This window comes from Mustelus asterias, chromosome 4 (genome assembly GCF_964213995.1).
Source record: "Mustelus asterias chromosome 4, sMusAst1.hap1.1, whole genome shotgun sequence".
In the NCBI taxonomy this organism is placed as follows: Eukaryota; Metazoa; Chordata; class Chondrichthyes; order Carcharhiniformes; family Triakidae; genus Mustelus; species Mustelus asterias.
Window position 1 is genome coordinate 111194522 of NC_135804.1, and position 144179 is coordinate 111338700.

Consider the following 144179-nt stretch of genomic DNA (forward strand, 5'->3'; position numbering starts at 1 on the left):
TCCTAAACCTCCCACCCCTCACTTTTAATTTGTGTCCCCTCATAACTGACCCTTCAACTAAGAGGAACAACTGCTCCTTATTCATCCTTTCCATGCCCCTCATAATCTTGAACACCTCAATAATAATATGATAGAATTTTATATTATGTTTGAAACTGAGGTATTTCAATCTGAAGCCAAGGTGTTACATTTAAACAAAATAAATTATGAGGGGAAAATTGACTTGAGGTGGATTGGAAAATACATTAAAAGGAATAAGCAGTGGATAGTCTTGAAGGAATTAATACAAAGTTTACAACAACTATATATTCCTTCAAGGGACAAAAACCCAAAAAGAAAAGTCCGTCGACTGTGGATAACAAAGGAAGGTGAGGATTGTATAAGATTAAAAGAAAGACCCATAAAGTTGTTGGAAGTAGTCATTAATCTGACGATTGGGAGGATTTTAGAATACAGCAAAGGAGGAGCAAGAAACTGATAAAGAAAGGGAGAATAGAATATGAATGTAAACTAACAAAAACATAAAAACAGACGCAAAAGCTTTTATAGGTATGCAAAAAGGAAATATTTGGATAATACAAATCTGGGTCCGTTACAGGCAAAGACAGGAAAGTTTATAATGGGGAATAGAGAAACAACAGAGAAGCTAAATAATTACTTTGTGTCTGTCTTCACCAAGGAAAATTCAAAAAATCCCCAGAATTAGAGATGCAAAGGACGAGGGAGAATGAGAAATAGAAGGACATTAGTATAAGTAAGAAGGTTACATTGGATGAATAAATTGGACTGAAGGTTGTTAAGCCCCCAGGACCTGATATTCCACATCCCAGAATGTTGAAAGAAGTAGCTATGGAGATTGTGGTTGCATTGATGATCATCTTCCAAAAGTTCATAAATTCTGGAATGGTTCTAGCAGATTGGAATGTAGCAAATGTCTTCCCACTATTTAAGAAGGGAGGGAAAGAGAAAGGAGGGAACTACTGACCTGATAGCCTTACATTAGTAGTAAGAAAAATGTTGGAATCTATTGTAAAATACAGTGCCCCATTATAACGTGATGGTTGGGGTCCATAAAAGCGGGGTCGCGAAAGAAGCGGGATCGCGCTAAATCGGCGTCGCTCTAAATTTGCCAATTATTAGCGGGAAAAAAGGGTCCAATGACACCATCGCGTTATATCCGAATTCGCGCTAAATCAGGGCGCGTTAAATCGGGGTTCCACTGTATTTGATAAGTGGAGACTTGGATAATAATGATCTGATCAAACGGAAATTTTGTTTGACAAACCATAGAAACCATAGAAACCCTACAGTGCAGAAAGAAGCCATTTGGCCCATCGAGTCTGCACCGACCACAATCCCACCCAGGCCCTACCCCCATATCCCTACATATTTACCCACTAATCCCTCTAACCTACACAGCTCAGGACACTAAGGGGCAGTTTTTTAGCATGGCCAATCAACCTAACCCGCACATCTTTGGACTGTGGTAGGAAACCGGAGCACCCAGAGGAAACTCACGTAGACACGAGGAGAATGTGCAAACTCCACACAGGCAGTGATCCAAGCCAGGAATCGAACCCAGGTCTCTGGAGCTGTGAAGCAGCAGTGCTAACCACTGTGCTACCGTGCCGCCCACCTGTTGGACTTTTTCAGGATGTTATTCACAAAATTGATAAAGGGGAGTGGGTGAACATGGTGGACTTTCAGAAGGCTTTTGATAAAATCCCCCTCAGGAGGTTAGTTGGCAAAATTAAAGCATGTGGGATAGGAGCCCTGACCTGCCCACCTAACCCCACTTGCCAGCACTTGGCCCCTAGCCCTGAATGTTACAATGTGCCAAGTGCTCATCCAGATACTTTTTAAAGGATGTGAGACAACCTGCCTCTACCTCTCTTCCAGGCAGTGCATTCCAGACCGTCACCACCCTCTGGTTAAAAAAGCTTTTCCTCACATCCCCCCGAAGCCTCCTACCCCTCACTTTGAATCTATGTCCCCTTGTGACTGACCCTTCAACTAAGGGGAACAGCTGCTCCTTATCCACTCGGTCTAGGTCCCCCATAATCTTGTACACCTTGATCAGGTCGACCCCTCAGTCTTCTCTGCTCCAACAACAAAACAAACCAAGCCTACGCAACCTCCATTCATAACTTAAATGTTCCACCCCAGGCAGCGCCCTGGTGAATCTCCTCGGCACCCCCTCCAGTGCATTCATATCCTTCCGATAATGTGGTGACCAGAACTGCACACAGTACTTTAGCTGTGGCCTCACCAAAGTTCTATACATCACCCAATATGATTTCCCTGCTTTTGTAATCTATGCCACAATTGATAAAGGCAAGTTCCCATATGCCTTTTTCAGCACCTACTAACATGCCCTCCCTCTTTCAGAAATCTATGGACAAACACACCAAAGTTTCTTTGTTCCACAGAACCTCCTAGTGTCCAACCATTCATTAAGTACTTCCTTGTCAAATTACTCCTTCCAAAGTGTATCACCTCACACTTTTCAGGGCTAAATTCCATCTGCCACTTATCCGCCCATTTGACCATTCCATCTATATCTTCTTGTAGCCCAAGACACTCTGCCTCACTGTTAACCACCCGTCCAATCCAATCTTTGTGTCATATTCTATCTGCCATGTTCTTACCCACTCACTAAGTCTGCGCAAATCCTCTTGAAGCTCTCTTGTACTTTCCTCACAGCACATATCCCACCTAGCTTTATGTCTCCGTGAACTTGGAATTACTACATTTAGTCCTACATCTAAATCATAAACTTGAGGCCCCAAAACTATGTTGTCTGTGACTTACACCAAATTCTGTTCACCTATCACCCTTTTATTTGCTGACGTCTGCTGTCCCCCAGTTAAATACTGCCTTGATTTTGCAATTCTTATCCTGTTTTCAAATCCAGCCATGACTTTGTTCATCCCTGTGTCTGTAATCTTTATGTGGAGATGCCGGCGTTGGACTGGGGTGAACACAGTAAGAAGTCTCACAACACCAGGTTAAAGTCCAACAGGTTTATTTGGTAGCAAATACCATAAGCTTTCGGACCGTGCTACTCCTTCGTCAGATGACTCCATCTGACAAAGGAGCAGCGCTCCGAAAGCTTATGGTATTTGCTACCAAATAAACCTGTTGGACCTTAACCTGGTGTTGTGAGACTTCTTACTGTGTAATCTTTTCCAGCCAAAGAAAAATCCAACATACTCGTGCTCCTCTCTATCTGGTGTCTTGAGCAGCCCCAATTTTAAGATCTGAAATTCCATATCTAAACTTCTCCACCTTTCTCTCCTTTTTTCCTTCTTTAAGGCACTCTTTATCTCCAGACCATGTTTATGACTATCAAACTTTCTATCCCTTTACATGGCTTGCTATCAAATTTTGTTTTATAAATTGCCCAAAGAAGTGTCTTGGGAGATTTGATTACATTAAAGATGCAGTCGAAGCACACGTCGTGTTTGTTGATGACATCCTGTTCTTTCTCGAAATGAGATGATTTGTTTTACAGATAGGCCCTTCCACTCATACCTAATACATTTGCTAAATTGGTATGCCAGAACTCCAGTCTGCAGACACAAGTAAACTATTTATTGAAAGCTTTTCTGAGATTAGAGGATTCACTGTTTTTAATTTTGTAGATTAGAGCATAAGGTTCGAGAGATTACTGGAGGCATTATCCTGGCAGGACTTTCCCAGCTATTCAACACTGAACTGTCATCAGTCTTACTCACAGCTACAAGAATGAGATTAGGTGGCAAGGGGCAGCAATGTAATGAGTGGTGACTGTTACAAAGTTACCACAAAGTCACGCTTAAAATGTTTGTTAGGAAGCTGAAACTACTGCCAAGAAAAAGAGGCTGAGAAACCTGAGCTCCCCACCCATTGTGCAAAGGGTTAAAGAGCAGGTTCAAAGTGGCTTCATCTCATCTTAAGCTATACACCTTTGTCAATAGTCTATGTGTCTGTGTGTGTGTGGGTGTGACTGTGTGTATGTGCATCTGTGTGCATGTGTCTGTGTGTGTGTCTGTGTGCATGTGTGTGTGTCTATTTCTGTCTGTGTATGTCGGTGTGTGTCAGTGTGAGTGTGTGTGTGTGAGTCTTTGTATCTGTGTCTCTATGAGTGTATGTGTGTCTGTGTGTGTGTCTTTGTGTGCAAGTGTGTGTCTGTGTGTATGTGTGTCTGTGTGTGTGTGTCTGTGTGTGCATGCATCTGTATATATGTGCGTCGGTGTGCATATGTCTGTGTGAGTCTGTGTTCATGTCTGTGTGCATGTGTCGGTGTGTGTCTGTGTGAGCCTGTGTGTGTGTATATGTGCATCTGTGTGCATGTGTCTGTGTGCGTGTTTGTGAGTGTGTGTATCTGTATAAATCTGTGTGTGTGTCTGTAAGCGTGTGTCTGTGTATACATGCATCTGTGTATATGAGCATCTGTGTGCGTGTGTGTGTGTATATGTGTGTGCGCATGCATCTTTGTGTATGTGCGCCTGTGTGTATGTGTCTGTGTGAGTCTGTGTATGTGTTTGTATGTGCCTGTGTGAGTCTGTATCTGTGTGTCTGTGTATGTGTCTGTGTGTGTTGGTGTGAGTGTGTCTGTGTGAGTCTGTGTTTGTGTCCATGTGTCTGTATGAATCTGCGTGTGTGTCTGTGTGTACATGCGTCTGTGTGTATGTGCATCTGCGTGCATGTGTCTGTGTGAGTCAGTATGCATGTCTGTGTGCATGTCTGTTTGTGTGTGTGTTTGTGTACGGGTCTGTGTGTGTCTGTTTGCGTATGTCTATGTGTGCATGTATCTGTGTGTATGTGCATCTGTGTCCATGACTGTGTGTGTGTGTGCGTCTGTGTGAGTCTGTATCTGTGTGTGTGTGTGCATGTGTGTGTGTCTATGTCTGTATGTGTGTGTGTGTCAATGTCTGTGTGTGTGTGTCTGTTGCATGTGTCTGTGTGTGTCTGTATGTGTGTGTGTGTCAGTGTGCATGTGCCTGTGTGCCTGAGTGTGTGTGTGCATGTGTGTGCCTATGTCTGTCTCTGTCTGTGTGTGTCGGTGTATGTCGGTGTGAGTCTATATCTGTGTGTGTCTGTGTATGTGTGTTTTGGTGTGTGTGTCTGTGTGAGTCTGTGTTTGTGTCCATGTGTCTGTATGTACATGTGTGTGTGTCTGTGTGTACATGCATCTGTGTGTATGTGCATCTATGTGAGTCAGTGTGCATGTCTGTGTGCGTGTCTGTGTATGTGTGTGTGTTTGCGTGCATGTGTCTGTGTGTGTATGTGTGTGTGTGAGTCAGTGTGTGTGTGAGTGTCTGTGTGCCTGAGTGTGTGTGTGTGCGCCCATGTCTGTCTCTGTGAGTCAGTGTGCGTGTGCCGGTGTGTGTGTCTGTGTGTATGTGTATATGTCTGTCTGTGTGTGTCTGTGTGCTCCCGTGTCTGTGTGCGTGAGTCTGTGTGTATCTGTGTGCGTGTGTAAGTGGAATTTCACAAACCCCAGATCCAGGTGAGTCACGCGCAGGGGAGGGGAGGGGGGTTTCTTACACACATGCTCAGCAATAGGTATGTTATTATTTTTAGAATCAATGACCTCACTGGTAGGAAAAATCAAAGTGATTTAGAATGTCAAAGTTACTCATTTTTAAAGATGAAAACGTACCTAATTTGCATTAAGTTTTTTTTCTGGTGAATCATTTTCAGTTAGAAACAGATGAAGGAAGGTTGTGCCTCAGCGACACAGGAAGTAACTATAAACACAGACCTTTGCTTCCCCACAGTAACCACCACCTTTTAGACTCTTGTTGGGAACATGAAAACAGATTGGAAAGGATAAAGGATACAGGATCCGATATTTCATTTGATCCCTCTTCACTCCGCTCCAAAATAGCCAAAGTAGGACTAGATTACTATATTTCAATCAGATGACAGCTAGACCATCAAATTCATCTGCTTACAACAGACTATTTAACAATGAGAGAAAATGAAATTGCATCAATCTCTCATGTTGCCACACCCACACTATGTTCAAGTTCAAGCAACATCCTGCCCTTAGTTGGCTGCACAAGCAGAGTCTGTTCAGCAACATTGTCAAATATTCTTGTCGACCAGGACAAGGGGGCCTGTATTCAGATTTAATCAAAGGTTTGCTGCATTTGGTGAATTTCAGGGCTGATCCCGATCCGGAATAACCTTTACATTTAAACTCTTGGAGGAGGCACTGAGTGTGGCAAGGGCACAAAATGTACTCTGGGTGGGGGATTTCAATGTCCACCAGCAAGAGTGGTTCGGCGGCAGCACTGCTGATCGAGCTGGTCGAGTCCTAAAGGATATAACTGCTAGACTGGGTCTGCAGCAGGTGGTGAAGGAACCAACAAGAGGAAATAACATACTTGACCTCATCCTTACCAATCTGCCGGCTGCAGATGCATCTGTCCATGACAGTATTGGTAAGCGTGACCACCGCACTGTCCTTGTGGAGACAAAGTCTCGCCTTCACATTGAGAATAACCTCCATCATGTTGTGTGGCACTATCACCGTGCTAAATGGGACAGATTTCGAAACGATCTAGCAACTCAAGATTGGGCATCCATGAGGCGTGTGGCCATCAACAGCAGTGGAACTGTACTCTAGCACAATCCACAACCTCATGGCCCGGCATATTCCTCACTCAACAAATACCATCAAGCCAAGAGGAAATATATTGCCGTTCCTTTGCAGTCGCTGGGTCAAAATCCTGGAATTCTCTCCCTAATGTCTTGGAAGTACTGAGACAAATCCATTCTTTAAAATGGTCTTTATTAGGGGCAACACGGAAAGCTTCAGCAATGGGTTTAACCATTTTAACATTTCAATGAATGCAACAAAATACATTGTGACATCTTGTTTGTTTAAATTTTGGCTAAACCCCAGGTTGTCCCTGTCTCAACCTGGGGATTCAAAACCTCACAAGAGACCCTGGTTTAGCTCAGTAGGTTGGATAGCTGGTTAGTGATGCAACAGCATAGGTTCAGTTTCCATACCGTATGAGGTTATTTACTTCCATTTTTTTCCTTTCTCTGCCAGGGAACTGTCCTTCATGGTGAGAGTTTTTCTGCAGATCCCTCCTCAAGCTGGATAAATCTTCCAGCCTTGTTTTAACTCCTCATGAATTTGGTCTTTTTAATCTGAATGTGAGCTCCCATCTGCATTCCTGCCCAGTGACCCACAGAAACATTTGAACTCCAGTTGTTTTCTCTCTCCTGGATCAGAGTGGACTGCCTGTGTCTGTGAGATTTCAGGGATGTTTTCGAAACTCTTTCCCTCTTAAAACCCATCCCCATGGCAACATGAATCACATGGGCCTTGTACCAGGTAAAAATGTTGATGAGCTTTCCTCAAGACCCCAACTTTATTATCTTGAAAGTAAATGGACAGTTGAAGACATATCCGACCATGCCTCCTTGGTGAGAGCTGTAGGTTTCTTCTTCCTTTCCTCGGAAAAGGCATCCAGCAATATTCCAGGAGAGCATCACTAAATATAGATGTTGGCCTTTTCTCTTTGTGCATCAATCCCTAAACACTTTGTGTTCCTTCAAACTTGTACTTTCCTATTCATGCATAAGACATGAGTGTCTCTGATAAGGCCAGCAATCAATGGCCATCCCTAAAGGTCTTTGAGAAGGTAATGGAAGCCACCTTCTTGAATACAACTGAATGGGTTGCTAGGCTATTTCAGGGGTCTGTTACGAGGCAACCACATAAAGTTAAATGTTATTTATTAGTCACAAGTAAGGCTTACATTAACACTGCAATTAAGTTGCTGTGAAATTCCCCTAGTCGTCACATTCCGGTGCCTGTTCGGGTCAATGCACCTAACCAGCACGTCTTTCGGACTGTGGGAGGAAACCTCACTCTGGGTTGGGAGTCACACATTGCCAGAGAGTGTAAGGACAGCAGATTTCCTTCCTTAAAGAACATGAGTGAACCAGTTTTGTGACAAACTGTAAATCATGGTCACTTCTACTGAAAGCAGTTTTTGTAGTGTCAGGGTCAGGCACATAAAGGGTTATGTGGGACTGAGCACAGTACTACCCACACAGTGATGGAAAGGAACACATGTCCTAGACCTCAGGGGAGTCAGTGTAGTGTTGGATAGAGCCACATGTAGGAGCAAGCATGGAGACAGATCCTCACTTGGACCTTTACTGTATCTATGGATATAGTTTCTATTAGTTAATAAACGCTTATTGTTGAACTATCTAAGTCTACGAATACCTTAATAAGATCTACCAAACTATGCCTAACACCTTACAACTGTTTTATTTCTATACTTGTCTTCCAAATAAATTCAATTCTCAAACTGCCTTTGTGGAATTTGAACTTTTGTTATGTGGACTATTAGTGCAGGCATCTGAATTACCAATCCAGTAATATGATTGCTGCATGACTACACTCACCACCAAACCCAAATCAATAGCATTTGATTGTGTCTATTTCCTCCTCCTAAGAGCTAAGCACATAACCCAGACACACTGACACAGGGCACTGAGGGGACGCTGGAATGTTGCACATACTCTCCTTTCAAAAGGAAAAATTGATTGGTTAAATTGATTCCCCAGTTGCCATTTAAGGTGGACATACAAGATCCTATTGCACTATTTAAGCAGGGTAGTTCTTCCAATGTCTTGTCTACTATTTTTCTCTCAACCAAGACAACCAGAAATAGATTAACTGATCATTCAGCTCATTGTTGGTTGGGGAATGTACTACGGTGCAACTGAGCTGTCCTGTGACTACATTTCAAATGTAGTTCATTGGCTGTGAAGTATGTAGATATGTTTTGAGGATGCAAAGTGTAGTAGATAAATGCTAGCAGTTCTCCCTCTTAATTTTTTAAATCTTTTCATGGTGGGCATCAAAAGCAAGGTCACCATTTGTTACCCATCTCTAATTGCACATGAACTGAATGGCTTAATAGGCCATTTCAGAGGGCAGTTAAGAGTCTGTTACTGTTGGCTCAGAGTCACATGTAGGCCAGATTTCCTTAGCTGAAGGACATTAGTGAAACAGATACTTTTTTTACACAATTGGTGATAGCTTCATGGTTACCATGACTGAGACCATTACTAAATTCCAGATTTATTGGTTGAATTTAAGTTCCACCAATTGCTGTGGGAGAATTCTGCCCTATATCTCCATAGGAATAGCCTGGGCCCCTGGGTTACTAGTCCAGTGACATTACCACTATGCCACTGCCACCCTCCAATTAGGAACAGGGGTTAAACAATTGTGTTTAAATATAAAGATTTTTATTTAACCACGGAAGTGATTCTGTCAAAGCCAAATAATTTCTGACTCTTTGGACTCAGAAAACTATTGGTGTGACTTATATTAACATCATGACATTAAATGAAATTCAGTTTAGATTAATTCCATAACATGTTGTTTCTGAGAAAGTTAGATTAGATGCAGATGAGTCATCTGTCCAGAATGGTGCTTGATACATATCATTTAAGACAATTAAGGTTCATTTAGATATTCCAGTAAATGTCCACACTCATTGGGTGGCATTTAACAGAGGCAAACAAGGGTTTTGTCTGTTGGCTGATGAGCTGGTGAGAGACTGGCATTGCCTCTTTCTGGAATGGCCTGCCACATCAGGTGCCACTCAGAAAGCTGGCAGTGGCAGGCTTTCCCCAGGAACAAGGAGCCCTGGGGTGGGAGTCCTGCCCATCAATTGGAGGCTGTGAGCTCTATTAAATGGCATCATAACCGGATAGGCTGTCGATATGACACTGATCTGCAATCTCGGATGGTGGAGAGACCCAGGTCAGAGACGAGTGATTTGAAGAAAGGGGGTTGTTAGAGTGCGAGAAATATAGAATCATAGAAAATAGGAGCAAGGGAAGACCATTTGACCCTTTGCGCCTGCTCCACCATTCATGAAGATCATGGCTGATCATCCAACTCAGTAACCTGCTCCCATTTTCCCACCATGTCCTTTGATCCCTTTAGCCCAAAACTCCAACTCCTTCTTGAAAATATACAATGTTTTGACCTCAGCTGTTTCCTCTGTAAAGAATTCTACAGGCTCACCACTGTCTGGGTGCAGACATTTTTCATCTCAGGGAGGGAAGGGGGTCATATGTAAGGGTATGGGGGATGGCTCTCAGTGGGCCCCCTCTTTCCTAATGCCGAGGCACTGTGCCTTTGAACTTGGAACCTGCACCCTCCTCCCCCCCACATTTACTTGTCATGCTCCCCACATGGTGAATCTTCTCTCAACAATGATGATGGGATGAGGTCCTTAAGTGACAATTAATTAGCAACTTAAGGGCCTTAGTTGGCAACGGGCCAGAAAGGTCACCCTCAGGCCATTCCACTGCAGACTTAATTCGGGTAAAGGTGGGAAGGTGGGAGGTGCCCACCCACCCAATGAAATTTCCAGCCCACTGCCGAACCCACCAAGAGGGAGGACATGAAATTCCACCAATTATATGGACCACAGTCCATTCATTCAAGAGATTAGCTGCCAACAGACCCTTACACAGGAGGGCAGTAGATGGATTGACTGATGACTCAACTGACCAATGCCTGGACATGGAAAGCTGGGGGATGACAGGGAGAGATGTTTAACTACTTGTCCAACTAAGGGAATAATTGGGAAGCAAAGAAACACATGGTCAAGAAGTCTCATTTGATCTGATAGGGAATGAAGCCTCTAGGGATTAAAGGTGCTCTCTTAAGTCTCAGGGTTAAACATTTTTGGGAAATCTTCTGACCACAGGAATGGATATTGGCCACTAACAAGGATAGTGTGTTGCATATTGTTGTGGGAATAACTTAAAGCAAGCTGAGATTTATTATGACTGTTATTTTCTTCAATAATTTATTATTTTTCAAATAAATCAGCCAGTAATTTATAATTAGCCTCATTTCACTAAATTGTTCACTAGATTGCCTTTCAGATGATGAGAGACTCCCATGTGGTGACACATATGGGATTTCAGTATCTAATTCATGCAACAAGACCCTTCATTGTTATAGCCTCTCAGGTACCACTGTTGCATGAATACATACTAACCAATAAACGCCTAATGATGAGTGACAAGGGCCAACTACGTAAGAGGCCAGTGATGCTGAACCCACAGTACAAACCCAAAATTCATAGCAACATTTATAAACTTACAGATGTCAGAAAAGCAAACTGCATATTTTATATAAAGAACCAAAAACTCTCAAATTTAAAAAGTATCAAATCTTTATTAGCATCTTTCCCTCTTCACCAAACACTCTTGATGCTATGGCTCCAGGTATGGCTCCTGCTCTGTCCAAGACCACAATAAACTCCAAAGGGTCGTGATTGAAGCCCAGTCCATCACTCAAACCAGCCTCCCATCCATTGACATGGTCTACACTTCCCGCTGCCTCGGAAAAGCAGCCAGCATAATCAAGGACCCCATGCACCTCGGACATATTCTGTTCCACCTTCTTCCGTCGGGAAAAAGATACAAAAGTCTGAGGTCACGTACTTACCAATTCAACAACAGCTTCTTCCCTGTTGCCATCGGACCTTTGAATGGACCTACCTCGCATTAAATTGATCTTTCTCTACACCCAAGCTATGACTGTAACACTACATTCTGCACTCTCTCCTTTCCTTCTCTATGAACAGTATGTTTTGTCTGTATAGCACGCAAGAAGCAGTACCTTTCACTGTATCTTAATACATGTGACAATAATAAATCAAATCAAAAACCAAAGATCTTCCCTTTCTTAAGTTCAAATTCAGGAATTTCTATCCAAACTACCCTTTCTTGCTCACACAATCCTCCATCATGTGATGCCTTTTTCTGAGCTTTGATTTTTATGTTCTCCCTCAGATACACAAATTAAATAGAAGCAGTCACTGTCAGCAGGGGTTTGGTAGCACAATAATTGTTAGAGGACTGGTAATCCGGCTGTATTGACTAATGATCCAGAAACTTGAGATCAAAACCCACCTTGGCAGCAGGAGAAATTAAATTCATTTAATTCAATTAAAATCTTGATTAAAACACTATTATCAGTAATGGTTGCTAGCTAGTTCACTAATTTTCTTTAGAGAAAGCATCTACTGTCCTTACCCAGTCTGGCCTACAGCTCCAGGCCTAAAGCAGCTGAATCACAGAATTGTCAGAGTGCAGAAGGAAGCTATTCGGCCCATTGTGTCTTCACCAGTTCTCCGAATGAGCAATTCATGGAATGCCATTTTCCTGTCTACTCCCCGTAAGCTTGCTTTTCAGATAACAATCCAATTCCCAATTGAACGCCTTGAATGAACCTGGCTTCATCACACAAATGCGGGCAATTGGGACTAACTTAGTGGTAAAATCTGGGCGGCATGGCAAGTTGGACCGAAGAGCCTGTTTCCATGCTGTAAACCTCTTTGACTCTCAGGCAGCACATTCCAGACCTTAACCACTTGCATGAAATAGATTTTAGCTCATTTTGACATTGCTTCATTTGCCAATTACCTAAATCTGTGTCCTCTGCTTCTCAATCCTTCCATCAATGGGAATAGTTTCTCCCTTTCTACCCTGAACAGAGCCCTCATGATTTTGAATATCTGTTAAATCTCCTCTCAACTTTCTTCTTCAAGAAAAACAGTCCCAACTTCTCCAATCCAGCTATTTAATATTAAGTTCCTCATCCCTGGAACCATTCTTATGAATCTTCTCTAAACTCTCTCTGGTGCGTTCACATCTTTCCTGAAGTGTGACATCCAGAATTGGAGGAAGAACGAGTATTTTATACAAATTTAACTTAACTCCTTGTTCTTGTAAATTCTTTTTTTAAATTTTAAATTCATTCATGGGATGTGGGCTAGCATTTATTGTCCATCCCTGACGGCAGTTAAGAGTCAATCACATTGATGTAGGTCTGGAGTCACATGTAGGCCAGACCAGATAAGGACAACAGGTTACCTTCCATAAAGGGCATTAGTGAACCAAATGGGCTTATACAACAATTGACAATGGTTTTGTGGTCATCATCAGACTTTTAATTGCAGATTTCCTTTTAATTGAATTCAAATTTCACCATCTGCCATGGTAGGATTCGAACCCTGGTCCCAGGACCATTACTCTGGATTACTAGTCCTGTGACAATACCACTATGGCATTGCACTCCCTTTGCACTCTAAGCTCATAATTAATAAAGTCTAGGATATGGTATGCTTTATTAATCTCTCAGGCTGTCTTGTCAGCTTAAGTGATTTATGATCACTCTGCTTCTGCATCCCTTTTAGAATTGCACCCCTTATTTTATATGCTATCTCCATGTTCGTCCTACCAAAATGAATCACTTCACACTTACCTAAATTTAATTTCACCTGTCACTTGTTTGCACATGCCACAAACTTGTGTGTGTCCTATTGAAGTTCTAAACTATCCTCCTCACAGTTCTCAATGCTTTATCATCCACAAACTTTGAAAGTGTGCCCTGTACACCAAGGTCTAGGTCAATATTATATATCAGGAAGAGGCAGCAAATGTCTCATACTGACCCCTGGGGAATTCCACTACAAGCGGTCCTTCAGTGTGACAAAAATCCATTAACCACTACACCCTGTTTCCTGTCACTCAACCAATTTTGTATCCATGTTCCTTCTATTCCAGGAGCTGTAACTTTGCTCACAAGTCTGTTGTGTATCACTGTATCAATTGTCTTATGGATGTCCATATACATATGCCATAGCAACAACATTACCCTCATTAACCATCTCTGTTACTTTTTCAAGAAAATTCCAGCCGAGTTAAACACAATTCATCCTCAACAAATCCATGCTGGATTTCCTTAATTAACTCATAATTTCCCAAATGACCATTAATTTTGTCCCATTGTCTCTAAAGCCTCACCAATACTAAGATTAAGCTGACATTGGATGCCCAGTTTTGAGCTATTAAATCTGTTCTGAATCTAACTCCCACTTTCCCCAGTGTTGCATGAGGTGAAACCTATTTCTCCCACTTCAATCTCTGAGTCACACATTCAACTCTCTGATCTTATTTACCCTTTGGCAATTTGTTCATGATTCATGTAGTAATCCAGAGTTCATTACACTTGTGGTTCTGTTTGTTAATTTAGTGCCTGGCTGCTCATACTCCTTCAGCAGAACCTCTTTCCTAGTTCTACCTAGTTATTGGTACCCATGTAGGCCACCACAACCGGATCCTTCCCTCCCATCCCAAGTTCTTCTCCAGCCCTGAGAAGATGTCCTTAAAACTGCCATCAAGGCAGGCAACACAGTCTTCGAGACTCATGCTCTCAGCTGCACAGAACACTGAGGGTGTCAAGGGTGCAGAATGTACCTTGGGTGGGGGCTTCAAAGTCCATCACCAAGAGTGGCTTGATTGTACCACCACAGACTGAGCTGACCCAGTCCTAAAGGACGTGACTGTTAAACTGGGACTGTGGCACGTGGTGAGGGATCCAACAAGAGGGAAACATACACTTGATCTCATCCTTAACAATGCAATGCCCAGAGTTCCAACACCAGCTCATAAGATCGAAGTTCCTCGAGTTGCAGACATTTACTGCAGATGTGGTTGCCATGGATCACATGGGTGTCCACCAACATCCCACATGCTACAGCACATCACCTGCTCTGCCATTTTTTTTTAGTTTAATTTAACTAATTAGTTTTCATGTTTAGAAATATCACTCAAGTGTTGCCTGCAGTTATACAAAGTAATTTAACGAGTTAAGCTATAAATGTAATACTTACATCTCTGCAGTACAGGTTTACACTACCAACCATATTGTAGTGGGATAAGATCTTTAAAACTTTACTTGTTCATCTAAGTAAAGTCTTGAACACTCCTCAGCTTTTGAGGGCCGAATTTTAAGGAAAGTCACATCTCCTTTTCCCCTGCACCAAATTCCCAACTTAGCACTTGTACCCGTATCTCACTCAGACTTTGTTGGATTCAACAGCTAAGAAATATGTAGGAGGCGATGTTGGTGAGGGTTTTAAGGACAAATTATCATAGAAATCATAGAAACCCTACAGTGCAGAAGGAGGCCATTCGGCCCATCGAGTCTGCACCGACCACAATCCCACCCAGGTCCTACCCCCACATATTTACCTGCTAATCCCTCTAACCTACGCATCTCAGGACTCTAAGGGGCAATTTTTAACCTGGCCAATCAACCTAACCCGCACATCTTTGGACTGTGGGAGGAAACCAGAGCACCCGGAGGAAACCCACGCAGACACGAGGAGAATGTGCAAACTCCACACAAACAGTGACCCGAGCCGGGAATCGAACCTGGGACCCTGGAGCTGTGAAGCAGCAGTGCTAACCATTATGCTACCGTGCCGCCCTATTATGCATCTGGACAAAGCACATGTGGGGGCTAACAAAACCTTGATCAGTGCAATGTTGGTTCGTGCACTGAGCATTTCAAGTCATAGATCTGGATATACTTTGTATCTTCGGCGAACGATACAACCTCAGGTAAGGCGTACAAAACTGTTCATTTATGTGTTGTGGTAAAGTCAATCCAGGAATATTGTTGTTCGATAGTTTTTGGATGAGCACAGTATAGCACTCAATGGTTAATTCTCAGTAAATAGGACTCCACATGTTACAGTTTATGCTCTTTATGTTTCATGAATTTTGTTCTGTAAACCGACAGCGATCAAAAACAAACTTTTGCTGAAGAAAATTCAATGACCTTCAAAAGAATTGTATGCTGAATTTTCAAGCTATTAAGGGCGGTTTTACACAGAAATTCTGAGCATTTTTCATGCAAATGCTTTCTGAATGTATTCTAGGACTATTTAAATGCTCCAAATTCCCAGGTTGTGATTTGTGTGCTTGATTTTGGGAATTAGTATTCAATAGGTGATCATTTTTGTGTGGGGCTTTGCATGGGAGTGTCTGGTATTCTAGACCTCTGTCAGCAGATGCCCGAGCCACTCAACACCCTGGCTTGAAAATATATCACCAATCCTTCATTGTTGCTAGGTCTAAATCCTAGAACATTTTGGTAGATTGAATCGGGGCAGGACCTACTCAGTTAATGGTAGGGCATTGGAGAGAGCTATAGAACAAAGAGATCTACGAGTACAGGTTCATAGCTCCTTGGAAGTGGGGCCACAGGTGGACAGAGTGGTGAAGAAGGCATTCGGCATGCTTGGTTTCATTGGTCAGAACATTGAGTACAGGAGTTGGGACATCTTGGTGAAGTTGTACAAGACATTAGTAAGGCCACACTTGGAATACTGTGTACCGTTCTGGTCACCCTATTTTAGAAAGGATATTATTAAACTAGAAAGAGTTCAGAAAAAATTTACTGGGATACCACGTGGACTTGATGGTTTGAGTTATAAGGAGAGGCTGGATATACTGGGACTTTTTCCCTGGAGCATAGGGGGCTTAGGGGTGAATCATAGAATCCCTCCAGTGCAGAAGGAGGCCATTCGGCCCATCAAGTCTGCACCGACCACAATCCCACCCAGGCCCTACCCCCACATATTTACCCGCTAATCCCTCTAACCTACGCATTTTAGGATTCTAAGGGGCAATTTTTAACCTGGCCAATCAACCTAACCCGCACATCTTTGGACTGTGGGAGGAAACCGGAGCACCCGGAGGAAACCCACGCAAACACAAGGAGAACGTGCAAACTCCACACAGACAGTGACCCAAGCCGGGAATCGAACCCGGGACCCTGGAGCTGTGAAGCAGCAGTGCTAACCACTGCGCTACCGTGCCGCCCTCTTCTTAAAGAGATCTTAAAGAGGGACATAGATAAGGTAGACAGTCAACTTCTTTTCCCAAAGGTAGGGGAGTCTAAAACTAGAGGACATGGGTTTAAGGTGAGAGGGAAGAGATACAAAAGGGTCCAGAGGGGCAATGTTTTCACACGGAGGGTGGTGAGTGTCTGGACTGAGGTGCCAGAGGCAGTAGCAGAGGTGGGTACAATTTTGTCTTTTAAAAAAAGCATTTAGACAGTTACATGGGTAAGATGGGACTAACTTAGTGGTAAAAACTGGGCGGCATGGACAAGTTGTGCCAAAGGGCCTGTTTCCATGCTGTAAACCTCTATGACTTCTAAGACTCTAACTCCTCGCCTAACAATACTGGGTGTATCTTAGCCACACAGACTGCAGCAGTTCAAGATGTCAAACTACCACTTTATCTAGGGTAGTTGGGATGGTCAACAAATGCTGGCGTTGCCATGCATTGACACTCACATTCCTGAATGAATAAGAAAACACAACACAAAACGAAAGAGCAAAGCAAAACTTCACTTGACATCCAAAATCGTCACATTTTGGTAGTGCAGGGAAAAGCTAACACTCTGAGAATGCGAGGCATGGTTCACTCTTTAAGCGAAACAGGCTGGCTATATTCTGAAAGTTATGCTAGAATAATTGACATAGGTAGAGAGAGAGAGCCTGAGGTTTGCTGACACACTCACCTGCTTAATACTGGGTCTGCAGCATTCCCAACAATGCGGTTGTTTTGCAATGTATTTCACATGTACAGGGTATTGAGGTTAATGGAGCACCCTCTGCTGGACAATAACAATGTATATTCTGTTGCAGAATAATTTACAGGCAAAACATGGAATCCTTGGCTCTAAAGCTGAATTTTACAATCTTTGCATGCAGCAAGACCTGGACAATATTCAAGCTTGAAGTGGCAAGTGGCAGTTAACTTTCACACCACACAAGTGCCAAGCAATGACCATCCTCAACAATGTGGAGATGCCGGCGTTGGACTGGGGTAAACACAGTAAGAAGTTTAACAACATCAGGTTAAAGTCCAACAGGTTTATTTGGTAGCAAAAGCCACACAAGGATAGCTTGTGTCAAAGGAAAGCTTGTGTGGCTTTTGCTACCAAATAAACCTGTTGGACTTTAACCCGGTGTTGTTAAACTTCTTACTGTGTCATCCTCAACAAGACAGAATAATCTAACCATCCTTCTTTAACATTCAATGGCATTACCATTGTTAAATCCCCCACTATTACCAACCGTGGGGTTACCATGACCAGCAACGGAACTGGGCCAGCATATAAATACTGTGACAACAAGAACAGATCAGAAACTGGGAATTCTGAGCTGACTAACTCACCTCCTGACTCCACAAAGCCTGTCCACCATCTACAAGACACAGGTCAGGAGTGCGATAGAATAGTCTCCACTTGCCTGGATGAATGTGGTTCCAACAAAACTCAAGAAACTATCCGGAACAAAGCAGCCCACTTGTTTGGCACTCCAGCAACCAATTTAAACCCTCACCCTCTCCACCACCGACAGTGGCAACAATATCTACCATAATCAAGATGCACTTCAGCAACTCACCGAGGCTCCTGAGACAGCACCTTCCAAACCAACAACCACTACCACCTAGAAGGTCAAGCAGATACATGGGAACACCACTAACTATAAGTTCCCCTCCAAGTCACACACTATCCTGACTTGGAAATATATCAATGTTAATTCACTGTCACTGGGTCAAAATCCTGGAACTCCCTCCCTAACATTGTGTGTGTGCCTACACCAGATGGATTGCAGTGGTTCAAGAAAGCAGCACACAAACACCTTCGCAAGGGCAGTTTAGGGATGGGTATTAAATGATGGTCTTAGCAGCAATGTCCACACCCAATTAAAGAATGAATAAAGCATAATCAATGCTCTTCTTTTGCCACTGGCCAGAAAATCAAGGCCATTATTGGGCTCATTATTGATTGTTTCTTGGGCACTACAACTGACCTTAAAACTCACAAATTGACCACACCACACAGCCACACTAATGGAGCGAATCACTCTGAGCACCATGTTTGTGCAAGCATTTATGGACATAATGAATGTCATGGTAAGTATGCAGATCTGGCAGATCATGATGTCAATCAGCATGCAACGCTGATTTTGAAGCTGAATGCGCCAGCCAACGCCTGCTGTAAACCTCACACAGCTAAACACATGTTCAACAGCAGGAAGACCCCTCACCCTCACCCACTAACACTACTCAAAACGATCACTAATTACTTACAGGTTAGTTTTTGATCAATTTCTTCTGGCCATTGCTACAAGGTTTTGGCGCTTTCTATAATTGTTTCAAGTTATAACTGTCTACAGGGAGGATATGGCAGGTGCTGAAGTTCCTCTTGCTGACTTAAAGCCTTTCATACAAACCAATTGCTTTCAGACATGGGTGCTTTAGTAAACATCCCTTTGGAATACAGGAAGTGTGAGAATAAATGAGCAGAGAACAAGGTGCTCGAAGAGGGAGGAGGGGGAGAAGGGCCTTTGGTAGGAGACCACATTTGCCCAAGGCATTCAGGGAGAATTCACTGATTTGAGCCTCAATGAGGAACAATGTATGAGATGTCTGTAATTCAGTGAGGACATCCTCTCTGCAATGAACCACCTGCTATAGCAGAACACTAATCTCAGAGCAGGGCAAGGACTGCATTATCAGTAGCTGTGAAGGTGACTGCGATGATGAATATATATGTGCCTGATTCCTTCCAGACTGGACTAGCAATATTTCCAACAGTTTGCAGTTCTCTGCAGTCAACTGATGTGTGATTGTAGGCAGTGAACTGTACAAGTCAATGCCTAGTATCTTGGTAGTGGTCATGTCTTCATTGGATGACTACTGCTTGTGTTGCAATGGAAGTTGCAACATTAACCTCAGACACTGCATCATGGATGGCTCCCTAAGTATACAAACAGGGTTGACCATCACTTGCACACTGGAAAATATGTGGTCCAAATTCTGTGCTAAGCCCTGTTCAAGGGTGATGTTGGACTCCTTGCTTCGTGACACTTAACTGCAGGCTTTGTCACAGGCCTCCCATTGCCAAGTGTCTTGTTGTGCAGATCCATCAGCCTTCTTTCGTAAGTTGTGCCATCAAAGTGCTCATCTGAGTCCTCAGCAATGGAATTTCTGTGGGGCCTTGCCCTTCAGTGAGCTGTCATGGTCAGTCCTCCTTGCCCCATGCCCTGGCAGTAGCCCACTTGCAGATCCCAGTTCTCCTCTAAGATATCTGAACTGGTGGCTGTGTCAAATGAAGTGATGGTGCAGCTTCATCATCACTCACCTTATTGGTGTTACTCCATTGCCTGACCAGGGCTGCACCTCTCAGATAGAAGGCACAACGGTAAGATTGTGATGTGGAAATTAAGAATATATGCTTGCTCCATTTGCAGCTTGTAAATCGGAAGAGTGTATGAGATAAGGGGGAAATATGTTGTGAAAAGGAGTAGCTATGAGGATACTGTTATATTAAATGGTTTCATTCCTGTTGCTGGGCACAGCCTCAGCAAGGCCAGTCCTATAACAGTCAGTGCCATCTTCTCCATAAGGGTCAGGACAAGCAGGCATACATGTCTCCCTTTGTTTTCCTCCTGCCTCTAGTTATGTGCCACCTTGTCATGCACGTGAGAGGGAGTGTGTCCTTGAATGTGGTACACTGTGTTTGGGTGATGTGGCTGTCATGGTTGAATACTATTTTAAGGACATTTTAAGGGTTAGGTACAAGTCCTGACTGATGGAAATTGTTAGTAGGTGATTGGTGGAGGTGTGGTGATTTGAGTTGGTGGTGCAGTTAGTGGGATATGGCGTTTGAAAATGCATTCACTGACCTTGACTAACCTCAAACATCTTGAGGCTTTCTCTAGCTCCTTTGGTCTCTACCCCTGGCATTAACATCCGCAGCTATCAGCTTCCAGTGCCTTTCGACCATGTGCCTCCTAACTTCCTGAATATTCAAGACATCTCTCCCTCTTTCCACCAAGACATCCAGCACAGCCTCCAAAAACCTTGGAGTCTGCTCTTTCCCCTATTCTGATATCTTTCACTTTCCAAGGTTAGATTCTCTTCAACCATGACTTCTCGCACTTTTTCGACAAAATGTACCTCCCCTTTGAAAAGTGTGGGCTAACTTTAAACAGTGAGCTTTAAGTGGTGTGAGCCACTCACAATATTGGTCCCCCTCTGATGTGTTTGACCAATAAACAACAAGATTTGCACTGGCTGGACAAATTTACAGGCAGCACAAAGTTCTCTGCATCCACATTCAGTAATTTGGCCTTCCTTGAATTATACTTCAACAGTTTAATAAATTGAAAATTCATGAAAAGAAAAATCCCTCTTTGTGGTTTTGTAATGAGTTACTGATGATAAGACAGATCCTTGTTGCATCCTTACTGTAAACTAGAAATGCATTCATTCTCCTATTTGCAGCACTAGAAAAGTTTAGCTGGAGTTATATGTTGTCGTAAGGAGTGGTGTATTAGGCACTTCCTGGTGGCTTGAGTCAATTTCTGGATATTTCTGGTTAATTGCAAATTGTAATACATTTTGAGCTGATGCCAAAATGCTGACCCAATGTTCCTTAAGAGTTCCTGCCATTTGATTGCTTTCCTGGGGATGTTTTGCTTTCTTCTAAGAGTCAGTGTAATTTTCTGTAATCCATCCCTAATTGATTGTAGTGTGGCTGTCGTACTTAGCAAATAACTGGGAAACTGTGGCATAGACGGGACCATTTCCCAAGCATTAACTGCCAAGCACAGAATGAGAGCCCTGGCTTTCTGCGTGTTTTTGGTCCTTCTCCTTGTCAAAGATTCTTCAACGACAGTGAGGAAGCATTACATTGCAGCACTGGAGTTTAACTGGGATTACAGGAGCAGCAATCTCCTATCAGGGCTGGGAGCTGGAAATCTGAGGTGAGAATTTTACATTTGTTTTCAGCTAATATCAAAATGAAATACCTGTAACAATACTCCCCAGATCTACTGATTTAAATGGTTGTTATTTTTTGTACTTCTATGTCTTTCGCTTGGAGAATAGTGCCAATCTGCGTACTGACTTGTCGTTTGATTGACTGTACAATGAATCCGTTAATTTCTGTTTTATCTCTCCAAAACAAAGCCTGGCAACAGTGAAAATATTGAAGTATTTAATACTCCAACTCTGAAATCCTCCTTTTGGCAAAAAGCATTTGCTTTGGATTTTGCAACTGTATTTATCATTATATTCAATATTATTCATGCGTAGGGCAGTTCAATAGTGCTTTGCCACTACCTTGAGCTCTGATCTCAGTCATGCCACCCTGATGAGACACAGAATGGGAGAGGGAAATTATGTGTGGAGCCAATATCATTACAGCCTTGCAGTTTTCCAGAAGACATGCTGGTTGGGTGAATCACCATGCTAAATTCTCCCTAAGTGTACTCGAACAGGCGTTGGAGTGTGGCGACTAGGGGACTTTCACAGTACCTTCATTGCGGTGTTAATGTAAGCCTACTTGTGAAACTAATAAATAAACTTAAAACTACAGCAATGTTTCCGGGGTCGCAAGTTAATCAGAGCTGATGAAAAATTCAGGATAACCCAACAAAATGATAAACGCAATAAATGTTTGCATTTTGTTCCTGTGCAGGTCACAATATTCTCCCAGAACGTTTCCTCAGTACAGGAAGGCAGTTTTTGTGGAATTCAAAGATTCATCATTCCTCACACCAGAACCAAAGCCTGATTGGATGGGTAAGAAAGATGTTTCCACCTGTTGTGAGCATCAATATGACATTACTAAATTGGCTCTGTGGGTATTCCTCTTTCACTGCTGTTCTAGCTCCTCATGGGTCTGTTGAATTTCTTTTTAACACTGGGTTTTTTTCCTGTGCTGATAGTGAAGAAATGCTGTTAAACTGGCACTGGAGTGGAACACTTCCTACTGACTGCTTGGTTTTGGAAATCCCCAGATTCATTTTGTTAACTTTCTGGTCCAGATGAATCTGGGGAAGGGATGGAAAGTGCAATGTTGCAGATTTCTGTTTGTTAGAAAAAGGTGTAGTTCAAGAAGCCATAAGCTACCCTTGTACCTATATTTAAGCAGGGAAATAAAATATATCCAGGGAAGTATGCACCAGTCAGTTCAGCATCAATTGACATTAATATCAACACCAGGAAAAGTAAAGGAAAAAAATAGAAAAATATCTTTTGTGGGGGGCGGGGGGGGGGGGGGGGGGGCAGGTGCAGGGGGAAAAACTGGACAACTCCTGAACATGAGTGCAAAACTTCTCAGATTCAAACTGTCCACTCAGTTAAATGATCACAGTGCACTTCTCAGCACTAAACATGCTGTTCCGTGACTGCGTGGAAGCTCAGATTGTTCTCATGCAAGCTCAAGCTGTTGCCAACATAGCTACATACACTAAGCAGCAGAAGGGATATCAGGGTGCCACAGCAATGCAGCAAACGTTCCTCCAACACATTGTGATGCCACCCCATGGGACTGGCAGTGGCACCATCCATCATTAGCCAGCTGACCTCTTTCAGACTGACAGCATTCATCCTCCTGCTTTGCCAATATCCACACTGCTGCCAGCCAGCTAGCCCATTTCACTGGTACACATGCTGATTTGCCACAGTCAGAAACCAGCCCCTCTGGTGCTATGGCTCTTCAATATCATCCTGCAAGGCCACATGCAGTCTCCCCCACAGGAAGCCAGCAGCCATCCAACCGCTATGCTGCTGCCACTGGTAACACTGCTAGGAGCACAAATATAGGCAAGGACACATGCAAGGCAGGCACTAAGGAAATGTGCAAAGTGATTTCCTGATTCTTCTATGGAATATTGAATGGTTTGATTTATAGATTTAATTTGAAATGTTTGCTTCGTGGTAGCTTTTGTTTTTATATTGCGGTGAAAATGAGAGTAAGACATTCAATAACACAAGGAAGGTAAGGTGGAATGTCTAGTGGATGGGGAACTTGGGTTGTGTTTACTGATACTGCAGTCAATCACAGACAGCTTGACCAGAAATGAGATATGTTGTTTGCCTCATGTCTTCCTCCTCCTCTTCCACCTCAGTCATTCATTGTATATCTGGTGACAAGGCCCTCATGATGGCAAGGTTTCACAGAATGCAGCAGGCCATGACAATTCTGATATGTTCTCTGCCAAGTACTCTAGGACTTCTCCAGAGCTGCAGAAACTTAATTTCAGCACCCCAATGGTGTCCTCCATCACTTTTCATGTGGCAGCAATACTTTCATGACATGCAATGTCACCACTTAACTCCTGTTTGCAACTCAGAAAGATGTATCTGCCATACGTCCATCAGATAGCTCCTGTCCACCACCCTCTGTTTGCTGTGGTGTCACCACACAGTGACAGTAAAAAGTGTACATCATAACAGAATGCAAAAATTAGGAATTTAGTGCAAGTCTGAACTCAGAGCAGAGAGTGAAGGAGATATTGTCTTTACCTCCAATAACTACAGTGGTTTGTGTAATCTTGACACAGTAAATATTTAAAATCTTGATCCTGTGCTTTAGCGTTCATGTGCAAATTAGTGTGTAACAAAAGAAAAGAAACCTACAACAAACTAAAAAGTAGAATAAATAATCTAGGCTGAGATATGCTGGTACAAGATGTGTAGTCTAGGCTGCTATTTTTGTGTATTTGTCAACAGAGAGACTCCATATTGAAAACATCTCAACTCAAATCTCTCTGGCTTAGAGTCATTGGCCTGAATTGTGTGTTCCCGCGCTGCCACCCCAGTGGGTTCCGAGGAGGGTCGGGGGAGCCTGAAATTACAAAAATGGGATTCCCTCTGGGATCCAGCTCGCCCTGACCTGATTGATGTTTTACGCTGGGACGGCAAGGCCTCGGATGGGAAGCTCTGCTTGTCCCACTTAAGGCCCTTAAGTGTCCACTTAATAGTCGCTTAAGGGCTTTTCCTACCTATCCCCAATCTTTAGGCTGGCGGGCCGATGACAAATCAAGGGGCGATGGAGGACACCTTCATTTGAAGCCCCCTTCTAACTTAGGGCACTCTCTCCCTAAGACTCAGAGACCTCCAGACTCCCCTCCCCTGGCCTATCCTTTGGTGTCCCCGATCGCCCTCACGACCCCCCCCCCCCCCCCCCAGGCATTCCCTCCCTCCACCCTCTAGGACCCTGCCACTTACCTCTACTCCAGTTCCCAGGATTTCATTCCAGGCAGCTCCCTGCAGTCCCTCTTTCAGAAATTGCAGCGCTATTCCTGGAGGGACTGATTGGCCAGCAACACTCCAAGATGGCATTTCCTCTCAGTAGCAGGAACATGTCCCGCCTTATGCCAAAACTCATTTGGGCGTGAAATGGCATTGGGCCTGCTGAAGTTGGCAGGGGTGTGAAAATTCAGGCCATTGAGCTGGAGAGAAAGTTGGAGAGACTCCGACACATCGCGGGGGAACAGTGTCCGGACAGTTTGGTTCAGACCTGTCACATCTGGTAGAGAGGTGCAGGTTCAAAACTGGGTTGGTGTAACTGATAGTGTGCAAAGTAAAGGAAATCTAGGTAAAGATCAGCAGATACAAAGTACTTGTTACTTGTGAGGATAAGGATAAAGACTGAGAGAAGAGTCAGAATGCAGGCCATGGCACCATGGAGAAGGAGGCTGTCAAAAGCAGGGAGGAGGGACAACAAAATGTGTTTGTTGTAAGGGATTCAATAATTAGACGGGTGAATCATTTGTGAACAAGATCGAAAGTCTCATATGTATGCTGCCTGCCAGGTGCCAGTATGAAAGACATCTTGAAGTGGTTCAAACAAAACACTGGAGAGGGCGGGGAAGGATCCTATCATTGTAATGCATGTTGGGATCCAGAAAATAGGGAAGAATAGGCAAAAAGGTCTTACGTGGAGAGTACCCTGAACAAGAAGTTTAATTAAAGAACAGAACCTCAAGAGTTATATGCCAGAATTTTACTGCCCCATCACCATGCGAATTGGAGCAGGCGAGGGGTGGACAATGGGAAGGTCCGTTGACCTCGAGCAGTATTTTCCTGTCTCGGGTCGAGCGTGGTCATAAAATCCAGCTCATAATCTTTGGGTTATTACCTCAGCAACATGCAATGTGGCATGGGGAGAAGCTGATTAGAGAGGTGAACGTGTGGTTAAAGGTGTGATGTGGGAGAGTAAAGTGGCACTGGTTTTGGGGAAGAAAGGAACATGTGACCAAGGTCCTAGCAGAGGATAAATAGGGCACTCACCAGGACGTTTAACTAGTAAATGGGGTTGGGGGTTGGTTGGGATGGAAGACTCAGGTGGAAAGGATGGTAAAACAAGAACAGATGAAAGGGAGAGAATAGAGTAACAATCAGAAATTGTGCCATATGCATTATAGGTAAAGGTAAACTGAAATGTAAAGTGATTAAGCCATGTGCGAGAAATAAGAAATGTGTGGAAAATGGTTTTGGAGCTAAAGGACAGATTATAGTGTGTGGCTCAAATAAGCGCCTTTATATAAACACACGAGGTGTAACAAATAAATTCAATGAATTGCAGGCACAAATTCAACTTGGAGGCTGTGATACAGTAGCATGATTGATATATGGCTGCAAGACAGTCAGCACTGGAAAGTAAATATACCAAATTATAAACTCTACTGTAAAGATCGGGAAATGGTGCCGGTGTTAGGGGGAGATTAGTGTTAGTGATTAAAGAATAAATCAGTTCAAAGTTAAAGGAGGATATGATGAGAGCTAAGCAGACAGTGGAGGCGTTATAGATAGAATTAAGAAATAGCAAAGATTGAAGATTGTCGTGGAATCCACTTATGCTCCCAGACAGTAACAGTGAGGTGATAGATTACATAAAGGCAGAGGTTAGACAAGCATGTAGCAAAAACAGTGTGGTTTTAATCGGAGTTTTTTTTAACTTCCATATAGATTGGGACAAACAGGCTGTTACATGTCAGAAAGGTTGTTAATTTCTTGAGAGTGACCAGGGTAGTTTTCTAAAACAATGTCCTAGAACCAACAAGGGGACAGGCTGTATTAGATTTAGAAATGAGCAATGAGCCAGATTTAACACTGTGTGACATTTCTGTGATGTAGATCATAATATGAACAAATTAAACGTAGTGTCTGAAAGGGAGAAATGCAAAACAGCTCTCAAGATTCTAGATTTAGGTACAGCTGACTTCAATGCAATGTGACAGATACTGTCCACAATAAACTGGGCAAATCTGTTAATTGGTAAAATGACAGAAGAACAACAGTGGGAGATGTTCAAAAAAGAATTTAATATGGCAGAGAACTTAATAGGCAAAAGCTCTGCTTGCCAAAAATAAACTAGCATAGACAACTAAAGAGATAACAAGACAACATCAAACCAAAAGAAAAAGATACAAAATTTCAATAAAAGGTGCAGACCCTGGAAAATGGGAACAATACAGAGACAAGCAAAGGGTAAAAAAATAGATAGTAAGAGCTACAAAAAAGGAGTATGAAAAGGAACTTGCGAGGGATCTCAATATCAACACGAAAAATCGCAATTAGAAAAAAGTGGTCAGAAGCAATGTGGGCTCTTTGAGAAAAGATGGTGACAATATTGTTAATGGCAAGGAAATGGCGGACATTTTGAACAATTACTTGTGTCAAGATTTACATTAGAAGAGGTCAGCATGCCAGAAGTCTCAAAGAATCTTTATTGAATCAGGGACTGGGACTCACCAAAATTCACTTTATAAAAATAAAGGTTATGAAGAAAGTAAAGGCACTATGGAGTGGCAAATCCCAGGACTAGATTATTCTTAGTCCATAGCTTTCAAGAAAAGAGGTGAGAAAATTGCAAATGCCCTAACTATAATCTTCCAAAGACTTCTTGATAAACTATCATTTAAATTGGAAAATGGTGCATGCTACTCCACTATTTAAGAAAGGTGAGAAAGAAAAATCAGGATTTATTGTAGGATTATAATCACAGAGCAGTGAGAACATAAGAACATAAGAAATAGGAGCAGGAGTAGGCCATCTAGCCCCTCGAGCCTGCCCCGCCATTCAATAAGATCATGGCTGATCTGAAGTGGATCAGTTCCACTTACCCGCCTGATCCCTATAACCCCTAATTCCATTACCGATCAGGAATCCATCTATCCATGATTTAAACATATTCAACAAGGTAGCCTCCACCACTTCAGTGGGCAGAGAATTCCAGAGATTCACCACCCTCTGAGAGATGAAGTTCCTCCTCAACTCTGTCCTAAACTGACCCCCCTTTATTTTGAGGCTGTGCCCTCTAGTTCTAGTTTCCTTTCTAAGTGGAAAGAATCTCTCCACCTCTACCCTATCCAGCCCCTTCATTTTCTTAAAGGTCTCTATAAGATCCCCCCTCAGCCTTCTAAATTCCAACGAGTACAAACCCAATCTGCTCAGTCTCTCCTCATAATCAACACCCCTCATCTCTACGGAACTGAAGGTGGCCATTTGGCCCATTGAGTCTGTGTAAGCTTTCTAAGACTAATTCAGATAATCCCACCCAACTACCCTTACCTCAGAACACTGCATTTAAAAAAACCTTTCAGGTTGTAAGGGGAAAAATGTAAGGAAAGCACACTTTAAAATAGCTGCCTGGCACGTAAAGAGTTAACTGGAAAAGGAACCATAAAACAGACACCGGCTTCCACTTATACAAAGATCACTTCAAATCAAACCCAACAGACAAGCCATTTAGAATCACAGACAGTGATTTAAAGTAAACAAACACCTCAGGAAGCCAGCCAGGGATTGAGACATCTTTTAGAGAAGGAAAAAACCTGAGACAAAGGGAGTAGATTAGTCATAGGAAGAGCAGGAAAATATGAATGCAGGAAAACCGATTAGCACCTGAATGAGCCGAAACCAACCATTGATAACCACAGACATAGGAAATGTACCCATTCATAAGAACAATACTATGTTAAATGTCTGTATCTGTTTGTATCTGCCTATAACGATGTGATAATGTTCAAATCCCCGGTCCATCTATTGTGTAAAGAGTATAAAGATGGACCGTTCCCGACATTTTACCGAGAGAAGGTTTGCTACAGACATGTGCCTTGTCTCCACGGAGCTCCGTTGAATAAACTGTGTTTTGGAATCTCGAGATTTGACTACTAGTGGATTTTTCCCACAACAAGGTGCTTATCTAATTTTCTTCTGAAAGACACAATTGAATCTGTCAAGGTTATCTAACAGAAGAAGAATAACAAAGCATGTGGTCCAGACAACATTCCTGCAGAAATCTCGCTCAAACTCTGACAATTTTACAACAATCTAAGCAAAAGAGGTGCTATAGACTTCCGCAATGTCATCATTGTTTCACTTTTCAAGAATCAATTTACAGGAACAATGGAGACCTCCTTCTATGTACTGTGGGGAAAATTATCATATGAATCCTCCAACCTGCCAAAGACATTCTTCCAGAGACCCAGTGTGGTTTCTGGCAATCTAGTGGGATTACAGACAAGATCTTTGTCATTCAACAAATCCAAGGAAAGTATCTGGAACAACGTAAAGAGCTATGCATGGCCTTTAGTGATTTGTCAGAGGCCTTTGGTTTAATCAGTCGTGATACCCTTAGGAAAATCCCTCGAGACTTGGATGTCTGCAAAATGTGTTACAATCCTGCGATTCCAGCACAATGTTATGATAGCAACCATCCTTTGCAATGGATTGGACACCAAACCTTTTTGTATGCAGTGGACATCAAGAAAGGCTGTGTGATTGCATCAGCTCGCTCAACTTTCTGCTCAGCCTGTTCATGGAACTCATTCATGACCCAACTTCCACAAGCGGTCATGATTGAGTTTCAACTCAACAGGGAAGCTTTTCAACCTCAACAGGCTGAGAGCCAAGACTGAAATAGATAGGCTTACATTAACACTGCAATGAAGTTACTGTGAAAATCTCCAAATCGCCACACTCCGGCACCTATTCAGGTACAGGGAGGGAGAATTTAGCATGGCTAATGCACTTAACCAGCATAAAAGCAAAAGACTGTTGATGCTGGAATCTGAAACAAAATGCTGGAAAATCTCAGCAGGTCTGACAGCATCTGTGGAGAGAGAACAGAGCCAATGTTTCAAGTCTGGACGACCCTTTTTAGGGCGGCACGGTAGCACAGTGGTTAGCACTGCTGCTTCACAGCTCCAGGGTCCCGGGTTCGATTCCCGGCTCGGGTCACTGTCTGTGTGGAGTTTGCACATTCTCCTCGTGTCTGCGTGGGTTTCCTCCAGGTGCTCCGGTTTCCTCCCACAGTCCAAAGATGTGTGGGTTAGGTTGATTGGCCAGGTTAAAAATTGCCCCTTAGAGTCCTGAGATGCGTAGGTTAGTGGGATTAGTGGGTAAATATGTGGGGGTAGGGCCTGGGTGGGATTGTGGTCGGTGCAGACTCGATGGGCCGAATGGCCTCCTTCTGCACTGTAGGGTTTCTATGATTTCTATGATGATTTCATCAGAGATTCGTCCTCCTTTCCAATAAGACCTTCAGAGTGTTCTCAAAACACTTTCTCTGTCCTCCTTAAGGTTAGGTGCCAGCCTTAAGTTGCGAAAAGAGCATCTGCTTTGGAAGCCATATTTGACATATGGATGCAATGCCCAGACCAGCAAAGCTGATTTTGCATAATCATGGGTGCACATGCTTAAAGAGTGACTTTGGTGGGGGTGCTGAGCTTTGTTCACTTGTCTTCCCACTTGACTTTGAGTACCCTGCAGGGATACTATTAGTGTGAATTCTCTCGTGCCCAGAGGTGCCTTTGGTGGGTGACCCAAGTCTCACTGTCTTATGGAAGGATGGTGACAACAATAAAATTTGGAGACTGAAGTCTTTGTCATTCTCTAGATATCTCTGTTGTCAAAGACCTGGTTATACAATTTCCTTGCGTCTGCACTGGGGTACAGCTGATTCTGAGCTGGATCTCCTCTTCGATCAGGACCTTTCGAGAAAGGTGGTTGCCAAGATACGGGAAGTATTCACCAACTTTTAAAGTCTGCCCATCAATAGCAATAGCTGGAGGTGTAGTTGCTTGGCCAAGAGAGGGTTGATGGAGGAGTTGGGTCTTGCCCTCTTTTTAGGTCAAACCAAATAAACAAACTCAGATTAAGTCGGGACAAAGTAAAAGGGGCAGCTCCCCAAAAGGAGGGGGAACAGCCCGAACAGAAATCAAAGTACAAAGGAAACTTAAAAACATCAAATTAAAATGTGATTGTCAGGGTCAATAACGCACCCCAACCCCTGCGGTGCCCAACGGGCGCGGAAGGCGTCAACCGCGTCCGTGGACACCGCATGCTCCCTCTCCAGGCACACCCGGCCGCGAACGTAGCCGCGGTAGAAGGGAAGACAGTCAGGATGGACGGCCCCCTCGATCGCCCGCTGCCTGGACCGGTAGCTCTTTCGGGTACCAACATAATAAACTAACTCAAATTAACTTAGGGACAAAGTAAAAGGGGCAGCTCCCCAAAAGGAAGGGGGGAACAGCCCGAACCAAAAACAAAGTCGAAAGGAAACTTAAAACGTCAAACCAAAAGGTGATTATCGGGGTCGATAATACACCTCAGCCCCTGCGGCGCCCAGCGGTCGCGGAAGGCGTCAACCGCGCCCGTGGACACCGCATGCTCCCTCTCCAGAGACACCTGGCCGCGAATGTAGCCACGGTAGAGGGGCAGACAGTCGGGATGGACGGCCCCGTCGATCGCCCGCTGCCTGGACCTATTGATGGCGCGTCTCGCCAGGCCCAGGGGCAGGTTCACGAGGAGGTCGCCATCCCGACCTTCCCCTCTCCGCACCGGGTGTAATGTTGAGAAATTAACCCTTTAGAAGGAGTTGAGGGTGGTCTGCGCAGGGCGCCTGCGCAGTACGGCTTTCAATATGGCCGCCGGGCCCGTTGCCGAGTAACAATGGGACGTTCGTCGAAGGACAAACGCGACATCTATTACCGCCTGGCCAAGGAGGGCGGGTGGCGGGCGAGGAGCGCCTTTAAGCTGCTGCACCTGGACGAGGAGTATAACCTTTTCCAGGGGGTATGTCGGGCGGTGGATTTGTGCGCCGCTCCCGGGAGCTGGAGTCAGGTCCTGAGCCGCAAGCTCAAGAGGGAAGGTGGGGACGGCTCGGAAATCAAGATCGTGGCGGTGGACCTGCAGGCCATGGCGCCGCTCCCCGGGGTCATCCAGATCCAGGGCGACATCACCAAGCTGTCGACGGCGCAGGAGATTATCAAACACTTTGAGGGGCAGGCGGCAGAGCTGGTGGTGTGCGACGGAGCGCCGGACGTGACGGGGCTGCATGATATCGATGAGTACATCCAGGCCCAGCTGCTGCTGGCGGCTCTCAACATCACCACCCAGGTGCTGAAGCACGGCGGCACCTTGGTGGCCAAGATTTTCCGGGGGAAGGATGTCACGCTGCTGTACTCGCAGCTGAAGATCTTCTTCGCCGAGGTGATCTGCGCCAAGCCGCGGAGCAGCCGCCACTCCAGCATCGAGGCGTTTGTGGTGTGTCGCGGCTACTCTCCGCCCGAGGGCTACGTCCCCAACATGTCCAACCCCCTCCTGGACCACTGCTACGACGTGGACTTCAACCAGCTGGAAGGCCCCAACCGCCTCATCGTGCCCTTCCTGGCGTGCGGCGACCTCAGCGCCTACGACTCGGACAGGACCTACCCTCTGCAGCTGGATCCCGCTCAGGAGTACACCTACACGCCACCCACCCAGCCTCCCATCCGCCCTCCCTACCAGCAGGCCTGCCTCTTGAAGAGGAGTAACCTGCTGGCCAAGGAGCAAGCCCCCTCGCTGTCCGAGCGGCCGCCTCCTGGGCCCTCCGAGCGGCCGGACCCCCCGCCCTCCGAGCGGCCGGACCCCCCGCCCGCCGAGCGGACAGCACCGTCTCAGGCCGAGCGGCCGCCTCCTGGGCCCTCCGAGCGGACAGCACCGTCTCAGGCCGAGCGGAGCGACATGGCAGCTGCTTTCGGAGGTCTGTCTGTTACTCAGCCCGAGGAAGATGTTTCAATCCAAGATCAACTCTGAACTGAACGTTTTAGTCAAAGCTGCACGTTTGCTAAAAAAACTGATGAGCAATTAATTAAGTGTAATTTTTTTTTAATCGGCAAATTGTAAGTTGATATATTAGTCTTGGCTCTCAGTCTGTTGAGGTTGAAAGACTTCCCTGTGGAGTTGAAACTCAATCATGACCCTTTGTGGAAGTTGGGTCATGAATGAGTTCCATGAACAGGCTGAGCAGAAAGTTGAGCGAGCTGTTGCAATCACACAGCCTTTCTTGATGTCCATCTATATACAAAAGGTTTGGTGTCCAATCCATTGCAATGGGTGGTTGGTATCATAACATTGTGCTGGAATCACAGGATAGTGACACATTTTGCAGACATCCAAGTCTCTGGGGGACTTTCCTAAGGGCATCACGATTGATTAAACCAAAGGTCTCGGACAGATCAATAAAGACCATGTAGAGCTCTTTACTTTGTTACAGGCACTTTTTTTTTCTTGGATTTGTTGAAGGACAAAGATCTTGACTGTGGTCCCAACTATATTGCCAGAAACCACACTGGGTCTCTGGAAGTATGTCTTTATTGGCAGGTTGGAGGATTCATATGAGAATTTATACAATACGTAAAAGGAGGCCTCCATTGCTCCCATAAATTGATTCTTGAAAAGTGAAACAACGATGACATTGTGGAAGTCTAAGAGAGTTTGAGCAAGATTTCTGCAGGAATGTTGTCTGGACCACATGCTTTGTTCTGCTTCATCTGTTGGATAGCCTTTTGTATCTCAGCAAGTGTTGGCAGTATTTCCAAATTTAACCTCTCAAACTGTTGAGGGGTTGTTTTGATGGTTTTAAGTCACACTGTTGAATCCTGACTGAAAAGGTTCCAGTAATATTCCATCCAACTGTCTGGGATAGCTGTGTCATTTTTGAAAAGAGTATTGGCATCTTCAGGTCAGAGGGATGAGGGACGATGTCCTTGGGTGGTCTGGAAGAAGCTGTGTATGTCATGCAGGTCTGCTGACATTGGGTTCCAATGAACTTTTCTACCCACACTTATTCTTGATGACAAATGTCAGCCGGGACTTTCCCCCAAAAAAACTAAGTGTCCAACTGGCTGGAAGTCGGGAGACTTTCTCACTCGTCTTTTGGGCGTACATAGTTTTACGAATCGCTGGCACTCTGTGCTTCAGAATGCCTTGGGGTATTCACACCTGTAGGTGGGGGACGTGGCTTATTCCCGCTGGAGAGGCTGGCAGCATAGTGCTGAGCGGGCCACTGCACATGTGCTAATCTCAGTGGGCAGTGCCAGGTTAGAACTGCCCAAGAGGCACCCCTGCCCCGTTCTCTCAGGGAGGCCTCAATGGCCTCTGTCCCCACCAGCGGGGCGATTAGCCTTGGTCCCCATTGATGGGGACCAGTTGTAATCCCCACTGGTGGGAACTCTCCCAGCAGGGGTTGGGGGGAGACACTAACGAGCCCGGAGACTACCGTCCCGGGCTCAGTAATCACATTGCAACGGCAAACAATCGCGAGTTCTGCTGCAGGCCCCCGCTGATGTCTCCCAGCCCGCTGCATTACTCGAAGCGCAGCGGGCCGGGAGAACCGCCCCCGTCATTCTCTGCTTTGGATTTGAGTAGTAAGTATTCTTCTCATTTTTATGTCACTTTGCCTGCTTCTCTGCATGAACAGAGTTTGAAGCAAATTCAACTCTATTTGCACAGAGCTTCAATTACCTTGTGCAAGGGTGGATTGTGAACTGAGAGAAGGTGCAACTGGTCATGTGAAAGCTCATCATCACATTCACCTTCACAGCTACTGTTGCCCTTGCTCTGATTCTGCAAACAGGTGGCAGATTTCAGTGAACACTTCATCAATGAGACAAAGATGTTTGACACACTGTTCCATGTTGATGTTTGAGGTAGGAGGATTTCTCCTTGAAGACCTCGAACTGATATGTCTTCCTTCTGAGAACCCTTTTCCCTTTCTGTTCCTCCCTCTTCCAACAAGTTATTCTCATCTGCTTTGCCTCTGCTCATCCTCCCTGTCATGCTATCGGTCAAGGGGATAAAAACTACCCATAACTGGAAGCAAGTAATCTGCAGAATCCTTGCAGTCCGAACCTAGTCCTTCAGAATGTGGCACACCATTCCCTGTGGATTTCAGCAGCTTTTTAAAAGTATGAAACACCAAACAGTTCATAAAGTGAGTAAAGAAATGAGAAGAATGCTTTCTACTCAAACTCAGCAAGAGCTGATAGAAATCAATCAGTAATTAATCTGAAAGTAATAACCATTTAATCAGCAGTCAAGGGCATTCAGCCTCCGATCTTCGGGTAAGCATTCTCCAAGACGGCCTTCAAGACACACGACAACGCAGAATTGCCGAGCAGAAACTGATGGCCAAGTTCTGCATGTGTGAGGATGGCCTCAACCGGGATCTTGGGTTCATGTCACACTACATGTAACCCCCACCATTTGGCCTGGACTTGCAAAATCCTTCTAACTGTCCTGGCGTGAGACAATTCACACCTCTTTAATCTGTGATTAAACCTCTCTCCACTTGCATTGTCTGTACTTGTAAAGACTTGATTATCTGTAAAGACTTGCATTCCAACCATTATCTTGCAATTGAGTCTTTGTCTGTATATGCCCTGTCTGTGAACCCAACTCCCCACTCACCTGATGAAACCTGTTGGACTTAAACCTGGTGTTGTGAGACTTCCTACGATAACCATTTAAATAGCACTGCTGATAGGTGTGGCTGCCTGTTCAACGTGTGCAAGGTTCAGAGAGAGTTGGCTGGAGTGTTGAGCTCCAATTTTTTTAAATTGTCATGGAATCATAGAGGTTTACAGCATGGAAACAGGCCCTTCGGCCCAACTTGTCCATGTCGCCCAGTTTTTACCACTAAGCTAGTCCCAATTGCTCACATTTGGCCCATATCCATTTATACCCATCTTATTCATGTAACTGTCTAAATGCTCTGGCAGCTTGTTCCACACACTCACCACCGTCTGTGTGAAACAATTGCCCCTCTGGACACTTTTGTATCTCTCACCTTAAACCTATGCCCTCTAGTTTTAGATTCCCCTATCTTTGGGAAAAGATGTTGACTATCTAGCTGATCTATGCCCCTGGTTATTTTAAGATCATCCCTAAGCCTTTACGCTCCAGAGAAAAAAGGCCCAGTCTATCCAGCCTCTCCTATAACTCAAACCATCAAGTCCCGGGAGCATCCTAGTAAATCTTTTCTGCGCTCTTTCTAGTTTAATAATAACCTTTTCTATAATAGTGTATCCAGAACTGTACACAGTATTCCAAGTGTGGCCTTACCAATGTCTTGTACAACTTCAACAAGATGTCCCAACTCCTGTATTCAATGTTCTGACCAATGAAACCAAGCGTGCTGAATGTCTTCTTCACCACTCTCTACCTGTGACTCCACTTTTAATGAGCTATGAACATGTACCCCTAGATCTCTTTGCTCTGTGACTCTCCCCAATGCCCTACCATTAACTGAGTTTGATCTACCAAAATGCATCACCTCGCATTTATCTAAATTAAACTCCCTCTCCCATTCATCAGCCCATTGGCCCAATTGATCAAGATCCCATTATATTGGAGATAACCTTCACTGTCCACAATGCCACCAATCTTGGTGTCATCTGCAAACTTACTAACCGTGCCTCCTAAATTCTCATCCAAATCATTAATATAAATGACAAATAACAGTGGATGCAGCACTGATCCCTGAGGCACACCGGTGGTCACAGGCCTCCAGTTCGAAAAACAACCTTCTGCAACCACCTTCTGTCTTCAATCCAATTTTGTATCCATTTGGCTACCTCATCCTGGATCCTGAGAGATTTAATCTTATGCAACAACCTACCATGCGGTACCTTGTCAAAGGCCTTGCTAAAGTCCATGTAGACAACATCAACTGCACTGCCCTCATCAACCTTCTTGGTTACCCCTTCAAAAGACTCAATCAAATTTGGGAGACATGATTTTCCACTCACAAAGCCATGCTGACTTTCCTTCATCAGTCCTTGCTTCTCTAACTGCCTGTAGATCCTGTCTCTCAGACTACGTTCTAACAACTTACCCACTACAGATGTGAGGCTCACCGACCTGTAGTTCCCAGACTTCTCCCTGCAGCCCTTTTTAAACAAAGGTGCAACATTTGCCACCCTCCAATCTTCAGGCACCTCACCTGTGGCTGTCGATTGAAATATCTCTGTTAGGGGACCCACAATTTCCTCCCTAGCCTCCCACAATGTCCTGGGGTACATTTCATCAGGTCCCGGGGATTTATCTACCTTGATGCGCTTTAAGACTTCCAGCACTTCCTTCTCCGCTATATATACACTCCTCAAGACATCAGTATTTATTTCCCCAAGTTCCCTAACATCCATGCTTTTCTCAACAGTAAATACTGATGAGAAATATTCATTTAGGATCTCGCCCATCTCTTGTGGATCCGCACATAGATGACCTTGTTAATCCTTAAGAGGCTCTACTCCCTTCCTAGTTACTCTTTTGCCCTTTATGTATTTGCAGAAGTTTTTTGGATTCTCCTTTGCCTTATCTGCCAAAGCAATCTCGCGACCCCTTTTTACCCTCCTGATTTCTCTCTTAACTCCACTTCTGCACCCTCAATACTCTTCAAGGGATCCACTTGATCCCAGCTGCCTATGCATGTCATGTGCCTCCTTATTCTTGACCAGGGCCTCAATATTCCGAGTCATCCAGTGTTCCCTACTTCTACCAGCCATGCCTTTCACTCTAAGAGGAATGTGCTTATTCTGAACCCTGGTTAACACACTTTTGAAAGTCTCCCACTTACCAGATGTCCCTTTGCCTGTCAACAGACTCCCCCAATTAACTTTTGAAAGTTCCTGCCTAATACCATCAAAATTGGCCTTGCCCCAATTTAGAATTTTTACTTTTGAGCCAGACCTATCATTCTCCATAGCTATCTTAAAACTAATGGAATTATGGTCACTGGTCCCAAAGTGATCCCTCACTAACATTTCTGTCACCTGCCCTTCTTTATTTCCCAAGAGGAGGTCAAGTTTTGCCCCCTCTCTAGTCGGGCCATCCACATAGTGAATGAGAAATTCCTGAATACAGTCAACAAATTTCTCTCCATCCAAGCCTCTAATACTATGGCTGTCCCAGTCAATGTTGGGAAAGTTAAAATCCCCTACCATTACCACCCTATTTTTCTTGGGGCTATCTGTAATCTCCTAACATATTTCCTGCTGACTTTTTGGGGGCCTAAAGTATAACCCTATCAAAGTGATTTCCCCCTTATTTTTCAGTTCTACCCATATAGACTCAGTGGGTGAACCCTCGGATATGCCTCCTCTCAGTACGGCTGTGATGCTTTCCCTAATCAAAAGTGCAACTCCCCCTCCTCCCTTACCTCCTGTTCGCTCTTTCCTATAGCATTTGTACCCTGGAACATTGAGCTGCCAGTCCTGTCCCTCCCTTAGCCATGTTTCAGTAATTGCTACAATATCCCAGTCCCATATTCCCATCCCTGCCCTGAGTTCATCTGTCTTGCCCGTCGGGCATCTTGCATTGAAATAAATGCAGTTTAATCTGGACTTCCGTTGCTCTGTCTTGCTTTTGCCTGATCTGTCTGGTACTAGGATTACTAACACTGCCTTTACTACGTAATGTGCTCTCTTTAACTTCTGTGCTGTCCTCAAACTTCTGTTCTGTCTCCCTACTGCTTTGGGTCCCACCCCCCTGCCAAACTAGTTTAAACCCTCCCGAGTGGCTCTAGCAAATCTCCCCGCTAGGATGATAGTCCCCTCCAGTTCAGATGTAACCTGTCCCTCTTGAACAGGTCATCCCTTCCCCAGAAAAGATCCCAATAATCCACAAATCTAAATCCCTGCCCCTTGCATCAGTTCTCAAGCCATGCATTCATCTGCCTAATCCTATTCCTACTTTCACTAGCACGTGGCACCAGCAATAGTCCAGAAATTACTACCTTCGAGGTCCTGCACTTTAGCCTTCTGCCTAACTCATATCACTCTTAAGGATCTCATCCCTTTTCCTATCTATGTTGTTGGTACCAACATGTACAATGACCTCTGGCTGCTCACCCTCCCCTCTTAAGAATGTCCTGCAACTGCTCAGAGATGTCCTTGACCCTGGCACCAGGGAGACAACCCACCATCCTGGAGTGAAATGAGTGCTGTTTTGCCCTCACTTCTCATCCAGCAATTTGAGATTGTTGTTAACGTTCTACTTCCTCTGAAATTTCTGGAGGTACCAACCCTCAAATCAAACGCAATTCTCAACTTTCTCTTTGAGTAGTAATGCGGGCGAACTTTGGGTACTTGCATGAATAGTCTTTCTATAAGATGCCAAACAGCTATTCACACAATGTGATATGTTTCAAGGATGGTACGAATCTTTCAGATAATCTACTGATTGATGGATGATAAAGTGTGGATTTTATCTGTTGAATACCATTTACTTCGAGATAATCCCCAAACTCTTGTGAAGTAAACGGTGAACATTATTGCTGCCAATCTGTTCTTGTGTTTACCAAATCTTGCAAGGATTTTGTCAGTTTTTTTCAGTGGTTTGTTCAGATGTAATATTAGTTTAATTATCACTAAGAATGTGTAACCCTCAAACAGACCAGCAAAATCTACATGAAATCGTTGCCATGGCATTTTAGGCCATTCCCATGCGTGTAAAGGAGATAGCGGTGGTGTATTTATTCGTGCACAGGATTGACATTGTTCCACTTTCTCTTCAATCTGAGTATCCAGACCCAGACACCAAAACTAACTACATACTAATTCCTTCATCAGGATTACACCAGGATGTCCTTCGTGTAGCTGTTCAAGAACTCTTCCACACAGACTAGGAGCAATGATCACTTGGATTCCCCGCAATATACACCCACCTTAAACAGTCAACTCAAGCTTTCTTGACATTATGTTTCAAATCAGGATGCAGACGATGCATTCCAGCTATTAGCATAGAAACTAGAGCAGGAGTAGGCCATTTGGCTCTTCGAGCCCGCTGATCATGGCTGATCATCAAATTCCTTTTGCTCCTTTCAATCCCATATCCATTACCTTCTCCATTGAGGGATCATTTTTAGTATGTCTCTGGATTTGAGAAGCTGTCACAGGCAAATGATCTATTAGCAAGGAGTAATGGTAGCTTTGGATTAAAATGAACCAATACTTCAAACTTCTGCAAAGCATCTTTGACATCCTTGTATGCTTTCTCGCATTCTGTTGTCTAGTCTCATGACTGTTTCTTACATAATAAATTACATAATGCCTTCAATAATGTAGCTAAATTATGAATAAGTTTGTCATAATTTACTAATCCTAAAAAGGGCCTTAATTGCGTCAGATTTATTAGGAGTGGTGCTTCTAAAAAAGCATCCATCTTTTTAGGAGCTTTATGTCGGCCTTTACTCTAAATAACTTGACCCAAATACTGGACTGACACCTGGAAAAAGTCACACTTTTTGTTTGTGACGCAGACTATCTGCTTGAAGGTGTTCTAATGTTGCTTCTAAATTATTCAGGTGCCCTGTTCACTGGAGCCTGTAATTACAATGTCATCCAGGTAAAATTGTACACCAGAGAAGCCACTTAAAATCTGAGCCATTGATCATTGGAATAGGCCTGTGCGGATGTTATTCCAAATGGCAATCTTTTATCATGAAAAAGACCTTATGAGTAACAATGTTAAGCAATGGTTGAGATTCAGAGGCTACATTCATCTGTAAATATGCTTGTGAAAGATCAATCTTGCTGAATTTCTGCTCACCTGACAACCCAGCAAACCAAGTAGGTATTGATCAGCACACAACACCGGATTTATGATGGTTTTAAAATTACCACAAAAACAAACTGATCTATTTGGTTTAATGACAGGTACAATGGAGGTAGCCCAGTCACTCATTGTAACCGGCTTTAGCACACAAGTATTAACAAGGCATACTAATTCTTCTTCGACCTTGGGATGGATTGCAAATGGCACCACTCTTGTTTTGAGATGTTTTTTGGTTGACTATCAGCCATTATCTTGAGTTTCACTTGAACTCCCTTCATTAAACCAAGTGTCTCTTTGAATACACGTATTGATTCATTCACAGGCTGTGGGCATTGCTGGCTAGGCTAGGTCAGCAATAATTGCCCTTGAGAGGGTAGTGATGAGCCAACTTCCTGTACTGCTGCAGTCCATATTGTGTAGATACACCCACGGAACTATTAGGAAGGGAGTTACCAGGATTTTGACCCAGCTATAGTGCAGCAGTGCTATCATCAATCCAATGGTACACACTGATTGAAATCACAAACTACCTACTCTGCATATTCTGGGGCAGGCTTCCTGTACCCATACTTATGCCCTATCCACAATCGCATCGAGCACGACTCACAGCAGAAGTATGCTGAAGACATCACTGTAGAACAACAATGGCACCTGTAGCACTGCAAATATGAGCAGCCTAATTTTGTGGCACTCAAAGCCAAAAAATGTAGTAGTGAATAATTAAAATTGATTTCAAAAGGTAAAGTCTTGCTTGACCAACCTCATTGAATTATTTGAAGAGGTAACAGAGTAGAGAAGGGTAATCTGGTAGACATAATATATCTAGATTTCCAAAAGACCTATGACAAGATATCATTTAATATGACATCTTGCAGAATAAGCATGTAATTGGCAAATTAATTTCAGCATAGCCAAAGGTGAGGTATTTCATTTTGGTAAGAAAAATAAGATCACATCTTGCATGACTAAGATCTGGGCAGATGATACAATGAGCAGAATGGATAATTAGCTGGCTACAAGACGGTGCAGAGAGTTGAGGTATGGAGAAGCTTTCAGAGTGGTGACAGTAGAACATATGCTGTGCTGTGATCACAATTATTCACAATTTGTATTAATGAATTAGACTTTTAGAAATCCAGTTCTTGATTCCAATTTGCAGGTGACACCAAATTGGGAGGGCTCGTCAATACTGAATACTATATCAAATTAAAAGACAATATTAATAAACTTTCAGGATAGGCATATAGTTGACAAATTAATTTCAACATAGCTATGGGTGAGGCATTGCATTTTGGTAAGAAAAGTAGGAAGGTCACAGCTTGCCTGAAAGAATCTAAATACTATAGCAAATGAATTAGCGATTTCAAATAGACAAATAATTAAAGTTGTGATATGGGTCAAAAATACCAAAATAAATGTAAATCAAGCATGAGAGCTTATTTCTAAAGGATTAGAATTGAAAAAAAAGGTTATGCTGAATTTGGTTGAAACATTGGTTAGACCACACTTGGCGTATTGTGTATAATCCTGATCACCCTGTTCATAAGAAGAACGTTATAAATAGAATATGGATGCACACGAGGTGGGTTTACAAGGATGAACTAAGAATTACAAAGTTATATCAGGAAGCATTGAATCGTCTGGTTTTGTTTTCTCTTGGAAGAAGAAGACGGTTGGGTGACCTGATAGAAGCTTTTAAAAATAAGAAAGGTAGTGAAAGAGTTGGCACAGGGATAACTTTTCCATTTCATGGGAAGAGCAAAATTAGAAGTCAACAATTTAAATTAGTGATCAAGAAATCAAAAAGTGAATTCAGAAGGAATTTCTGTATCCAGAATGTGGTGAAAATGTGGAACTGGCTCAGTTGCTGTCCCTGGCTAACGCTATTCCCAACATCTTTTTAAAATCAATTCCAGTTTCTGCCAGCAACTTTCTTTGTATTGCCTCATCATTTACTCCACAAACCAATCAATCCCTCAGCACCTCATTTAATGTCCCGAAGTCACAATATTCCACAATTTTCTTGATCCTTGCTATATGTGCCAGAATGTCATCCCGGGTCTCTCCCCATTGAATTAGAACTAAATTGCTATAAAATTACGGAGGGCTTGGTGGGTGGTAGTGACCTTTTACCAACTGTTTAATTTCTGTAAAGGAGCTTGCATCGGGCGTGTTTGGGGACGTAAAGCTATAGATCAAATTATAGGTTTGGGTTCCACACACGCTTAGTAATATCTTCCTCTTTCCCTCTTCAATTCCTTTGGCTTTGAAAAACACTCTAAATGCTCAATGTACTGTACCCATTCCTCTGCAGAGGAGTAAAAGCGATCCATTCTTCCAATACAGGCACCTTTGCAGCTCTTTTTCACTTTAAAAGCTTGACTTTGACTGGACCAGCTTCTATGCTGACTATGTTCCAAGCACACTTGCTGCTTTTTACTTCAGCACAAAATGTAGTAACTTGGCTCCACCAGTTATTAACTAACAAAGAATGTTTATTAACAGTAATAGCTATTTCCAGAGGAATGCAGATTTGATGCTTAGAGTCATGCCTCCATGGCCTAACTGTTGGAACAAGTCCAGACATGTTGAAGTCAAATCCCAATTCAGTTCCTCATTGGTCAGCCTGGGTCATGTAACCTTTTCAGGAGCTCACCCTTTACAGGGGCCAGATCACCATAAAAGGAACGTGCCCTCAAGTTCCATAAAGACAGCTCTTAACTATTCAGCAGAAGATATGGATTACAGGCAGAGAACAACTTTCCCTCTAGCATTTCTTACTCTCCCCCCAGGGAAAAAAAATATTCTCCTGAACCTCTTTCAGTAATTTAACTGAAATCAGTAATTGAGCAGCAGAAGTCAGACTTCCAAATCTGCATGGCAGTGCAATTGTCCCAATGTATTTGTGCCGTGGCACTGCACAGATTTTTCTGTCATTGTTTGTTTGGGTCCTCAATTCAATGTGAGGTTTCTTCAACAGTAGTTTGTTTTCAGTAGTATTTCAGAATTTACTGTATATCTAGCAAGTGTAAGTCTGTAAAAATTACTTCTATCGAAGAGAAGCATGAAATACGCTGATCTATCATATGCACTCGGAAATCTTCAAAGCACATGGCCTAAGTGTGACCTCTTCCCTTCTCTCATAATCTACTTTGACTCGGCTCTTTATGGATGCTATTGCCAAGTAAAACAGCTCGGGTCTCATGCTATTCACAGTCAATTATCCAGCATATCCATAAACTGACAGCATTTCCTCTCGGAATGGCCAGAAAAAACAAACAAAACAACTCAACCACGCATCTCAGTTTTTGCTGGAAAATGTCATGAAGGGCCACTGTATGACTTTTTTTTATGTGAATTATATTTCTGTCTATACAGTTGCCTGGAATTGATGTCAAGACTCTTTTCCTTTCAACGTTTGACCCTTATTTCTCAGCCTGTCCTGAATGTGTCGACTTTTACTGGGATATGGTTCAATATGTGCGGTGTGCCCTCTAATAGCCTACCCAAGTGCCCATTTTCTAAACCTAGATAACAATTGTCACTGATTAATCAAACATGAAGGGCATTATAGATGACCCCAGACCTGTGTATTCTGTGGGTCACTTGATATTAATCAGGAGAGAGAACCCACGCTCATTTTTGACTCCATTGTCCATGGGTGCTGAGGCCAATTGCAATACCCTAGCTGGTACCAGGCCGACTTTCGTTAACTCAGCTAATTGCATATCCAATCCTTTAGGGGAAATGCCAAATAATTCAATTTGAAAACAGTAGTACAATGAAATGTCAGACTCAAGGAGCCTCCCAGGAGTGTGGCTGGACCAACTAATTCTGTCTTTGCTTTCTTTGTAACTGTTACATCGGAACTCTTGGAAAAATATGAAAATCCACACTTCGATCCAGAGGCCTCCAAAGTTCATCTTCAACTTATCCTGGAGTTCCTGAGGAGACAGGTCCCTGATGAGTTTGATAGATGGCTATTATCCTACTGAGAAATCCTTCCTCTTTGTTTTGGACTTGGACAATGATCCCCTTAATTAATCTGGGTTTGTGACTCAGAGCGGGAGGACAGTTCTGTCACTGGAGATAAGTGATCTGTTAGGTAATTTATTGGTTATTTTCGGAAGAGTTCAGAAAAGGTGACAGTGAGAAAAACTTGCAATAATGTCTGGAAAATTCTACTGCACAATGAGTAATAGGCTGTAAAACAAAGTCATAGATCCCAAATAATTGCTCTGTGCCCCACATTAGATTTCTGATCTTTCATTGTCTGGATTTCTGCTACCCTGGTCTTTGTAGTCTGTATCAGCACCTTCCTGACATGTCCATCGTGATACCAAGAGCATATTTTATTTAACTAGAGCTCATAGGACAACATTTGGTATATTAAAGGTTTTATTTAGTTAAAGGCACTGGGTAATGTGACAGAATACTTACTGAGTCCTTTCTGCTTATTCTTTTGACCTAAATTCATGACGAATGTTGGATGTTGTCCTGTGAATGAAAAGGACCAGAAAAAATACGGGATTTCTACTCCACCTTCAGTTATCGACGAGAGCTTAATAAAATACAAAAATTTAAATATATATTTTGTCATCCTATTGTTGTGAAGTTGAGTGCATAAGGATGTAAAGCATGTGTGTAAAGAACTGTAAAACTGCTAGAGGGAAAGAAAACGGTGTGTGGTCCCTTTAAAAGCTGGTTTTGCATTCAGTGCTTGGATGCAGAGTACACACAGTTGCCACATTTGTTTCTAGGACCAAGCATCAGGGTTGCCTTGGTAACACTCTTGCATTTTAATAGCCTATCAGTTTAAAAAAGGCAATCAGCTATTAAGAGCCTATCAGATTTGAATTTGCTGTTGTTGACATCCTCAGACCAATCATGGTGTAAGAAAATTGCAAGGTCATTGCAAGTATAAAGGCCAGAGCAACAACCATCTCAGAATAATATCTCTAGAACCAGAGCCAGGTTAACTGAAGCAGTTAAGGGCAGTTAGATCAACTGAAACATTTCTTAACCCTGCCAGCATCAGATATATCTTCAGAGAACTCACCATTTAACCAGCGAAAAGTACCAAATCAGGCAGTGCTTACAGACAACGGACAACTACAGAAGACTCCAAATCTTTTCTGAAAGCCATCAAGCCTGGTTGTATAGTCTTTGAGAATGACTAAAATTCTGTTATTACTGTTTTGGTAAATGAATGTTCCTTGTATTTATTTGAACAGCATTACAGTCAAACCTTCCTTTAATTGATATTTTACTGATTTAGTTAAAGGTTCAGGGTTGGTTAAATAAAATAACTTGTTGCTCATTCACTTAAAGCAAGTGTCGGGTCTTTATATTAATAAACCTCTGAATATTAATATAGAACAGTTAACACCTTCCCAAACATTTTGCCAGATTACGAAGTGAGGTAAAGGGGATTAACCTCTGCATCATAACACTACTATACTAGAAGTAAATGCCTCACAGATTACTGTATCTCCTAGGTATCCTCGGTCCCACAATCAGAGCAGAAGTTAATGACAAAGTGATAATCCACTTTAAGAACCTAGCCTCACGGCCTTACAGCATTCACCCATTTGGGATATCCTACTGGAAAATGTCTGAAGGTGAGTCCAACACAGCTATAATTAATTGACAAGCTTTGTGGTAATTAGCAAAATAACTATAATAATAATTGTATATTAACATATTGTATTACCATAGAGTCATAGAGGTATATAGCACAGAAAAATGCCCTTAAAATGAATATTTGTTATATATCTCTGTTCACTAACATACTTAAATGTGAAAATCAACAAGAGACATTGCTGCAAAACTCATTTTGCACTTTCTTCATGATAAGTAGTAATAGCCCACGATCAACATCCTGAGGGTTACCATTAACCAGAAACTGAACTGGACTAGCCATATCAATACCATGGCTCCCAGAGCAAAACAAAGACAAAGAATCCTGCAGCAGGTAACTCACCTCCTGACTCCCCAAAGCCTGTCCACCATCTACAAGGCACAAGTCAGGAGTGTAGTATGATACTCATCACTTGCCAGGATGAGTGTAGCTCCAACAATACTCAAGAAGCTTGACACCATCCAGGACAAAGCAACCCGCTTGATTGCTATCCCTTCCATAAACATTCAATCCCTTCACCATCAACAAACTGCAGCAGCAATGTGTACCATCTACAAGATGCACTGCATGAACTCACTAAGGTCCCTTGGGCGGCACCTTCCAAACCCATGACCATTACCACCTAGAAGGACAAGAGTAGCTGATACCAGGAAACACCACCACCTGGAGGTTCCCATCCAAGTCACCCATCATCCTGATTTGGAAATCTATTGTTGTGCCTTCACTGTCGCTAAGTCAAAATACTGGAACTCCCCCCCTAACAGCACTGTGGGTTTATCTATACCTCAGGGATTGCAGTGGTTAAAGAAGGCAACTCACCAAAACCTTCTCAAGGGCAACTCAGAATAGACAATAAATGCTGGCCTAGCAAGAAATGCCATAAATGAATTTAAAAAGTAATACATAGGGAATGACAAAGTGTCAATTCTGTGGTAACACGTTAGACTCACTTCATTATTATCAGATAGTGCTGCTAAAAATATTCAAGCCTTCACCTTCATGTACTGAAGAGTTTATGTTCAAGTTTTGGTGTTGACCTTGAACCCATAGCCTCCTAATTCTGAACAAAGCTGACACTGAGAAGAGGTGCCAATGTGGCTTTGTCCAGAGTGGCAAATATGTGAACATTAACAAGCACAGATAAACCCTATGCAATTACATGTTAAGCCTTAATACCCTAATGCCAGAACAGAGTGATTACTCAGAAATCGCTGTCTGTGTACACACACCTTAACAGAGTAAAGACATGAAAAGAGAATGCACAATGCCAATGTTATTGAATCTATGAAGCCTAAAGCCGACGCCATTAGACTGATTAGATTGGATCAGAATACCCTAGAAATTGAGCACCTACCATACTAATAGCAGAAACATGGATGTACCTCTTTGCCACTGCATTGCTAAGAAAAGTCTACCTGATTTCAAGTTAAATGAATGGATAAAACATGCAGAACCATAGCCTTTCTAAGTGCTGTAAGAAAGAATGCAGATTAACCTCCATTCAGTTAGGGAATATAAATGCACCTACTCTAGTGGACCACCAGCAAACAAAATCATTACCTCACTCCCCATATGAGACAGAAATTCTAGTGCTATTCTTTTGTCTTCTTCACAGTCCCTTGAGGCTCAATGACAATGAAATTCATTAAAAAACAAACAAGTCTATTAATTGCCACAGTGGTCGTAAACATGTTTCTTCTTCATAGTAAGATTGGAGCTAAAGCTAAATGAAGATTAGTTCGTAAAGGTCAAGTCAGATCATTACAATCAGATGGTTTAAGTTAGCGCACAATTCTTAATATTTATCAATATATATATCATAAACCATTGTGCATAGTAATTAACCAAATATTTAACAAATAATATATTTGACAGTTTATGGACATACTTATGGACATTTTGCCTAACATTAACAAAGAGATCATTACAATTACTTTCCTCGACATTTCCCTTATACCTTTTTGTGAGTTGTTATTAATTAAGAACATTCTGTACTAAGGCGCTTCATACAATGACCACACACCCATGCCCGAGAAGAAAGATGACATTGTGGCACCCAAAGGTGAATACGTATATGTCTGGGAAATAACTGAGAATCTTGGCCCAATGAATGGTGATTCCAATTGTCTTACCTACACCTATTCTTCACGTGTGGATCCTGTGAGGGATTTCAACTCAGGATTAATTGGAGCAATGCTTGTATGTAAGCAAGGTGAGTGTGAATTAGGTGCAGGACTAATGCTGGATTTTTTTGTGGAGGCAGTGGCATTGTCCCCTGGTGGAAGACTTGGGGGTGAACCCACCTTCTCTAGACAGGGAAGTAAGGACCAGAGATTACAGTTATCAGACTGCTAACCACCTGAGGTTGTAGCTTCCAACCCCATTCAGGAGGATGCACCATTTCCCAGAGCTCCCTGCTTGTCAGCTCTCCTGACTAAGCAGCACCTTTGGAGTGATTACCACTGTTGGGTCTGTAGTCAGTCCTTGAAAGGCAGCCATGGGAGTGACTGGACTGAATGATAAGTGTACCAGTTTCATTGAGACTGGTCTGGCGGGCCTAGGCAAGGGAGGTGGAGGTCTGCGATAGGGAAGGCAGGGATGGGGGACAAGCAGGGATGGTGATTCTCATTCAGTAATATCTCCATTCAGCAAGGGCACCAGTACAAGAGAGTGCCATACCCTCCAGTGCCACAGCCAGGTGGCCTAAAGACAGGCAGCCCACCCACCATCCACCAAGCCATTGGCAAAATTCTAGCAGAGGTAACTAGGTAATGGGCATGGTCCCTGTAACGGGGTTTTGCAAGGTGACCAGGTAACATCAGAAACTCCAGACAATACAAAGACTCAGGAAAGCCAGTGTCTCAGTTTAAAGATGTAACTTATTTGACCAGCAGCTGCTAGGGGAAATCACCAAAGGGTCGAGCTCTTCCAAAGATGGAGCAGCCAGACCTCTCCAATGAATTCTGCCATGTACAATTCAAAACAGATCAATTATAGACTTTACTTATCAGATTTACCCGCCTTTCATTAGCTTTAAAGCAATCACCTTCAATTCATAAAAGTCATTAATAACACCTGTCATATACTTTAGCCAATCGCATCTCAGCTTCTGGCATAATGGAATTTTATTAGTCCATAGAATCCTGAAGCTAACTTCTGGCTTGGCTAACCCCACTTCCCCTGTCGCTTAGCAACCCCAGACGCCTGATCTCAAAGGTTAGAACATAGAACAGTGCAGCACAGAACAGGCCCTTCGGCCCACGATGTTGTGCCGAGCTTTACCTGAAACCAAGATCAAGCTATCCCACTCCCTATCATCCTGGTGTGCTCCATGTGCCTATCCAATAACCACTTAAATGTTCCTAAAGTGTTTGACTCCACTATCACTGCAGGCAGTCCATTCCACACCCCAACCACTCTCTGCGTAAAGAACCTACCTCTGATATCCTTCCTATATCTCCCACCACGAACCCTATAGTTATGCCCCCTTGTAATAGCTCCATCCACCCAAGGAAATAGTCTTTGAACGTTCACTCTCTCTATCCCCTTCATCATTTTATAAACCTCTATTAAGTCTCCCCTCAGCCTCCTCCGCTCCAGAGAGAACAGCCCTAGCTCCCTCAACCTTTCCTCATAAGACCTACCCTCCAAACCAGGCAGCATCCTGGTAAATCTCCTCTGCACTCTTTCCAACGCTTCCACATCCTTCTTATAGTGAGGTGACCAGAACTGCACACAATATTCCAAATGTGGCCTCACCAAGGTCCTGTACAGTTGCAGCATAACCCCACGGCTCTTAAACTCCAACCTCCTGTTAATAAAAGCTAACACACTATAGGCCTTCTTCTCAGCTCTATCCACTTGAGTGGCAACCTTTAGAGATCTGTGGATATGGACCCCAAGATCTCTCTGTTCCTCCACAGTCTTCAGAACCCTACCTTTGACCCTGTAATCCACATTTAAATTTGTCCTACCAAAATGAATCACCTCACATTTATCAGGGTTAAACTCCATTTGCCATTTTTCAGCCCAGCTTTGCATCCTATCTATGTCTCTTTGCAGCCTACAACAGCCCTCCACCTCATCCACTACTCCACCAATCTTGGTGTCATCAGCAAATTTACTGATCCACCCTTCAGCCCCCTCCTCTAAGTCATTAATAAAAATCTCAAAGAGCAGAGGACAAAGAACTGATCCCTGTGGCACTCCGCTAGCAACCTGCCTCCAATCCGAAAATTTTCCATCCACCACCACCCTCTGTCTTCGATCAGATAGCCAGTTACCTATCCAATCTGCCAACTTTCCCTCTATCCCACACCTCCTTACTTTTTTAGAGGCAAGGTTCCCCCTAGCTAATTCCACAACATCAGCCAAACCAGATGAACGCGCATTCCCACATTTGGAAAGCATCTGTCTTATCTGGACAATGAATAAGCCCTATTCATAAAGTTGCCTTAAGTGTTCTACCATTAGAAACCTTGCAGATAAAACTTGCACATTTCTAAGGTCTCATTGCTCCTTTAGAATGTGGTGTCTGTCCTTGTGCCCTTGACCAGCATGCCTCGTGGTAACTTGCCTTTGGCTAAAGCGAACGATGATTTCATAAAATACATTCGAAATATCAGCATATCTTTTATAAATCATTACCACTTGTTTAAATCTCTTACTCTATAACTCATTTACTTCAATGCTGGTAGTTCTGTCATGCCTTAAATATCTAATGATTTAAAATCTTCACTAACCTATTAGATTTTCTCTAACTTTCTAGGATTTTCCTTCTTCAGTCCCCCATTATGGAATATTTTTCTACAAATGAATGAAATCTGCATTTTCAGTTAAAAGATTTTTTTATTTTAAATAAAAATATAATTTCCAAATTGTAAACATTGTCACTTCAGGGACTCTAAGTGAACTTGGAAAGCAAATCAATCGACAGGAGTTTGTGCTTTTGTTCTCAATCATTGATGAAAGTAAAAGCATGTACCTTGAAACAGACAGGATCAGATACAGAATTCCTGGCCCTCAGAAAGTCAATGGGCGAATGTACTCAATAAATGGCTACGTCAACGTTTCCTTACCAGGTGGGTACAGACACATTTCTCAAAGCTGGGGTTTAGTTGCTCATGGTGCCAGATTTTTATTAATGTGTGAAATTACAATCAAACAAAAGAAGTAATCAAAAAGTCTAATGAAATATTGGCCTTTATCACAACTGTGTTGGACGTGATATAAGTTGTACAGAGCTTTGGTCAGGTCCCATTTGGATTCCCACATGCAGTTTTGGGCACCCTATCTCGGGGAACAGTATGTTGAGCTTGAGGAAGCAGAGGGCACATTCACCAGAACAATTCTTGGGTTGGAGAGTTAAATTAAGCGAACAAGTTGTCCAAACTTAGTTTGGCAGTGGGATGATCTAATTGAGGTTCTAAGAAGAGTGAAGTATTTTATAAAGTGTTTCTGGTGGAGGAATCCAGAAAAAGAGGGCATTATCTTAAAATTAGACCGAGGGTAGGATTTTCCACGCATCCTCACCACATGTTTCATGGTGGCGGAGCCAGCCCACCATTGGCCAAGGGCGGGATCTTCTGGTCCTGCCATCGTCAACTGGGTTTCCTGTTTAACGGACCTGTTCTGAACATTCATTCCAAATATGAATATCTATTAGTATTGTAAACTTGTCATAACCTGCAAATTATTGGGAACCTGAATTTATCTTTTGTATACGTTCATAGAATCATAGAAACCCTACAGTGCAGAAACAGGCCATTCGGCCCATCAAGTCTGCACCGACCACAATCCCACCCAGGCCCTACTCCCATATCCCTACACATATTACCCGCTAATCCCTCTAACCTACGCATCTCCGGACACTAAGGGGCAATTTTAGCATGGCCAATCAACCTAACCCGCACATCTTTGGACTGTGGGAGGAAACCGGAGCACCCGGAGGAAACCCACGCAGACACGAGGAGAATGTGCAAACTCCACACAGACAGTGACCCAAGCCGGAAATCGAACCCAGGACTCTGGAGCTGTGAAGCAGCAGTGCTAACCACTGTGCTACCGTGCCGCCCTGCTACGTGTCTCATGTTGCACCTAAGCAGCCCACGGACACATAAAATTTGGGCATACCTAATCAATATAGTCTTGAAAAGGAGATGGAGGTTGGGGAAAATGACAGATTGGTGTTCAAAACTCTTTAGACTTTGATAGTTTAATTAGTTTATGCCATGAGGTAATAACCATAGCTTCTTGGATTAAAGTTGTAAGGTTTCTCCAAGGCACCACGTAGTAGGTTGTTGCATAAGGCTAAATCTCACGGGATCCAGGGTGAGGTAGCCAAATGGATACAAAGTTGGCTTGACAACAAAAGCCAGAGGGTGGTTGTCGAGGGTTGTTTTTCAAACTGGAGGCCTGTGACCAATGGTGTGCCTCAGGGATCGGTGATGGGTCCATTGTTATTTGGCGTTTATATTAATGATTTGGATGAGAATTTAGTAGGCATGGTTAGTAAGTTTGCAGATGACACCAAGATTGATGGCATAGTGGACAGTGAAGAAGGTTATCTAGGATTGCAATGGGATTTTGATCAATTGGGTCAGTGGGCTGACAAATGGCAGATGGAGTTTAATTTAGATAAATGCGAGGCGATGCATTTTGGTTGATCGAACCAAGGCAGGACTTACTCATTAATGGTAGGGCACTGGGAAGAGTTATAGAACAAAGAGATCTAGGGGTACAGGTTCATAGCTCATTGAAAGTGGAGTCGTAGGTGGACAGAGTGATGAAGAAGGCATTTGGCATGCTTGGTTTCATTGATCAGAATATTGAATACAGGAGTTGGGATGTATTGATGAAGTTGTACAAGACATCGGTAAGGCCACACTTGGAATATTGTGTACAGTTCTGGTCACCCTATTATAGAAAGGATATTATTAAACTAGAAAGAGCGCAGAAAAGATTTACTAGGATGCTACCGGGACTTCATGGTTTGAGTTATAAGGAGAGGCTGGATAGACTGGGACTTTTTTCTTGGAGTGTAGGAGGCTTAGGGGTGATCTTATCGAGGTCTATAAAATAATCAGGGGCATAGATCAGCTAGATAGTTAATATATTTTCCCAAAGGTAGGGGAGTCTAAAACTAGAGGGCATAGGTTTAAGGTGAGAGGGGAGAGATACAAAAAGGTCCAGAGTGGCAATTTTTTCACACAGAGCATCATGAGTGTCTGGGACAAGCTGCCAGAGGTAGTAGTAGAGGCGGGTAAAATTTTGTCTTTTAAAAAACATTTGGATAGTTACATGGGTAAGATGGGTATCGAGGGATATGGGCCAAACATGGGCAACTGGAACTAGTTTATGGGTTAAAAAAGGGGCGGCATGGGCAAGTTGGGCTGCAGGTCCTGTTTCCATGCTGTAAAATAATTCAGCTGGCTTTTACCCTGAAATCACCTCAGTGATTTAATGAGCTCACTAAAATAATTCTACTGGTAACAAAAGCAGGTCCAAAGGTATACAGGTTAGGTGGATTGGATGTGCTAAATTTCCCCTCAGTGTCCAAAGTTAAGATTAAGGTTATTTATTAGTGTCACACGTAGGTTTACATTAACACTGCAATGAAGTTACTGTGAAAATCCCCTAGCCGCCACACTCTGGCACCTGTTCGGATACATTGAGGGAGAATTTAGCATGGCCGATGCGCCTAACCAGCACGCCTTTCAGACTTATGGGAGGAAACCGGGGCACCCGAAGGAAACCCATGCAGACACGGGGAGAACGTGCGGACTCCACACAGACAGTGACCCAAGCTGGGAATTGAAGCTCGGTCCCTGCCGCTGTGAGGCAGCAGTGCTAACCATTGTGCCAAAGGTGTATAGGCTAGGTGGATTAGCCATGGTAAATGCTCAGGGTTACGGGGATAGGGCGATAGAGGATAAGGTGGGGGTGAGTCTAGGTACAATGACCTTTCGGAGAGTCAGTGCAGTCTCGATGGGCTGAATGACCTCCTTCTGCACTGTCAGGATTCTATGGTTCTATAGAAATTTCTATATCATTTCAATGGTAAAATAGGAGCACTGTGAGGTGACATCATTCCAGGAAGGAAAGAGAGGGGGGAAATACTATTAGCTAGGATTTCAGAAACAATTCAAAATTAAATAGGACTCACTAAGTTAAGTTTATTTATTAGTCACAAGTAAGGCTTACATTAACACTGCAATGAAGTTACTGTGAAATTCCCCTAGTCGCCACACTTCGGCGCCTGTTTGGGTCAATGCACCTAACCAGCATGTCTTTCAGACTGTGGGAGGAAACCGGAGCACTCGGAGTATTAGTACGGATTCTGTTTGGCCTTGTGGCTGGAAATAGATGTTGGAAAAATTTGAACTTCAGTCTCACTTTCAGTGTGTTTTGGTTTATTTGATATAGACTGAACTCAGCTCTCAAGTCTTTGGTGTGGAATTCGTCTCTTTAGCAAATATGATGCATAAGACTTGACTCCATTAAAATCTCTCTTTCAAAAGACATTTATCACTCCAGTATTATTCCTTGTCAGATCTGAATATTTGCAAAACCAAAGTCGTCAGCTGGCATTTAATAGCAATGGGCTCCACCCCAGAGCTGTACTCCATTTACTTCAATGGATTTGGGCTTCTAGTACGTGACCACAGAGTTGTCTCAGTTGAATTGGCTCCAACAGCATTTGTGACTGCGGAAATGATCCCAAGTCATGAGAGCAAATGGTTACTGAGTTGTCAAAACCCTAACCATCAACAAGGTAAGAGTGACAGCAAGATTATACTGTGATGACAATGTCAGGAATGTGAAACCAGTATGTAAAATGCTCACCATTATGACTTCTTGTAAAGGATTGTAGAATTTAAAATTCTTGTCTTTAAAAAAACAGGGCTTGATTTTCAACGTACACTATCCCTTCAGCCTTGACACACCAGTCTAATTGCCACTCAGAAGAATTAAATGGAAATCTATATTTAAGACCAGATCCTACATGAAATGAGTTTGAGGCCACCTACCAAACTATCCCATAACTGCTCACAGTACTTTCACTTAGATATCATAAAAATTCAGGAAATGGAAATGCTATACAGCTGCTCTTCTGTTGCTAGAATTATAGCAATCAAGACAGAGTGAAAGGTTCTTTACTCTATCTCTGACACAGTGCCTAAAAGTGCTTAAAGAGCATCTCACTCGGGCCCAACATCCCTTCCCTATCCCCATAACCCCACGCATTTAATATGGTCAATCCACCTAACCTACACATCTTTGGACTGAGGGAGGAAACCAGAGCACCCGGAGGAAACCCAACACAGACACAGGGAGCATGTGCAAACTCCACACAGACAGTCCCCCAAGTCCAGAATCACTCCCAGGTCCCTGGCACTGTGAGGTAGCAGTGCTAACCACTATTCCCCCATGCCACCCATATCTTTGGATGGAGTAACCCTGCGCTATGACAAAAGGTATGGACTGTGTGCTCCAATTATTTGAAATGAGCTTACTCTTAGGATTTAGCATAGGGGTCAAAGTCCTACTCTATTGCACTTTCAAAAGCAGAGCACCAATCCTAGGCCCTCAGTCTTTATTGTCAAGCCCATAAAGTCAGTTTAAAGGGGTGGCAGGGATCAAGCTTCTAATACAATCATGTGTTTTTAGCAGCTTGGAAATCATAAGATTTGATCCATTTATATATTTTTAAAAATTTATATTAGAAAGACTGGTTTAAAATCTATTAAGGAAAATCTATAAACTTTAACTTTGGACTGTGAACAAGAATATGACTATTTTACAAAACCTTCTGCTATTTGTGTGCCACACATTAATCATTGAAGCCCTTAGTGGGTTAATTCATATCTTTAAATTGTCTAATATAGGCTGACTGATAGAAGTAGGCTAATGATTTCAGTTTTTAGGCATTCACAAGTCACAGGGAGATTCATCCATCCACGTACAGTGAATGGGGTTTGTTTTTAAAGTTTATTTATTAGTCACAAGTAAGGCTTACGTTAACACTGCAATGAAGTTACTGTGAAATTCCCCTAGTCGCTACACTCCGGCGCCTGTTCAGGTCAATGCATGTCTTTCAGACTGTGGGAGGAAACCGGAGCACCCGGAGGAAACCCATGCAGACCATGGGGAGAACGTGCAAACTCCACACAGATAGTGACCCAAGCTGGGAGTTGAATCCGGGTCCCTGGTGCTGTGAGGCAGCAGTGCTAACCACTGTGCCACCACTTAATAGGGGTATTTGTTTAAAGGGAATGTTTAGTTTGCTGTGTCAGAGATACATGAAGAATTCTCAAGTTCTTTTTCTGCTGCTGTGTGTTACACCAGCTGGAATGAAGGCCTACTTTAATATCGAGGGAAACTGTGAAGAGGACACTGCTTCCATCTGGAGAACGGGGAAAGTGGAGGAAGAGGAGGAAGATGTCAATTACAATAATTATGAATATGGGGAAGAGGATGAGGAGGACATTCGACTAAAAATTAACTACTTGCCACGGACAACTGTTACCAAAACTAGGTCAATGGAATGGATTTATTATATTGCCGCTGTGGAGTGTGAATGGGATTATGCTCCAACTCTTCCAGACTATGTGAGCAGGTACAGTCCTTCTGTCTTCATTCTCTTATTGATGTGTCTTGAAGTGCCTGTCAAGCTGATGTTTCCTGCAGGAGTAAGACTGGTAGAGCTGAATTTAATGGATGCATCTCCTACAACAGCATCTCTAGTAATAGCTTCTTCTGAAAGAAGTCTTCAGTAGGGCGTCTTCAAGAATTCTGGGGGTGTCTCGTACAGAATGTCCAACTTCAGGGTCTGGTACATCAGTGGGGAAATGTAGAGCAGACACACCCACAGTGTGGAAATGAGAAACAGTCACAGATTCAGTTAATTAGAAGTGTTAGGTGCCACAGTTGGCACAATAATGACCTAGGATAATAAAAATTATTCTATTAATTAATTATATTAGTACATCTCATCACCCAGCATGGAAAGTGAATTATATTGAAAAAAGGAAAACGATTGCTCCATATGAAGAGAGACAAAATCAGTAGGCAGGCCTTCATTCTCACAGGTCACTTCTGTCTATGTCTCAGCAGTTTGGCATTAAGCATGAACAAGGGATAGCACAGAAAAACCATTAAAAATAAGAAATAAGCTATCTAACAGGGTCTATGATGAGAGGAACAACTTGCTGATGAAATTTGTCTCCAAATCTTTGCTCTTCATGTTCCTTTTTTTCCCTTCAGTGAGTTAAGAGGCAAGTTTCTGGAAAGGGGTCCAGACAGAATTGGGAAGAAGTATAAAAAGGCTGTTTACGTGGAGTATACAGACAGTACCTTCACAGTTGTAAAACACAAACCGGGTCCAGAGTCGTCAAAGGGAATTCTGGGCCCAGTTTTACGTGGAGAGGTCGGAGATCGCTTTAAGGTAAATTGTTCTAATATACTCATGGTTTGTAACAGTAAGGAATGGTAATGCCATAGAGCATTCTACTGGGGAACTTATCAATTGAAACTGTGACACTAGTGTTTTTCTAACAAAATTAATTTTTAATTTGTGTTTTGTCTGGCTTGAAGCAACTTTGAGGGAGTTACATAAAATTACATAGAAGGTACAGCATAGAAATAAACTGTATAGAAATAAACTATTCGGTCAAACAGGTCCAAGTTAAGCTAGCTCCCAAGACCAGGCTAAGTATACTTTTCAATGGAAAATGTTCAGTTTGAGTCAGTTGATTGGCTGGATTTTCTTTAGGTTGTGAGTTTGCTTTGGCAATAATTGTTTAAAATGTCAATTGACTTATCAGACTGGGGGCCCTTTATACTCAATCCAAAAAATTTTATGCTATTGTCAAAGGTGATATCTCATTATTCCTCAGAAGTAGACAGAACCCCTTAGCAGCAGTTCATTAAAGAATTGATTAATCCCTGCTCCCTTGCACTAATAGTCAGGTCTAACATCTGTCCCAGCCCTTCCATCCTTGAATAATTTGCATCTGCCCAAAGATCAGTCTCATGTCAGCTAACGTTGCAAGGTCAGCAGGTAATACAGAAATATACTGCACTAGGATTTCAGGAAGATTTATAATTTTCCTGGCTTGCACAGATGCCTAGACTAATTAGCACCCAGATGTGAGCCCGTAGTGTTTGGCTTAATTGTTATATTACCTGTTCTAGTGCTCCAACAAATTGCCCCTCCCATAGATTCAGCATGGCAAATAAAAGCTCGTGATGGATGACCTCTCGTTGTTCGTATGTAAATGTTCCCTTCAAACAATGGTCACACAGCAATTTTTGGGCCATCTGGCCTTTTGGCACTGGTGTAGACATTGGTTGGGGTTGACAAAGATGTAGCTGCGCTGGCATCCTGAGAGAGGGCATTGTGCAACTGCCGTGGTTATCAACAAAAACTTGCATTTACATATTGCCTCTAACATGGTTAAAAGGTTTCAAGGCACTTCACAGAAGTGTTATCAAACACAATTTGACATCAAGCTCTATAAGGGGATATTAGGTCAGATGGCCAAAAGCTTGGTCAAAGATCCAGGTTTTAAGGAGTGTCTTAAAAGAGGAAAGAGAGATAGGGAGGCAGAGAGATTTAAGAAGGGAATCCCCGATCACTGGGTCAGACAGCTGAAGGCATGGAGAGCAATAGTGGAGGGATTAACATTGAGTAAGAGCGATATGATGAGAAGGCCAATCTTGCCATTTCATTCAATAAGTTCCTGCACTAAAGCCATGTTCTCAGAGCAATGTGGCTGGCATTGACCTGGTCAGCCACTTCTTTCCATAATAATGGATGATTTAATGGGCCACTGTCACCAACTACAGGGAAGAGGACATCCTCCTGATACTTGTACTCCACAAACTCAGAGAAGTACCCAGGACAGTGTAATGCTGCCTCAATAACACCTGTTCTCAGCCTTAATAGAGTGCCTCGATATAAAGAGCTGCAGTGGTAACTGACCTGTCAGATTTCCCACTCTCCCTTTGGCAAGCTGCGTACAAGAGAACACAGCTAGCACTAGCTAAGCGGATGCTTGCCCACCACCTGCTCAATATATATATGCACCTCTTTGTAACTCACTTTAATGCATCTCACTCCCCATTTGTTTTTCACTGCAGAACTCTAGAACATAGTCATATCCATTACTGTACCATTATCTGATATATTGCCTCCTTGGCAATATCACTCCCTGATGCAACTTGTATTCCCCATAAACTAACAACATTAACAAAACCCGGTCAACTCCAAGCTGGAAAGTCCATCAATATTGGGACTGTCCACAATCGCCTGATCTCTGCATTTTCCCCACCAAGCTGCACATTGACAAGAATTGAACAAGTATCCCGATCAAAACATTATTTGCAACATGAATCCTCAGTGCTCAACTTCATCAGCCTCTAAATGCATGCTGTCGTCAAGTATTATTGTCAAAGTCCATCTTACATTTCCCACTGACATCCATTTTATGGAGACAGTATTAACAGTAACTGCACTCTGCATCTAAAAATGTTGGTCCTTTCTGTCTGATACAGGTCATCTTTAAGAATCTCGCGAGCAGACCATACAATATTCATCCACATGGACTGACAGAAATAAAGGTGAACAAAGCTGAAGGTAAGAAAGAACATTATTCGGTTGACAAGGTCAAAGAAGCCCGTAATAGGGAAGGACTGTCCTGAGTTTATGGGTAGGACCTGTAGAGGTCCTCTTTGATCTGTAATAAAAAATTTCATTGTATTTTATGTGTTGCAGGAAAAGTCTGCTGCAATGCAGTTAAACACAAAAATGTGCTAGTTTACAGATTACCTTAAATTTACAAATCTAAATGCAAAAAGACACCAGTACTGTGTCACAGGTGGTGTGGGAATTATCAGTGTTTGAAATAAATACATTTTCTGTGGACTGGTAGACAACTATTGGAGCCATGTGCAGAGCAGGAAACTAGAAGTCAAAAACGCCTATCTGCCATATTACTGTAATTTGACCTGCACTGTCAATGTTACTGAGCTTAAGAAGACTGTTACATTAAACACTATACATCTGGCACCAGAGTGTGTGTGACTTCTTGCAAGCTGTGCCCAGCATACCCTCTAATTCTATCTTTTACTCTCATTCTATGGTTTCAAACTCTTTTCTAACACTCTAGCTATGATTATAACACTACATTCTGCACCCTCTCCTTTCCTTCTCCGTGAACAGTATGCTTTGTCAGTGTAGCGTGCAAGATACAATACTTTTCACTGCATACTAATACATGTGACAATAATAAATCAAATCAAACATTGTTATATACAGTTTGTAACAACTTCAATCAGGCCATTGAAGTTGGCCTATTGAAGTATGAATTCCCTGATTAAGAATCCAATTGATGTGCCAATCAGGGAGTCTTTGCCTTGTACCTAACCAGGAGTGTCAGTTCCTCTGACACCCCTGGGAGTAGACTGCTAACTGATAGCACTCTGTGTACTGTTGTTGGAGTTGTAGATAAAGGGATTTTGGCGAAGGGACTTCTGCCCTGCAGACTTATTACACAGTAGAAGTGGAGTTAGTCATTGATTGGTCATGCATTTCCTTTATAGAATATTCAGCAGAAGGGAGTGCTTTGAGGAGCAAATCACTTTTGTCTTCCCCTCTCCCTTTGGCTAGTGGTACACTAACACTGAAGAACATCATAATCTGAGAAAAATTATTTAAGGCCAGAGAAGAACCCACCTACATACATCTTGGTGAAAGACTCCACTCAGAGAGTTATCATTCCCATTTATATTGTTCACATGCAATTCCTAATGATCGATGTAAAATGTTATTAATTGCAAGTCAATTGCAAGTCAAACTCATACAGAAAGGATTATGATAACAAATAGTAGACAGGTTATACATATATAAATTGTGTTTTTTGCAATTATGTGAACAATGTATTTTTCACAATTATGTTGGGTACACTCTCTCCATTCATTTTACCTTTATTTATATAGAAGTTTATTTTCCCTGCCCTACACCTTAAGTAGCAAAAACATATGAATATGATCTGTTCCTAAGCTTTATTATTATGTTCTTCTTTTCATATCCCCATCAACACCACCAGGAAATGTAATTGAGCCTTCATTTCATTGTTGTCCATGGAATCTTGTGCACAATATGGGTGCTACATTTATCTACATAACAGCAGTCACTTTCCTTCAAAGTTATTCATTGTATATGAACGATTTGCGATGTTTGTGTTACATGATAAGTTACAATGTCAATGTAGACTGACCTTTTTCATTTAAAGGCTAGGAATTCAGTGTGAAGAAAATTGGATGAGACTCCTGGGAGTTTACCTATTTGTTTTATTAATTAAGCAGTTCTGGTGAATATCAGAATTTTACATTTTTTTTTGTCATTGATGAAATTGCCACGTTGATTTTGAATAGAGCGTTTAGTGAGTTCTCCGCATTTTTTATTTTTAAAATGTCATAATTGAGATTAAAACTATATTAAGAATAAAAATGTTACTCCTAAACTACTACAATATGTAATGGTGATCAGAACCGCTCCATCCTACACAGCAGCCACACCTCAACTTCATCAACACCTGTAAATGTTCTGCTGGACAATGTCCTCAGTGGAATGTTTCCTGAATAGATAATTATGACTGTTGGATTCACACATGACATGAATGATGGATGCTATTTTTTAGGTATTCACCAATTATTGGGCCGATTCTGCATGCTGTATAAATTCTGGTTGGATTCTCTCTGCAGATCGCAATGTAAGGCACCTCAGTGTTCAGCCCAATAAAACCGTCACTTACTTCTGGAGTGTGACTGAAAGCGATGGACCTACCAACTCTGACCTGGGCTGCCTGACTCGATTTTACTTCAGCAATGTGGATAAGGATCGTGATATGGCCTCAGGGCTCATTGGGCCGCTGCTGATATGTGCAAAAAACATGCTGGATATCAATGCACGATTGGTGAGGAGAAGACACTTATTAATAATTTGAGATTATTCATCATGTGCCATCTGGAGTTTTGTATGAAATTTGATGATGTTTTTCAAGTCATGGTTTCGATAACTATGGGAAAATGGTGGAGAGTGGTTGTTTTCAGCACTGGTTCCATGCAATAAGCTTGTTGGACTAATTTCACTTATTCGTAATCAACCTATATCAAATACATGTGTAGATATACTAACCTACAGTTTACTAAATGGTGGAAGAGTCAGGAAGCGTTGACCAGTTGACACGGCACCTGAACTGAATTCTGTTTGGAGAGTGACGTGTATTCCTGCATGACCTGGCTGTGAGTGAGATCCTTAATGGGGTCTTGAGTGGTTGACTCAACAAGCAATTCCTCTATGTCACTTGGGCTGAATGGCAGAACACTGATTCAGCTGATGCTGGTTGATGGGTTTGTTCACGTAACTCTCCTTGACTGACCTCCTCCTTCACCAGATCTGCTGCTGTGACTGAGAGGCATTGAGAGGGTTTGTACTTGGGCCACAGTTAGTCTTGATAGGGTGAAATCCCAACTGCACCTGACAACCCCACTGAGTAAAATGGAGGTGTGCCAAAAGGTCAGAGTCGCTGACTGAACCATGGGCATGTCCCGTGTACCCATGGATTCCTTGGAGAGTAATGCTGACTTACAGATGGCCAGGACACATGACATTATGATCAAGGAAGGAGAAATCACAGGTGAGACATGCAACCGTCACTAAGCTACATATTGACAGGTCAGTTCCCCAAGAGTGGCATCTTAGTGATTACTCTGAACCTTTCCCCTACAGCATGGATATATTCAGCCAGGACACCCCACAGCATGTTGACCTTCAACCCGTCCACCCCCGTGTCCTGGAGGGGCAGGGGATGAGGGGAGGAACCCCCAAGGTCACTTCCAAAATCACCCCCTCACCAGAAGCATGGACACACCTACCCATAGATACCTTGTGAGACCCCCAAATGCCCCAGTATAACTTTCAAGTGGCGACTTGCCTGCTTACTCCCCCTTAGTGCTCACTCTGCCAGGCCCCTGCTTTTCATGACCTGTACCAATTCCTGACCATGTGGCTTCCAGCTGGAGGGACAGGAGCATCTCAGGCAGCTGTTGAGTCGACCTTCAAGTCCACTCTTGCGATGCTAAGGAGTCCATTTAAATATTTATTGTGTTCCCCCACCCGCTCTGGCTGGGAACTCGATTGGGGTCGGCAGCGCAGCCTGGGAGGTTCAGAACAGGTCCAGTGACCAGCACGGAACGCATTTTTCAGCCGATGACTGAATCTCCAGCTCAATGTAATACTTGCCGGGAGCTAGTGGACCTGGGGAATCCACCCATATTGTATTCTTTCCTAGTCATTTTAAATTTGACGGTATCTACTTGTCAAGGCCCTCAGTCCTTCATCAGGATCTTCCATTAAGAGTTAACTCAGTGTAAGATATTTTACCACAAGTAAAGGCATTTGGTTATCTAATGAGACTAAAGATTTATAAACACATGAGAAAATAGAAATGTGAATAGGTTACACAATGTAATAAAGATGTTTATTATAGCTTTACAATGACTGCAATGATTTGGCAATCACTGGAACAGCCATGGAGTTCTCTTCAGAGAGCCAAGTTTCAGACACAGAACAAGTAACATTTTCAACCTTCAACTCACAAGGTAAGACAGGTATCATAACTCCACTCTGGCAAAATTAAGCCTTATTTTTACTTTCTATTTTCTTCACAGGTGAAGATAGACAAAGCTATGTACCTTTTTTTCTCCATATTTGATGAGAATAAGAGCTGGTACATAAATGATAATATTGAAAAATATTGCGAAGATCCATCACGAGTGAATCCAAGTGATCCTGAATTTTATGATTCCAACCAAATGCACAGTAAGTGATTAGTGAAGTTTCAGTAACATTAGTCATCTAACCCTAAATAATCCTTTACATATCCTTCTGGAAATATGTATCTGATGCATGAATTTGATTTGTGAAGCATTTGAATGATCTGAGGGGAATAAAATTGACTTCCTTCAACTCCCAGCTTTAATGAGGCTGCTCCTAATTAAAACAGGAGCCTGCATTCTGGTGACTGCTGAGCAGGAGACATGCCATGTGGGTCTATGTCTAGATTCACTTTGCCCAACCTGAGAAAGTCATTGAAATGTTTCCTGCACAGGACCTAGTTCCTCTTCTCCACTCCTCTGCTGTTTGAGCCACCTCCAACCATAGAAACCCATAGAAATCCTACAGTGCAGAAGGAGGCCATTCAGCCTATCGAGTCTGCACCAACAACAATCCCACCCCGGCCCTATCCTCGAAACCCCACATATATTTATCCTGCTAATCCCTCGAACATACACATTCCAGGACATTAAGGGGCAATTTAGCATGGCCAATCAACCTAACCTGCACATCTTTGGATTGTGGGAGGAAACCGGAGCATCTGGAGGAAACCCATGCAGACACGGGGAGAATGTGCAAACTCCACACAGACAGTGACCCAAGCCAGGAATCGAACCCAGGTCTCTGGAGCTGTGAGGCAGCAGTGCTAACCACTGTGCCACCTTGTCGCCCATGTTTTCATTCTCTGCAGTGTAGGCTTTCTCATGCTAATGACAGGGAACATGATGCTTCTCCATGCTGCCACTGCCTCCAGCAACACCTTAAGTAAGATGTCAGAAAAAATGGGGATGATCAGGGTGCTGCCCTGGTCTGGGGTCCTCCCACATCCACCACCCTCTACTCCAACTCCTGCTTCTATTATTGAGACAAACGGCAGCCACAGCAATGACTGTTGTTCGCCCTTTAAATCGGATCCGCCTCCTTCCCTTCTCCGTCGCTAATTAGACAGCAAATGAGATTCTGGGCCAATTAAGTTGATTGTCAATTAAAATTTCAATGTGTACATGTTAACAACGCAATGCAGAGTTGAATCCCAGAAATGAAATTCATTGCCAGGATCCTGACTCAGGATTTGAATCCCACTCTACGGGTGCTTTCCTGCACTATTAACATTTTTGTATTTGTTACACTCCAGGCACTGATTTGTATATGTGCATGCTATTTTGCAGGTATTAATGGGTTTGTCTATGAAAATGTCCCAAAGTTGAAGTTCTGCGAGGAAGACGTGATTTTTTGGCATGTGATAGTTGGCACTCAAGATAACTTCCTTTCAATCTATTTCCACGGACAAACTTTTAAGTATGATGGGATATATGAAGATGTGTTAACTCTCTTCCCATTTTCCAGTGAAACAATCCGCATGGACATGGATAACATTGGTCAGTACTACAGAGTTTTGCACTTGTTTTACAGGGACATACGTGATCCACAAACCCTTGAAACGTGATCCTGGCAGTTAGGCTAAGACCATATTTCCCATTACACTGCTGTAAGAGGTTTACACTCCCGTTTCCCCTTCTGAATGGTTCTTAACTTTCAGATTTTGTAAAGGATAAAATTACACAGACACGGTTTGACTCAACCACAAAATTAGTGTTTATTTAAAAAACACATCATGCCTGAATACAAAGTGCTATAAACAAGTGTAAATGACACTAGGCAACACTCCATTGGTTAGTCCAATTTAAATCCCTCCACAATTTAACGTCAGATTCCACTTAAACACACAAAATCACCACAACTTATTAGAAAGTCTCTACTTAAAAACCCTGTGTATCTGCCCAAACCTTCCTCAATTCAAACCCAAATTCCCAGGATTTGATTATTACCCTTAAATTACTTTAAAACCCTCAGTCCCAATACCCCTCAGATTTGGCAGATAACTTACAATCCTCCACGCAGGAGTGGTCCTTCTGATGTGAACTATAGGTCCGCATGCCAGGTTGGCCATTCCTGACCCTCTTTCTTGACCGCCATGCCAGACCCTTTGAACTTGTCTTTTTTATAATGATTCAGTTCTTGGCCCGCAATTGTTCACTGTTTACATGAATAACCTGGAAGAAGGAACAGAATATAACGTTTCTAAATTTGCCGATGATACGAAGGTAACTAGAAGGGCAGTTTGTGATGAGGGTATTGCGATTCTGCAAAGGGATATGGATAGATTGAATGACTGGGTGAAAACCTGGCAAATGGAGTTTAATGTGGGGATGTGTGAAGTCAAGCACTTTGGCAGGAGGAATCAAAAGGCAGATTATAATCTAAATGGAGACGGACTGCAGGTGAGTGAAGTACAGAGGGATCTAGGTGTTCTACAGCATGAATCACAAAATGCTATCAAGCAGGTCCAAGAAGTTGTTACAAAGGCAAATGGCATTTTGACCTTTATTGCAAAGAGGTTGGAGTTGAAAAATAGGGAGGTTTTGTTACAATTATACAAGGTGTTGGTGAAGCCTCACCTGGAATATTGCATACAGTTTTGGTCCCCTTACCTTGAAAGGGATGTAGTAACATTGGAGGCAGTCCAAAGGAGATTCACTACGCTAATTTCTGGGATGAGAGGGTTGTCCTATCAAGAGAGACTAAATAGTCTGGGTCTGTATTCCTTGGAGTTTGGAAGAGTGAGGGGTGACCTTATTCAAACATATGAAATCCTGATGGGGCTTGACAGGATAAATGGTGAGATGTGAGACAGTCAAGGAAGAGAGAGATTTTCACATGCATATCAGTTTTGGAGCCAGAGATACCTCACTTTAATGGAGTCCATTCTTTTTGGTTATGATAATAACATCAGCACTGAATGCGTCTGTCTGGACCAGGGTATGTAACAGTAGATTGAGAGGTGCAAAGCACTGACCATCCAGCAGGATGGCTTCAGGAAATATGTTTATGATATTCCGATAAGAACACAAGTAATAGAAGCGGGAACAGGCCACCAGGTCCTTCAAGTCTGCCCGCTATTCAATACAATCATGGCTGACCTATGCTGGCTTCAACTCCTTTTCTGCGCCATTTCTCCATAACCCTCCATTCCTCGATCTATCAAATATTTATCCACCTTCACTTTAAATACTTCCAACGATGCAGCCTCCATTACCCTTTGGGGAAGAGAATTCCAGAGATTTCTTGATTGGGTTCTCAGGTGGCAGTTATCTTGTGCCATTTCTCCATTTGTCCCCATATCTGATCCTTTAATAGTGCCATTTTGGAATGTTTGAAATTTTTCACAGTAACTTAATTGCTGTGTTAATGTAAGCCTACTTGTGACTAATAATAAATATAACACCTGGACAGAACTGTACAGTTCATACGCTGAATTTGGTTTTGATGGCTCATAGAAGCAAGCAATGTTCCTAAAATGTACTGGACTAACAATATGTATATCATCTTTCCCATAGTCTAATGAATGTTCCTTGGTTGAGCAAGTAATTGTTTACTGTACATTTACATACAGTTTAGGCAACAACCATTGTGTTGGGGAGTTCCAGACAGGAGAAGTAGTGTGTGGACATGTTTTCTGCCTAGGTCCCTGAAACTCGCTGACCAAAACCTCTCCATCTTTCCACCTCATTCTTGCTAACCAAGCTCTTCATGACCACTTCAAATATTTTTGGGTCAGTTTTGATTGATTAAATCTCTGTGAAGGGCTTGAGGTGTATTTCTACATTAAAGATACTACGTAAATGTGAGTCGCTGTTATTGAGGATTAACCACTGTCATTGTATATGGGCTTTTTAGATTAGTATGAAACAATGTTGTCATGCAGCTACAACAGTTTGTGTCTCTTGTGTAAAGGTGTAAGTCTGACTTAACTCCCATTCTGTTGGTAGGAGTGAGACCTTGCTCCAGTAACGATGAAGGAACAGCTGAAATATGTCCAAAACAGGATGGTGTATAAATTGGAAAAATCGTGTTCCCACTTACAAGCTGCTCTTGTCCTTCTAAATGGTAGAAGTTGCAGCTTTGGGAGTCTCTCAAAGAAGCCTTAGTAGTTCCTGGTCCGTCCTTACCCACTGGAGGAACTACTTAATATACTCACAATTCTATGCAGAATACACAGAGATTCCAGTTTGTGAATAGATTGGAGAAGCTCAGGACATTTGCCTTAGAGCAGAGACAGCTAAGAGGTGTTTTGGTGGAGGTGTTTAAAATCATGAAGTGTTTTAATGGAGTTAGTAAAGAGAGTAAGTGAATACCAATGGCTGAATGGTCGATAACCAGAAACAGGTGAATCACGGTAGGTGATTAACAAAAGAACCGGGGGTAACATTTTAAATCAATGAGTAGTTAGAATTTGGAATGTGCTCCCTGATCAGGTGTTACATAACAGATTCAACTGTCGCCTTTAAAAGGGAATAGGATAAGTATTTGAAAGAGAATAAAAGTCAGGAAAACGGGAAAGAACAGCAGAGTGAAGCTATCTGGATTGCTCGTCGAAATAACAGCACAGGATTGGTGGGCCCAATGACCTCCTTCTGTGTTGTATTATTCTATGACTGACCTCCATCTATATCACTTTCAAAATGAGAAATTATGAAATGAAACTGGTTATGCACGGTTGCACTTAACTTGGGTAAAAATTGATTCTTTCTAACTTTACAGTTTTACTTTATTATTCGCTTTATCTCTCAACCTACAGGTTTGTGGCTTCTGGAACCCCTCAATTATCAATATCAAATTCAGGGCATGAGGGCAAAGTTCAGAGTTCGTAACTGTGACAATGACCCAGAAATGTTGGAAGACTTTTTTAGGGAAGTTGATCCTGATGAGGCTAATGGGAATATACTTCCAGAAGAAATGAAGCAACTTCTTTTCAGACCACGAGGATTCAAGAGGTACAACAGCAACCTAACAGAAGAAATTGAACTGGAGGAATTAATGAACATGACTGATGATATGGAAAATATAACAGAGAAAGACCCCATCTGGTCATATTGCAAGCAAAAACAACATCACACCTTAGATAAGCGATATGCTCAAAGAAAGAAGAAAAATCGCTTTTCAAATCATGGTAACCAATTGTTCAAAGATCCCAATGAACTGAATCAAACTATTAGAAAGGATTTCTATGATCTATCTGAAACCAGCAAGACAAAAGAATCTGATAAAATGCACTCTTCCTTCACCAAGGACAATGGAGTTAATAAACACAGTAAAAATGGAGAAGTTGATGAGTTAATTAAAACAAACAACAGCTCGGATGATCTTGTTCAAACAAACCGAATGAATATACCTTTATATGATCGCCCAGAAACTAACCTGACCTTTACGCAAACAGATGGTAAACAGGACTTCCTCTATGAAAGTCAGCACCTTAAAAAGGAGATTGTATTGACCAACAAATTGCAACCGAATCAAAGCCAAAAGCTGGATGATGGAATGATCACAGAGACGCAGCTTCACAAAACATTCATATTTGATCAGGGAATTAGCAATGGAACAAAGGCAATGAACTTATGGGATAATTATACAGCTGCACCCTTTGGGGAATCTGAAGGGTTAACACCTAATCGGACATTGTTTAATGAAACGTCAACCACAAGAACTGTAAACAATTCCCAACAGGCCACGGAAGAAACTCTTGACTATGACGACTACATAGAAGAAATTAACAGTGGAGCTGGTGAGGAATCCAGCAACAGAGATCTGCATGATACTAACTTCAGAGCTTTCTCCAGTCGTGAGCGGTGCCCAGAGGAGGATCCAAGCTACAACCCACGAACTTCCAATTCACAGTCTAAATACTATTACATTGCAGCTGTAGAACTGATATGGGATTATGAAGCCAGCCAAACAACTAGAGCTTCCAAGCATAGGTAAGTGAGTATCAATGTTGCTTCATGAAGGTGGATATATTAAATAAGATAACTAGATGTAATCACTGAACAATAGATTGCACTTGTCGAATTCATGTTCAAGCCCATGACTTGTTCAATATAAAGTACCAACCTGGTGAAGATACAACTCAGGACTACAAACAGAAGTACCATAATACACATGTGATCCCACAACCAACAGGGTCAAATCAAAGCTCTGTAGTCCTGCAAATCCAGTTGTGAATGGTGTGAATAACTCAACAATAAACCGGAGGCGCAGGCTGTATGGATGTCCCCATCCTGTATGATGACTTGAGTCCACTGCATTAGCTCAAAAGACTAGGCTGAAGGATCGCAAAGCATGTTCATCCAGAAGTGCCAAATGAATTATCCATCTTGGCCTTCTCCTGAGGTCTCAGCTTCACAGATGCCAATCTGCAGTCAATTTTATTCACTCCGTAGGCACAGCCAAGTTACACCCCATATTATGTACACATGCAGGTCTCCCTGATTGGACAGCCATTACTGCCTTAATCAGGGACATATTTTATTGTCCAACCAAATAAACCAACTCAAATTAACTCAAGGACAACTTAAAAGAGGCAGCTCCCAAAAGGAAGGGAACTGCCCGAAACAAAAGACAAAGCGGAAAGGAAACTTAAAGCATCAAATTAAAATGTGATTAAAGGAATCAGTAATACACCCCAGTCCCTGCGGTGCCCAGCGAGAAAGGAAGGCATTAACAATGCCCTCAGACACCACATGCTCCCTCTCCAGGGACACCCGGCCATGAGCCTTAATCAGGGAGCTCATATTGTAAAAGGTTTGGTTTGATTTGATTTGATTTATTATTGTCACATGTATTAGCATACAGTGAAAAGTATTGTTTCTTGCACGCTACACAGACAAAGCATACCATTCATAGAAAAGGAAACGAGAGACTGCAGAGTGTAGTGTTACAATCATAGCTAGGGTTTAGAGAAAGATCAACTTAATGCAAGGTAAGTCCATTTAAAAGTCTGACAGCAGAAGGGAAGAAGCTCTTCTTAAGTCGGTTGGTACGTGACCTCAGACTTTTGTATCTTGTTCCCGACGGAAGAAGGTGGAAGAGCGAATGTCTGGGGTGTGTGGGGTCCTTGATTATGCCGGCTGCTTTGCCAAGGCAGCGGGAAGTGTAGACAGTCAATGGATAGGAAGCTGGTTTGCATGATGGATTGGGCTACATTCACGACCTTTTGTAGTTCCTTGCAGTCTTGGGCAGAGCAGGAGCCATACCAAGCTGTGATACAACCAGAAAGAATGCTTTCTATGGTGCATCTGTAAAAGTTGGTGAGAATCATAGCTGACATGCCAAATTTCCTTAGTCTTCTGAGAAAGTAGAGCCATTGGTGGGCTTTCTTAACTATAGTGTTGGCATGGGGGGAGCAGGACAGGTTGTTGGTGATCTGGACATCGAAAATCTTGAAGCTCTCGACCCTTTCTACTTCGCCCCCATTGATGTAGACAGGGGCATGTTCTCCTTTACGCTTCCTGAAGTCGATGACAATCTCCTTCGTTTTGTTGACATTGAGGGAGAGATTATTGTTGCTGCACCAGTTCACCAGATTCTCTATCTCATTCCTGTACTCTGTCTCGACATTGTTTGAGATCCGACCCACTACGGTGGTGTTGTCAGCAAACTTGAAAATCGAATTGGAGAGGAATTTGGTCACACAGTCATAGGTGTATAAGGAGTGTAGTAGGGGTCTGAAAACATAGCCTTGTGGGGCACCGGTCTTGAGGATGATCGTGGAAGAGGTGTTGTTGCCTATCCTTGCTGATTGTGGTCTGTGAGTTCGGAAATTCAGGATCCAGTCACAGAGGGAGGTGCCGAGGCCCAGGCCACAGAGTTTGGAGATGAGTTTCGAGGGAATAATGGTGTTGAAGGCTGAGCTATAGTCAATAAATAGGAGTCTGACATAGGTGTCTTTGTTATCTAGATGTTCCAGGGTTGAGTGCAGGGCCAGGGAGGTGGCGTCTGCTGTGGACCTGTTGCGGCGGCGCCATTGATTCATGCCATGACTAACGTTTTGAAGCACTTAATAATGATGGATGTCAGAGCCACCGGCCAACAGTCATTGAGGCATACTGCTTGGTTTTTCTTAGGTACCGGGATGATGGTCATCTTCTGGAAACAGATAGGGACCTCAGATTGTTGTAAAGAGAGGTTGAAGATGTCTGTGAATACCCCCACCAGCTAATCCATGCAGGATCTGAGTGCTTGTCCGGGTACACCATCTGGGCCAGTCGCTTTCCGTGGGTTGACCTTCGAGAAAGCTGCTCTGACATCTGCAATGGTGACCCAGATACAGGTTCATCCAGGGCTTCCAGGGTGGAGGGCATGCTCTCGCTGATCTCTTGCTCAAAACGAGTGTAGAATGCATTGAGCTTATCAGGGAGGGGTGTGTTGGAGCCGGTGATTATACATGCCTTCATTTTGTAGCCTGTTATGTCTTGCAGACCTTGCCATAGTCGCGGGGTCGGTCTGGCTAGCCTGGGACTCTAGCTTGGTCCAGTACTTACTGTCTTTTGATATCTTTGATGGATCTCCATAGATCGTATCTGGCTTTCTAGTATAGGTCAGTGTTGCCTGACTTGAACGCCTCAGACCTGGACTTCAGCAAGCAGTGGATATCCCTGTTCATCCATGGTTTCTGGTTGGGAAACACACGGATTTGCTTCTTTGGCATGCAGTCTTCTACACACTTACCAATGAAGTCAGTTACTGTAGTGGCTTACTTGTTCAGGCTGGTCACAGAGCTTTTAAATACTGACCAGTCCACTGACTCCAAGCAGCCCCGTAGGAGATCATCCGATTCCTCAGACCAACATTGCACAACTTTCTTTGATGGATTCTCCCGCTTCAGTTTTTGCTTGTAAGCCGGGAGCAGGAGCACAGCCTTGTGGTCCAATTTGCCAATGTGTGGGCGGGCGATAGACCAGTAGGCATGTTTGATATTTGTGTTTGGGCCTCTAGTGGAACAGGAGACATGTTGGTGGTAACTTGGTAGTACGCTCTTGAGCTTGGCCTGATTGAAGTCCCCGGCCATGATGAACAATGCCTCGGGATGTTTCGCCTCAAGGCTATTCGTAGTGGTGTATATTTCGTCCAGCGCGATCTTCACGTCTGCATGGGATGGGATGTAAACTGCCATCAGGATAAATGAGGTGAACTCATGCGGAAGGAGTACGGGCGGCATTTTAGGTCAGGTATTCTAGGTCTGGGGAGCAGAAAGTTGCCAGTGTTGCTACGTCTAGGCACCACGAGGTGTTGATTAGGAATCAGACCCCACCTCCCCTAGCCTTGCCTGAGGCCGCTGTACGGTCCATTCGATGGATTGAGAAGCCCTCTGGTTGTAGGGCACTGTCCGGTGAAGCAGGAGTGAGCCACATCCCCATGAAACAGAGTACACAGCAGTCCCTCAGTTCTCTTTGGAAATTGAGTCTGGCTGTAAGTTTGTCTGGCTTGTTTTCCAGAGATTGAACATTTGCGAGCAGTAAGCTGGGGAGGAGAGACTTAGGACCCCGTTGTTTCACACTCACTTGCAGGCCTGCACGTTTTCCACGCTTCCTGGAGAGTTTACTTCTTTTCTAGCCTGAGAGACGGTGAGAGTGGTTTGCAGTGTTAAGGGTATGGTTGTGTCCAATGAGGTTCTTCACTCTGGTCGGAGTGTGGATGGAGGAATTGTTGCCTTGCTTGCAGTTCCTGCGTCAGTAGATGGGGCTGCACGGCTGGGCGTTCCGGATACATATGATGGGCCTCATTAAAGTCATTACACCTGCTTTCATGTTGTTTTGAGTTCCACTAAATATTTCTGGTATTTACTGGATTGCTGCCCAGTGAATTACTGGGTCATATTACTGCCATTTGCAAGACACTGAAGATATTTTACAAAAATGTAAATATGTATAATAATATATAAATGTATATATATAAAAGTCACATTCATTAATGGCTCTAACTGGAACAAATTTAAACAGCTCAACATTATATTAAACTAATACCAATGTCACATAGACAGAAGAAGCAATCTCCACTCCAGAGTCTTGGCAGCAGATTCAAGAAGGCAATTTTTCTGCAATATAAGGACAGCATGTTCAAATATCCCGTCGTCCGTGGAGAAGGTGAAAAACATTTGGGCATTCTTGGGCCTGTCATCCGTGCTGAGGTCAATGATGTTATTGTGGTGAGTCACCAACTTTAAATTAAATATATGGATTTAAAATGAGGCTTTGCAAATCAATCACAGGGCTGACATGTGAATTCATAATGAAGTTTCACATTAAACTGGACTTCAGGAGGTCACCAATCCAATCTGTCCCAATCCACATACTTCTGTAACTAGATTGAAACTCAGTATTTCCTTTATTTTAATTTGTTGAACATCACCCCTTATCTTTTGGCCCTTCTTTTTTCATCACTTAGTTTCTTAGTTCATGTTATCGATCGCCTGCCTATCCCCTCACACCCTAATCTACTTTCTGCAACTCTTCTGTTATCTTCCTCCCCCATCAATGACTCCTTCCTGCACAGCACCAAATCTACTCTATTCTTTCGAGTCTAGTTCCATTGCAGCTCTAAGAGTTCATTGGGTCAACATGGTAACCTATATAATTGCCTCATTCTTCTATTTGTAAGTCCCTCCATAGTCTCACCTATCCTTACCTCTAGAACTTAGTCCACCTTATATTTCTGAATGCATTCCCAACCCCCTCCCCCCCCTCCCCCCCCCACCACCACCACCACCACCACCTTCAGCTTTTGTTGCATCCATCATTCCCTGCACAAAGTTGTCAGTTGCAATGTTTTTTTAATTTATTATTTCACAGGATGTGGGCATCATTGGCAAGACCAGCATTTGTTGCGCATCCCTAATTGTCCTTGAACAGAATGGTTTGCTAGGCCATTTCAGAGGACAGTTAACAGTCAATAACATTGCTACAGATTTGTGGAGTAACATGTAGGCCAAACCACGTAAGGATTGAAGAATTCCTTCCACGATAAACATTTGTGAGCCAGAAGAGCTTTTACAATAAACAATTATAGTTTCATGACCACTATTTTTGAGACGAGTTTTAAATTCCGGATTTTATTAATTGAATTTGAGTAGTAAACCGGAGTAAACCCACACAGACATGCAAACTCTACACCAACAGTTACCCAAGGCTGAAATCGAACCCACGTCCCTGGTGCTGTGAGGCAGCAGTGCTAACCACATTGCCACCGTGTCTCCCATTTCTTTCAAATTTCCTTTTAGCCTTCTGTGTTCTAAGGAAAACAACGTCAGTTTCTCCAATCTATACATATAATTGTTTCATTTAATTTTTCTGCAATCATTCGTTGTACATCTATTGTTAGGAGTGTTTCATTGGCTGGAATTTACCAGCCCCCCAGTGTGTTGACTTGTGGCAGAACTGGCTCACCATCGGCTGCTGGTGGATTCTTCTGGTCCTGCCAAAGCCGACAGCGCTTTTGCATGGTTTTCCCATTCCACCATCCAGGAACCCAAGGGGTGACCTGTTCAAGAGGGACGGGTTATGCCTGAACTGGAGGGGGACTAATATCCTGGCGGGGAGATTTGCTAGAGCTCTAACAGAAGAGTTGCAGAAAGTAGGTTAGGGTGTGAGGGGATAGGCAGGCGATTGATAACATGAACTAAGAAACTAAGTGATGAAAAAAGAAGGGCCAAAAGATAAGGGGTGATGTTCTAAACTAGTTTGGCAGGGGGGTGGGACCCAAAGCAGTAGGGAGACAAAAGAGAAGGTTGAGGACAGCACAGAAGATAAAGAGAGCACATTAAAGAGTAAAGGCAGTGTCAGTAATCTTCGTACCAGACAGATCAGGCAAAAGCAAGACAGAGAGCAAGGGAAGTCCAGATTAAACTGCATTTATTTCAATGCAAGAGGCCTAACGGGCAAGGCAGATGAACTCAGGGCATGGATGGATACATGGGACTGGGATATTATAGCAATTACTGAAACATGGCTAAGGGAGGGACAGGACTGGCAGCTCAATGTTCCAGGGTACAGATGCTATAGGAAAGATAGTAAGAAGTCTTTTGGAGCGCTGCTCTGAAAGCTTGTGGCTTGTGCTACCAAATAAACCTGTGGGACTTTAACCTGGTGTTGTGAGACTTCTTACTGTGCTTACCCAGTCCAACGCCGGCATCTCCACATCATGGGAAAGATAGAACAGGAGGTAAGAGAGGGGGGGAGAATTGCACTTTTGATTAGAGAAAATATCACAGCAATACTGAGAGGGGATATATCCGAGGGTTCGGTCACTGAGTCTACATGGGTAGAACTGAGAAATAAGAAGGGGGAAATCACTTTGATAGGGTTGTACTATAGGCTCCCAAATAGTCAGTGGGAAATTGAGGAGCAAACACATAAGGAGATTACAGATAACTCTAAGAAAAATAGAGTGGTAATAGTAGGGGATTTTAACTTTCCCAACATTGACTGGGACAGCCATAGTATTAGAGGCTTGGATGGAGAGAAATTTGTTGAGTGTATTCAGGAGGGCTTTCTCATTCAGTATGTGGATGGCCCGACTAGAGAGGGGGCAAAAGTGACCTCCTCTTGAGAAATAAGGAAGGGCAGGTGACAGAAGTGTTAGTGAGGGATCACTTTGGGACCAGTGACGTCCGTGGTAGGGAAATTGTTGGAGAAGATTCTTAGAGATAGGATCTATACACATTTAGAACTGAATAGCCTCATGAGCGATAGACAACATGGTTTTGTACGAGGGAGGATTTTAGTAAAGCATTTGACAAGGTCCCTCATGACAGGCTGGTGCAAAAGGTTAAATCTCACAGGATCAAAGGTGAACTAGCTGGATGGGTACAGAACTGGGTACAGTGGAGGGGTCTTTTTCTGATTGGAGGTCTGTGACTAGTGGTGTTCCGCAGGGCTCTGTACTGGGACCTTTGCTGTTTGTGATATATATAAATGATTTGGAGGAAGATGCAGCTGGTCTGATTAGTAAGTTTGCGGACAACACAAAGATTGCTGGAGTTGTGGATAGTGATGAACATTGTCAGAGAATACAGCAGGATATAGATAGGCTGGAAAATTGGGCGGAGAAATGGCAGATGGAATTTAATCCAGATAAATGCGAAGTGATGCATTTTGGTAGATCTAATGCAGGGGGGAGCTATACAATAAATGGCAGAACCATCAGGAGTATAGACACACAGAGGGATCTGGGTGTGCAAGTCCACGATCCTTAAAGGTGGCAGCACAGGTGGAAAAGGTGGTGAAGAAGGCATATGGCATGCTTGCCTTTATTGGACGGGGCATAGAGTATAAAAATTGGCATATGATGTTGCAGTTATATAGAACGTTGGTTAGGCCACATTCGGAATACTGCGTCCAGTTCTGGTTGCCGCACTACCAGAAGGACGTGGAGGCTTTGGAGAGAGTGCAGAAAAGGTTTACCAGGATGTTGCCTGGTATGGAGGGTATTAGCTATGAGGTGAGATTGAGTAAACTGGGGTTGTTCTCCCTGGAAAGACGGAGGTTGAGGGGCGACCTAATAGAAGTTTATAAAATTATGAAGGGCATAGATAGGGTGAACAGTGGGAAGCTTTTTCCCAGGTCAGAAATGACAAACACAAGGGGTCACAAGTTCAAGGTAAGGGGGGCAAGGTTCAACACAGATATGCAGGGGACGTATTTTACACAGAGGGTGGTGGGGGCCTGGAATGCACTACCAAGCAAGGTGGTTGAGGCAGACACGCTAGGATCATTTAAGACTTATCTAGATAGCCACATGAACAGACTGGGAATAGAGGGATACAAACGGATGGTCTAGTTAGGAACACATGATCGGTGCAGGCTTGGAGGGCCGAAGGGCCTATTCCTGTGCTGTATTATTTTTTGTTTCTTTGTTTCAGTGACCACGATTCTATTAGTTTTAAGATAGCTATGGAGAATGATAGGTCAGGCCCAAAAATTAAAATTTTAAATTGGGGCAAGGCCAATTTTGATGGTATCAGGCAGGACCTTTCAGAAGTTAATTGGGGGAGTCTGTGGGAAGACAAACAGATGTCTGGTAAGTGGAAGGCTTTCAAAAGTGTGTTAATCAGGATTCAGGATAAGCACATTCCTCATAGAGTGAAGGGCAAGGCCGGTAGAAGTAGGGAACCCTGGATGACTCGGGATATTGAGGCCCTGGTCAAAAAGAAGAAGGAAGCACATGACATGCATAGACAGCTGGGTTCAAGTGAATCTCTTGCAGAGTATAGAGGGTGTAGTAGAGAAGAGAGAAATCAAGAGAGCAAATAGGAGACACAAGATTGTTTTGGCAGATAAGGCAAAGGAAAATCCAAAGAGCTTCTCCAAAATACATAAAGGACAAAAGAGCAACTAGGGAGAGAGTAGGGCCTCTTAGGATCAAAAGGTCATCTATGTGCGGATCCACAAGAGATGGATGGGATCCTAAATGAATATTTCTCATCAGTATTTACTGTTGAGAAAGGCATGGATGTTAGGGAACTTGGGGAAATAAATAATGATATCTTGAGTGTACATATAACAGAGAAGGAGGTGTTGGAAGTCTTAAAGCGCATCAAGGTAGATAAATCCTAGGGACCTGATGAAGTATATCCCAAGACATTGTGGGAGGCAAGGGAGGAAATTGCAGGTCCCCTAGCAGAGATATTTGAATCATCGATAGTCACAGGTGAGGTGGCTGAAGATTGGAAGGTGGCAAATGTTGTGCCTTTGTTTAAAAAGAGCTGCAGGGAAAAGCCTGGGAACATCTGAGCCTCACATCTGTGGTGGGTAAGTTGTTAGAAGGTATTTTGAGAGACAGGATCTACAGGCATTTAGAGACGTAAGGAGTGATTAGGGACAGTCAGCATGGCTTTGTGAGTGGAAAATCATGTCTCCCAAATTTGATTGAGCTTTTTGAAGGGGTAACCAAGAAGGTAGATGAGGGCAGTGCAGTTGATGTTGTCCACAAGGCCTTTGACAAGGTACCGCATGGTAGGTTGTTGCATAAGGTTAAACCTCACGGGATCCAAAGTGAGATAGCTAAATGGATACAAAATTAGCTTGATGACAGAAGCCAGAGGGTGGTTGTCGAGGGTTGTTTTTCAAACTGGAGGCCTGTGACCAGCGGTGTGCCTCAGGGATCAGTGCTGGGTCCACTATTATTTGTCATTCATATTAATGATTTGGATGAGAATATAGGAGGCATGGTTAGTAAGTTTGCAGATGACACCAAGATTGGTGGCATAGTGGACAGTGAAGAAGATTATCTCCGATTGCAACAGGATCTTGATCAATTGGGCCAGTGGGCTGATGAATGGCAGATGGAGTTTAATTTAGATAAATGCGAGGTGATGCATTTTGGTAGATTGAACCAGGGCAGGACTTACTCAGTTAATGGTAGGGCGTTAGGGAGAGCTATAGAACAAAGAGATCTAGGGGTATAGGTTCATAGCTCATTGAAAGTGGAGTCACAGGTGGACAGAGTGATGAAGAAGACATTCGGCATGTTTGGTTTCATTGGTCAGAACATTGAATACAGGAGTTGGGACATCTTGTTGAAGTTGTACAAGACATTGGTAAGGCCACACTTGGAATACTGTGTACAGTTCTGGTCACCCTATTATAGAAAGGATATTATTAAACTAGAAAAAATTTACTAGGATGCTACCAGGACTTGATGGTTTGAGTTATAAGGAGGGGCTAGATAGACTGGGACTTTTTCTCTGGAGCATAGGAGGCTTAGGGGTGATCTTATCAAGGTAGGGGAGTCTAAAACTAGAGGGCATAGGTTTAAGATGAGAGGGGAGAGATACAAAAGGGTCCAGAGGTGCAATCTTTTCACAGATGATGGTGTCTGGAACAAGCTGCCAGCTGTAGTAGTAGAGGCAGGTACAATGTTGTCTTTTAAAAAGCATTTGGACAGTTACGTGGGTAGGATGGGTATAGAGGCATATGGGACAAATGCGGGCAATTGGGACCAGCTTAGAGGTTTAAAAACAAAGGGGCGGCATGGACAAGTTGGGCCAAAGGGTCTGTTTCCACACTGTAAACCTCTGTGACTCTATGGATGTCTCAATAATCTGAACTATTCAAGATACCAATACCAAGGTTGGGGTCAACTGCGGTGACATTGGAAGATCCCACAAACAAGAAATGCTGGAAAATCCCTCCTATTGTTTTTGGAAACTATAACCTAACTAGAATAATGATGCTGCCATTATTGCTTGGAATTACAAGATTTTGTGATTTAGGTGCTAATTCAGGAAAGCAGATGATTGTGGTTATGCCTTTCAGCGGAAAACATGATCCAAACTTCAGAATGGAGACTGGTCTTTTTTTAGGTTGAAAAGACTGATTTAGTCCAACAGAGACAAAACCACTGGATAAATAAGATGTGGATTTGACAGCTATTCCATTTCTTGGTGTAAAACTATTCCATTTTTATATACTTACAGGTGAAATTCAAGAATATGGCCTCCAGACCGTTCTCCATTCATGCTCATGGTGTGCCACGTGAGATACCATATGAATACAAATATGAAGAGGAGGAGCTGCAAGACTGGCCTAGAAAGGCTGACGATATAGTTCATCCGAATAAAACAAAGGTTTACATTTGGAATGTAGTAAAGGGTTCAGCACCCACTGATAAGGACTTTGACTGCAGAGCCTGGACATATTATTCCGATGTCAACCCAGTAAGTCAAAGTTTGCAAAGATCTCTTGCTGAGTTGAGCTATATGCAGTATGAACTGGCTTTCTGGCTTGTTTCTTTATTTATTATTTATTTTATTTATTTATTCCTTATTTTTTTATGAAAAATCATTAGAGAAGTTTTAACTCGAGTCTGTTAAGCTAAGTTGAACTTTTTTGCTTCTTCACCTTCCTATTTAAACAATCTCTTGCTTCATCCATTGCTGAATGAGAAGAAGGTTCTGATGTTTTAAGCCTAAAGGGTCACACGGAGCAGGCTGCACTGTTACAGAGTCACATTGTGCTGTTTTTCTAATCAGGAACGAGACATCCACACAGGTTTGATTGGTCCTCTAATCATCTGTAGACAAGGGACGCTAAACAAGATCTCTGGTGGGAAGCTGAAGATTCAGGAATTCTCCCTGCTTTTCATGACTTTCGATGAAAACAAAAGCTGGTACTTAGAAGACAACATTAAAATGTTCTGCGAATCCCCTTGTCGGGTCAGACGAGAGGACCCTGCATTTCAAAACAACAATAAATTTCACGGTAAGAATCCATCAGTTGATTTAAGCTTTTGACCACATACAAGAATATTAGGCATGGGCAGAATATTATCATTGAGCCACCTAGTGAATATATTTTCTAGTAGCTGGCTCAATAGACATTGAGGTACAAGACTCAAGCTGAAAACTTCCTTTGGTTATAAAATGCTATCGTCCCCTTTGATTCAATTGGATAATTGCTAAAATTGGCCAAAAGAACACTGGGGGGTGATCTTACCAAAATAATTCTGAGTGCCGAACAAGCATGAAAATGGGAGAGAATCACATTTTTTTGGGGGCGAGTTAAAAGTCAAATCTTACCTCAATGAAAAAAAAATCATGCAAGATCAGTTTTCCACCAGCAAGGGGAGGCTTGCAGAAATCCAGCAGCTTACAGCAGAGGGCACAATTGTGCTTGCTGAGATCTCTGTGAGCTGTGAACATAGAGATCTGACTGTCACCGTCTCCCCGAGCTACAACTGGCATTCGTGGCCGATCCACCCGCCCAGACCGATCAGCCCCAACCCCCACCTTGCACAGGCCATCCAATCCCCTCCACCCCCGCAGGGGCCAATCACCACACACCGCCACCTGCACAGATCAACTGAGATTACCGGTTGCAGAGTTTGCAGCATCTGCCGCCCCTGCTCCCCCCCGCCCCCCCACCCCCACCGCCCCCCCAGCCCGGCCCCCCTCCACCCACCCATTGCAGTTGCAGAGCACACAGTGTTTCTCACCCCTCCCCAATCATGGTTGCAGAGCATGCAGCGCCCCCTTCAGGCCCCGTGCCCTCAGTCTGCCCAGTGGGCACCACCAGTGTGCCAGGCTAGCAGTGCCAGAGCATCCAGTGGGCAGTTCCTGGGTGTAAGGATGGCACTGCCCTCTACCCCCGATCTCCCAGGGAGGCCTCCATTTCTGCTGATGAAAGACTGAGTAGTAATGGTATGGTCTGTTGAATGTCCAACTTGCTTAACTGTTGAATTCGAGATTGCACTTCCGAGACATCCGGTGACATTCCTTTTGTCTTTGATTTTTCTTGCAGCTATCAATGGGCATGTGGCCGAAACCCTGCCAGGACTGGTAATGGCACAGAACCGATTAGTCCGCTGCTATCTCATAAACGTGGTTGGATCTGCTGGTATCTACAGTGTGCACTTTCACGGCCAACCTTTCACAATGAGAAGATCCAAAGAGCATAGGATGGGTGTTTACACACTATTCCCTGGTGAGCTTTTCAAAATATAACTTCTAAACTTCACTTCATAACATAGCAATGTTCGATACGCACAACACCTGTTAATGTAGTACACTCTGATATAGTCCATGCCCCTCATTATAGTATACATGGATATGCCACACATTAGGTACCATTTCCTAAGAGGTATACTATAGATTTTAATGCCATTGTTATCTAATGTCTGAATATCTTGTCCCTTTAAACTGCAATGTCCATCTCTCTTGTCCTTGCTGTATACTGTAAGATTAGGTAACCAGCAGTTTTCTTCTCTGTGTCTTAACATAGGCAGTATGGTGCTGTCACCTCTCAATCCATCAGACCATGTTGTATGGCATTGAGTAATACAATATTTTGGCAGGGCAGTGATGAAATTTGATAGCACATTGTTTATTATCCATCTGCTTTCTTAAATCAGTGATATTAAATATTCCATTTTTGGTGCATCTCAAAAGGACAATCACTCAGCAAGTTTATATAATTAGTAACCATGACAAGGAAGATCACATTGTTGATCAGGCTGAGTTAGCTGGTCTCATCCACAATGATAGGTGTCCTACAATTGACCTTCCGGTGCCCATGGACTGGGTTTAGAGGAAGAATTAAATTAGCCAAAGTTCCTGCACATTACCTTGCTAGTAATAGCCAGTAGCTTTAATGTAGCTTGGTAGTTTTCTGCTTTTATATTTTTTTAATTCTGTGAATTCTTTTAAAATATTCATTGTCGTAGGTTCATTTGGAACCATTGAAATGTACCCGACCAAAGTGGGTTATTGGCTTGTGGAGTGTGAGACTGCTGAACACCAACAGGAAGGGATGCGTGCCATTTCCCTAGTCTACAACACCAGTGGGTATTATTCTCCTACGTGTTAGTCACGGATATGTGATGTAGGTGAAGATAAATAGACAATGCTGCATCAGTCAACGCATTGCAAGTACCTGAATAATTATGTGAACAGGGACAGGAATGTCACTGAGAAATCGAGAAGTGGGGTTCTGGTTCCTAATGGCAGTAAATTGGGCGATGCTCAGATTCCGTTTTAAAACACCAAAAATTGTAGGAGAAAGTGAATCTGAGGGAGGATTTGGGGCCAAATCTCCATGGAAGGAGTATGATTGTGGAGCCATTTACAAATGGCGAGTGGGACCTGATTCCACGATTCCTGGCTCCCATTCCTGGCACTGGAAATTTTTGTAAGAAGGTCGATATGCGCGATCTTCTTGGAGATCCTCTCCACTTGGAGCCGGCAGTTTGCGGTGTTGATGCACATCATGACTGGAAGTTTTTACCAGCACAGGATAAAGATATGGGTAGTGAGTACACACCCTGAACTCCCAAACTGGCTGGTTCCATTGCAGGCATCTCCCTGCCCTCTGCAATTTCCATGGAGTCGGGTCAGCTTCTCCATGACCCAAGGCTTGTCCCTTTAAACTGCAATGTCCATCCCTCCTGTCCTTACTGCAAACTATAGGATCAGATAACAAGTTGTATACTTCTGTCTGCCTTCACATAGGCAGTATGGTGCTGTCACCATATGGTGGCAATGAGTAATATGAGGAGATTCTATGGCCTCCCCACTGCATGTTTATTGCGGCAGGAGACGGCGCGCTGTTCACCAGCGTCGGGATCTTCTGATCCCACCACTGTTAATGGGATTTTCCATTGACTCCACCCTATACCACTGGGAAACCCACAGTGGGGGTGCACCGTCAGCAGGACCAGAAGATCCTGCTGGCAAGAACAGCTGGAGAATTCCAGCCAATATTTTGGCAGGGCAGTGATGAAATTTGAAAGCACACTGTTTACTATCTGCTTTCCTCAGTCAGTGACGTTAAATATTCAATTCTTTTTACGCATCTTTAAAGGACAGTGACTCGGCGGGTTTATATAATTAGTAACAGTGACAAGGAATGTCTCATGGTTGATGTCCAGTCAGGCTGAGTTAGTTCATCTCAACCACAATATTAGGTATCCTACAAATGATCTTCCAGTGCCCACGTACTATGTTTTAGAGGGGGAACTACATTAGCCAAAGTTGCTGCTCCTGATTGATGTTCATCCTTGGTCAAGATGTGCATATGTGGACAGAGGAGTCGGGAAACAAATCCCGCCCCAAGAGTCAATTGGGCCAAAAGTGGGGTTGGAAAACTACCTGAGGTACTGCCACTGACATTTTAATCTAAAACATTTTTTAATGAAATGCTTTAGATTGTTAACAGATTCTTGACGTCAAAAAGTAAGAAGTTCATAATAGCCCTCAAGGTAACTATTTTTCCCCACATGTTTTAGCTCCCTAACTGAGAAGGAAGTGACCTCTAATCTTCCTAAACATGAAGGTCAATTTCCAGGCATAAGTGACTGAAAGAAATTAATTGAAATCAGATTGTGAATGTAACAGTGCTTCTCATCAACAAGTGAGATATGAATTGGACCGAAGTGTCGTAATGCTTTGGTGCTTAGACTGTAATAATGTTCTTCATATTTCAGACTGCAAAGTGCCCCTGGGTCTAAGAACTGGAAGAATAGTAAATTCACAACTCTCAGCATCTGGACAAATAGGTCAGTGAAATTTCTACTTTCCACAAGATTGAATCCTGTATACTGAGGGGGAAGGAAGGGTAGTTGTGGAGGGGAGTGTTTATTTAACCCTACCTGTCTGACAGAAACTGGACAGGAGGACAATTACAATGGTCTGAGTTACTTGTCCACCAGAAAACCATCCAGTACCCCCACCTATCTGATTTTAACCTGCTCTTTTGATCAGGTGATAAAGACACGCAGCAGAAGTCTGTGGGGTATTTCTTGAAACATGCTAATCACTATCTGATGCCATCAATCAAACCCCAATGGCATTTTAAATCGGGCCTGAGCAGGCAAGCCATTCCAGATGTGCCGGCAACACGATAACCAGGTCCAGTTGTTAAATTAACCTGGCCTCATGCTGCTACTGCCAGGCTGGTAAACTGACTCCTACAGTTTCACAGAGAAAATCTACTGGAACTTGCTATTTACACAACTCATTTTCCATGAACTATTGTTTTAGTACCGCTTTGCCGAGGAAAAATAGTATAATGTCGCTTCAGTCTTGTGAGTTCTGTTTATTGGATAACTGTGCATTCATAAAATTGATCATGACACTGGCAAACTAAATTTAAAAAACACATACAAAAGATTTGCTATGTATAAGAAATGGCATTGTAAGTATGTAGCCACATAAAACAGCTCGGGTCAGGTTCAATTCCTAGGTCAGCAACAGTATTGTGGAGAACAAAATGTTGAATTTATCACGCTTAGAAACAGCATGTGTGGACAGATCAGGCCTGGCTGTGACATCTCTTCTAGTAAAAGCCTACAAACATATGAGTTAGGAGCAGGAGTTGGCCATTTGGCCCTTTGAGCCATTTGATAACATCATGGCTGATCTGAATGTGGTCTTGACTCTACTTTGTCTCCTCGCCAATCAAGAATCCATCTAACTCAGCCTTAAAAACATGCAATGACCTTAAAAATATTCAATGACCCTGCCTCCACTGCTCTCTGGGGAAGAGAATTCCAGGGACTAACACCCTCTAAGAGAAAAAAACTCCAGTCCCTTAGTTCTAATCTCTCCCATAAGGGGAAACATACTTTCAGCATCCAACTGTCAAATATCCTCCGTATCTTATATGGGGGGTGATCTTGTGCCCACGCTCACTGTCCGTACAATGTTCTCGCCAGTGATATCATTAGGTTTCAGTGATATCATTAGGTTTACGCCCATAATGGGTGTGACCCTGCTTTATATGAATTTGAATGAACTTTAATATCATTGATCTGCCCCATTACCCATTCCACTCCATCAGCCTGCCTACTTCCTCATGGAAGTCTCTTGCATGAAGTCTCCTCATTGCTTACTACACTTACAATTTTCATAGTCCACTAGCACTCACCGAGGTTTGAATGTGAAGAGCAGACACTTTTGGACAAAGGCAGCAGCCTCATGGAACAGGAGAAGGAGAGAGAAAGGTTGTGTCTGTATAATAGACTCAAGAAACAAACATATACGTCTGTTCACAAATGCGAAGATCAAATACATTCAAGCTCGAACAAAGATAGTTGGAAATATTTTGATTTCACTAAAAATACTATTAGATTTGTAAATCTATTAAACAGTCATGGGTGGGTATTCATTCCTATGATTGGAGGGGATTCAGAGTGAAGTCCTTGTTCCCTTAGTTAAATTTCTTGGTTTTAGTTTACATTTTAATTTACAAACATAAATTCTATGTCCATTCTATCTGGTTTAAGAGATAGCTTGTTATCTAGCTCTATTTCTTGATCTTTGTCCAACTGGCAAGTTGACAATAAGGCTGTCCCAAATATCTGACGTTCTCTCTTACTGGATTTTATAGGGAAATGGGGACCACAATTGGCAAGGTTGCACAACTCTGGATTCACCAATGGTTGGCGGGGCAAAGGAAGTCGGCCATGGATTCAGGTACAATTGCCCCCAGAAGATTTTACTGAACTTATTTCATTGTAAGCTATATTTAGACACATATGATAAACCTGCGCCCAACAATTTGTTATCAAGAGAAGACAATGTCAGATTACTAATACAAGTAGGAGCAACATCTAAATTTAAAGGAACAATAGGTTCAACTAGAAACATTATTACTTCCACTGATATACCAATTCAAAATCAGCAAATGACAAGAAACAAGTCTTGTCAGACAAAAACGCTAGCGCAATGTCCAGGTGTCAGTTTTGTGGCACTGGTCTTATCACTAACTTTGTGACTATTCATTGACGTATCCAGTGAACATTTAGATGCATAATCACTTTCCACTCTTTGAACTGGAAAACTAACTAATCCAGGAAGGACACTTGTTGTTTTTCTGTTTTAACAAGTAATCTAAGACACATTCTTCTAAAAGAGTGAGTTAGCTGATTTAAAAATAGAAATGTTGAGGCCTTTACCCGTGCTTGAATCCTTTCCATTTGTAATATGGGATAAACACTTACTGCTATTTTATACATAAATTAGTATCTCAAGATTTCAAATACTTAAACAAAATATAGCTTTTCAATTGATTGTTGAATTCTAACCTTTGATTTGGTGATATGCTTCCAGGTTGATTTAAAGACACCAATGTTAGTCCATGGAATAATCACACAGGGTGTCCGCCACTATTTTAAGCATCTCTATGTGGATCACTTTTATGTTTCCTATAGCCAGGACACCTACATCTGGAAAAACTACAAAAGCAATACCACCTTAGACATTAAAGTAAGTAATATTTTTCTTACAACAAAAGCAAAATGAATTGATGCCTCAGAGATAAGGTCCGAACTTTACCTTTTCTAAGTAATTATACTGTGGAAATTTTCCTTATTACTGGAAAATGGATTCACTGATGCTAATGTGGATGATAATTATAAAATGGACGGGATCAATTCAGCCCCTTCTTATCCTAATTGCCGTGTCCATTCACTACAATGGAAATGAAAATCTATAAAATGGGATACTGTTTTTCTGACTTTTCCATGTGAGAATGAAAAGGCTAAATTTTTGATGGGGCCTGATGGACACATGCATTTCCACTGCTGGTTGGTGTACCTATTCCCCAGCTATGTCCCACCTCTGGTTCAATTTCCAGGAGATCGGTTGGATGGTATAGTAGAACTGTCAGCTCACAAGCAGCAGATAGTTAATTCAGCTGTTGTTGGCCCATTAAAGCCTGTTAACAGAGGCCAACTGGGATTTTCCAATGGACCATCATGTCTCTGGATTGAAGGAGCAGTGTAGCTGCTTGCAAAGGGCCTTCCAGGGACTGGTCAGACAGAATATGAGGCCTTCTCCACCTGCCTGGCTTCATCTGCAGCTGCAGGCTGCCTGGTGTTCCCTATCAACAATGGTGGCCGGCCTGCTAATTAAGGACTTGATTTATTTTAAAATTTTAAATAGTTGGAGAGACCGCACCTCCATCTTGGGGCACCATCTCTCTCACTTACCTGAAAAGGCATCCTATTTTCCTAATGGCCCTCACCTTGATGAGTCTGCTACCATCCTGAATTGAATGACAAGTGTGCCCTCTAGCCATCATTTGACCAATTTTGGGAAATTCACTGCTGGGTGACCAGCTCCCCACACCGTCCAGGCATCTGATTCCAATTTGAGCCTGATGTCTGGGTCCTGAGGTTTGATAGAGGTGTTTAAAGCCACAAAGGGGTTAGATGAAGTAATTAAAGAGATGGCCGAAGGAAAGGGAAACACTTATAAGAACAAAGACCCACAACAGTTATACATTGGCTGCTGAGTAAATTTAAGACAAACTCCATTATTTATCGCGAGCATTTCAGTAAATGGTGTAAGTGATTATTTTTTGTGTGTGGTTTACTTGAACTGTGAAAAACATCCAACAACAATTAAAATTTGCACATTCTCCCCGTGTCTGCGTGAGTTTCCTCTGGGTGCTCCGGTTTCCTCCCACAGTCCAAAGATGTGCGGGTTAGGTGGATTGGCCATGCTAAATTGCCCCTTAGGGCCCGATTTTACCATTGCGTCGCACCGGAAATGTAGTAAAGTCGAGTATGAGGCCATTAACGCGATCCGCACCCGCGTCCATGCAGATTGCCACTTTATCGAGGCCCGGGAATGGCCGCATGCATTTAAATTGAATTAATGAACTTCCCAACCAACATTACCAGCATTTCCCCTTTTACCATCGTGTTCGCACGTCCAAATTCGATGCGAAACAGACATGCTCGGCAAAGGTCTGTTTCGGGCGCTCCAGCTTCCGAAGAGGTATGTTCAGAGTTCCAGCAACTCTCTGACTCAGATCGGTGGTGGGAGGAGGGAGGGAGGCAGATCATTCTCTGGTGAGGGAGGGGGGTGGACAGAGGGAGGCCAGATCATTCTCTGGTGAGGGGGCGTGGGGGAGGAAGGCAGATCATTCTCTGGTGTGGGGGGTGGGAGGGAGGCGGCTCAGATATATCTCTGGTGGATGGGGGGGGGAGGGAGGAGGGATCGCCCTCTGATGGGGGGGGAGGGCAGAGTGAGGCCAGATTGTTGTCTGGGGGGGGGGGGGGGGGGGACGGGCCCGATCATTCTCTGGTGGGGGGGAGGGAGGAGGGAGGCTAGATCGTTGTCTGATGGGGGGTGGCCCCGAACGTTCTCTGGTGGGGGTGGGGAGGGAGGCCAGATGGATCTCGGGGCGGGGGGGGGCAGCAGGGAGGGTCCGCTGCCATTCTGTGGGTGATCGGTGGGGGGGGAAAGGGAGCAGGGGGGTCACGATTGGTCTGGGTAGCGGGGGGATGAGTGGATCAGGGGGACAGTTATGTTGTAGGAATGGGGGTGATGTCCTTGGGATCATCGCTCCCGGGCCGCTTTATCTGCTTTTTGCGGCCCGGGAGCGATGTGACAGTGGCCCGATTTTCAAATTTGTTTTCTAACTGCACATGCGCAGTTCAGAGCACCGATCATTTCAGGCACAATAATCCCCGCCCACATCGTGATTCAGACCCGCAATTTTTTTTTCAGTCTGAGTGCGTATGGGGACGCCTGAAAGCTGATTGCCAAGTCGGATCTGGATTGTGCCCAGATTCAGCACTTAGAATGAATATGGTAAAATCGGGCCCTTTGTGTCAGAGGGACTAGCTAGGATAAATGCATGGGGTTAGGGCCTGGGTTGGATTGGGGTTGGTGCAGACTCGATGGGCCGAATGGCCTCCTTCTGCACCGCAGGATTCCATGATTCTGCGATATGGGAGTGGGGGGATGATGTTGGTTAGTTCGGGGGGAAGTTCTCACGATAAACTCCAGTCAAACAATGAGGAGGACTAGACTAAAGGTCAGCAATCTAACTTTCCCACAGTCCCTCTGGTAAAAAAATACACCAAATAGTTTCAGCAGCTGGTGATGTTAAATGATCATCAAAGAATAATGACCATGAGATTTTCTTGTTTCAAACATAGTTACAAATAAAACTCCTGAACTCGGAACCTGATAGAAAAAGAAACGTGAAGACAAATGGAAATTAATTCCTCCAAGGTTCAATAGACATTATTCTAAGTGGAGTTGTAAGCGATATATCTATTTCAGATCATTTTGAAACAGTGTAGTTTCAATATTAGTGAAAAACCATGGTGGACTTGATCTAAATTCATATTTAATCTTAATAAACAGATGTCTTTGTTAAGAACCCTATATACATCTGTACTTTCAAGGTTTCACATTTCCACTTCTGAATTCCAGATATTTAAAGGAAACACTGATGGAACAGGGCAGGTGAGAAACGATTTCAATCCACCAATCGTAGCCCGGTATATCAGAGTGTACCCAAAGCCAAGCATGGGATCCTCAGCACTGCGAATGGAGTTGCTGGGTTGCGACCTACAGAGTAAGTTCAGAGATATGATCCCAATGATTATGAAAGCTCATCCCAGAATGGTCAGAATTGAGAGCAAAAATGAGAAAACAATTGCAGAATAAAAACAGAAAATGATGGGAATACTCAGTAGGTCAGGCAGCATCTGTGGAGAGAGAAAAACGGCGCTAGGGTTTCACAGCGATAACCTTTCATCAGAACGGGGAAAAGTTTGAAATTTAATAGATTTTAAAGCAAATTGAATGTTGGGGAGGAGAAGAAAAAGGAAAGTGTATAATATGGTGGAAGGCAATCAAGATTAAATGGCAAAGGGTTTAGTGACACAGAACCAAAAGGAGCGGTAATCAGACAAGTAAAGAAATAAATCATTTGTTCAGAGTTGTCTGAAAGCAAATAAAAGGGTAAAACTAAAACTAAGAAAATTTAAACAAAAATGGAGCAGAGCTTCCAAAACAAGTATCTGACATGTTTTAAATGTAAACAGAGAGGATGACCTGGCAAAAGCATTACGTTACCCTGGACTGCACTCATATGCTTCCTTTTGCCACATTAGATACAACCTTTATTCTTTGAGATAGCTGTTCTTTCCGAGACAAGTTTAAGGAATGGATTTAATGATATAACACGTTGATGCAATAACACGGACAGAGATAAATTCCCCAGAGTTTTTAAATTGATCAGGTGGAACTTTCCCATCTCCCCCACCACAGGAATAGTAACAGGTGGGACAGAAAATTCAACTGGACCGTTTAAAGATCCGTTGACCTTGAGCAGGAACTTCCGGTCTTGGGGCACATGCAGCCAGAAAATCCCACCCATCTTCTCAATTGAGTCATCAACAAAAAATATTTTTTTTTGTATTCATTCGTGGAACATGGGCGTTGCTGGCTGGCCAGCATTTATTGCCCATCCCTAGTTGCCTTTGGAGGGCAGTTGAGAGTCAACCACATTGCTGTGGCTCTGGAGTCACATGTAGGCCAGACCAGGTAAGGACAGCAGATTTCCCTCCCTGAAGATCATTAGTGAACCAGATGGGTTTTTCCGACAATGGTTTCGTGGTCATCAGTAGATTCTTAATTCCAGGTATTTTTTATTGAATTCAAATTCCACCATCTGTCGTGGCGGGATTTGAACCCAGGTCCCTAGAACATTAGCTGAGTTTCTGGATTAGTAGTCTAGTGATAATACCACTAGGCCATCGCCTCCCCTTCAGTCAACCCATACTACTTGTAAAGTCAGGTAACAGCTTTGAATCTCTGCTGATTTAAAATTCCCCCTTCGGCATCTAGTGAAATAACATCAACCAAATGAAGGCACAGATAGTCCTGACCTGTTACCCAGGTGAGGGTTTTTAAATATTAGGAAGATAGCTCTGCTATCCTCAACTGACAGATCTATAATCCTTTGTAATAAAATATAACAATGAGAGGTTGTTAGTCAAATAATGAGTTGTAGGATTTGGGTTGTGTTCACAATACTTCATGTATTAACTTCCTTTCTCCCTCTGCTACGCCTCTTGAAAAAATAAGAAAAGTAGAGGAATTTCTCCACATGGAGGGAGAGGAGGTCTGAGAGACATTGACCTACACATGGCGCGTCATGACTTTGTAAAGCACCATCTGAACAGTAGATTGCTCAGTGCTCTAGTTAGTAAGAAATAGGATTGCCGTGGGAGGGAAAAAAGGGTTAAAATTAAAAGATTTATTGAAATAGGGTTAAGAATGAACATTCATCTAAATCCATATCTATGTAACAAAAGAAATAGGAGCATAGTTCATTTGGCTCTTTGAGCTTGTTCTGGCTGGACAAATTGGGCCGGGACATCCGGGCTTCCCAGTGTCAGATTTGGATGATACTCCAAAGATGTACTGAGAATCCTTGTCAGAACTTCCCAGGTAAGCATTTGCACGGCAGTTGTCCAGAAGCACTAACCCGAAAATTATGCAAGCTCGCTAATTGTAAAATGATTACAAAGGGTGGTCCAGTCTTTGAAATACCTTCCAACCCTTTGAAAAACTTTGTTTCTATTTAATTTCAATCCAATCCTTTTAGCTCTCATTTGATTGACAGCTTAATGGTTTTCCACTCAGCCTCCAGTAGGTTGTGTTTATTTACCTTTCCCTTCACATTTGAATGCACCTCAAGTACCCCCATTGTTCCTAGCCACAATGTTTACACAAAAGAGGAAGTGAAATACACTTAGCTGGTTTGAAGTTGAAGTTGAAGAAGCTGTGATCACAATCTACAGGCAGAAGATACATTTTGTTTTGCACCCACCTATATTTCCAATAAGGGCAAACAAACTTTTCCTTTGCTTAAAAGGTTAGAGTGAGTTTACCAAGCTTTCTCAGCAACATCACAAGGGTGATCTCAGGCTGTCTCTCCTTTGTTTCCCAGGTTGTTCGATGCCATTAGGGATGGAGAACAGAATCATCGCAGACCATCAACTCAGTGCCTCCTCATTCTGGGTTAGCATGAGTGCTTGGACTCCATCACTGGCTCGTCTCAACAAAGAGGGATTCACAAATGCATGGGTGCCAAAGGTAACAACGAAGACAAATAAACTAAAGAATGTTGGGTATTGGGGAGTGAGTTACACACTGGAATCTTATAAAATGATTTATATCACAGAGATCAGATTCCTAACAGTCTGCATTTTTAAAAAAAATCTGTATCTTTTGAATTGCTACTATATTATTTCTGTTGCAGTATGTAATCAAAAGAAGGACAATTTTGTGAAATTAAAGTTCCACAAATTGTTTTCTGCTTGCAGAGAAACAATCCACATGAATGGTTTCAGATCAACTTTCAAAACAGAAAAAAAATTACAGGAATTGTAACCCAAGGCGCCAGCCACTTGGGGCGGGCAATGTTTGTGAAGGAGTATATTATCTCGTACAGTGACAATCGTAACCACTGGACAGTAATTAAAGACAGACAAAACTTGAAGGAAAAGGTAGGTTCTGAAAACAAATCGTAATAAGAGTCTTCAAGTCAAACTAGTTGCAATTTCTGGAATGTGTGTATAATTGTCGACCAAGGTTCTCATTTATTAAAAACTGGACATGCTCTGAGGAATTCCTTCTGTATCATAATGAAGCTATCCTCATGTACTCGACCTCCTCCTAACCCCAAGAGAATGACACCTATCTTCATTTTCACTTCTCCCCCTCTCCAACCAAACAAATCAGACATGGGAGTGAGCTTAACTTGACATCAATACATGAAAGTGAGATTGCATTCCTAAAATGGCCACTATCAGCAACATCTCTTATAATAGCAAACATTCAGGGCACCTTAAATCACAAGGTTGTCTGAATAAGCAGCAAATGTAAAAATAGTTCACATTGTTAACTAAGTACCAGCACTGCTGTATGTTTAATTGAGGTAAGGGACAGATGTACAGGAATTGAGACATTTTGAGGCCGGAATGATACAAATCAAACACTAATTAGACTTCAGCTGAAATATTGTGTACAGTTTTGGGTGCCATACTTTAGTAGGGATGTGAACACATTGGAGAAAGTGCAGAAAGGTTCACAAGAATGGTTCCAGGGATGAGAAACTTCAGTTATGAGGATAGATTGGAGAGGTTGGGACAGTTCTCCTTGGAAAAGGAAGTTTAAAGTTTATTTATTAGTCACAAGCAAGGCTTACATTAGCACTGCAATGAAGTTACTGTGAAAGGAGAAGGCTAAGAGAAGATTTGATCGAAATGTTCAAAATCATAAGGGGGCTGGACAGAGTAAATAGGGGGGAACTGTACCCACCCATGAAAAGATCAAGAACAAGAGGGTACAAATTTAAAGTATTTGCAAACAAACCAAATCTGATGTGAGAGAAACAAAAATTCACACAATGCTTTGGGTCTGGAAGTGGAGGTTAATCGAGGCATCAAGAGGGCATCAGATGATTACTTGAATAGAAACAATATGCAGGGGTATGGGGAACAAGCAGGGGAATGGCACTAAGTCGGGATGCTTGTTTGGAGAGCAGATGCAGTCACAATGGGCCAAATGGCCTCCTTCTGTGCCGTAATGATTCTGTGACATTACATGAAGCCATCTATCAAAACCACTTCCTCCAATCTGAACAACTATATTCTTCAAATGTTTTCAACCTGATGTCCTTTATCACGGAAGCATTGTCATTGAGCTGCTTTCTTGAACCACTGCAGTCCCTTAGGTGTGGATACATCCACAGTGCTGTGAGAGAGGGAGTTCCAGGATTTTGACCTAGCGACAGTGGAAGGACAGTGATATATTTCCAAGTCAGGATGGTGAGTGACTTGGAGGGGAACCTTCAGGTGGTGATGTTCCCAGGTATCTGCTACTCTTGTTCTTCTAGATGGTAGTGGTCGTGGGTTTGGAAGGTGCTACTTTGGTGAGTTCCTGCAGTGCATCTTATTGATGGCAAACATTGCAACTGCTGTTCGGCAGTGGTGGAGGCATTGAATGCTTGTGGATGGGGTAGCAATCAAGTGAGCTGCTTTGTCTTGGATTGCATAGAGCTTCTTGAGTGTTTGTTGAAGCTGCACAAATCCACACAAGTGGAGAGTGTTCCATTACCCTCCTGACTTGTATCTTATAGGTGGTGGACAGGCTTTGGAAGTTAAGAAGTGAATTACTCGCTGCAGGATACCTGGCTTTTGACCTGCTGTGATAGCCACAGTATTTATATGGCGAGTCCAATTCACTTTCTGGTCAATGGTTAACCCCCAGGATGTTGATAGTGGGGGTTTCAGCAACGGTAATGCCATTTGTGGGAGTGTACAAATTGGCTGCCATGTTTTCCACATTACAACAGTGACTACATTTCTTTTTTGGCTATTAAGTGTTTTGAGATGTCCTGGTGTTGTGAAAAGTGTTATATAAATTCTTTCATTTTCACAATCTGACACCAGTAAACTCTTCTTCCCAGCTCCACTACAAGGTTTCTCTGTGTTAATGACAATTCATCTTCTGTTCCTTGACCAGATGCTGCTATACATCTCAAATTGTTTATTCCACAGGTATTTAAAGGGAATGTGGACAGTAACAGCCAAGTTCAGAACACCTTTGATCCGCCCATATTTGCTCAGTATTTGAGAATTCTTCCACGAACCTGGCAACGAAATATTGCCCTACGTGTCGAGGTATTGGGATGCGAGACAGAACAGAGACTTTAAAGAGAAAATAAATGTATTAAAAATGAGCAAAACTAAATATAGTAAAAAGAATTTTGAAAGAAAATGTAATAATAAATAGCCAGAATTCCAAGTTCTGCTTCTCTTCCAGTGTATGATTTCAAGGTATATATGTAAATGTTGCAGTTAGCTGGAGTCTATTGAGATTATGATCACTTGTTCCTCCATTCCTTTGCTATTGATCACAAAGTTATCATGTGTTATATTCACTCTTTGTCTCCCCCTAGAATGAGCCATGAGTAACAACCATGTAAAAATCAATATTTCTAGATGCTCCCACAAGTATCCAGACTTTATAAAACCTCTCCTTTATACATGTGTGCTCTTTAAGGATTTCAGAAATACTTATGAAGCAAAGACTGATTACTTGCTCTTCCCAAGAAAATACCATCATTTTTGAAGGTTCAATCCATATCTATTTTGCACGTTCCTCTGTTTAAATAAAAAACAAAATACTGTGGATGCTGGGAATCTGAAATAAAAACAGAAAGTGCTGGATCTGTAGGATCATTTAGATCCAAAACTGTGTGTGGGTGATTTTGAGCCCGCACGCTCCCTCTGCGGGAATGGAGTGTGTGCCTAAAATCCGGAATCGCGATTCACATCGGCGAGTTTCCAAGTTCCGATCTTACCAGCCCCTCGCGGGTGGACTGGTATGAAACACACTGCAGGATGGCAGAAAGCGCTATTTAATACATTAGCATGTCATTAGCAAGCACTGTCTCTGGGACTTCATATCCCCCCCCCCCCCCCCCCCCGCCACTGGATATTCAGTGGGTGTCGGCGCTGGCGCCATTTACAACACATTTACTGAGACATGAACCTGTCGTGAGGGCCTCCCTGGGGCGCAAAGGTGAGTATGGCTCCCGGGGGGGAGGGGCATGGCCAAGATGATTGGGGTTGGGGGGGGGGGGAGGGAGAAGGGGCCAAAGATCGGGGTGGGGGTAGAGAAGTGCTGACTCTTGTTGAGGATGGGACGGAGGGCCCCTGAGACATTCTTGGCGACTGGAGAAGGGAGTGGAGGGGAGGGGGCGGGCGGGTAGGCAAGTTTTATATATAGGTTATGTTCAGGGCGCCCTTTAAAGATGGCGGCCCAATTTCTGAGCAGCCAGGCTTCGCCGGCTTTTTAGACCCCCCGCCCCCTCCCCCTCCCCTCCCCCTCCCCTCCCCCCGTACGATGCTGTGAAATAGATCCCTTTGATTTATTTTAGCAGTGTCGTAAGGTTTGGAGAGAAAATTACCAGTTTCTCTGCAGAGAAACTCGTGGAACGTGATCTTATCGGCCATTTATGTCATGCTCCCGCTGCAGCGAGGTCAGAGAATTTGGTGCCCAGCCAAATCTCCATTCACTTTGCAGTGGGATGGGAAAATCCCACCAGCATGAACGGCCGTAACATTCCAGCCATGGTTTTCTCGCCACTTTTTAGTGAACTGTTTCTCTCCACAGATGCTGCCAGATCTGCTGAGTTTATCCAGCATTTTCTCTTTTTACACTGATTTAAATTAATGTGTTCCATTGAGTTAATTCAGAAGCAAACAAAATTTACTTTATGGTATCCAGTCCTGTTTCCTAGTTTACTGCCAACTGGTACCATCTCATATTTGAAGTTCATCATGAGGCTAAAACAAGACATCCAGTTTGTGTATTTCAAGATGTACTGGCAAATTTGACTTTCCTTCATCTCTTGTATAGAGTATGATTTCTTGTGTTTATCTACTCAAATGGCCCTGCACATGTGAATGTATATCCCTCCATATGCACAGTACATGTTTATATATCCACCTCAGTATCACCTAAGTATAGACACGAGCAGATACTTATCATGTCATCTGGATGGATGTGTTTTGACAATGTGTTAAAATATTCCAATCTTTCAGTAAATACCCTAAAACTTTCTAATCGAAATTATTCTAGAGTGATTTTTTTCTTTAAGTACACTTCTAACCCACCTGGTCCCCAATCCTCTCTGTGTCAGCGAGGGTGATAGGCATCGTAAGTCATTTATCAATGGAGACCTGCTGCAGCTTGCTGGTGAGGAATGACAACCCTAACAAGGTAGCAGGAGCATACAGCTTTTTCTAAACCAAAAAAATCGCTTCCTTAAACATGAAAAAAAGATGGCCAATTGATCCTGCTTCTTGATTAATAATGGGATCAGGAGTTATGGGAAAAAGGCAGGAGAATGGGGATGAGAAAAATATCAGCCATGATTGAATGGCGGAGCAGACTCCTTGGGCCAAGTGGCCTAATTTTGCTCCTATGTCTAATGGTCTTCTCACATCATCAAGAATTCACCACAATATATTTAATCTCACAAGGGAGGTGGATGACAATATTAAACAAATATCCTGAAATTTCTACTTCAAGCCTTGAAATATGTTTATAAAAAGCCCAAAATAACAGTTAACACATAACCTTAACGAACATTAGTTTAGATAAAGACCACCTCAGTCTCAATGTTGCTACTTTGAAATTTGCCTGCTGTTTGTGTTGTGATAGTATGTACATTTTCTCAGTGATGTAATGGAAATCCTGGAAGTTGCTATACTGTTGTTCACATATAGGACTTGTTCTTGGAGCCTCCAGGCATGAAAATGAAAGATGTCGTGAAGCAGGGAAATCAGGTAGACATTATCTATCTGGTTTTGAGAAACCCATTGATAAAAAAAGAGCTCTCAGTAATTAGGGAAAAAGACAGGGAGCAATCATGTGTAAAGAAAATGGAGGAGGTCTAACTTCAGTGAGTAGAATCTGGTCCAGGCAAGTTGGAATCAATGGCTGACAGTAAAATCTGTAACTGAGCGATGGAAGGCCTTCATGAAGATTTAGTTTGAGTTATAGGCTTGAAATGTTCTCAGAAGAAGAAAAGGTATTTATGTTCTCATAAGAAGAAAAGGTATTTATCTCTAGATGACTACGGTTGTAGACATTGACACAGGAAGAAATCTCACAGCACAGGTTAAAGTCCAACATGTTTATTTGGTATCACAAGCTTTCAGCCCCTTCATCAGGTGACTGACGAGCTTTCAGAGCGCTGCCCCTTCATCAGGTGACTCACCTGATGAAGGGGCAGCACTCCGAAAGCTTGTGCTACCAAATAAACCTGTTGGATTTTAACCTGGTGTTGTGAGGCTTCTTATTGTGCCTACCCCAGTCCAATGCTGGCATCTCCACCTCATGATTGTAGAGATTGAAATTAAATAGATAAAGGATGCTTATGATATTTACAATGGGAAACCAAGCCAATACTGAAAAAGAATGGAAAAAGGAAATAAAAGGGGCAAAGACAATATATGAAAATAAATAGTGGGTAATAGAAGAGGGAACCCAAAAGTCTTCTATAAAGTTTGGGTGGGGATGATGCAGCCTATATTGCTGAGGGAAGTAAGGGTGGAGATAACAATGGCTCTGGTCATAATCTTCCAAACCTCCTTAGAAATGGGTATGATGTAAGATTACTGCAGCTTTAAAAATGTTATACCCTTTTTCAAAAGGGGGAGGGAAATAAACCTGGCAACTATAGGCAACTCTGCCTACGTCAATATCAAGGACAATGTTTAGAGACAAATGACCAGGGACGAAATGAATTGTCGCAGTGAAACATGTGGGTTAATAAATTACAACCACTACAGTTTTGTTCAAGGCCAAATTGTGCTTGACTAATGTATCATAGAATATCAATGGTAGAATGATACATCAGAGAAGGATCATCATTTGACCTACTGTGACTGTGCCAACACTTTAGTACAGCTTTTTAATAAATCCCGCTCCCTATTCTTTCCCCATAGTCCAGCATTTTTTTTCATTCAAGTATTTATCCAATTCTCTTTTGAACAGTACCATTGAATCTGCTTCCTCCACCTTTTTGGGTAGTTCACTCCAGATACAACAACTCACTATGTAAAAACAAAAATTCTAATTTTGTCTCGGGCTTTTTTGTCAATCACCTCAAATCTGTGTCCTCTGGATATTGACCTTTCTGCTACTGGAAGCTGTTTATTTTTATTTACTCTATAAAAACCATTCACGACTTTGAACATTTCTACCAGATATCCTCTCAACCTTCTTTGCTCTAAGAACAACCCCAGTGTCTCCAGGTAACTGAAATCCCTCATTCCTGGGACCTTTCAAGTTAATCTCTTTTCCACCTGCTCCACATTTTTCCGAAAGTGCAGTGTCCAGAACAGATTACTCGAACACGTGGCCTCGCCAGTGTTTTATAAAGATTTACCATTGCTTCCTTGTTCTTGTCCTCTACCATGAAAATCAAACCCAATATGACAGCTTTCTCAACTCATCCTGCCTCTGCAAAGATTTATGAGCATACTCCTATCTAGTCTGTCTGTTGCTGCACCCACTTTAAAATTGTATCATGCAATTTATATTGCCTCTCTTTATTCTTCCTAATAATGTATCACTACGCATTTCTGTATTTAATTTCATTTATGTGTCACCAATCTATGTCCTCCTGAAGTTGTTACTATTCTCGACATACATTCCTGAGGTCTGCGATATCAGCAAATTATGCCCTATTTAGCAAAGTGCAGATGGTTAACACATCAAATAGAGTAAATTCCTGAGGAATCCCACCATATCCTTCCCTCCAGTCTGAAAAACAACCATTCACCACCTACTCTCTGCTTTCTGTCCCTTAACTAATTTTGCATGCTGCCACTGTCCATTTAATCTCATGAGTTTCAATTTGCAAACAAGTCTACTATGTGGCAATTTGATAAAGGACATTGTTAGCAAAATGTCCTGGACAATGATATGGTCAGTAAATTTGCAGATGACACCAAACTCTGTGCGGGGTTCAAGACAACAAATGAATGCAATCAAATGCAAAATTATTTATCTCTGCAATGAGTCACAAATACCATTTAATCTGGATAAATACAGTGTCACATACCCTCGTAGGATCAATACAGAAGAAAATTAATTTGCAAGAAAAATGCTCAGAGGTTTTTTTATTCATATATGGGATGTGGGCATCAATGGATAGACCAGCATTTACTGCCAGTTTCTAATTGCCCTTGAAAAGGTGGCAAGCTGCCTTCTTAAATGCTGCAGTCCCTGTGGTGTAGGTACACCCACAGTGCCATTAGGGAGGGAATTCCAGGAACTTGACCCAGTGACAGGTGATATATTTCCAAGTCAGGATACTGAGTGATATTGTCTGGGTCTTGCTGTATTTGGACATGGATTGCTTCAGATCTGAGGAGTTGCGAATGGTGCTTAACATTTTGCAATCGTCAGCAAACATCCTCATTTCTGACCTTATGATGAAGCAGCTGAAGATGGTTGGGCCTGGGACACTACACCAAGGAACTCCTGCAGTAACATCCTGGAACTGAGATGATTGACCTCAACCACAACCATCTTCCTTTGTACTAGGATTGACTCCAACCAGCAGAGTTTTCCCATGATTCCCATTGGCTCCAGTTTTGCTCTTTGATGCTACACTTGGTCATGTGCTGCTTTGTCGTCAAGGACTTGCTCTCACCTCACCTCTAGATTTCAGCTCTTTTGTCCATGTTTGAACCAAGGCTAGTAATGAAGTCAGGAGCTGAGTGAACCCAAACTGATCATCAGTGAGCAGGTTATTGCAAAGCAAGTCATAGCTGATGACCCCTTCCACCAGTTGACTGCTGATCAAGAGTAGACAGACGGGGCAGTAATTGGCCGGGTTGGATTTGTCCTGCTTTTTGTGTGCAGGACATACCTGAGCAATTTTCCACAATGAGAGAGAAAGATCTACTTGTTATTATGCACCAATGACTGAAAGTTGATCATTGCAAACGAACAATGTCTAAATCTAACCAGCATTGTATTAATAGAAACAGTGGTCTGAAAAATACGCTGCACAAATGAGCAAAATGCACATGTGCGTATTATCCAACACAAAGACAGTCGTGTTCCAAGCTCCATCACGCCAGATTGGAATACGCAGGGGCTGTGGGCCCTGCCTATGCTACACAAATTGAAGGTAATAGATTCGGTGGGCCCGATTTTACCATTTTGATTCTAAGTGCTGAATCTGGACGCAATTCAGATCCGACTTGGAAAACTGCTCTCAGGCATCCCCGTACGCACTTAGACTGAAAAAAAAATTGCAAATCTGAATCGCGCTGTGGGCGGGGCTTATCGCGCCCAGAACGCTGCAGCTCCGATTGGAGTTTTGAACTGCGCATGCGCAGTGAAAAAAATTTTGAAAAATGTACCCTTGTCACGTCGCCCCCGGGCCGCAAGAAGCAGATAAAGCGGCCCGGGAGCGAAAAGCGGGAGCGATGGCCCCCACATACATCACCCCACCCCTACAACATAACTGTCCCCCTTATCCACCCACCTCCCACTACCCAGACCGATCGCGACCCCCTGCCCCCCTTTCCCCCTACCGATCACCTGCAGAGTGGCAGTGGACCACCCCTGCCCCCCTCCCCAAAGAACAATCTGGCCCACCTCCCTCCTCCTCCCCCCTCCCCCACCAGAGAACCATCTGGCCTTCCCCCCCACCCGCACCAGACCTGGCCTCCCTTCCCCCCCCCCCCCCCCCCCCAACCAGAGAATGATCGGGCCTCCCTCCCCACCCCCCCCCACCCAGAGGTACATCTGACCTGCCTCCTCCTCCCTCATCACCCACCAGAGAATGATCAGGCCTCCCTCCTCCCCGTTTCACCCAGAGAATCATCGCGCCTGCCTCCCCTCCCTTCCCCCCACAATGATCTGAGATAGAGAGCCGCTGGAAGCTCTGAACTTACCCCTTCCGAAGCTGGAGCACCCGAAACCAAGCATGTCTGTTTCACGCTGCATCTGGATGCGCGAACGCGACGGTAAAGGGGGAAATGCTGGTAAAGTTGGGCGGGCAGCTCGTTAATTCAATTTAAATGCATGCAAATGCAGTTAAATTGACATCGGCCCGTTTCGAGTGCGGTTCAGATCACAGCCATTTTCGGGCCTTGGTAAAGTGGGCATCTGCACGGGCGCAGATCGCGCTATTCACCTCACGCCCCACGTTACCATGTTTTCACACCAATGGTAAAATTGGGCCTGGTGTGTTCGTTAAAAAGACAAAGTGCCAGAAAATCTGCAGAATAGAAGCGTTGTTCATTCGACAATCACCAGGCAAGACTGTTCTCTTCCTGTGGGGGAGCACTTCAGAAGTCACGGGCATTCAGCCTCTGATCTTCGGGTAAGCGTTCTCCAAGGCGGCCTTCACGTCACACGACAGCGCAGAGTCGCTGAGCAGAAACTGATAGCCAAGTTCCACACACATGAGGACGGCCTAAACCGGGATGTTGGATTTATGTCACATTATCAGTAACCCCACAGCTTGCCTCCTGGACTTGCAGGCTGTCCTGTCTGGAGACAATACACATCTCTTTAACCTGTGCTTAATGCTCCCTCCACCCACATTGTCTGTATCTTTAAGATCTGGTTGGCTGTAGGGATTCACATTCTAATCAGTATTCTGTAACTTGATTTTGTGTCTCTGTGCCCTGTTTGAGAGCACATTTCCACTCCATCTGACGAAGGAGCAGCGCTCCGAAAGCTAATGGTATTTGCTCCCAAATAAACTTGTTGGACTTTAACCTGGTGTTGTTAAAACTCTGGCTGTCTAATGGCAGAGTTACATCGTAACTGTTCAGTCTTCTTTGGTTGTTGGAAGTGCTTCATGGACGAGGTAGATGTATACTGACCTAAATTACTCTTTTAAGAATCTGAGAGTCTGTTTTTACATTGTGCTGCTAAAGAGGCCAAAGTGACCTGTTAAATTACAGGCCATGATCTTTCAATCTGAGTCAAGGCAACTGTCTCCAAACCTACACAATGCAACATCCCATTTCCCGGTGGATAAACCCACTACACACTGCAACATCCCATTTCCCAGCAGATAAACTCGCTACACACTGCAACATCCCATTTCCCAGTGGATAAACCCACTACACACTGCAACATCCCATTTCCCAGCAGCTAAACTCGCTACAAACTGCAACATCCCATTTCCTGGGGGATAAACCAACTAAACCAAGGGTGCAGAGACGCAGAGGGACCTGGGTGTGCAAGTCCACAGATCTTTGAAGGTGACGTCACAGGTGGAGAAGGTGGTGAAGAAGGCATATGGCATGCTTGCCTTTATAGGACGGGGCATAGAGTATAAGAGTTGGGGTCTGATGTTGCAGATGTATAGAACGTTGGTTCGGCCGCATTTGGAATACTGCGTCAAGTTCTGGTCGCCACACTACCAGAAGGACGTGGAGGCTTTGGAGAGAGTACGGAGGAGGTTTACCAGGATGTTGCCTGGTATGGAGGGGCTTGGTTATGAGGAGAGATTGGGGAAACTGGGGTTGTTCTCCTTGGAAAGACGGAGGATGAGGGGAGACTTAATAGAGGTGTATAAAATTATGAAAGGCATAGATAGGGTGAACGGTGGGAAGCTTTTCCCCGGGTCGGTGGTGATGTTCACGAGGGGTCATAGGTTCAAGGTGAAGGGGGGGAGGTTTAACACAGATATCAGAAGGACATATTTTACACAGAGGGTCGTGGGGGCCTGGAATGTGTTGCCGGGCAAGGTGGTGGAGGCGGACACACTGGGAACGTTTAAGACTAATCTAGACAGCTATATGAACGGAGTGGGAATGGAGGGATACAAAAGAGTGGTCGAGTTTGGACCAGGGAGCGGCGCGGGCTAATTGTTCCTTGTTTCTCGTTTCAAGGCTTCATTCTATGATCATCTTGCTGGTGCCAGTACAGAGCGAGACTGCGGATAGTTGGGAACCTGTCTCAGGGGCAGGGAATTCATATGGTGTTCGTGGAAGTGGAAATGACTAGGGTTGGGAAGCATTTTCCGATCAGGGCCAGTGTGATCTCCTGGACTCGTTTCGATCGCCTCAGGGGGTCGGAGAGGAATTTCCCAGATTTTTTTTCCCCATATTGGCCCTGGGGTTTTCACTTTGGGTTTTCGCCTCTCCCTGGAGATCACATGGTCTGGAATGGGGGGGTGGGGGTGAGTTAATAGGTTGTGATGAACAAAGCATCGTAGCTGTGAGGGACAGCTCGGTGGATAGGATATTGGTATGTAGATAGGCTGGAAAATTGGGCGGGGATCCTGGATTCAGGATTCGATCCTGGACCGGGGAGCGGCGCGGGCTTGGAGGGCCGAAGGGCCTGTTCCTGTGCTGTATTGTTCTTTGTTCTTTGTACACACTGCAACATCCCATTTCCCAGCAGATAAACTCGCTACACACTACAACATCCCATTTCCCAGCAGATAAACTCGCTACACACTGCAACATCCAATTTCCTGGTGGATAAACCCACTACATACTGTAACATCCCATTTCCCAGCAGATAAACCCGCTACACACTGCAACATCCCATTTCCCGGTGGATAACCCCGCTACACACTGCAACATCCCATTTCCCAGCGACTAAACTCGCTACACACTGCAACATCCCATTTCCCAGCAGATAAACTCGTTACACACTGCAACATCCCATTTCCAGCAGATAAACTCGCTACACACTGCAACATCCCATTTCGCAGCGACTAAATTCGCTACACACTGCAACATCCCATTTCCCAGCAGATAAACTCGCTACACACTGCAACATTCCATTTCCAGCAGATAAACTCGCTACACACTGCAACATCCCATTTCCCGGTGAATAAACCCGCTACACATTGCAGCATCCCATTTCCCCGCGGATAAACCCGCTACACACTGCAACATCCCATTTCCCAGCGGATAAACCGGCTACACACTGCAACATCCCATTTCCCGGTGGATAAACTCGCTACAGACTGCAACATCCCACTTCCCGGTGGATAAACTCGCTACACACTGCAACATCCCATTTCCCGGTGGATAAACTCGCTACAAACTGCAACATCCCATTTCCCGGTGGATAAACTCGCTACACACTGCAACATCCCATTTCCCGGTGGATAAACCCGCTACACACTGCAACATCCCATTTCCTGGTGGATAAACCCGCTACACACTGCAACATCCCATTTCCCGGTGGATAAACGCGCTACACACTGCAACATCACATTTCCCAGTGGATAAACCTGCTACAGAATGCAACATCCCATTTCCCAGTGGATAAACTCGCTACACGCTGCAACATCCCATTTCCCAGCAGATAAACTCGCTACACACTGCAACATCCCATTTCCCATCGGATAAACTCGCTACACATTGCAACATCCCATTTCCCAGTGGATAAACTCGCTACACATTGCAACATCCCATTTCCCAGTGGATAAACTCGCTACAAATTGCAACATCCCATTTCCCATCGGATAAACCTGCTACACACTGCAACATCCCATTTCCCCATGGATAAACCCGCTACACACTGCAACATCCCATTTCCCAGCGGATAAACCCGCTACACATGGCAGCATCCCATTTCCCAGTGGATAAACTCGCTACACACTGCAACATCCCATTTCCCATCGGATAAACACGCTACACACTGCAACATCCCATTTTCCCACGGATAAACTCGCTACACACAGCAACATCCCATTTCCCAGTGGATAAACTAGCTACACACTGCAACATCCCATTTCCCAGTGGATAAACCCGCTACACACTGCAACATCCCATTTCCCAGTGGATAAACTAGATACACACTGCAACATCCCATTTCCCAATGGATAAACCCGCTACACGCTGCAACATCCCATTTCCCGGTGGATAAACCCGCTACACACTGCAACATCCCATTTCCCGGTGGATAAACTAGCGACACACTGCAACATCCCATTTCCCAGTGGATAAACTCGCTACACACTGCAACATCCCATTTCCCAGTGTATAAACTCGCTACACACTGCAACATCCCATTTCCCAGTGTATAAACTCGCTACACGCTGCAACATCCCATTTCCCAGCAGATAAACTCGCTACACACTGCAACATCCCATTTCCCGGTGGATAAACTCGCTACACACTGCAACATCCCATTTCCCAGCAGAAAACCTCGCTACACACTGCAACATCCCATTTCCCAATGGATAAACCCGCTAAACACTGCAACATCCCATTTCCCGGTGGATAAACCCGCTACACACTGCAACATCCCATTTCCCAGCGGATAAACCCGCTACACACTGCAACATCCCATTTCCCAGCGGATAAACCGGCTACACACTGCAACATCCCATTTCCCAAAGGATAAACCCGCTACACACTGCAACATCCCATTTCCCATCGGATAAACACGCTACACACTGCAACGTCCCATTTCCCAATGGATAAACCCGCTACGCACTGCAACAACTCATTTCCCATCGGATAAACCCGCTACACACTGCAACATCCCATTTCCCAACGGATAAACCCGCTACACACTACAACATCCCATTTCCCATCAGATAAACCCGCTACACACTGCAACATCCCATTTCCCGGCAGATAGATTCGCTACACACTGCAACATCCCATTTCCCCGCGGATAAACTCGCTACACACTGCAACATCCCATTTCCCAACGGACAAACTCGCTACACACTGCAACATCCCATTTCCCAACGGATAAACCCGCTGCACACTGCAACATCCCATTTCCCATCGGATAAACTCGCTACACACTGCAACATCCCATTTCCCATCGGATAAACCCGCTACACACTGCAACATCGCATTTCCCAGTGGATAAACCTGCTACACACTGCAACATCCCATTTCCCCATGGATTAACCCGCTACACACTGCAACATCCCATTTCCCAGTGGATAAACTAGCTACACACTGCAACGTCCCATTTCCCAGTGGATAAACCCGCTACACACTGCAACATCCCATTTCCCAGTGGATAAACTAGCTACACACTGCAACATCCCATTTCCCAATGGATAAACCCGCTACAGGCTGCAACATCCCATTTCCCGGTGGATAAACCCGCTACACACTGCAACATCCCATTTCCCGGTGGATAAACTAGCTACACACAGCAACATCCCATTTCCCAATGGATAAACCCGCTACACGCTGCAACATCCCATTTCCCAGCGGATAAACTCGTTACACACTGCAACATCCCATTTCCCAGTGGATAAACTCGCTACACGCTGCAACATCCCATTTCCCAGTGGATATACTCGCTACACACTGCAACATCCCATTTCCCAGCAGATAAACTCGCTACACACTGCAACATCCCATTTCCCAGCAGAGAAACTCGCTACACACTGCAACATCCCATTTCCCAATGGATAAACCCGCTACACACTGCAACACCCATTTCCCAGCAGATAAACTCGCTACACACTGCAACATCCCATTTCCCAATGGATAAACCCGCTAAACACTGCAACATCCCATTTCCCAATGGATAAACTCGCTACACACTGCAACATCCCATTTCCCAGTGGATAAACCTGCTACACACTGCAACATCCCATTTCCCAGCGGATAAACTGGCTACACACTGCAACATCCCATTTCCCAACGGATAAACCCGCTACACACTGCAACATCCCATTTCCCATCGGATAAACCCACTACACACTGCAACATCCCATTTCCCAACGGATAAACCCACTACACACTGCAACAACCCATTTCCCATCGGATAAACCCGCTACACAGTGCAACATCCAATTTCCCAACGGATAAACCCGCTACACACTGCAACATCCCATTTCCCATCAGATAAACCCGCTACACACTGCAACATCCCATTTCCCGGCAGATAGATTCGCTACACACTGCAACATCCCAATTCCCCGCGGATAAACTCGCTACACACTGCAACATCCCATTTCCCAGTGGATAAACCTGCTACACACTGCAACATCCCATTTCCCCATGGATAAACCCGCTACACACTGCAACATCCCATTTCCCAGCGGATAAACCCGCTACACACTGCAACATCCCATTTCCCAGTGGATAAACTCGCTACACACTGCAACATCCCATTTCCCATCGGATAAACACGCTACACACTGCAACATCCCATTTGCCCACGGATAAACTCGCTACACACTGCAACATCCCATTTTCCAGTGGATAAACTCGCTACACACTGCAACATCCCATTTCCCATCGGATAAACCCGCTACACACTGCAACATCCCATTTCCCGGTGGATAAACCCGCTACACACTGCAACATCCCATTTCCCAGTGGATAAACTCGCTACACACTGCAACATCCCATTTCCCATCAGACAAACCCGCTACACACTGCAACATCCCGTTTCCCATCGGATAAACACGCTACACACTGCAACATCCCATTTCCCAGCAGATAAACTCGCTACACACTGCAACATCCCATTTCCCAGCAGATAAACTCGCTACACACTGCAACATCCCATTTCCCATCGGATAAACTCGCTACACACTGCAACATCCCATTTCCCATCGGATAAACTCGCTACACACTGCAACATCCCATTTCCCAGTGGATAAACTCGCTACAAACTGCAACATCCCATTTCCCATCGGATAAACCCGCGACACACTGCAACATCCCATTTCCCATCGGATAAACCCGCTACACACTGCATCATCCCATTTCCCATCGGATAAACCCGCTACACACAGCAACATCCCATTTCCCGGCGGATAAACCCGCTACACACTGCAACAACCCATTTCCCCGCAGATAACCCCGCTACACACTGCAACATCCCATTTCCCAGCGGATAAACCCGCTACACACTGCAACATCCCATTTCCCAGCGGATAAACCTGCTACACATTGCAACATCCCATTTCCCAGTGGATAAACCCGCTACACACTGCAACATCCCATTTCCCAGTGGATAAACCCGCTACACACTGCAACATCCCATTTCCCATCGGATAAACCCGCTACACACTGCAACATCCCATTTCCCATCGGATAAACCCGCTACACACTGCAACATTCCATTTCCCATCGGATAAACCCGCTGCACACTGCAACATCCCATTTCCCATCGGATAAACCCGCTACACACTGCAACATCCCATTTCCCATCGGATAAACCCGCTACACACAGCAACATCCCATTTCCCACCGGATAAACCCGCTACACACTGCAACATTCCATTTCCCAACGGATAAACCCGCTGCACACTGCAACATCCCATTTCCCATCGGATAAACTCGCTACACACTGCGACATATCATTTCCCAACGGATAAACTCGCTACACATTGCAACATCCCATTTCCCATCGGATAAACCCGCTACACACTGCAACATCGCATTTCCCAGTGGATAAACCTGCTACACACTGCAACATCCCATTTCCCCATGGATAAACCCGCTACACACTGCAACATCCCATTTCCCAGCGGATAAACCCGCTACACACTGCAACATCCCATTTCCCAGTGGATAAACTCGCGACACACTGCAACATCCCATTTCCCATCGGATAAACACGCTACACACTGCAACATCCCATTTGCCCACGGATAAACTCGCTACACACTGCAACATCCCATTTTCCAGTGGATAAACTCGCGACACACTGCAACATCCCATTTCCCATCGGATAAACCCGCTACACACTGCAACATCCCATTTCCCGGTGGATAAACCCGCTACACACTGCAACATCCCATTTCCCAGTGGATAAACTCGCTACACACTGCAACATCCCATTTCCCATCAGACAAACCCGCTACACACTGCAACTTCCCATTTCCCATCGGATAAACCCGCTACACACTGCAACATCCCATTTCCCAGTGGATAAACACGCTACACACTGCAACATCCCATTTCCCAGCAGATAAACTCGCTACACACTGCAACATCCCATTTCCCATCGGATAAACTCGCTACACACTGCAACATCCCATTTCCCATCGGATAAACTCGCTACTCACTGCAACATCCCATTTCCCAGTGGATAAACTCGCTACACACTGCAACATCCCATTTCCCATCGGATAAACCCGCTACACACTGCAACATCCCATTTCCCATCGGATAAACCCGCTACACACTGCATCATCCCATTTCCCATCGGATAAACCCGCTGCACACTGCAACATTCCATTTCCCATCGGATAAATCCGCTACACACTGCAACATCCCATTTCCCGGTGGATAAACCCGCTACACACTGCAACAACCCATTTCCCCGCAGATAACCCCGCTACACACTGCAACATCCCATTTCCCAGCGGATAAACTCGCTACACACTGCAACATCCCATTTCCCAGTGGATAAACCCGCTACACACTGCAACATCCCATTTCCCAGCGGATAAACCCGCTACACACTGCAACATCCCATTTCCCAGCGGATAAACCTGCTACACATTGCAACATCCCATTTCCCAGTGGATAAACCCGCTACACACTGCAACATCCCATTTCCCAGTGGATAAACCCGCTACACACTGCAACATCCCATTTCCCGGTGGATAAACCCACTACACACTGCAACATCCCATTTCCCATCGGATAAACCCGCTACACACTGCAACATTCCATTTCCCAACGGATAAACCCGCTGCACACTGCAACATCCCATTTCCCATCGGATAAACTCGCTACACACTGCGACATATCATTTCCCAACGGATAAACTCGCTACACATTGCAACATCCCATTTCCCATCGGATAAACCCGCTACACACTGCAACATCGCATTTCCCAGTGGATAAACCTGCTACACACTGCAACATCCCATTTCCCCATGGATAAACCCGCTACACACTGCAACATCCCATTTCCCAGCGGATAAACCCGCTACACACTGCAACATCCCATTTCCCAGTGGATAAACTCGCTACACACTGCAACATCCCATTTCCCATCGGATAAACACGCTACACACTGCAACATCCCATTTGCCCACGGATAAACTCGCTACACACTGCAACATCCCATTTTCCAGTGGATAAACTCGCGACACACTGCAACATCCCATTTCCCATCGGATAAACCCGCTACACACTGCAACATCCCATTTCCCGGTGGATAAACCCGCTACACACTGCAACATCCCATTTCCCAGTGGATAAACTCGCTACACACTGCAACATCCCATTTCCCATCAGACAAACCCGCTACACACTGCAACATCCCATTTCCCATCGGATAAACCCGCTACACACTGCAACATCCCATTTCCCAGTGGATAAACACGCTACACACTGCAACATCCCATTTCCCAGCAGATAAACTCGCTACACACTGCAACATCCCATTTCCCATCGGATAAACTCGCTACACACTGCAACATCCCATTTCCCATCGGATAAACTCGCTACTCACTGCAACATCCCATTTCCCAGTGGATAAACTCGCTACACACTGCAACATCCCATTTCCCATCGGATAAACCCGCTACACACTGCAACATCCCATTTCCCATCGGATAAACCCGCTACACACTGCATCATCCCATTTCCCATCGGATAAACCCGCTGCACACTGCAACATTCCATTTCCCATCGGATAAATCCGCTACACACTGCAACATCCCATTTCCCGGTGGATAAACCCGCTACACACTGCAACAACCCATTTCCCCGCAGATAACCCCGCTACACACTGCAACATCCCATTTCCCAGCGGATAAACTCGCTACACACTGCAACATCCCATTTCCCAGTGGATAAACCCGCTACACACTGCAACATCCCATTTCCCAGCGGATAAACCCGCTACACACTGCAACATCCCATTTCCCAGCGGATAAACCCGCTACACACTGCAACATCCCATTTCCCAGCGGATAAACCTGCTACACATTGCAACATCCCATTTCCCAGTGGATAAACCCGCTACACACTGCAACATCCCATTTCCCAGTGGATAAACCCGCTACACACTGCAACATCCCATTTCCCGGTGGATAAACCCACTACACACTGCAACATCCCATTTCCCAGTGGATAAACTCGCAACACACTGCAACATCCCATTTCCCAGCGGATAAACCCGCTACACACTGCAACATCCCATTTCCCAGCGGAATAACCTGCTACACATTGCAACATCCCATTTCCTCGTGGATAAACTCGCGACACACTGCAACATCCCATTTCCCGGTGGATAAACCCGCTACACACTGCAACATCCCATTTCCCATTGGATAAACCTGCTACACATTGCAACATCCCATTTCCACGTGGATAAACCCGCTACACACTGCAACATCCCATTTCCCAGCGGATAAACTCGCTACACACTGCAACATCCCATTTCCCAGTGGATAAACCCGCTACACACTGCAACATCCCATTTCCCAGGGGATAAACCCGCTACACACTGCAACATCCCATTTCCCAGCGGATAAACCAGCTACACATTGCAACATCCCATTTCCTCATGGATAAACTCGCTACACACTGCAACATCCCATTTCCCAGCGGATAAACCCGCTACACACTGCAACATCCCATTTCCCGGTGAATAAACCCGCTACACACTGCAACATCCCATTTCCCATCGGATAAACACGCTACACACTGCAACATCCCATTTCCCATCGGATAAACCCGCTACACACTGCAACATCCCATTTCCCATCGGATAAACCCGCTACACACTGCAACATCCCATTTCCCATCGGATAAACCCGCTACACACTGCAACATTCCATTTCCCATCGGATAAACCTGCTGCACACTGCAACATCCCATTTCCCGGTGGATAAGCCCGCTACACACTGCAACAACCCATTTCCCCGCAAATAACCCCGCTACACACTGCAACATCCCATTTCCCAGTGGATAAACCCGCTACACACTGCAACATCCCATTTCCCATCGGATAAACCCGCTGCACACTGCAACATCCCATTTCCCATCGGATAAACCCGCTACACACTGCAACATCCCATTTCCCATCGGATAAACCCGCTACACACTGCAACATCCCATTTCCCATCGGATAAACCCGCTACACACTGCAACATTCCATTTCCCAACGGATAAACCCGCTGCACACTGCAACATCCCATTTCCCATCGGATAAACTCGCTACACACTGCGACATATCATTTCCCAACGGATAAACCCGCTACACACTGCAACATCCCATTTCCCAGCGGATAAACCCGCTACACACTGCAACATCCCATTTCCCAGTGGATAAACTCGCTACACACTGCAACATCCCATTTCCCATCGGATAAACACGCTACACACTGCAACATCCCATTTGCCCACGGATAAACTCGCTACACACTGCAACATCCCATTTTCCAGTGGATAAACTCGCGACACACTGCAACATCCCATTTCCCATCGGATAAACCCGCTACACACTGCAACATCCCATTTCCCGGTGGATAAACCCGCTACACACTGCAACATCCCATTTCCCAGTGGATAAACTCGCTACACACTGCAACATCCCATTTCCCATCAGACAAACCCGCTACACACTGCAACATCCCATTTCCCATCGGATAAACCCGCTACACACTGCAACATCCCATTTCCCAGTGGATAAACACGCTACACACTGCAACATCCCATTTCCCAGCAGATAAACTCGCTACACACTGCAACATCCCATTTCCCATCGGATAAACTCGCTACACACTGCAACATCCCATTTCCCATCGGATAAACTCGCTACTCACTGCAACATCCCATTTCCCAGTGGATAAACTCGCTACACACTGCAACATCCCATTTCCCATCAGATAAACCCGCTACACACTGCAACATCCCATTTCCCATCGGATAAACCCGCTACACACTGCATCATCCCATTTCCCATCGGATAAACCCGCTGCACACTGCAACATTCCATTTCCCATCGGATAAATCCGCTACACACTGCAACATCCCATTTCCCGGTGGATAAACCCGCTACACACTGCAACAACCCATTTCCCCGCAGATAACCCCGCTACACACTGCAACATCCCATTTCCCAGCGGATAAACTCGCTACACACTGCAACATCCTATTTCCCAGTGGATAAACCCGCTACACACTGCAACATCCCATTTCCCAGCGGATAAACCCGCTACACACTGCAACATCCCATTTCCCAGCGGATAAACCCGCTACACACTGCAACATCCCATTTCCCAGCGGATAAACCTGCTACACATTGCAACATCCCATTTCCCAGTGGATAAACCCGCTACACACTGCAACATCCCATTTCCCAGTGGATAAACCCGCTACACACTGCAACATCCCATTTCCCGGTGGATAAACCCACTACACACTGCAACATCCCATTTCCCAGTGGATAAACTCGCAACACACTGCAACATCCCATTTCCCAGCGGATAAACCCGCTACACACTGCAACATCCCATTTCCCAGCGGAATAAGCTGCTACACATTGCAACATCCCATTTCCTCGTGGATAAACTCGCGACACACTGCAACATCCCATTTCCCGGTGGATAAACCCGCTACACACTGCAACATCCCATTTCCCATTGGATAAACCTGCTACACATTGCAACATCCCATTTCCACGTGGATAAACCCGCTACACACTGCAACATCCCATTTCCCAGCGGATAAACTCGCTACACACTGCAACATCCCATTTCCCAGTGGATAAACCCGCTACACACTGCAACATCCCATTTCCCAGGGGATAAACCCGCTACACACTGCAACATCCCATTTCCCAGCGGATAAACCTGCTACACATTGCAACATCCCATTTCCTCATGGATAAACTCGCTACACACTGCAACATCCCATTTCCCGGTGGATAAACCCGCTACACACTGCAACATCCCATTTCCCGGTGAATAAACCCGCTACACACTGCAACATCCCATTTCCCATCGGATAAACACGCTACACACTGCAACATCCCATTTCCCATCGGATAAACCCGCTACACACTGCAACATCCCATTTCCCATCGGATAAACCCGCTACACACTGCAACATCCCATTTCCCATCGGATAAACCCGCTACACACTGCAACATTCCATTTCCCATCGGATAAACCTGCTGCACACTGCAACATCCCATTTCCCGGTGGATAAGCCCGCTACACACTGCAACAACCCATTTCCCCGCAAATAACCCCGCTACACACTGCAACATCCCATTTCCCAGTGGATAAACCCGCTACACACTGCAACATCCCATTTCCCATCGGATAAACCCGCTGCACACTGCAACATCCCATTTCCCATCGGATAAACCCGCTACACACTGCAACATCCCATTTCCCATCGGATAAACCCGCTACACACTGCAACATCCCATTTCCCATCGGATAAACCCGCTACACACTGCAACATTCCATTTCCCAACGGATAAACCCGCTGCACACTGCAACATCCCATTTCCCATCGGATAAACTCGCTACACACTGCGACATATCATTTCCCAACGGATAAACTCGCTACACATTGCAACATCCCATTTCCCATCGGATAAACCCGCTACACACTGCAACATCGCATTTCCCAGTGGATAAACCTGCTACACACTGCAACATCCCATTTCCCCATGGATAAACCCGCTACACACTGCAACATCCCATTTCCCAGCGGATAAACCCGCTACACACTGCAACATCCCATTTCCCAGTGGATAAACTCGCTACACACTGCAACATCCCATTTCCCATCGGATAAACACGCTACACACTGCAACATCCCATTTGCCCACGGATAAACTCGCTACACACTGCAACATCCCATTTTCCAGTGGATAAACTCGCTACACACTGCAACATCCCATTTCCCATCGGATAAACCCGCTACACACTGCAACATCCCATTTCCCGGTGGATAAACCCGCTACACACTGCAACATCCCATTTCCCAGTGGATAAACTCGCTACACACTGCAACATCCCATTTCCCATCAGACAAAACCGCTACACACTGCAACATCCCGTTTCCCATCGGATAAACCCGCTACACACTGCAACATCCCATTTCCCAGTGGATAAACTCGCTACACACTGCAACATCCCATTTCCCAGCAGATAAACTCGCTACACACTGCAACATCCCATTTCCCATCGGATAAACTCGCTACACACTGCAACATCCCATTTCCCATCGGATAAACTCGCTACACACTGCAACATCCCCTTTCCCAGTGGATAAACTGGCTACACACTGCAACATCCCATTTCCAATCGGATAAACCCGCTACACACTGCAACATCCCATTTCCCATCGGATAAACCCGCTACACACTGCATCATCCCATTTCCCATCGGATAAACCCGCTACACACTGCAACATTCCATTTCCCATCGGATAAATCCGCTACACACTGCAACATCCCATTTCCCGGTGGATAAACCCGCTACACACTGCAACAACCCATTTCCCCGCAGATAACCCCGCTACACACTGCAACATCCCATTTCCCAGCGGATAAACTCGCTACACACTGCAACATCCCATTTCCCAGTGGATAAACCCGCTACACACTGCAACATCCCATTTCCCAGCGGATAAACCGGCTACACACTGCAACATCCCATTTCCCAGCGGATAAACCTGCTACACATTGCAACATCCCATTTCCCAGTGGATAAACCTGCTACACACTGCAACATCCCATTTCCCAGTGGATAAACCCGCTACACACTGCAACATCCCATTTCCCGGTGGATAAACCCGCTACACACTGCAACATCCCATTTCCCAGTGGATAAACTCGCTACACACTGCAACATCCCATTTCCCAGCGGATAAACCCGCTACACACTGCAACATCCCATTTCCCAGCGGATAAACCTGCTACACATTGCAACATCCCATTTCCTCGTGGATAAACTCGCGACACACTGCAACATCCCATTTCCCGGTGGATAAACCCGCTACACACTGCAACACCCCATTTCCCGGTGAATAAACCCGCTACACACTGCAACATCCCATTTCCCATTGGATAAACCTGCTACACATTGCAACATCCCATTTCCACGTGAATAAACCCGCTACACACTGCAACATCCCATTTCCCAGCGGATAAACTCGCTACACACTGCAACATCCCATTTCCCAGCGGATAAACCCGCTACACACTGCAACATCCCATTTCCCAGCGGATAAACCTGCTACACATTGCAACATCCCATTTCCTCATGGATAAACTCGCTACACACTGCAACATCCCATTTCCCGGTGGATAAACCCGCTACACACTGCAACATCCCATTTCCCGGTGAATAAACCCGCTACACACTGCAACATCCCATTTCCCATCGGATAAACCCGCTACACACTGCAACATGCCATTTCCCATCGGATAAACCCGCTACACACTGCAACATTCCATTTCCCATCGGATAAACCCCCTGCACACTGCAACATCCCATTTCCCATCGGATAAACCCGCTACACACTGCAACATCCCATTTCCCATCGGATAAACCCGCTACACACTGCAACATCCCATTTCCCATCGGATAAACCCGCTACACACTGCAACATTCCATTTCCCATCGGATAAACCTGCTGCACACTGCAACATCCCATTTCCCGGTGGAAAAGCCCGCTACACACTGCAACAACCCATTTCCCCGCAAATAACCCCGCTACACACTGCAACATCCCATTTCCCAGTGGATAAACCCGCTACACACTGCAACATCCCATTTCCCAGCGGATAAACCCGCTACACACGGCAACATCCCATTTCCCAGTGGATAAACCTGCTACACATTGCAACATCCCATTTCCTCGTGGATAAACTCGCGACACACTGCAACATCCCATTTCCCGGTGGATAAACCCGCTACACACTGCAACATCCCATTTCCCGGTGAATAAACCCGCTACACACTGCAACATCCCATTTCCCATCGGATAAACCTAGTACACATTGCAACATCCCATTTCCACGTGGATAAACCCGCTACACACTGCAACATCCCATTTCCCAGCGGATAAACTCGCTACACACTGCAACATCCCATTTCCCAATGGATAAACTCGCTACACACTGCAACATCCCATTTCCCAGTGGATAAACCCGCTACACACTGCAACATCCCATTTCCCAGCGGATAAACCCGCTACACACTGCAACATCCCATTTCCCAGCGGATAAACCTGCTACACATTGCAACATCCCATTTCCTCGTGGATAAACTCGCTACACACTGCAACATCCCATTTCCCGGTGGATAAACCCGCTACACACTGCAACATCCCATTTCCCGGTGAATAAACCCGCTACACACTGCAACATCCCATTTCCCAGTGGATAAACTCGCTACACACTGCAACATCCCATTTCCCAGTGGATAAACTCGCTACACACTGCAACATCCCATTTCCCATCGGATAAACCCGCTACACACTGCAACATCCCATTTCCCATCGGATAAACCCGCTACACACTGCAACATCCCATTTCCCATCGGATAAACCCGCTGCACACTGCAACATTCCATTTCCCATCGGATAAACCCGCTGCACACTGCAACATCCCATTTCCCGGTGGATACGCCCGCTACACACTGCAACAACCCATTTCCCCGCAGATAACCCCGCTACACACTGCAACATCCCATTTCCCAGCGGATAAACCCGCTACACACTGCAACATCCCATTTCCCAGCGGATAAACCTGCTACACATTGCAACATCCGAGTTCCCGGTGGATAAACCCGCTACACACTGCAACATCCCATTTCCCAACGGATAAAACTGCTACGCACTGCAACATCCCATTTCCCAACGGATAAACCCGCTACCCACTGCAACATCCCATTTCCCAACGGATAAACGCGCTACACACTGCAACATCCCATTTCCCGGTGGATAAACTCGCTACACACTGCAACATCCCATTTCCCGGTGGATAAACCCGCTACACACTGCAACATCCCATTTCCCGGCGGATAAGCTCGCTACACACTGCGACATCCCATTTCCCAGTGGATAAACCCGCTACACACTGCAACATCCCATTTCCCAGCGGATAAACCCACTACACACTGCAACATCCCATTTCTCCAATGGGATGGAGCAGCAGTATAAAATGAAGGGTACCATTCTTAGCAGTGTAGAGGATCAGAAGGACCTTGGGGTCCGGGTCCATAGGACTCTTAAATCGGCCTCGCAGGTGGAGGATGCGGTCAAGAAGGCGTATGGCGTACTAGCCTTCATTAATCGAGGGATTGAGTTTAGGAGTCGGGAGATAATGCTGCAGCTTTATAGGACCCTGGTTAGACCCCACTTGGAGTACTGCGCGCAGTTCTGGTCACCTCATTACAGGAAAGATGTTGAAGCCATTGAAAGGGTGCAGAGGAGATTTACAAGGATGTTGCCTGGATTGGGGGGCATGCCTTATGAGGATAGGTTGAGGGAGCTTGGTCTCTTCTCCCTGGAGAGACGAAGGATGAGAGGTGACCTGATAGAGGTTTACAAGATGTTGAGGGGTCTGGATAGGGTGGACTCTCAGAGGCTATTTCCAAGGGCTGAAATGGTTGCTACGAGAGGACACAGGTTTAAGGTGCTGGGGGGTAGGTACAGGGGGGATGTCAGGGGTAAGTTTTTCACTCAGAGGGTGGTGGGTGAGTGGAATCGGCTGACGTCGGTGGTGGTGGAGGCAAACTCGTTGGGGTCTTTTAAGAGACTTCTGGATGAGTACATGGGATTTAATGGGATTGAGGGCTATAGATAGGCCTAGAGGTGGGGATGTGATCGGCGCAACTTGTGGGCCGAAGGGCCTGTTTGTGCTGTGGCTTTCTATGTTCTATGTTCTATGTTCTATAAACCCGCTACACACTGCAACATCCCATTTCCCAGTGGATAAACCCGCTACACACTGCAACATCCCATTTCCCAGCGGATAAACCCACTACACACTGCAACATCCCATTTCCCAGTGGATAAACTCGCTACACACTGCGACATCCCATTTCCCAGTGGATAAACCCGCTACACACTGCAACATCCCATTTCCCAGCGGATAAACCCACTACACACTGCAACATCCCATTTCCCGGTGGATAAACCCGCTACACACTGCAACATCCCATTTCCCATCGGATAAACTTGCTACACATTGCAACATCCCATTTCCACGCGGATAAACTCGCTACACACTGCGACATCCCATTTCCCAGCAGATAAACTCGCTACACACTGCGACATCTCATTTCCCAACGGATAAATCTGCTACACACTGCAACATCCCATTTCCCGGTGGATAAACTCGCTACACGCTGCAACATCCCATTTCCCGGTGGATAAACCCGCTACACACTGCAACATCCCATTTCCCGGTGGATAAACCCGCTACACACTGCAACATCCCATTTCCCCGCAGATAAACACGCTACACACTGCAACATCCCATTTCCCCGCAGATAAACCCGCTACACACTGCAACATCTCATTTCCCGGTGGATAAACTCGCTACACATTGCAACATCCCATTTCCCGGTGGATAAACTCGCTACACATTGCAACATCCCATTTCCCGGTGGATAAACTCACTACACATTGCAACATCCTATTTCCCGGTGGATAAACCCGCTACACACTGAAACATCCCATTTCCCGGTGAATAAACCCGCTACACACTGAAACATCCCATTTCCCGGTGGATAAACGTGCTACACACTGCAACATCCCATTTCCCGGTGGATAAACTCGCTACACATTGCAACATCCCATTTCCCGGTGGATAAACTCCCTGCCTTCCTCTCTGCCAATCAGCCTTATACACTGGGACTAAACCAGAGGTAGGTTATAAAGTGTGACATTTAGGCATATAAGATAATGGTATGGCTACATTTGTTCACTTGAGACTTCATGTGGTCTGTTTGGCCTAAGTATAATACATTTATTTTTCCCAACAATTGTCAACCTAATTTCACAAAGACACGGAATGCCATTCTGGGTAATCCTCCCCCCCCCCCACCCCCCGGAATTCGGGATGGTTTGACCCACTGTGATCACGTGTTCAGGACTCTGTGACATCACAAGGGGACACGTGCGGACAGTGTCTGGGTGTGAAGCAGTTGGGAGTGTTCGCTGGGTGTGCTTAACAGTGCTCTACAAACTCATCTCATCAACGTATTGTCATTTATTCACATTTATGGCCTGGTAAAGAGGGAGAACGGAACAGAACCAAGACCGCCTCTATCTATGACTGCCTTTGAATCATAAAAAGTAAAATGGATCTCTACAGCTCCCTGTGATTGAGATCAAGATTGGCAACAGGAATAAATTGGCAGGAGTTATTTACTTAGACTTAATCTTGGAGAAACAGGTCTATGTGACTGCATCCATTGGCTCAGAACTACCAGGAGACAATGATTACTTTTAGCATTGGCCACCTACCTTTGCTATGGGTCTCTCTGACTGGATTATCTTCAATGTCCACCGTGGGGACTTCCTGTTTGAAATGTGAAAAGCAAATTCAGTCCACCTTGAAGCTCATTGATTATCAAATGCAGACATACCCACAGGCGAGTAATCATGTGGCACATCTTACCTTGATTAATGCTTTCCTCCAAGGGAGGAAAATGCCTCCAGTTTTACAGGACATGTCGTTCATAGGAATCATTCATGAGGAAATGCCCAATGTTACAGAATTGTGTGAGTAATTTTAGTTTGCAGGAATTCCTTTATAATTTTCTGGGTACAGGAATGGACCACAATGTTGTGCCACTGCTCCAGACTTTAAAGATTAGTGTAAATTTAGAGAATTAATATATTGGTTTATTTTACACCTATGATGTTCCCTATTAAATCAGTTGTCCCTGTTATATTCCTCATTGCATGTCAATTTAGGAAAATATTTGTTTTTAGGGCCATGTCCAAATGCTCAATGAGAAGATGATCTAAGATTGAAATTTCCCTGCAACACAGAATTGCAGTAAGATTACGTCGAGTACTAATCTGACTGAGCGTTTATGAGGCTCAAGTCCTTTTTTAGTTGTGTGAAACCTATATACGTAGAAAGAAATCTTATGCAGTAGAATATTGAATGTGGAAAGGTATGCTACTGATGATGCAAAAAGCAAAATACGGTGGAAGCTGGAAATCTAAAATAAAACCAGAGCTTTTTGAAATACTCAGCAGGTCAGGCAATATCTATGGAGAGAGAAATAGTTAACATTTCAGGTTATGGACCTTTCTTCAGAACTGTATATGTTTGGTACAACATCAGATATTCATAGAACACTCACCTTAGCCCAAGATAAATTTGATTATGTTAACTATTTAAAAGGAAGTTTCAGGAGGAATAAATACAAGTCTGCAATCTCAACCTACCGTGGACTTCACATATTTTCTGTTTCTAAAATAAAAATATGATGTATAACTTACTGTTGATAATAATAATTAATACTTATATATTTGTATGATACGTACAAGAAAGCAAATAGAAGGACATGAACCGAGTATGGGCAGAAGGTTTTTTTAAAATTTGGTTCGGGCATCATGGTCAGCACAGGCTTGGAGGGCTGAAGGGCCTGTTCCTGTGCTGTACTTTTCTTTGTTCTTCGTTCACCTTTTTGTTGTAATTGTTAAATCATTTTAAATAAATTGTGTATCTGATAGGTTTTGACAGCATCCAGTTCTGTCCTCCGACGATTCCCCTCCATAGATCAGCAAATTTGCACTGATAAATCCTGCTTGAACTCTCCCAAGTAGTGCTGGAGAAAATATATGGGCTATTCAGTCCCTTCCATCAGAGCAAATATTGTTCTGTTTCCTTTTTTAATTAAAACGTACACTTTCTCCACTCCCCTTTTGCTTGATGTGATTAATTTGATGGTAGCCTCCAAAACTTGATTATCAAATAAGATTTTGTGATTGTAATAACCTTAAATAGGATGAGGACCTCTATCTCACCCTGAACTGTGTTTCAGTTAAGTCACCTTGCTGATCAGGAATTTTAGTTCAAAATTGTTAATGAATTATTTACACCTCACAAGATACTAATTTAGTTATTAATTGTCAGTCACTGAACATATTCAAGACTGGGATCAATAGATTTTTGGGCAGCAACAGAATCGAGAGATAGGGTGTGCTAAAATACTTCATGATTTTAAAAATGAATCTATTCCACCATCATTTCAGATAGGTATGTGTTGTTATAGCAAAATGGAAGACAGGGATTAATGTTAATCTTAACTTTAGTTATGTATGACAAACAGTTCCCGTGTTAGCACATACCACAGCAAGAGATAAGGTATAGTCAACACAATTCCCTGAAATATTAACAGAATTTGTCGTAAAGGGAAAAGATGAAACGATTATTGGCTGACTAAACACTTAAAAATGTGATAATAAGTGACAGTTCCCACAGGAAGTCCAAGTTGCTCTGGAAACAGCATTTTGTAACCGAAACCAACCATTTGCAGTTGTTCATCTTGTAGGATGGTAGACTGTTCCTGGGGTCTATGTCACTGTATTGAACATTGTCCACTGTAGCTGTAGAGGCTGACTCATGAATGGCAGTCCATTCTGCAGCTGGGACAGATGAATAACAAAGAACAAAGAACAATACAGCACAGGAACAGGCCCTTCGGCCCTCCAAGCCTGCACCGCTCAAGAGCCCAACTAGACCATTCGTTTGTATCCCTCTATTCACAGTCTGTTCATGTGGCTATCTAGATAAGTCTTAAATGATCCCAGCGTGTCCACCTCAATCACCTTGCTTGGGAGTGCATTCCAGGCCCCCACCACCCTCTGTGTAAAATACGTCCCCCTGACATCTGTGTTGAACCTTGCCCCCCTCACCTTGAACCTGTGACCCCTTGTGCTCGTCACCTCTGACCTGGGAAAAAGCTTCCCACTGTTCACCCTATCTATGCTCTTCATAATTTTATACACCTCTATTAGGTCGCCCCTCATCCTCCGTCTTTCCAGGGAGAACATCCCCAGTTTACCTCATAGCTAAGACCCTCCATACCAGGCAACATCCTGGTAAACCTTTTCTGTACTCTCTCCAAAGCCTCCACGTCCTTCTGGTAATGTGGCGACCAGAACTGGACGCAGTATTCCAAATGTGGCCTAACCAACGTTCTATACAGCCGCAACATCATATGCCAACTTTTATATTCTATGCCCCATCCAATAAAGGCAAGCATGCCATATGCCTTCTTCACCACCCTCTTCACCTGTGCTGCCACCTTTAAGGATCTGTGGACTTGTACACCCAGGTCCCTCTGTGTGTCTATACTCCTGATGGTTCTGCCATTTATTGTATAGCTTCCCCTTGCATTAGATCTACCGAAATGCATCACTTTGCATTTATCTGGATTAAATTCCATCTGCCATTTCTCCGCCCAATTTTCCAGCCTATCTATATCCTGCTGCATTCTCTGACAATGCTCATCACTATCCGCAACTCCAGCAATCTTTGTGTCGTCCGCAAACTTACTGATCACACCAGCTACATTTTCCTCCAAATCATTTATATATATCACAAACAGCAAAGGTCCCAGTACAGAGCCCTGCGGAACTCCACTAGTCACAGACTTCCAACTGGAAAAAGACCCCTTCATTGCTATCCTCTGTCTTCTATGGCTAAGCCAGTTCTCCACCCATCTAGCTAGCTCACCTTTTATCCCGTGAGATTTAACCTTTTGCACCAGCCTGCCATGAGGGACCTTGTCAAACGCTTTACTAAAATCGATATAGACGACATCCACGGCCCTTCCCTCGCCAATCGTTTTTGTCACCTCTTCAAAAAACATCGGTCTAAGGTTGACTGATGCTTTTTTCCCTCTGGTGGGCTCTCTTTTCTACTGTCCTCTGTTTTTTCCACATCCTTCCTGATTGTTTGGGAAGTCAGCAGGTAAGGTTTCTCACATATTGACTCTGATCCCAGTCAACTTCAGTTCTTGCTTACAGATCCCCTTTTACCACAGATATGGTTGACCTTTTGGTCTCATGCCAATAGCAAGTTCACTATAGGGCATATCTTTTGGAATGTGGACCTCATCGATTTGGCTCACATGACCCAGCTAAGAGTCAAGAGGACAAGTATGCTGGGATCGGTGTGCCCTGGTGCACTCCATATTCAGCTCTCTGTCTTGTCAGAATATGTCCATTAGTCTTCTGAGGCACTGGAGGTGGAAATTGTTCAGCTGCTTTTCTTATCTTGCATAAGTTGTCAATGCTTCAACACTTCAGATGCTTCTGAGAACACAAGCCCGGCACACTTGGGGCTTTGTATTTTCATATATATGTACATATTGTAGTCTGGAAATAAGGAGAGTGATGGTAGGAGGTTCCAACATTTTGTCAATAATATGGATGACCAGGAGTCTGTCCCATGCTTGTGTTGGAAGGATTTGTAGGTTGATCTCAAACACATTGTGAACACACTTCCTTTGTCCATCAAATCCTGGGGTGGTATTTGAACACAGAATTTCTTGCTTAGAGGCAGGGGCACTACCCATAGTGCCACAAGACCTCCAGCCTAAAAATGTGGCCTGAATAGCTGAATATACAATCTGCATATTACATAAAGTCATGTAAGATTAGGACCAGGTCCCCTTTAAGGCAGAACATTCTTGAGAATCAGAAGAAATGCAGCCACACAAAGGGTGTAGAAGGTGGGAGCTGGTCACTCCATAACTTGGATTGTTTTCTCACACCAGAGAGTGCACTGGGAGGTAGTCAGAGCCTGGGAATCAGGTTGAATCATTTCATGGCATTTAATATAAATGGAAGACCAAATCAGTCACTGCAGTAAAGTTTGTTGTTATAACAAACCATTTGTATCATCCATGGCCAATTAAGGAAGTCAAGGATAGTATTAAATTGAAAAACAAGTCAAACTCAGCAAAGATTAGTGGTAGGCCAGGAAATTGGATAGATGTTAAGAACCAGCAAAGAATGAGTAAAAACATAACAAAGAGGTAGAAAGCAGAGTATGAGAGAAAGCTAGCTAGTAATATAAAAACAGATAGTAAGAGTTTCTACAAGTATTTAAATAGGAAAAGAATAATTAAAGTTAGTGTTGGATTTCTAGACAATGAGGCTGCAGAACTGAAAATGGAAACATGGAAGTGGCGGTGTCATTGAACAGGTGTTTTGTGTCTTCACAGTAGAAGATTTAGGAAACTTTACAAAGATAATTGAAAACAGGAGGTGATAGGGAAGAATGAACTTATGATTTTTTTTTCTCAGAATCACTCACACAAATCAAATGGGACTTGACTCCTTAAGGATATTTTTGTTCATTTTATGTTCATGAAGACAAGCAATGTTAATGTTGGAGAAAGAACAGTTCCATTTTGAGACTGCTATGACAGCATCAAGCTTGTCTGGGTAATTACTTTTCCACTGCACCCAGCAGCCCTGCTGTACTTCACCCAAATAGCTCAGGCAGAGTAACAGCAGGCTGCATTGTGGACCCATTAGAGTTGATTCTGATCCACTCCTCGCCTGTGTCCTTGATATATCTTTATACAACTTCACTGGAACGCCAGTTCCGCTGAGTCCAACTCTACTATCCATAAGGTCACCCTGGTTAATTTGTGCGAACACAGCCACAGCCAATCAAACAAACATTTGACCTTTTTAACCTGCATGGCCTAGTACCAAATTCTATATCAACTAGTAGCAATTTGTTTCCTGTTGCAAATAATTGTCCGATACAGATCATTCTATAGTCAGAAGTAACTGGAGTCTGTTTAATTAGTTGCTGCTGTGCTTGTTGATTTGATCCTTATTTCTTTCCACTTTCTTTTGTCCCAGCCGCAAACATTCTTTCCTTCATTAGAAACGAAATACATAATTTTCTGAAAAATAATTTTAAGAATAAAAGTAAGTTCCGAGTTTTCCCTTTCTCCTTTTTACAAAAATATCATTGAAAACAGATTTTTAAACATTTTTAGTCGTTAATTTGTGGAGTTTTTATTTTGATAAATGTTTCCTGCAGAGAGGACCACCATCACAGCTGTGGTGAGGCGATATGCACAGCTCACTCAGGCATCTGCGACACCAGGTCTGTGCTTGTTCAGATCTTATTGTTCTTTAGGGTCTAGCTGAAGGCTTATAAAGTGTAAAATTATTATTTTTTGGGACCGTGTAATGATGTTGAGGGTCAGAGCACAACCAATCAGAGCCACGGAGTGAAGACATCTCCTTGCAATGGAAGTGGGAATACAGAAGGAGAGAGTCTGTTTCTGCTGCCAGTTGACTGTCTGAAGTTCCAATTGACAGTGTTTTAGGAGTGGTTCATCTGCCTGGCAAACTACACATTAAGTATATTTTTTTAGTAGAAAATTCTACATAAAGTAGTTAAGTTTGCACAGTGCTTAGCACTGCTGCCTCACAGCGCCAAGGACCCGGGTTCAATTCCGGCCTCGGGTGACTGTGTGAAATTTGCATGTTCTCCCCATGTCTGCGTGGGTTTCCTCCTGGTGCTCCGGTTTCCTCCCACAGTCCAAAAATGTGCAGATTGGGTGAATTGGCCAAGCTAAATTTTCCCTCAGTGTACCTGAACAGGCGCCGGAGTGTGACGATTAGGGGATATTCACAGTACCTTCATCACAGTGTGAATGTAAGCCTACTTGTGACTAATAAATAAACTTTAAGTTTTTATGAGTTGCATCACTTGGCTTTGCACTTTGATGTCCACACACACAATTAACATGTTTAATCCAAGCCTACTCTGCTCACCGAATTTACGCAGAAACCACTCCAAGTTTCCAAACCCAACCGAAGTATCCTATCAACATAACCTAACCAAATCCTATCGCTTTCCTCACCTAAGCAGAAGCTGCTATCAGGAAGAAGATGTTGAATGGAATCAATTATTTCTGCATGGGAAATGAGGAAGCATCTTAGACTAACACCTAGCTGCCCTTTTCTGCAGGGCATTGGCACTGACCACCAGTGCTGCCACCATCTCCCAAGCTGGGGAGGTGATGGCCTGGTGGTATTATAGGTGGACTATTAATCCAGAAACTCAGTTAAAGTTCTGGGGACTTAGGTTCGAATTCTGCCACGGCAGATGGCAGATTTTGAATTAAATAAAAAGTATCTGGAATTAAGAATCTACTGATGACCATCAAACCATTGTTGATTGTCAGAAAAACCCATCTGGTTCACTAATGTCCTTTAGAACATAGAACAAAGAAAACTACAGCACAGGAACAGGCCCTTCAGCCCTCCAAACCTGCACCAACCATGCTGCCCGACTGAAATAAAACATCCTACCCTTCCGCGGATCATATCCCTCCAGTCCCATCCTATTCATGTATTTGTCAAGATGCCCCTTAAAAGTCACGATCGTATCTGCTTCCACTACTCCCCCAGCAGCGAGTTCCAGCACCCACCACCCTCTGTGTAAAAAAACTTGCCCCATACATCTCCTTTAAACCTTGCCCCTCGCACCTTAAACCTATGCCCCCTAGTAATTGACTCTTCTACCCTGGGAAAAAGCTTCTGATTATCCACTCTGTCCATGCCCCTCATAATCTTGTAGACTTCTATCAGGTTGCCCCTCGACCTCCATTGTTACAGTGAGAACAAACCAAGTTTCTCCAACCCCTCCTCATAGCTAATGCCCTCCATATCAGGCAACATCCTGGTAAATCTTTTCTGTACCCTCTCCAAAGGCTCCACATCCTTCTGGTAGTGTAGCAACCAGAATTGAACACTGTATTCCAAGTGCGGCCTAAGGTTCTATAAAGTTGCAACATAACTTGCCAATTTTTAAACTCAGTGCCCCGGCCGATGAAGGCAAGCATGCCTTTCGCCTTTTTGACTACCTTCTCCACCTGCGTTGCCACTTTCAGTGACCTGTGTACCTGTATACCCAAATCCCTCTGCCTATCAATACTCTTAAGGGTTCTGCCATTTACTGTATATTTCCTGTCTGTATTAGACCTTCCAAAATGCATAGGCTCGCATTTGTCCTGATTAAATTCTATCTGCCATCTCTCTGCCCAAGTCTCCAATCGATCTATATCCTGCTGTATCCTCTGATGGCTCTCATCGCTATCCGCAAATCCACCAACCTTTGTGTTGTCCGCAAACTTACTCATCAAACCAGTTACATTTTCCTCCAAAGCATTTATATATATTACAAACAGCAAAGGTCCCAGCACTGATCCCTGAGGAATGCCACTTGTCACAGCCTTCCATTCAGAAAGGCATCCTTCCACTGCTACCCTCTGTCTTCTATGACCAAGCCAGTTTTGTATCCACCTTGCCAGCTCGCCTCTGATCCCATGTGACTTCACCTTCTGCACCAGTCTGCCATGAGGGACCTTGTCAAAGGCCTTACTGAAATCCATGTAGACAACATCCACTGCCCTACCCTAATCAATCATTTTCATCACTTCCTCGAAAAACTCAATCAAGTTAATGAGACACGACCTCCCCTTCACAAAACCATGTTGCCTCTCACTAACACGTCCACCTATTTCCAAATGACAGTAAATCCTGTTTTGAAGAATCCTCTCCAATAATTTCCCTACCACTGATATAAGGTTCACTGGCCTGTAATTATCTGTATTTTTCTTGCTATCCTTCTTAAACAAAGGAACAACATTGGCTATTCTCCAATCCTCTGGGACCTCCCCTATAGCCATTGAGGATACAAAGATTTCTCTCAAAGCCCCAGCAATTTCCTCTCTTGTCTCTCAGTATTTTGGGGTATATCCCATCAGGCCTTGGGGACTTCTCTACTTTAATGTTTCTCAAGATCCCCAATACCTTCTTCTTTTTGATCTCAACATGACTCAAACTATCTACACACCCTTTCCCAGACTCATCACCCACCAATTCCTTCTCTTTGGTGAATACTGACACAAAGTACTCATTTAATACCTCACCCATTTCCTCTGGCTCCATCATAGATACCCTCCCCTGTCCTGGAGTGGGCCAACCCTCTCCCTGGCTACCCTCTTGCTCTTTATAAATGTATAAAAAGCCTTGGGATTTTCCTTAATCCTGCTGATCAATGACTTTTTGTGACCCCTTTTAGAGCTCCTTACTCCTTGCTGAAGTTTCTTTCTACGTTCCTTGTATTCCACACTTGCTTCATGTGTTCCCAGCCTCCTAGCCTTGACAAATGCTTCCCTTACAGGAATGTGCCGGTCCTGAATTCCTATCAACTTACACTTGAAAACCTCTCACATGCCAGATGTTGATTTGCCCTCAGACTATCTGACCCCATTCTTCAGTTCCTGCCTAATATTGTTGTAATTAGCCTTCCCCCATTTAGCACCTTAACATGAGGACTACACTTACCTTTATCCATCAGTACCTTAAAGCTTACTGAATTGTGGCCCCTGTTCCCGAACTGCTCCCCTCCTGAAACATTGACCACCTGGCCAGGCTCATTCCCTATCCAGGTCCAATACGGCCCTTTCCCTAGTTGGACTATCTACATACTGTTTCAAGAAGCCCTCCTGGATGCTCCTTACAAACTCTGCCCCATCCTCGCCCCTAGCACTAAGTGAGTCCCAGTCAATATAGGGAAAGTTAAAATCTCCCACCAAAACAACCCTGTTACTTTTACACCTTGCCAGAATCTGCCTACATATCTATTTCTCTATCTTTGGCTGGCTGTTGGACAACCAATAGTAAGCCACCAACATTGTGACTACACCCTTTCTATTCCTGAGCTCCAACCATATTGCCTCGCTGTATGAGCCCTCTGAGGTGTCCTCCCACAGTACAGCTGTGATATTCTCCTTAACCAGTAGTGCAACTCCCCCACACCTTTTACATCCCCCTCTATCCTCTGTATCATACAGATATGAAACATCTGTATCCTGGAACGTTAAGCTGCCAATCCTGTCCTTCCATTAACCAAGTCTCTGTAATAGCAACAACATCATAGTTCCAAGTACTAATCCAAGCTCTAAGTTCATCTACCTGACCTGTTATACTTCTTGCATCGAAACAAATGCACTTCAGTCCACCAGACCCTCTTTGATTAGCAACCATACCCTGCCTGCTCTTTCTCTGAGTCTTACTGGCCCTACTCTCTGGTTCCCCTTCAGTTAATTCACCTTTACTTTTGTTCCCACCCACCTGCCAAACTAGTTTAAATTCTCCCTTGTGACACTAGCAAACCTCCCGGGCCAGACCATTTATGCCCTTCCAGTTTAGATGCAACCCGTCCTTCTTGTACAGGTCCCATCTGCCCCGGAAGAGATCCCAATGGTCTAAATATCTGATACCCTCCCTCCTACATTAGCCACGTTAAGCTGTACTATTTTCCTATTTCTAGCCTCACTGGCACATGGTACAGGGAGTAACCCTGTGATTACAACCCTAGAGGTCCTGCTTTTTAACTTTCTACCTAACTCCCTAAACTGCTGCTGCAGGACCTCATCACTCTTCCTACCTATGTCATTAGTACCAATATGTACCACAACCTCTGGCTGTTCACCCTCTCCCTTCAGAATGCTTTCTGCTCATTCAGAGACATCCCGGACTCTGGCACCAGGACGGCAACATACCATCCTGGAGTCTCTTTCACATCCACAGAAGCGCCTATCTGCACCCCTCACTATAGAGTTCCCTATAACTATTGTTCTAGTGCTCTTTGTCCCACCCTGATTAACACAGAGCCAGCCGTGATGCCACTGCTCTGGTTGCTGCTGCTTTAGGGAAGAAACTCTGCCGTCCTTACCTGGTCTGGCCTACATGTGACTCCAGAGCCACAGCAATGCAGTTGACTCTCAGCTACTCTCTAAGGGATACCAGGGATGGGCAATAAATGCTGGACAGCCAGCGGTGCCCATGTCCCATGAATGAATAGAAAAAAGCCATCCAGTGCTGCAAGAAGATGAATGATCTTCTCCATCTGTCGGTGGGGGGGGGGGGGGGGGGGGGGGGGGGGGCGGGGGGGGGCGGGGGGGGATGGTGGGTGATAAATCAGTTTTCTCATCACTCACAATCCACACACTCTCACAGTTCCATCACACATCTACAAGGATCTCACTCAACATCAACTCAAGGAACACCATCACTAACTCTCCCATCCAGGCCCTATCTCCGTAACCCCTCATATTTACCCTACTAATCCCCCTGATACTGAGGGGCAATTTATCTTGGCCATGCAACCTAACCTTTGGAGTGTGGGAGGAAGCTAGAGCACCCAGAGAAAGCCCACACAGACATGCAGAGAATGGGCAAACCCCACAAAGACAATCACCCATGGCCGGAATTGAATCCGGGTCCCTGGCGCTGTGAGGCAGCAGCACTAACCATTGTGCCACCGAGCTGCTATTTTACACATTTTGATTGCAGCAGTTAAAATCAAGTTTTCTGCAATTGTCCGAGGCTTTTTGATCTGCACAATCTGTTGTTAGCTCATCTCCAAAGATGCTCTTTGAGCTTGATCAGAGATGGTTATGGCTCTCTTAAATTTAGATTGTTGATGCGAAAGCTTCTCTTTCCTAGGTTTGATTTTTGTTTCCCAATATATTCTTTGTGAATGGTTTCCAGCTGTTGCTTAAGATAATTTGGCATCATGCTTTCGTTGGCAGCACTTTTAGGCAAATGAGGCATTTTGATCTTTCTTCCAAATGTCTGAAATACTCGTGAACCAGTATTAAAGGAAAGCATCATCATATTTATAAACTCACTTTCTAACTTCTTGTTTCTCATTTGCAGAAGAGTCAGAAAGCTTGCTGCTTGTGATGCAAACTCTGCTAAAATAAATTGTCTAAACCGTGAGCTGCAAGTAATTATTAAATCACTGTCAATCTACTCAGCTGCAGATCAAAGAAGCACTATGCCAATGAGTGTTTGTGAGTTCTACATGGACAGTGGCTACTTCCTGGCCTCACCTTCTCATCACAACCCTCCAATCGCAGCGTGTCCTCCCTTCCCCACTTACCTGCTCCTCTAATCAGGATTCCCGTTGAGGCTGCCCATGGGAAACTTGGTCACATCCCTTCGGTGAGGTGGGAAAAAATAATTGGGAGCTTTCATCATGGGACATCAGAGCCTGTCCCAGGATATGATCTCCTCTCCATAGCCACTATTGCAGTCTCAGATAATCCGACCCCAAGGCTTTGTCCCACATCCCCACTGAGAGTCCCACTGTTTGGGAAGGCCTACCCTATAGCACCAGCGAAGGCCCTTAGAAAGATTATTGGGCACTGTCTCACACAGGCTCAGGGTTGCAGACTAGGGAATAAAACAATATTCTTTAAAACTCACAAAAATATACTCTAACTTTAATATAATTACCAAAAAACATTGTGGCAATACATTATCATTATCATGCGCCCTTGTAAACATGATGTAGCATGTGCTTTGTAGGTATGAATAATATGAATGTATGAATGTTCTTGCAATTCTCCACAACAGTATATTTTCTTCTTTAGGTCAACAGTGTGTCTGTGCAAATAATAGTAAGTAATCAAAATATATTAATTTGTAACTATCTAAATCCTCCTCTTACTATCTAAACCGAACCAGAACCCAATCTAACCAATGTAATGTAATCTAACCAAAACCTACAGCTTGACCTCTTTAACCCGGGATCACGCTAACAAACAAATTTACCATAAATTCTCTGTTGCCATCCTAACCTCTGTTTTCCTCACATAAGGAATGCTTTAGAAATACCTTGTTTAACATCAGCACCTTCATTCATTCTAACCTATCCAGCCTCATGCTAATCTACCTAAAAACCTTTCCTCATTGTAACCCAGCCAGAACCAATGCTTGCTGGCCAACACTGTTCAGAACGGAATCTGACATCTGGGCACAGTATTTTTAAATATACAATTAACAGCGGAAATTACTTGTGCATTTTGATTATTTGTAAATGCAATTAGTCTTTTCCAAATTTCTTGTGACAAATCCTGTGAGGACTGTTGGATCTTCAAAATGTACGAATGCAGCCTAAAGTTCTTTTTTGCCTTTAACAGTACGTTTAATTCACTGTGGTACCTGTGAGACGAGGGATCTGGCCTGTCCATCTGAAAGTAAGTCTGTTCAAAGAAATACTTCAAACACAACACAAAACTTTTAGTTCAGCTGTATCCTCCAAAGCTCTGACTTTGTTATTTCTTTCTCTGTAGCAGGGGGATGATGGCATAGTGGTAACATCACTGGACTAGCAATCTAGATGCCCAGGCTGATCCACTGAGAAAATGGGTTCAAATCCCAGCTTGTCTAATTCCATTAATAAAGTCTGGAATTGAAAGTTAGTCTCAGTAATAGTGACCATGGAGCTATTATCAATTGTCATAAAAACTATCTGCATCATTGATCTCCTTCAGGGAAGGAAATCTGCCATCCTTACCTGGTCTGGTCCACATGTGACTCCAGACACACAGCAATGTGGTTGACTTGTAAATATCCTTGGAAATGATGTAGCAAGTCACTCAATTCAAGGGCAATTAGGGATGGACAACAAATGTTGGCCTTGCCAGCAGGACGCACATTCATGAAAAGATCATTTTAAAAAATAATGTTTTATTAATCTCTTTGTCTTCTTGTAATTCTATTTTCTTGTAATCAGCTCTATACCCCTCACTGGGTGATGTGTTCTTTGTTGGCATCAGGGCAATAACATCTTGTAATTCAATGTGTTTGGAAAATAAAGATAGCTTTAAGGGATTTATATTTGTATTGGTAAACATTATAAATAAGTATGGTTTTAAGTGGGTTTAATTTAATGTTTCTGTGTAAGGAAGGGTAACCCTATAGTTAGATTCATGCTAGACAAAGGTGGTTGTATGTGTGGAGGTTAGTTCAGTTCCAACTATGCTTCTATTATGCTTAGAAAGGTTTATACAGTAAGGAGTCTAACAACACCAGGTTAAAGTCCAACAGGTTTATTTGGTAGCAAACGCCACTATCAAAGTTTGCTACCAAATAAACCTGTTGGACTTTAACCTGTGTTGTTAGACTCTTTACTGTGTTTACCCCAGTCCAACGCCGGCATTTCCACATCATGACTAGAAAGGTTTATGACATGAAAAGTAAATAAGCTAGCAGAAATGTGTGAGCATTACTAAGTAACTGGGGACACTTTTAAGGTAGAAAGGCTTTTTGAATTTAGTTCTAGCTTAATTTATTTACAGTTGAAGATAGTAAACCAGGGAGGGAATATCTCTCAACCCTGCCAGGAAAAAACGAGCTGGACAGGATAAGGGAGCTGCAGAGGGGCAGCCTCCCCAAAAGAAACTAATACAGTCCAGATAACCAGAGTAATACCACAGGGGGACTCTTTAGTATGTATGCAGAATGACTCATGTAATGAGTGAAACCCACATCACCTATTCAGTTAATTCAGGTTGTTTACCATGCATTTTTGAAATATTATTTTGAAAATTAGTCTAAATTTGTGCAAGATTCCTAACTTTGGCACATGATCAAAGAGAAACAAAGCTTCAGGTGAAAGATATATGGCAAGCCTGTCCCACCGTTTTCATCAATGGTATCTAGGCATCACTGGCAAAGCTAGCATTAATTTTCCCTCCCTTGAGAAAATGGTAACGAGCTGCCTTCTTGAACCACTGCAGTCTGTGATGTAGGTGCGTCCACAATGCTGTTAGGGTGGGAGTTTGAGGATTTTGAGCCGATGATAATGAAAGAATGATGATATGGCTCCAAGTGCAGATAGTGGTGTGGTTGGAAGGGGCAACCTGGAGGTGATAGTGATCCCACACGCCTGCTTCACTTGTCCCTCTAGGTGATTGAGGCTGCAGTTTCGAAAGGTGCTGTTGAAGAAGTCTTGGCAAGTTGCTGCATTGCATCCTCTTGTTGGTCCTTAGTGAGGTTAGTGACGGAGGGGGTGAATGTTTAATGTGTGAATGGGATGCCAATCAGACAGGCTGCTTTGTCCTGAATTGTGTTGATTTTCTTTAGAATTGTTGGAGCAGCGTTCATCCAGGCAACTATTCAGTCATGCCTAATTTGAACCTTGTTCATGGGCTAAAAGCTTTGAGGAGTCAGGAGGTGTGCCACACTACAGAATACCAAACTTCAGACTTGCTCTTGTAGCTAAACACTTATGTGGCTGGTCTAGCTATGTTTCTGGTCAATGGTAACCCCAGATGTTAATGGTAGGGGATTTGGCAATGACAGTGCTACTGAATGTTAAAGGAAAGTCATTACCTGGAACTTAAGCAGTGTAAATGTTACTGGCCACCTAATAGCTCAAGCCGGAATGTTTCCAGGTTTTGCAGCATGTGTATGCATGGTATGGGGGGTGCGATGGGTGGGTTGGTGGGAGCATGTGTTCTTGGAATGTTTCAGTATTTGAAGAGTTGCGAATGGAACCAATGTGCAGTCATCAGTGAACACCCCCACCTCCGACCTTAAGAAAGGTTAGAGATGAAGCAGCTAAAAGTGGTTGGGCCATGACATGATTGACCTTGAACAACTACAAACACCTTTCTTTGTGCTAGGTATGACTCTAGATAGTGAAGACTGCCAACCCACCCATCGCACCCCCATACCCAACCCCTCACATCTCCCCAACCACTTTCCACAACCCCATTGACATCAGGATTGCTGGATGCCGCAGTCAGTCAAAAGCTGCCTTGGTGTCACCCCCATCTCACCTTTGGAACTCAGCTTTTTTGTCCATGTTTGGACTGAAATGAGGTCTGGAGCTAAATCGTCCTGGTGGAACCCAAATTGAGCATCAGTAAGAAGATTATTAGTGAGAAAGTACCACTTGATAGCACTGTTGATAATTCTTTCCATTACTTTGCTGATGATTCACATGAGATGGCCTGTCTGAATTTGTCATGCTTTTTGTGATTTATCTCTGCAATTTTCCACTTTATCAGGTAGATATCAGTGTTGTAGCTGTAACAGCTGTACTGGGACAGCTTGTTTTGTGAAAAGTTGCCTGATTACAGCAGGTTTAGCAATGCTCTGGCATTATGGATGGTTGCATTGACCGTAGGTTAAGAAAGAAGTGAACAGCCACGAAGTGCACATCTGTCAACATTGGATGAGGGCTGAATCATGCTGAGGTCTGATGCATTTGGTGATCAGTTAGTTGATCAGTGGTGATCAGTCAACATGTATTGTGCAGGGATATGGGGGAAAGGCAGGGAATGGCACTAAGCCATGATGCCCATTTGGGGAGTCGGTGCAGACACAATGGGCCAAATGGTCTCCTTCTGCACTGTAACAATTTTGTGATTCTGTCAAGGTTTATACATAAACAACGTGTATGGGAGACCTGCTGGACCAGTTCCAGTAGAACTATAGCACAACACGGAGTCAAACCCTTCAGGAGAGAAATGGCAAGGAAGGAATTGGCAAAGACAATTGATAAGAGTAGAGTATTTCAAAGCAGTAAGAGCAGATGCTTGCGTGTTCATTGAAAATCCATCCCCTCAGTCACTGAAATACACAGGAAAAAGGAGAAATCCACAGTATAATAAATTTTAGCTTGTTCAAGAATTCTCATTGTCCACGATGAAAATAAATAGGGATGTACAAATGGGTGAAGAAACCAGATTAGAAGCAAAATTATTCATCTTAATCTTCATTATTTCAGGATTGTACTCTGTTTAGGTCTACACACTGATGGAGTATTGTAGCTTTGTTTGCAAGGCTAAAATTGTTTCAAAGTCTAATGAATCTGATTACCATGTGTCCCAGTGGACTGAATAAGAATATTCAATAGTGTAGCAGAGTTCACTCTTTCCAAGATTTGAGACTGATCCATCAGTCCTCTGCAAGATTAGATTAGAAAGTGACATAAGTGAAGCTGGCTTACAAGCTGGATCCTTCTGGAACACGACATCTGCAACAGATGCACCACAGTCATGTGTCAATGTGCGTAGGTCGTAAAGAAGACTAAATGACAATGCTTCACGCTCCATTTCTCCTGTTTGTCAAGCCCTTGCCAACATTGTTTTTAGGCTCTCTCCCTTTGAGGAGACATATTGGTGTAGACTTAAGCATGATCATATGAACATGAACACGTATTTGAGCATCTATTGAAAATCACCAATTTATTTATTAGTGCCCCAATTCAAAATATTTCTGGCGTCAACACACCAGAACAAAATTTGTGAGACAGCCCTCAGCACATTTGTTTCCAGATTCATCTATTTCTGCGTCACCCAACATGCAAAAATAAAAGCAAATCTTACATGCAGTGGTCATTGTGACAACAAAGTGACAGACATATTTAAATATTCCTGCAGTTGTTACAAGATGGAAATATTTTATTTTGTAAGTGTGACAGTCATTTTGCTCTTGATGTAACAGCTATGTACCCTTGTAATTCCCTCATAGCACATCACAGAACAAAGCGAGGAATATATTTTAAAGTTGGAAAAATTAAATTCAACATGCTCTCACAATCCTCCAAAATTGCAATGCCTCGGTCAGTGCTGTACTCGATCCCTGCTGTCATTGCCATTGTTGGTTTTCTGTGTTTCATTACGTAAGTAATATACCAATCCTTTATAGTTCAACCTATTGAGTGTGAGATATTTTCTTTGCTTATACAGTAAAGTCCAGCATTTGCAAGGGTTACAGTTCTGCAATATCTTGCAAAAATCAAAACTGCGAATGATGAACTTGCTTTTCAATGGGTGTTAATTAGAGCAATGTGAGGGCAGCATTCGTTTGTGCAGTTACTGTACAGCAAATTGTGGACCTGTACCTACATACCACAGACAGGGGGCGTCTCTGAGCAGTACAAGATATGCATTCAAAGTTTTTAATAGGATCAATAGAAACATAGAAAATAGGAGCAGGATTAGGCCATTTGGCCCCTCAAGTGTGCTCCGCCATTCAGTACGATCAAAGCTGATCCTCTGGGCGGGATTTTACGGCCTTGCTCAACCCAAGACCGGAAAGTCCCACCTGAGGTCAACGGACATTTCCATTGTCCGCCCCTCGCCTGATCCGATTCCGTGGTGGGTGGGGTGGTAGAATTCTGGCGTCTGTCTCAACACCAAACTCCCGCTCTCTCCCCATACTCCATAACGCCTTTAGTATCTAGAAATCTATCTATTTCCTTCTTAAATATATTTGGTGACTTGGCCTCCACAGACACCTGTGGTCGGGAATTCTACAAGTTCACCAACCTCTGAGTGGACAAATTTCTCCTCATTTCAGTCCTAAGTGGCCTAGCCCATATCATGTAACTGTGACCCCTTGTTCTAAACTCCCCCAGCCAGGAGGAACATCATCCCTGCATCCAGTCTGTCCTGCTCTCTCTGAATTTCAATGAGATCCCCTCTTATTCTTCTAAACCCCAGTGAATACAGGTCCAGTCGACCTAACTTATCCTCATACGACAATCCTGCCATACCAGGAATTGCCTGGTGAATGTTTGCTGCACTCTCTCTATGGCAATTATATCCTTTCTTAGGTAAGGAACCCAAAACTGTATACAATACACCAAGTGTAATCTCACCAAGGCCGTGTACAGCTGCATTGAGCCATACTTGCTCCACTCAAATCCTCTTGCAATGTAGGCCAACATACCATTTGCCTTCTTATCTGTTTGCTGTACCTGCATGCCAGCTTTCTGTGACTGGTGCACAAGAACACCCAGGTCACTTTGTACATCAACATTTCTCAGTCTATCACTATTTAAATAATACTCTGCCATTCTGTTTCTCCATCTGAAGTGGATAACTCATCAACAATTTTCATTTATGGAAAAAAGGAATCACCTCAAAACTGGCAGTCAAAATTGGTGAACATTCCAAAATTGAACAAAGATGCTAAGCTCTGCACTGAGAGATTCAGACATTTCTAGGTTAATCTCACTGTTTGGTTGCATTTAACGGCAACCATTCCAGGCACTGCTTCTTACCCCTGTTGGAAAAGTGCTTAAAAAAGAGAATTGAATGTGCATAGCCAGGACTAATTGGAAGGAAACCGTTCCCAGGGAATTTGACACACAGATAGGACTTGGTTGGATATTGTTTGATCTTCTGTAAGGTTGTTTGTGGCAAGTTAAAGGAAACGTTTCTCGGTAGCAGTGAGAGTACTTAACATACTATGTATAATGCATAATAAAGTAATAAGGGGAGTGTTTGCTCACTTCCACTAAGGAAAGGACTTCTTTGAGGAAAGCAGTCTCAACTAATCAAAAGAAATATTCCAAGGTGTTTCGCAGGAGTATTATAAATCAAGATATGTCACCAAACCATGTAGGAGATAATAGCTAAAAGTTTGATCAGATTGGTAGGTTTTAAGGAGCATCTTAAAGGAAGAAAATGTGTTAGTGAAGTTTAGGTAGGGAACCCTGATTTTAGGGAATGATGGAATAATTGAAATTGAGGATGGTCAAAAAGCCAGAATCAGAGGAGCGCAGAAATCTCAGACAGTTGTAGAACTGGAGGACATTACAGAGCTAGGAGGGATGAGGCCACGTAGGAATTTGAAAACCAGGATGAAAATTTTAAAAGGCATTGCTTAACTGGGAGCTTGTATAGGTCAGTGAGTGCAGGGAATGATGGGTGAACGGAATGTGACACAAATTAGGACACACACAGCGTTTTGGATGCCATCAGGTTTACAGAGGGTAAAACGTTAGAGAGGCTCAGGAGTTTGTTGGAATAGTGTTGCAGGGCGTTTGAAAGGGTAGCTCTGGACATAGTTTTAGAGAATGAAGTTGGGCAGGTAGAAGAGATATTGGTGGGAGAGAATTTTAGTGGTACATGATCATATTCAGTTAGGTTTAGCGTAGTTATGAAAAAAGATTAAGAAGGACCAAGTACTGGGGAAAGGCCAGTTTTACTAACTTGATAAGTGAATTGGCAAAACAGGACTTGAAGGTAAATCAGTGTCACGACAATGGGAGGCATTCAAGGAAGATATTAAGTGGTTTCACTTCCAAATCTAGATACCAGCCCACCCAGTCTCCATCCCCTTCGATGCCGAGGAGCACACACGATAAGGGGAAAAAAAGAAAAGCTTATGTCAGATGCCAGAAGTTTAATACTGCATAACACCAAGAGGAGGAGAGGAAGTGTAAGGGTGAAATTAAAATGAAATTAGGAAAGAAAAGGGACAGTGTGAAAAAATATTGGGAAGTAAGATCAAGGAAAGTTCAAAAATATTTTATTAATATATGCAGAGAAGGAGGATAACTAAGGAAAGAATGGGCCTGATTAGAGAGCAAAAAGGTAACCTATGTGTGCATAAGGTTCTTATTGAATACTTTGTGATCTCTTTCACAAAAGAGGGAAATGAAGTAGATGAAGGGAAGGAGTCTGAATTATTGGATGGGATAACCAAATTATTTGACATAATACAAAGACACCATATATCATAATTTAGAAAAGTAGAGGTTAATAAAAGACAGTCAACATGGATTTGTTAAAGGTAGGTCGAGTCTGACAATCTTGATTGAAATTTTTAATGAGGTAATAAGGAGGTTCAATGAGGGTAGCATGTTTGATGTAGTCTATGTAGAGCTTAGCAGCTTTTGATAATGCCCAACATGGCAGACTGCCTAAAACCTAAAAGCTCATGGGGTCCAAGGGAAAGAACAAAGTTGGAACCAAAATTAGCTCAATGGCAGGAAGTAAAATGATAATGGTGACTGGTGTTTTTGTGACTATAAGGCTATTTCCAGTGGGTTCTGCATGCCTCAGTATAGCTACATCTTGAGGTCCCTTAAAGTATTGTTAAACATCTTGTTTTGGGAAGTTTAAGCTTTAGATTAATCTCTGCATATATATAGTCCACGAAGTTTGGGAGGTTAGGAAACTCAGAAGAATACTGCAGAAAAAAACTGGTCTCTCTTGCTTTTGTTAACATTTGCCTATCAAGATATGCCATTTATTGGTAGGTTTCCCCCAAGCGACTGCAGAATACAACAGTGCAGTGAGATACTTGTGCACAAAACACAAGGGGAGGTGATGGCCTAATGGTATTACCGCTTGACTATTAATCCAGAAACCCAGCTAATGTCCCGGGAACCCAGATTCCAATCCCGACACAGCAGATGGTGGAATTTGAATTCAATAAAACTTATCTGGAATTAAGAATCTACTGATGACTATGCAACCATTGTGGATTGTTGGAAAAACCCATCTGGTTCACTAAGTCCTTTAGGAAAGGAAATCTGCCATCCTTACCTTGTCTGGCCTACATGAGACTCCAGAGCCACAGCAATGTTGTTGACTCTCAACTGCCCTCGGGCAACTAAGGATGGGCAATAAATGCTTTCCAGCTAGTGATGCCCATGTCCCATGAATGAATTTTTTAAAAAATTAACAAGCAGATACAGCATGTAATTAGAAAAATAAATGGATTGTTGACTTTTATTGCAAGATGATTGGAATATAAAAGCATGGAATTTTTGTTGAGACCACACCTGAAGTACGATCTCCTTACTTAAGGAGAGCTATACTTTCATTGGAAGCAGTTCAGTGAAGGTTCACTAAGCTGATTCCTGGGTTGAAGGAGCTGCCTTATGAGAAAAGGTTGAACAGGTTCACCTGTACTCGTTAGAATTTAGAAGAATAAGTGGTGATCTTACTGGAACATCCTGAAGGTGGGTTTAACAGGAATAAATGCAGAGAGGATGTTTCCTCTTGTAGACGAATTGAGAATGAGGCGGAACAGTTTAAAAACAAGGCGTCTCCCATTTAGGGTGGAAATGGAGAATTTCCTCTCTCGGTGGGTCATTGGTCTTTGGAATTCTCTTCTACAGAGAGCAGTGGAGGCTGGGTCATTGAATATATTCAAGACAGAGTTAGACAGATTTTTGATCAACAGGACAGTTAAGGATTATAGAGGACAGACAGGAAAGTGGAGTTATAGCCACAATCAGATCAGCCATGATTATTGAATGACTGAGCAGGCTTGATGGACTAAATGGACCATTACAGCTCCTAGTTCTCATGATCTTATAATCAAGTGATTTCTTGCTGTTTTATGAACATTATATTTTAGCAAATGTCACCTGCAACATACATTTTGCCTTTATAAAACTTTGAGCTGCAACGAGATGGAATACTTTTCCATTATTGAAGGATTTTTCACCTTATTTTCCTCCTCTCTCTTGTTTCCCCATGCTTCTATACAGTATCATCACTAACTAGTTAAATGGGTATGTCCCCACATATGGCAATGGCGGCCATGCTATAGTGAAACCTGACCATTGCGAGCATTGGGAATTATCCAGGGTGAATTTCTCTTCCTTCTCCAACTAGATTTTCATGGTTGAGCCCTAACATGGGGACGGGTTTCCTGTCCACTTAAAGCCAGCAGGGATGGGAACAGAGGAAATTTGAGACTTCCATGGCAGCCAGGATTCGCGTTGCTGGATGTACTGAGGGAGAGATCTGAAGC

At 43.7% G+C, this 144179-nt stretch overlaps 2 protein-coding genes across 3 annotated transcripts; both read left to right on the forward strand.

The window, feature by feature from the left end:
• The first annotated feature begins 21400 nt into the window (after positions 1-21400).
• f8 (coagulation factor VIII, procoagulant component) lies at positions 21401-96529 on the forward strand. Of its 2 annotated transcripts, XM_078210386.1 has the most exons (25): positions 21401-21701; positions 22418-22521; positions 46110-46232; positions 48252-48464; positions 51151-51333; positions 54804-55025; positions 56600-56870; positions 57518-57698; positions 59810-59891; positions 62021-62232; positions 63989-64139; positions 65324-65533; positions 68794-69970; positions 74028-74196; positions 80464-80703; positions 81019-81247; positions 82286-82468; positions 83208-83324; positions 84966-85037; positions 86870-86955; positions 87592-87747; positions 90715-90859; positions 93245-93390; positions 93621-93803; positions 95859-96529. In XM_078210386.1, the coding sequence occupies exons 1-25, from the start codon at positions 21550-21552 to the stop codon at positions 96012-96014; spliced, it is 5163 nt and encodes a 1720-aa protein (XP_078066512.1). In that variant the 5' UTR covers positions 21401-21549; the 3' UTR covers positions 96015-96529. The 2 variants fall into 2 exon arrangements, with proteins under 2 accessions (XP_078066512.1, XP_078066513.1); XM_078210387.1 differs by lacking the exon at positions 93621-93803 and having other exon boundaries at positions 21509-21701; positions 95859-96083.
• Positions 31023-33258, forward strand: ftsj1 (FtsJ RNA 2'-O-methyltransferase 1). The gene has a single exon (XM_078211622.1). It carries the CDS (start codon positions 31687-31689, stop codon positions 32809-32811), a length of 1125 nt encoding a protein of 374 aa, XP_078067748.1. The 5' UTR covers positions 31023-31686; the 3' UTR covers positions 32812-33258.
• Positions 96530-144179: the final 47650 nt, after the last annotated feature.

Bases quoted from the DNA above. Each gene is read 5' to 3' on its own strand.
- ftsj1 (XM_078211622.1), top strand. From the start codon at position 31,687: ATGGGACGTTCGTCGAAGGACAAACGCGACATCTATTACCGCCTGGCC.
- f8 (XM_078210386.1), top strand. From the start codon at position 21,550: ATGAGAGCCCTGGCTTTCTGCGTGTTTTTGGTCCTTCTCCTTGTCAAA. The intron at 57,699-59,809 runs GTAAATTGTTCT...TGTCTGATACAG, and splicing joins AGGTCGGAGATCGCTTTAAG to GTCATCTTTAAGAATCTCGC. The intron at 85,038-86,869 runs GTCAGTGAAATT...TGGATTTTATAG, and splicing joins CTCAGCATCTGGACAAATAG to GGAAATGGGGACCACAATTG.